Source organism: Rhinolophus hipposideros (genome assembly GCF_964194185.1).
Source record: "Rhinolophus hipposideros genome assembly, chromosome: 19".
In the NCBI taxonomy this organism is placed as follows: Eukaryota; Metazoa; Chordata; class Mammalia; order Chiroptera; family Rhinolophidae; genus Rhinolophus; species Rhinolophus hipposideros.
The window spans coordinates 2,563,764-2,681,819 of NC_138065.1; the positions used below are offsets into that span (position 1 = coordinate 2,563,764).

At 49.0% G+C, this 118,056-nt stretch overlaps 7 protein-coding genes and 1 long non-coding RNA gene across 79 annotated transcripts; 3 read left to right on the top strand and 5 right to left on the bottom strand.

Annotated features, from left to right (window-relative positions):
• Positions 1–375: 375 nt before the first annotated feature.
• Positions 376–20,502, bottom strand: ATP8B2 (ATPase phospholipid transporting 8B2). 2 transcript variants are annotated; one of them, XM_081026722.1, is made up of 28 exons: positions 20,369–20,502; positions 18,069–18,136; positions 15,880–15,938; positions 15,448–15,561; positions 15,221–15,319; positions 14,957–15,018; positions 14,789–14,861; positions 14,482–14,552; positions 14,164–14,243; positions 13,101–13,259; positions 12,765–12,853; positions 11,307–11,503; positions 8,413–8,621; positions 7,551–7,594; positions 6,610–6,775; positions 6,263–6,451; positions 5,993–6,108; positions 5,747–5,911; positions 5,552–5,663; positions 5,318–5,423; positions 5,095–5,239; positions 4,724–4,907; positions 4,341–4,564; positions 3,987–4,070; positions 3,426–3,671; positions 3,137–3,275; positions 1,289–1,419; positions 376–1,105 (listed from the first exon to the last, which is right to left on the bottom strand). In XM_081026722.1, the coding sequence occupies exons 2-28, from the start codon at positions 18,097–18,099 to the stop codon at positions 827–829; spliced, it is 3,573 nt and encodes a 1,190-aa protein (XP_080882848.1). In that variant the 5' UTR covers positions 18,100–18,136; positions 20,369–20,502; the 3' UTR covers positions 376–826. The 2 variants fall into 2 exon arrangements, with proteins under 2 accessions (XP_080882848.1, XP_080882849.1); XM_081026723.1 differs by lacking the exon at positions 20,369–20,502 and adding an exon at positions 20,118–20,188.
• Positions 20,503–21,651: 1,149 nt separating this feature from the next.
• Positions 21,652–24,224, bottom strand: AQP10 (aquaporin 10; the record flags this gene model as incomplete). Its single annotated transcript, XM_081025255.1, has 6 exons — positions 21,652–21,796; positions 22,271–22,488; positions 22,735–22,853; positions 22,966–23,103; positions 23,623–23,749; positions 24,132–24,224. 6 exons carry the CDS (start codon positions 24,222–24,224, stop codon positions 21,652–21,654), a joined length of 840 nt encoding a protein of 279 aa, XP_080881381.1.
• A 5,493-nt stretch (positions 24,225–29,717) lies between these two features.
• On the bottom strand, positions 29,718–34,513 carry HAX1 (HCLS1 associated protein X-1). Of its 2 annotated transcripts, none has more exons than XM_081024698.1 (7): positions 33,780–33,944; positions 32,828–33,087; positions 32,462–32,649; positions 31,955–32,006; positions 31,701–31,807; positions 31,491–31,581; positions 29,718–31,354 (listed from the first exon to the last, which is right to left on the bottom strand). In XM_081024698.1, the coding sequence occupies exons 1-7, from the start codon at positions 33,830–33,832 to the stop codon at positions 31,269–31,271; spliced, it is 837 nt and encodes a 278-aa protein (XP_080880824.1). In that variant the 5' UTR covers positions 33,833–33,944; the 3' UTR covers positions 29,718–31,268. The 2 variants fall into 2 exon arrangements, with proteins under 2 accessions (XP_080880824.1, XP_080880825.1); XM_081024699.1 differs by having other exon boundaries at positions 30,481–31,354; positions 33,883–34,513.
• A 99-nt stretch (positions 34,514–34,612) lies between these two features.
• UBAP2L (ubiquitin associated protein 2 like) lies at positions 34,613–73,738 on the bottom strand. 50 transcript variants are annotated; one of them, XM_081024654.1, is made up of 29 exons: positions 72,923–73,005; positions 68,913–69,042; positions 67,584–67,661; positions 66,919–67,029; positions 63,002–63,170; positions 62,513–62,608; positions 62,125–62,170; positions 61,490–61,602; positions 59,401–59,460; positions 57,505–57,557; positions 55,799–55,884; positions 53,771–53,942; positions 51,195–51,393; positions 50,117–50,394; positions 49,792–49,964; positions 48,604–48,793; positions 47,838–47,892; positions 47,257–47,431; positions 46,845–46,917; positions 45,610–45,805; positions 45,421–45,509; positions 44,477–44,530; positions 43,936–44,017; positions 43,031–43,248; positions 42,517–42,622; positions 37,673–37,740; positions 36,711–36,908; positions 36,251–36,301; positions 34,613–34,778 (listed from the first exon to the last, which is right to left on the bottom strand). In XM_081024654.1, the coding sequence occupies exons 2-29, from the start codon at positions 69,000–69,002 to the stop codon at positions 34,740–34,742; spliced, it is 3,318 nt and encodes a 1,105-aa protein (XP_080880780.1). In that variant the 5' UTR covers positions 69,003–69,042; positions 72,923–73,005; the 3' UTR covers positions 34,613–34,739. The 50 variants fall into 50 exon arrangements, with proteins under 50 accessions (XP_080880780.1, XP_080880781.1, XP_080880779.1 ...); XM_081024655.1 differs by having other exon boundaries at positions 72,772–72,955; XM_081024653.1 differs by having other exon boundaries at positions 72,858–72,954.
• LOC308487023 (protein C1orf43 homolog) lies at positions 73,190–81,209 on the top strand. Its single transcript, XM_081024700.1, has 7 exons — positions 73,190–73,556; positions 73,931–74,032; positions 77,376–77,493; positions 77,706–77,759; positions 78,373–78,539; positions 78,625–78,683; positions 80,273–81,209. Exons 1-7 carry the CDS (start codon positions 73,491–73,493, stop codon positions 80,466–80,468), a joined length of 762 nt encoding a protein of 253 aa, XP_080880826.1. The 5' UTR covers positions 73,190–73,490; the 3' UTR covers positions 80,469–81,209.
• Positions 81,210–81,399: 190 nt separating this feature from the next.
• Positions 81,400–86,485, top strand: CFAP141 (cilia and flagella associated protein 141). Of its 2 annotated transcripts, XM_081024701.1 has the most exons (5): positions 81,480–81,637; positions 81,954–81,994; positions 83,537–83,666; positions 83,855–83,914; positions 84,006–84,221. In XM_081024701.1, exons 1-5 carry the CDS (start codon positions 81,602–81,604, stop codon positions 84,159–84,161), a joined length of 423 nt encoding a protein of 140 aa, XP_080880827.1. In that variant the 5' UTR covers positions 81,480–81,601; the 3' UTR covers positions 84,162–84,221. The 2 variants fall into 2 exon arrangements, with proteins under 2 accessions (XP_080880828.1, XP_080880827.1); XM_081024702.1 differs by lacking the exons at positions 83,855–83,914; positions 84,006–84,221 and adding an exon at positions 84,240–86,485 and having other exon boundaries at positions 81,400–81,637.
• Positions 86,486–91,287: 4,802 nt separating this feature from the next.
• On the top strand, positions 91,288–115,780 carry TPM3 (tropomyosin 3; the record flags this gene model as incomplete). 20 transcript variants are annotated; one of them, XM_081024940.1, is made up of 10 exons in its annotated part: positions 91,288–91,401; positions 92,000–92,125; positions 101,733–101,866; positions 103,091–103,208; positions 103,322–103,392; positions 104,662–104,737; positions 105,381–105,443; positions 105,623–105,692; positions 106,680–106,758; positions 114,443–115,780. In XM_081024940.1, 10 exons carry the CDS (start codon positions 91,288–91,290, stop codon positions 114,444–114,446), a joined length of 855 nt encoding a protein of 284 aa, XP_080881066.1. In that variant the 3' UTR covers positions 114,447–115,780. The 20 variants fall into 20 exon arrangements, with proteins under 20 accessions (XP_080881066.1, XP_080881070.1, XP_080881068.1 ...); XM_081024944.1 differs by lacking the exons at positions 104,662–104,737; positions 106,680–106,758 and adding an exon at positions 104,051–104,126 and having other exon boundaries at positions 113,179–115,780; XM_081024942.1 differs by lacking the exons at positions 104,662–104,737; positions 106,680–106,758 and adding an exon at positions 104,051–104,126.
• LOC308487333 lies at positions 95,124–95,952 on the bottom strand. The gene is made up of 3 exons (XR_013991685.1): positions 95,845–95,952; positions 95,500–95,596; positions 95,124–95,223 (listed from the first exon to the last, which is right to left on the bottom strand). It is a non-coding gene; the product is annotated as an uncharacterized lncRNA (long non-coding RNA).
• Positions 115,781–118,056: the final 2,276 nt, after the last annotated feature.

The following is a 118,056-nucleotide window of genomic DNA, read 5'->3' on the forward strand; positions in this document are numbered from 1 at the left end:
CTTATGGAATCCAGGAGGTGATATAGGAGCGTGCTGGGGGAGGGGTAGCTCTTCACTCTCAAGGTGAGGAAGGAGACGGGACCAGACCCTCCTTTACACTCTCCCAACACCCTCTGGCTGACAGGCAGGCACCTCCTGCCTGGTCAGCCTCACGGTGTCACACCGGCACCTGCCACTGGAGGGCCAGCCCCAGCTGTGGCTCCGCCCAAATCACTCCACATCCAGCCAGGTGGGGGTGCCCGAGCGCCAGCGTCCTCTTCCCCAGCAGAGTTAAGACACCCACCACCACACAGAAGTCACACAGAAGCCTCCTCCACTTGCCAAATAAAAGACAAAACCAAAGTGGACACAAACACAAATCAAGGAGAGACATACACGATGTGAGGGGCCCAGCAGCCCCAGCAGGCCTCTGGCTTCCCGGCGTGATACATTCTTGTGTAATTCAGGAACGGGGGCTCGAGGGCCCCTGGGGGGAGCGGGAGTAAAGAAAAAAAAAAAAAACAGAGACTGCAGTCTCCCCGTGGGTCCCCAGGCAAGGCCAGGGCAGACCCAATCTCTCACAGTTTTTTCTCATTTTTGGTTCCACATCTGGTCCCCCACGGAGGCAGGTTCCCCACGGCCCAGCCCCTACTCTGCCCTCGGGGCCTGTCCCCTCGGCCCTCCCGGCTGCTGGGAGGACCCTCGGCGGGGGACCAGCAGGACAGAGTCCACCAGGAAGATGGGAGAGGCAAGGGACGAGGCCCGCAGTTCTTAGAGGCGGTCCTGTCGGCGGCCGGCCTGCCCTGGGTGCTCTGAGCACTGGCGCTGGGCGTCCCATTCCCAGCCTTCACCCCTTGAGGGGCTTGTCGGCCCCTCCGCTGGGGCTGCTGGCGCTGTCACTCTTCTTCCGACGCAGGCTCTCGATCCAGCTGGAGCTGGAGCGGGCGGTGAAGCTGGAGAGAGCCAGGGAGCTGAGCCGCATGTTTTTCCCGGACATGATGAGCTCCCCGAAGCCCTCCTGGTGGGAGAAGGCATAGCCCGAGCGCCGGGAGCCTGTGCGCCCCACGCGTCGCAGGCAGCGGTGCTGGGCCTTGTGCTTCTTCCTAACCAGCTGGGTGTAGCGGACCTGATGGAGGGGACACAAGAGGAACGGCTGTCAGTGTGGCAGGGTCACACACCACCACCATCTCCACCACCGCCACCGCCACCACCACCACCGCAGCTGCGAAGGGGGCTCAGAGCTCCAGGACAGAACATTCGGCTGCATGGGGTCTCGAAGCCGGGGGCTGTGACACACCCAGTGTCTCACCGTGTCAGAGAGGTCCGGCTTCAGGTTTAGTTTGAGGAATCGAAAGGCAACCACAGGCAGGATGCAGACGACCGTGGTGAGCGCGATAGTCAGCCATACCGTGGGCTGGGCCAGGGTGTTCTGCGCATTACCTGGGGACGCACAGGGCTCAAGGGATGCAGGGGCTCGGAGGCCTCACCGAGCAGACAGTTCGTTTCTACCCCCGCCAGCCTGGCACCCCCAGTCTCACAACCTCAGTCACGCTGGCTTCCTGCTCCTCCCTGCTCTCCAAATGCACATCCGACTCGAGCTCCAAATCTGACTCGAGCTCCAACTCTCCCCAGAACGTCAGACCTGCTTCTGGAACTGCCTCGCCTGCCAGCTCTGTTGCACAGCTAACAGGCATCTCATGCCACCAGGCCAAAAGCAAAACAGGCGATTGCATCCTCCACCCCAACCTTCCCCAGCTCAGGAAATGCCACCCTCACTCAGCTGCTCCCACTAAAAACCCTGACTTTGAATTCTCTCTCTCAAACCACTCATCTCATCCATTGGCTCCATTTTTCAAAACACCTACGGAATTCCAGCACTTTCCACTGTATTCCAAGCCACCGTCGTTTTCACCTGGATTACTGCTATAGCCCCCTTTCTCTCTATACGTTATCATCCATAAAATAGTAAGAGTGATTCTCTAAAAACATAAATTAATTTATGGCATTTCCCTGCTCAAAACCCTCCAATGGCTTCCTACCGCATTTAGATTAAAATTCCAAGTTCTTCCTTGGAACCTAAATGGGCTTGAATGATCTGGACCAACTCTCATCTCCCTCTGCTCCACTGCCCCGGCTCTCCTCTCCAACCTCCATTTCCTACCCACATGCACAAGACACACACATACCACACACACACTCCTCCGCTGCCGACATCTTTGCAAGCCCCCACCTAAGGCTTCTGTATCCCTGTTCCTTCTTCCTAGATCACGCCTTCCCTTTATTCCGATTTCTCTGTGCCAGTGTCCCTTCCTCCAGAGGTCTTGGCTGACTACTCTTGTCCCTCTCTACCTACCCTGCCTGATGTTTTTATAGGACTTATTAGTTCCAGACGTTGTATCTGTTAATTTGTAAACTGTGTGTCTTCGTCATTGACACATGAAACCCGGGAGGGTGACCTGCTACATCACAGCATCCGGAATAGTGGGACCGATAGCAGGAGTTGACCAAACACCCACGGGACGGAGAAATGAAAAGGTCTAAAGAAAAGGCCAAGACCTGCCAATGCATCTGTCACCCCATGCTTCCTCCCAGCCCCACTGCCACCCACCACGGCCGCCCTGGCACCAGTCCCAACAGCCATACACTCAGACCTACAGGACCATCCTCGCTGGCCACCACCACTGCCCCGTTCCTCTTTCTAAAGTGATCCTTGGATGCCATTTCCCCTCTCTCCTCAGGGTAAAAGAGAGGGGGGGGGAGGGAGAGAGAGAGAGAGAGACAGACACAGAGACAGATTCCTGGCAAGTCAGACGCAAAGCTCATTCTGGAATCTCCCTGCCGGATCCTGGCTCCACTCCCAGCAGACAATCCCTGGCCACCCCACAAGCTGTCACTTTGCTGACCATGACACCTGCCACCCCTTGAGGCCCTGACCTCACACAGCCTGGCAGGGCTGTTCTTCACTCTTGGGGACATGGCAGCTCCCTGAGGACGGCGCCCGGGTCACCTGTACCCAGCTGTCCCCCGGCCCTTGAAGAATACCTGGCACATAGGAGTGCTGCACACATGTTCACCACATGCGGACTGGCTGCCTCCCTGCTAGTCCCAGAACAGGTGTGACTCCTCGGTGATGCAAGAGGACGCCCCGCGGACTCACCCACAAACCGGAACTGGTTGGGAAACATGCTGAAGAGCCCGTTGCTATGCATGGCGAAGAGGATAGTGAAGTACACGGCCAGGCTGCCCCAGATGAAGAAGTGGTTGATGGCCGTCCAGTAGCCCGTGTCCAGCCCAATCTGCACAGAGCAGCAGCTGTCATGGCCAGCGGGGCCGTCACCCCCAAACCCCATCTCCTCCCAAGAACAGCACGCCGTGCCCAGAGCAGCCCCGGGGACAGGAGGCTCGCTCCTGGCAGAGGGGACGAGTGCCCCTGGACTGCTTCGTACCTGCACGCTGACCACAATGACCAGCGAGGTAGCCACGGTGACGGCGAAGGACTGGTAGTCAGCCAGCTGGGTGCCGTCATCGCGGGTGGCCTCGGCGAACACCCCGTAGGGGATGAAGAACATGAGCACGGAGGTGTAGATGCCCTGGGCTATGCAGATGAAGAACTCCCGCTTGTTGAACAGCAGGTTCAGCTGGCCGGGTTCGTACAGCTTCGGGTACTCCATGCTCCGCTGCTCAGGGACGTCCTGCCAGGGGAGGGGGGGCCGGGGGCACGGCGGGGGGCTCAGAAGCTGCCACTGTGACCCAGCACGGTGAAGGGCGGGCCCTGTCCCTGCTTCCTCCTTTCTAAATCCTTTGACAGCTAGATCCAACCTCCAGCCAACTGCCGCCCATCAGCCTTTGTCCAGCAGGCCAGCTGCAGCGAACGGAGGCAGCAGCCACACTGCCCAGCGGGAAGAGCCGCCCTCTCAGGGCACGAGTGTCACATGCTCACCACCATCACTGTGACTCCTTCACAACGGTGTCCTCCCCAACCCACGTGAGTGTCAACACCCCCATACCTGATCAAAGACCCCCATTGCCAGGACCGGGAGGGAGGTGTACACGATGTTATAAAGGGTGATGAAATACTGGTCGTAGACGGTCTGGAAAGAGAACAGGGAGCGGCAGGAGTGAATGCTGGGTCCTCCTTCACCACAAATCAGGCAGAGGCAGGCGGCCAACGTGGCACAGGTGCAGCCCCAAGGTATGTTCTGGAACTCCCTCTCCACTCCTTCAACGGGCGTTTTTATTTTTTTTAACACATGAACCTGACAAGAGCTTAGGCCCCGGGGACTGAGCAGGGAACAGAACAGAGGCAGTCGCTGCCCTTCAGGAACTGAGACAGGCCCGCCCGTGGGCCAGGAGCTCTGTACCTGGGCCGAGAAGCCGCAGAAGAAGCCGAACCAGAAGTGGACCATGGTGAAAGCAAAGTTCTTGTAGAAGAAATAGCAGAGGAACTTGCACATGCGCAGGTAGGACCAGCGCCCGTGCACCAGCAGGAGGCGCTGCAGGAACTTGAACTGTGAGAAGGAGTAATCTGAGGCCAGGACAGCCTGGATCCCTTCTTGCCCGCTGATGCCCACACCAATGTGGGCCGCTGCAGAGACACGAGAGGACAAGAGGGTGACGATGGCCACACACTTCAGAACAACCCCACCAACGTCCGCCCCCCTGCCCCTCTAGACTGCCCTGATCCCCGGGACCTTGCGGGCCCCTGTCCCCCACCCTCCCACCCCCCTACGCAGCCCACACTCACTTTTGATCATGCTGACATCATTGGCTCCGTCTCCGATGGCAAGTGTCACGGCCTTCTTGTACTTCTTCACCAGCTCCACCACTTGTGCCTTCTGCAAGGGGGTCACCCGGCAGCAAATGACAGCTTTGCAGGCACAGGCCGTCTCCAGAAACTCCAGCTCCATGTCCGCCTCTAATGCATGGGCCTGCGACCCAAAGAACCCTGAAGGAGCCCCGGCCTTCCGCGGGAGACCTGGGACTGAGTGCCACCTGGTCCCCTAAAGACCACAGCCCCTCGGAGTTGGAAGGGAAATGAGAACAAGACAGAAATGCCATTGAGAGAGAAGTGCTCTCCAGAAAGACGCTGCCCAAGCTGAGAAGGGCGACACTCACCAGGCTGTGTCCATTGATGACCAGGGCATATTCCCCGGCGACGGCTTCCAGGACAGACGTGAGCTTGGAAGAAGAAAGCTTCTCCTGGTAGGTGAAGCCGTTGCCTACGGCGCGGGATGTATCCATCATCTTCTCCCGGGCTTTCCTGTGGGGCAATGAGACCGTGGTCTCCCAGGCCAGGAGCGGGGACTCCAGCCCGACAGGCCTGGGCAGCACCGCCCACCTGAGCTCCTCGCGCACTTCCAGGACAGTGTGGCCCGTGACGATGAACACCTCCGTCATGTCGTCCGTCAGCATCTTACAGGAATAGCCAATGTTCACAGCCGTCTCTGTGAAGAGAGGACGCACGTGCTACAGGCAGGCCCCCCGACAAGGCCAGCATGCTGCTGCCTGACGGCCAAGGCTCACGTGGAGCCAGCACCCAGTGGCAGTTCCCCGCGCCCTGGTGGGCTCTCACCTTGCTTGTCTCCGGTCAGCACCCATATCTTGATGTTGGCCAGCGTCAGCAGGGCGATGGTCTCTGGAACCCCTTGCTGAAGCTTGTCCTCGATGGCCGTTGCACCTAGCAGCTGAAATACCCCACGGGTCCCTGGCACGAGAGTCCCAGGCACAAGCCGTCCTCACCCACCCGTGGCCGCTCCACCGCCTGTACCATCATGTCGCTCTCGATCTCCTCGTAGACGCTGGCCAGCCTGTCCTCGCGGTTGTCCAGGGCCAGGCTGGCCTGGAGTTGTCTGTCAGCCCAGTCTTCGTAGTACCCTTCGTCCAGGTCCTTATAGGCCAGCACCAGGGTCCTCAGCCCTTCCCCTGCATATTCCTGGGGGCAGAGCCAGCAGTCACCCCTCGCCCTACAGCAGGAGAGCAGCAGAGTCCAGGCCCCGCCCATCCTCACACCTACATTCAGGTGGTCAGTGGTGGTGTTGAGCAGCTCTTGGGTGGAGGGGTGCAGTCTATCCAGCAGGATGGTATCGGCCCCTTTGCAATAGAGTCGGATCTTCCCCTCTGGATTCCGCACTGGGAGCGAGGCGAGGGGAGAAAGTCCCAGAAAAACGCAGCAGGTGAAGACACCAACCTCAACCTATCACCAGAGGTCACCCAGCACCCCTCAGCTAGCCAGGCCTGAATGCGCCCCGAGCCCCAAGTGCTGGCAGCCAGGTCCCGGCCTCACCTATGACCGACATCCGCTTGCGGATGTTGTTGAAATCCAGGATGGCCAGCAGCTGGTACGTGATGGCTGTGCCCATCTCGTGGACAGTGATGGTTTTGGGGGTACGAGAGCGGAACACGAAACCAAAGTTCCTGGCCGCGGTGACGAGGGCCCCCTCGTCTGGGGACTGCGCTTTATAGTACAGCTCCCCTGGGTGGGGAGGAAGAACACAAGAGGCTAAGTGGCCCTCCCTCAGCTCCCCCCGCACCCCGTCCAGGAAGCTCCAGGCCGGCCGCACTACAGAGCAGAGTCCAAGTTGAAAGGCACGGGCCAGGTAGGGGAGAGCACAGGCCAGCTCCGTGACTCACCTTCGTTCTTTTCTTCTGACATGACAGTATGACACAGGGAGAGGAGGCGGAAGAACTCGTGAGTGTGGGGGTCCCCTGCCTTGACAGCCTCCAAGAGGGTGGGGTCCCAAAATAAGAACTTGTTGTCGGCCAGAGGATTGAAGGAGAAGTCGACGGGTTCAGGCCTCTGGGGCAGATAAGAGGACAATTAGGAAAGAGTGGGTGGCCAGGCGGCCTCCCAGGGAAGGGGCTGCTCCCGCCCTATTGTTCCCTGTCCTTCCAAGTCTTGGTAGGAGTCTCCACTATGGACCTCTAAATTCCCACTGCTAAGTTATATCAATAGTTTAACCACTATGCTGTACGCCCGAGACTAATACCGAATGTCAACTGTCATTGAAAAAGAATAGAAGTAATAGTAATTAAAAATAAAATTTTTTAAAAAAACAAGGGTCTGCCTAAGACAGAAGCAGGAAATCAGAGTTAGAGAAGAGGAATGGATGATGGAGGCCGCGGCTGGAGCGATGGGGCCGGAAGCCAAGGACGGGGGACAGTTTCTAGAAGCTGCAGTAGACAGGAATCGATTTTCCCCTGGAGATCCAGAAGGAACCAGCTCTGCAACCCCCGATGTTAGCAAAGGGAGAAAGTCCCAGAAAAATTCAGACAGGCGGAGACCCCCACCTCAACACATCACCAAAGGTGGCCCAGCACCCATCCCCACACATATATGACTCATTTTGGATGTCTGACCTTCAGAACTGTAAGATAACATGTCTGTGTTGTTTTAAAAGAAATGTGTCAATTAAAGTGAAATTAAAAAAAAACAAAAACAAAAAAACAACTCCCTCTGCTCCCATGTCCTGACCAGACATCAAACACATCACTAACTCCACCACTTGTTCCTGGTCAGGCGTCCGTCCTATGGTTAAGTGGCACACAGAATATCAGTGGAGGCCGGATCTTACCTCTCCCAATTCCGCTTTGTGTCCCAGGACATCAAACACGTCCCCTACACACAGCCAGGACAGAGGAGAAGCAACGTCAGGGCCAGGGTCCCCTCAGAGCAAGGGGAGAAACTGCAGCACAGAAACCCACAACCCTAACCACTGAGCAAACGTCACACTGCTGAGTGGTGGGACACGTGGCGCCAGGCACCCTGGATCCTCAGACCCAGAACTGAAAGTCACGGTCCCAAGACCCCCCACCAGCTCTCCTTCCAGGGCAGCTGCTAGTCCACACTAGGCTTCCCTGGGCTTCCTGGAGTGCCTTTCACCGCGTGCGCCTCCACAGCAGACACGGCCTTACACACTGGCCAGAAGGCCCGGGTTAGTACAGAAAGCAGTTAGGAGAGGGACTCACTCTGCACAGAGGTCAGACGCCACACCCCCTGCCCCAAGCCATCCCAGCAGCTCAGACACAAGGCCATTGCCGCAGGGCCACGCTGGAAAGACCATAGTCACATTCCAGAGACTCACAAGGCCCCTGCACAGCAACACAGGGAGATTCTAGCACTCCACCGGGGCAGCCAAGGTCCAACCTGGCCGCGACGCCCAGAGGCCAGTGTCTGGGGTTTCACGTCACACAGCCAAGGCGCTCCCCTACTGCCCGGAGCTGGGACCAGGGTGAGGGCGTCAGCAGAGGAGAGGGAAGCTCGGTCGGTGTCTGCGTCTGGACACGGGATACAGACTGGACCCTTTCAAGGCCCCACGGAACCCAGCAGGAAAGAAGTCAAAACCCAAACGTCAGGACAACGGTGGGGGCCCCAGTTCCACTCTCCTTCCAGGCGAGCTGCGAGCCGTCCCTCCTGGGGCCTGTGGCGCCACGTACCGTAGCTCCGGCCGTTGATGGAGCACTTGTTGAAGACCATGATGTTTTGGGTGAGAGTCCCTGTCTTGTCGGAGAAGATGTGCTCGACCTGACCCAGCTCCTCGTTCAGCGTGGTAGTGCGGGCCTCCGCGGGCGTCCGCTTCTTTGCACAGAACATCTTCTTGTCCCAGTTGATGAAGTAGCTGTGGCCCAGGCGAATGACCTCCACACTGCACAGGGGACAGGCGGTAAGGCCGGGCGGGAAGCGGAGGAGGTGCCCCCCCACGGGCCTCCGCTGCAGGCCCTCCAGCTGGGACAGACGAGGACAGAGTGGACACCTAGGCTCAGGAACCTGGGGGGGTGGGAAGGGTGAGGGGAGCCTGAAGGTGGCCCGGCCACATACAGCCAGCACAGGAAGTCCCCAACCCCGACCCTCTGATGCGCTCCAGAGAAAAAGGTGCAAAGGACCTGGGCAGGTGGGACAGACAGCACAGGTAGAGGAGGAAGAAACAGAGACTGCAGACAAGGTACTCGACCACTTCTTACCTCAGGGCTAAGAATACAGAAACCATGCAGAGAAAACAAGAGAAAATGCAAGAGGAAAGGGAGAGAAAAAAAAGAGAGAAGTAATGAGGGTGCTGCATCTGCCACGGCAACACAGGCGCCACCACAAAGGGGGCCCCCGGTGGGGAGCGGAAGCCCAGAAGGCTCGAGCCCACCCTCCTTCCCACACGCTCCTCAGGACTCTACACCCCACTCTGTGGCTTTCAGAAAGAGCACGTGGTAAACGGAGATGCTGACTCTGGAAGGGGGGGGGGGACCCAAAACTCTGGGAAATGACACCAATTCACAAGGGTGTGGTGCTCTCAACACCTCAAGGTCTGTTCACACCCTGCTTTGCCAGGCGATACCTTTGGGATATGGACTGTCAGCGTTTCAGAAAGGACCCTGTGTTTAGGTCCAGAACAGCCAAGTGATGGGACCACATCTGGAACCCTGCTTCTGACCGGAGACTGCTATCAGGATCCAGCAAGCAGGCAAAAGCTGAGCTGGCTGGAAATACGTCCTTCGCCTTCTACCACTGAGCTGATCAAGCAGTTCCCCGCCTCCCCCAAACACACATGCTGTTCCCTTGATGAGACATAGAAAGAAAATTTTCTCAGGCATCCACCACGGGCTTGGACACAAAACACGCAGAGCAAAGCCCAAAGATGGAAAAAATATTTGGCTGTGGGCAAGAAAGCATTTAAATAGTAAGGAAGAAATCAGTCACAATGATAATGATACGCGTGCTACCACCCAGCACTTTTAAGTTTTAAATTATTTTCCAATCTAGTATCTTATATCAAGATGTCCCTTTGGAGAAGGTGGGCCAGGTATTATTATTCCCATTCTATATGAGAAAACCGAGGCCCCCAGCAATTGCGGAGTTGCCTGAGGTCACATGACTCATGAGAAGGCAGGACTAGCCCCCATCCTCTGAGTCCCAATGCTCTAGAAAAACCCAGTCTGTACAGACTCAGTACAGAAACACCATCTTCCATCTCTGCCATCAGCACTGCTGTGTTTCCCCCAAATAAGACCTAGCTGGACAATCGGCTCTAATCCATCTTTTAGAGCAAAAACTAATATGAGACCCAGTCTTATTTTAGTATAATATGAGACCAGGTCTTACATAATATAATATAATATAATATAATATAATATAATATAATATAATATCGGGTCTTATATTAATTTCTACTCCAAAAGACACATTAGAGCTGCTTGTGCAGCTAGGTCTTATTTTCAGAGAAACAGGGTAAGATTCGGGGGCTAGTGGGGACATTTCAGGCTACCTGGGGAAGCTGTATGAACAAAAACATGGCACATGGGCAGAGTTCTGAGCGGCACCATAAAGCATTTCCTTAAAAATGTTGCAGGTCCCCCTGTCTCACGTGCAAGGCACTAAGTAGGAAAGAAAATTTCTCTCTCTGGCCAGTTCTTCCCCCGGCTCTTGCATTGCCACCTTCCAGTTCAACGTCACTGGCCCTGACCTGCTAACATCTCTGCCGCAAGCATCCTTGACCCTATTCTTGCACACCACTGCCTGCCAACACTTCCTAAAGTATCCTTTAGATTTTTGTTTTTATTTTTATAGAATCCTTTAATGGTTTACTAAGGACGAAGGCCAGAGGCAAAGATGTCAGACCGACCACTAGGTTTCCAGCTCTGCCCGGCAGCCAAACTGTTCCCGCCCATTCCTAGGTCCCCACCCCCAAGCCTTCGTTCCTGGGCCTCTCCCCTGCTCCACTCGCACCCAGCCCAGACACCACTCAAAGCCCAGTGCTACAGCCACCTCTTCAGAGATGTCCTCCCTGATTAACTGCTCCAGGACACCTGCACTTCCATCTGTCAGGGCACTCTGGGCCTCCCGCCTGTATAGTGGTGTCTTATACCATTTGTACCCGCCCCCCCACACACAGGCCTACTTTAAGACAGAGGCCTCGTTCCACATCCCCGTATCCGCTTGCTGTACACTTAAGTCTGTAGGTAGAATGACTTCTACAGGCCTTGTCCCCACTCTGTTTTACAACGTGTTGAGATTTTCCTTCCTCTGCTAGACCGAGGCTCCCGGAGGGAAAGCGAGCCATCCCTAACACAACTTCGTGTGTGCCACGCACCTAGCGTGCTTCTCTGCACAAAGTTGGCATGCCATTAACATGTACCAAGGAAACCAATACGGTTTTCATTCCCATACAGTCCAAAGGGCCAGGAAACCGAAGTGAGCTCTGCCCACCAAGAAAATCAGGTGACATAAAGTGTTCACAGCACAGGAAGAAGAGGACGTCACGTTCCTTCCCCAGAAGTTCACCTTCACAGACAAGGGACGCTGGCCCGGGGCCTACCCGAGCTCCGGCAGCGAAGGCGCATACCTGACATACAGTGATATGGGCACGACGGTGTTGAGGATGATGATGTAGGACCAGAAGGAGAGGAAGCCAGAGAAAAAGGCACTGTCCACGGCCTCGTCCCAGGGCAGGTACACCTGGAAACGCATCCCGACCTCGTGCTCCCAGATGGCATTGCCAATGGCCAGGATCACCCCCATGCAGACCAGGAACCCAAAAATCTGGGGACGAATGAGAAACAGAAGCGAGCTTCCTACCTGAGCCGTCCAAAGCTCAGGCATCTTTAACATGGTGGCACGTTCGAGGGGGAAGCGCCCAGAACTGGTGACAGACAGGTTCTAGTCTGGCCCCGACCCTCCGGGAGGGCTCCTGTCTGCATATTGGGGAAGCTGAAACACTTGTGTAGCTCCCAGTCCGACATCCTAGAACCCTTACGAGGCCTCAAAGATACGAGTGGGGTGAGCTACTTTCAACATACCAAAGCAGCTTCCCGGAAGTCACCCATCTACCTGAGCTAGATCTCCACAAGCCAACAACAATGCCGAGCGTCGGTCACGTTCACCTTCTCATCCAGAGTGCCCCGCCCATCCCCCATTTTTTTTAAACCAGAGAAACAAATTGTATTTCCATAAATGTAGACTTCTTGATAGCCAAAAATCTTAGCTCGGAGTCCTTGGGAAAGGATCCTAAGAAAGTTTTGGAGATTAAAAGCAAAAATTCGAGACCACAGTCTGATTTCAGACATCTCTTTGCAAAACGGCCTCGGCTCTTTAAGCTCTGGCATAAAACAGGAACCACCCTGGTGCCCAAGGGCCAGCAGGGGGCAATGCGAGCCTCTGCCTGACACACACCAGCCTCCCTCAGGCTGGGTTTCTGCAAACCCGTAAAGGCCAGGGTGGAAACTGGCCCCCCAGCCTTCGCAAGCTGGCATGTGGGGGGCAGGCAGCAGGCAGTGGGGGTGCGAGCAGGGGAGGACAGGAGGGGAGAAAACCCAACAAGGAGCTCAAATTTCTGGCCAAACAAGAGAAGGATTCAGGAATCGCCAAAAAAACGAAAACAGAAACTTTTCCTTTGGGACCCTTCGCTCTTAGAAGTCAGGGGAAAAGACCCCATTCTCCATCCTCCAAATGGAAATTTTTCTTTTAACTCCCTCTCCGTCCCCGTGAAGGCCTCCTTGTCCTGGGCAAAAGCAAACAGGAGGTCACATGCTACACGAAGTCATCGTCGGAACTGGAATCCAGAGAAGGGAACGCTTGTTTTAGCTTTCTTTAAGTTGTTGACTCACGCATGTTCCCAAGGTGTTTTAAAATAATATCTCCCAAGGCTAAAAGGAGCGTGAAATAAACACGGCCTTTGAGGAGCTGACCTGCCGGTGGCTTTAAAGCCAAAACCTGAAGCTTGGCTACTGAGCCGGGAGGAGAGGTGGGAGCAAAGGGAGAAACAGACAGGCCGGGCCAGAGCCCACGGGCCGGGAGGCCTTACCCAGAGCACCAGGGTATTCATGAGGCGGTCAATACTTGTTCTCTTGAATTTCGTCCTGCCGCTGTTCTGCATCAGCTTCGTGTCAGGACCTAGAAAGGAAGCAGAAGGGCTGGGAAAGCCAAATAACCCATGTGCCTCCGGGCTCCTGCTGGGGTTCCCAGACTCAGGACATCAGGGTGGAAAGAGACCCCGACTAGAGGAGAGGTTTGGTTTCAGGGCTGGAGAGTTGTTACCCCACACACTGCACCAGCCCACGCAGCCTCCTCCCACGTTCCTGAGGACACCACGGCTGAGGCCAAGCCTTGCTCTTCTTTCTTTGGACCCCAGGAGACTCACCTGCAAAGATGACCAGGCCGAAGCACCACTCGGTGTTTCGCAGCACGCAGCCCCGCAGCAGCATGTTCTGGTTGCTCAGAGGAAATTTGTTCTCCTTCCAGTAGAGGGCGCCACTGAATTTGTCCAGCTTGTTGTTGGGAGGCTCGCAGATCACTTCGCCTTAAGGGAAAGGGAGACAGGAGTGCCCGGGGTCAAGGGGCAGTCGAAGCTTGACCCCAAGACGGCAAGACACAAAGAGCCCCTAAGGGAGACGGTGCAAGCACACGGGCCCATCCACACCCTGATGGTGGGACTGTGGACTGACACCACTTTGGAGGAAAGGAAACAGGCGACAAGAACTGATATTAAAAGTACACACACCCTTGGACCCAGTAACCTACAGAAATAAAAGCACAAATCACAAGGGTTTTTATTGAAGCATTATTTAAAACGGCGGAAGACTGGGAACCACTGAATGATTAGGGAACAGATGAATAAATTATGACACATCAATCCTACGTAATATTATACAGCTATTAAAAAGACTGAGGTCAGCTTCTTTAGAGTGATATGATGTGATAAGGTAACGGTGATGGATTTCATAGGTAGCGAAAGGCAGGGTGCAGAGATTTGGGTACAATATGATCCCGCTGATTTCTGTCCACATGTTTGTATCAACACAGAGAAAAGTGTAGATGAAAATACACCCAACTGCCAGTCGCACCGGCTCCCTAAGGAGGGCAGAACTGGAGGGTGGGCGGGCGTTTTCCCATACGCACTGCACAGCTTGTCTTGTTAGATAGAGGGAGCATATATCACTATTCTGAACTGAACAAGAATAAGAAATAAAAAGCCGAAATTCTCTCAATATGCACAGTAAGGATGGAGCTACCAGCCGTGAAGATCTCGGGAAATGACCATCAATTCAAAAATGAGTGGAAGCCACCAGACATTCCTGAGCCCCGCGCCCCCACCAAGAGTCCAAACTGCATAATCAGTTACAGGCCAAAAGGAGAGAGTGCACTTTAAACCCCCAACCCAGCCACTTCCTCTGCCTGAGAGCGACTTCTCTGCAGTTACTCACCGTCGAACTTGGCAAGCTTGCTGATGTCTCCCAATTCCGAGGTGACTGGAATTGCCTGACGCACTTTCATGTTGGTCTCTCTGCAAAGGACAGTGTCCCTGAGTCCTGGCTCCCTTCCCTTCCTGTCCGTTCTACCTGGGAGCCCCTGACCATGGGGCATCCAGGCCCCCGTGCATTACTGGGTGAGCAATACTCCTACATACCCAAAGTCTTACCTAAAGTTTTCCAAAAGGTACACCCTCCACACCTTTCAAAATCAAGCTTTTTTTAGCCCTAAGGAGGCAGAAGGAGAGATGTGACCCGGAGCATGCAACTCACCCATCGAGTTCTGCTGTCTCTATGTAACACAGCCCATGGGGCTCACTGCTGGAAAGGAGGAGGAGATCCGCCTAGAGAGAAAACCCAATGAGAAGCCAAAGACCCTGCCCTCCACCCCTCAATGGCATCTCTGATGAGCCCTCTTTCCACCAAGCATTCTCGGTTTGCTTAGCCCCAAGCACGTGAATGGCCAGAAAGGAGCCGGTGACAAGCACACTAATATGACACGCAAGCTTCCCACTCAAGAAAGCTTCCTTCCATGGGTGTTTAAGGGGCAACAGTAAGTCAGGAGACACTCATCCCTTACCGCCACAAACTGGTTATTTTCCAGCTTGATGATGTCACCAACACAGACATTCATCCACTGCTCCTGCTGGAGGCTGAGGCAATGAGAATGTGGGGAGGAGGTTGTCAGTGGTGGCAGCCGCTCCCAGAGGACCCTCCCCAAAGCCCTCAGTCTCCGACAGACACTCACATTCCATTGATCAGCACCTGAGACTGACGGTTATTCACCTGGTTATCACTCTTGTGGCGGAACTGAAAAGAAGGAGACTCAGAAAGGTTAGGCCCCTTCTCCTGCTCCAAGGGACTTAGATGGGCAGTGGAAGGCAGAGCACGCTGGGTACCACTTGTTCACAGATCTGCTCTCCCCCCTGCCCCGCCCCCCCGCCCCACTTCTCGGCCAAGATGTCTTGGATCTAGCCGGACGGGGTAAGGGACGGCCGTGAACACAACTCACGTAGTCATCAGTGGCGTCCTTAACAGCTGTGATGGTGAGGACCAGGACCAAAGGCACGATGGTGGTGAACCAGGACAGGGAGGAGATCTGTGGGATCAACTGAAAAGAGGGAAGAGAAGGCATGCCTCTGAGGCCCCATCCTGCGCCCTTGCCTGCCCCTGGACCTTTCTCTGCCTTCACTGTATTTGGCTTTGTGAGTTGCAAGCGGTCAACCAGGGGTCACATACCTGCAGGATGAGAAGGAACAGGAAGTAGGTATTGGCAACTTCCTGGAACTGCTCAAACAGGTTGACAGGCAGGAAGGTGAGGATATTGTACTTGGAGGTCTTGATGCAGTTACTCTGTGGCCGTGGGAGAGAACACAATGAGGCTGCCTCCTCCACCGACGCTGCCCCAAACCTCTGCCCCCAAAGCCAGCAACCACAGGTGTGGGAGGGGGACCGAGCAGGAGAGAAGGGAGTCTCACGGGTCAGCCCGCTTCACTGACAGGCCATACCATAAAGAATTCAGCACAGTAGCAGATGGAGAGGGTGGCGATCGCCTTCCCCTCCCCCAAGCAGGCTCCCATCCAGCCCCTCCCCCCAGCCCAGGATGTGCCTGCACCTTTCCCCTTGCCAGCTCAGGAGGAGGTTTCCAACAGGGGGCCTAGAGCCACTCACCGCATACTGAAATTTCTCGTTGTACTCTCGGTCATTGGCCCGCGCCCTCCTTTCTTCTTCTGCAACAGAATGGTGCTGCACTCAGGAGCAGCAGACTGAGGCCTGGCCCGGCACCTTGTCAGGCCCGCCCCACTCTGGGGGTCTTCCACTGGGGGCCCTTGGTTCTTTCCACCGTATACAGCTCTAAGGAATCAGCGCCACACCTGAGGTGTCACTAAATCCTTCCACCTCTCTCCACCAGCCTGACTGCTGGGCTCTGCAGGCATTACTCACAACACAGGACGCCTTCTTTCCTCCCCAGTAACCATCCAGGTCTTCCACTGGGGACACTCAGTTCCTCTCCCCATCCCTTTAATTAATACTTTAGGTAGTCGTGGTCTTGGGAATCCCCAAAGGAAAGCAGCTGGAGCCACACAGCTTCCTACCCCTGGGAACCCCTGCAATTCCTGCCATAGTGCTATCCTCCCCTAACCTGGGGGGTAGGGTGGGTGGCAAGATGGAGGGTCACCGTGCCCTGGGACTGCTCTGCGGCAGCATCCCAGCCCCACGTGCGGTCCCTCTACAGGAGCCTCTGCTTGTCACATGTCGCCAGCAGTGGATTCTGACTGGCCCACAATGACATCACCTTATTTTAAAGCTTATCTTCAAGTAGAAGGGGGGGGTCAGGGATATGGGTCATGCAGACGGAGACAGAGAGGCAGGAGGGAGGAATGCGATGCACTTGAAACAGTTGCTCTCGAACTGTAACCTTTCTCGCACCATCTGCACACATTTCCCCTACACAACACATTTGTCACTGGGTCACAGAGGAGCTACACCTGTCCTGAACCTCCGCAGATCTGGGACTGCAGGCCACCAAGTTCTGGGACAGAACATGGGGGTGTCCTATGAAGGGTTCTCCCGCCCATCTCTCGAGGTCACCATGACCACAGGCTGAGAAAGGGCCCATCCTGGTTAGGCGGCCAACACAATGCCTTAACCCCGGCCTAGAAGCAAAGGCAGCGTTTCACACCGCTCCCGTCTCCCCCTCCGAAGACCCCTGCAGCGCACACTGCAGTAACAGAGCCTGCGACCACCGCATCCTCGGCCTAACCGGAGCACTCCCTCCCTGCACTGTCACTTCACGCCCAGAAACTTCTCCAGAGGGAAGCCCTCTGGCTGGGACCCCGGCCCAGTCATGCAAAGGGAGAGTTAGGGATGGGGCCCTTCGGAGGCAGGACCTCTGGGTCTGGAAAGGAGAGGTTCAGGGAAGGTTGGGGGAGGCTGAGGGTGGGAGAGGGGGAGCTCTGCGCTCGGGAGAGCTGCCTGTCGCTGCCTCCCGTTACCTGTCCCCCAAGAGGGTTTCTTTCGGCTCCAGGAGGGGGGCGCCCCGGCCCGGGCCCACTTCTCTGGCATCTCCTTGGGGACCGTCATGATCCCGGTTTGAGCGGGGGAGAGCGGACGGTCTGTCAGTCCGTCCTTGGGCTCAGCGGCGCCGATCGGGCGGCCCCCCGGGGAGGCGCAGGAGCCGCGGCCGCTCAGAGGGGAGCCCCGGCCGTCGGGCGCGCGCCCCACCTGCAGCCCCGGCCATCCTCGCGGCCGCCCTCACCCGGGACGCCGCGCGCTCCGCCGCGCCGCACCCACCGCCCCCGAGGCCCGCGGTCACCGCGCACTGAGCGGCCCCGAGCGCGGCGCGCACGCCCTGGGCTCCGCCCCCGCCCGCTCCGCGGCTGCAGGGCCGCCGCCAGCCAGCGCCGCGTAGGCGAAAGCCCGCGCCCAGCCCCGCCTCCCCGCCCGGCCAATGCGGGTGAGGGGACTGCCGGCGTTGTCGGGGGCAACCGCTGTCGTCCCACCCCCACCCCCGCCCGCAGGAAGACCAGGACCGCGGGGTGACGAGAAAAGGAGGGGAGAGAGGAGGGAGGAAACCGGGAGGTGTGAGGACGGCGGGGGGAAGATGGAAACACAGCTCCCCGGGGTTCCCAGGCCGGGGTTCCCAGGTACGGGGCTGCGTGCTTGGGAGTGAGGGGCAGGTACTCAGCACCCTCCGGGGGGACCCCGCTCAGGGATCAAGGGGAAGAATTCGGTTTCCCAGGCTCCCCTAGGATGGGTAGAGGTGGCCATCTACCCTCCTTCAGACACACTCCCTTTGCTCCCTGAGCCATGACACCCATTCTTGATAGTCCCAGAGACACCCCCACCTCCTGTCTTACCTGGGGGGCGCTTTTTTGCACACAGTGCCATCTCACCCAGCAAGGTCCCAGCAATCCCATGGGAGACCCTGCAGGAAGGTGACATGTGCGTGAGGTCAGGAAGCTGAGCGTGACCCTTCATTCCCTTCTTCAGACTCCTCCTGAGTGCCCTGTTCTTCAGATCTGACCTTCCTTCCCTCCCCGGCCTTCCCCCCTACACCCCACCAGCACTATTCTTACTGCCCTGATGGGCCCCTGAGAAAGAGAGGACTTCCCCATCACCTCTCCCCGTGCCTCTGCCTTGGAGAACATGAGAGGACAGTACAAAATCCAAGATGTGCTGGGAAAGGCGGGGGCAGTGACAGGAGGCCAGATATTGATGGGAAGGGCACAGCTCTCCAGGTACCCATCCCAGGGACAGGCGATGCCCCCGCGTGCCCTCTTGGTGGCAATGAGTGGTGCCTGTGTTTGCTGGAAAGCAGAATATGCACCACAGGGTGGAGTTGAGGGAACACAGCCAGGAAACACCTGGCAGAGCATCAGGAAACAGGCTCCACCCTTCTCAAAAAGTTTATAATCCTCCCATCCCCCCATTACTGGGGCTCCCACTGTCACCTCCTCCAGGGTAGCTCACATTAGAAGCACTGCCTTCACTTCCTGCACGCAGTCCCCAAACCACTTCCTCTAAGTCTGGGTCAGCCACCCTCTGGACAAGAAAAGGGGTCTTCCCACCCCCAGCGGGAGTTGTCCCTCTCCCTCCCAAACCCAGTCAGGTCAGTATGGCACTGGGTGCAGGCGCAAGGAGCATGGACCTCTGCTTCCTTCCATCTTCCCATGTCCTTCCTTTCACCTAAAAAGGTAAAAGGTCTGGCTTACGAGACAGAGCCTCAGCCTGGCCCAAAGGAAACTGCCAGCCAGGTTTTGGGTTCTCTTGTCACCTCCTCTTTCTTTGTCTGGGTGGAAAACCTTCCTCCTCTTCGGTTCCCTGTCTCCAGCCTACTGGGCACACCCCAGCAGCCTGTCAGCTCCAAGAGATACTAATTGCCTGTCTGCTCAACCTCTATAATTACAGACTCTGGCCACAACCAGTCACCCACACCAGGGCTCTCTTCACAAACTCAGACTCTCTTCCTGGACCCCAGATCAGGCAATCCCGAAAGCCAGAAGGCCTCTTCCTCCCTGACTGACCCTTCCCAACCCTGGCAGGCAAGGGTGCCTGTCTTAGGGAAAAAAACCTCATCCACATTTTAGAGATGCCAAGCCCTCCCTCAGGGCCCCCAGCCAGGGTCTCCACCCAGAATAGAGTGTGAGTCATGGAAGGGTGGGGTGCGAGGGGAGAGGTCAAAGGAGAGGATGGAAGGGTGGGCTTCTCAAGTCCCACAGCCAGCCCCACCCAGCCAGGGAGGCAACCAAGAAACCACAGATCCGGCCTTGGGTCCTAGCAAAGAGTTAATGACGGGGCCACACACATGTTCAGGAGTCAGGAGTCTGGACACCGACCAGGAAAGTTCTTTTACCTCCAGGACCCTGGGGAGACTGAACGCTGGTTTGGCCCCAGACCTCATCCCCTCTGGGGGCCCTGGGAGGAAGGGAAAGGGAGGGCGAGACCTGAGAACAGGGACCCCTCTCACTTCTCCTTCCCAGTCTCACATAGTCTGTCAGGGCCATTAGCCACGTCGCCCGGCCCCAGCCCCCTCTGCAGCCACATTTGGGATAAAAATAGCTGCTCTGGGAAGAAGGCAATGGTCCACGGAGGAAAAGGCTCCTCCTGGAGGCCAGGCCCCTGCTCCCTTCCAGCCCAAACCCAGGGAGGCTGACCCCTCCTCTCGGAGGAGGCTGGCAGGGCTATCTGTGGGCCGCTCAGGGAGACAGCAGGCAGTGGGGTCCAAGGCCCCCAGCTCACCTGCCACCAACAGCACCCCGGGCCACCTTCCACGGCGCAGACAGAACCCAGGACTCACTCCCCAGATCTGAGAGCCCAGAGCTGCACCTCTCCGGCGCAGAGACGTCCACCTCATAGAGACAAAGCCTACCAGCCCCCAACTCCCTCCGCACGCCCGCGCCCCTTACCTGGTCTCCACGCGCCCCTTCAGCACCCCATCCTCCCATCTTGCAGACTGCCTTCCACTCTGCCCATCCTCCGGCACCCGGACACCCCCTTCGCCCCAGTCCCTCCCTCCTCCGTCTCCGGCGGCCGACTCCCTGCCCGGTCCGCCCCAGCCCACACCCGCCTCCCGGCCCCTCCGGCCCCGAGTCCCACTCCGCAGCCGCATCTGCCCTCCGCCCGCGCTCCGGGGCTGCCCCGCCTCGTCCGGCCTCACCTCAGCGCTCGGCGCTCGGCGCCCGCCCCGGCGGCCCCGTCCCGGCCATGCCGGGGGCTGGGGCGGGGGGCGCTCGGCTCGGCTCCCCGCGGGCTCCCGCCCCCCAGCTGCAGCCCCGCTCCCCCCGGGGCCTCGGCCCGCTACTTTGTGTCAGTTTCGGCCACGGCGGGGCGGAAGTGACGGAGACGGCGGGAGAGGGCGGGGGGCGGGAGGGGGTTTTGGGGAGAAGGGGGGAGGCGGGAGTCGCCATCTTTGTGCGGGGCAGGGGGAGGGTCTTAGCCCTTCGGGGTCCCCACGGCGAGGCCGCGTGCCCGCCCCACCCACTGCCACCTCCATCCCGCCTCCTAACATCAATCAATCAATCAAGGAGGCGAGACGGCTCGCGTTTTATTCGGAAGAAAGGGAACTGGGGAGAGCTGCCTCCCCCGCTAAAAGAGCGTCTTCTTCGGGGAGGGGCGGAGCGCCGGGGAGGCCGGGGCCGACGAGCGTTTCCCTCTGCGCCGTCCCCCCTGAACCCCACTCGGTGCCCTCGCAGCCCTCTGTGGCTTGGCCTTCTCCGCTCGCCCTGGCTCATCTCGTCGGGCGGCTTCGTCCTTGAATGACAAAGCCCGGTGTGTCTGGGACTGGGCTGTGCCTCCGTTTCCCCCGCCCTGCTCTCCGGGTCTCTAGGCGTTTGCAGCGCTGTGTTCCACGGCCGGCCCTCTCCCGTCCCCCCCACCCCGCCCCACCACGCCCCCTTGGTGGAGGCAGTTTCCCCACCCGTCCCTACTACCTGGGGCTGGCTGCATCGAGGGGCGGCGGCGCTAAGGTTACGAGAACTGGGACTCAGGCAGTGGGGACCAAGCTTTAGAGAAAGTCCCCGGGGTTATGCTCCCCCACGGGATGGTCGGCCCCCCCACCCTGCAGAGTCCCACATCCTTCCCAGGCCGGCTTCCAGGCGGCTTCCACCCTCTGGCGGCTACTTTGAGGAACTACGTTCCAGGAAGCCCGCGGGCTCCCCAAACCGGCTTGGGGAGCAGGGGATGAAGGCTTGGGTCCATGGACCGTATCCTCCTCCCTGTGCAGGCAGCGTTCCCAGTTTAGTAGGAGGAAGCGATGTCTAGATGAGTAAACAGAGAGGCTGCGCAGGGCCTGGTGTCTTAATAAAGAGAAAGAACGTCTTGTCACCGAGCCTGGGTCTCTGGCCCTCCTCGGGGTCCATGAGGGAGGTGAGGGCTGCGCTGCCAGAATCATGGCGTACACTCTGGCATCTAAGCTGAGGCAGCCGTTTCCCAGTCTGAAGCTTAATGTTGCACCAACTCTTGATCCTGAACTGACTCTGCGTCGTCAGGGTGGTGCAGAGCCACCAGCAGCTGGTATGTGGCTGTGCCAAGGGTGGCCCCCACCAGAGGGGCCACCACAGGCACCCACCACCAGCCATTACCGGCGCTGCAAGAGAAGGACAAAAGGGAGGGTATCAGAGCTGACTCCCTTAGACTTCCCGTGGAAGACTGGGAGCAATAACAAGCGTATCCCCTAAAGCAGTTCCGGGGGTTATCAACCCCAGGAAGAGGGTGTCTTGGCATCAAAACATAGTACTTAAGAGAGGAGCAACCCCCAGGAGAACTGCACCAAGAAGAACTTGGTGCAGCCTCTTGCCTTAGGGAATTACCTGAATATACCCATTTCGTTGATGAGGTCACTAACCCCCAAACAGCTAATGAGTCCAAGAACACAACCTCTAAATCTTACTGTTTCAGTGAAAAGGGTGGAGGGGGGAAGAGGGAGTCATGGAGAAAGGGAGAACTGGGGCTTAGTGGAGAGTCCCAAGAAGCCAAGAGGAGAGAGCTGGGGACCCAGAGACAGCGCCCTGAGCAGGGGGCGGTGAGTGTAGGGACAGCACCAGGGGAAGCCATCGCCCACCTGAAGACTTCAGGGCCCCAACCAGCCACGTAGGTGAAAAGCCGTGGGCCCAGGTCCCGGGCAGGATTGAGTGGGAACCCACAGTTGGCACCCATGGATAGCCCGATGGTCAAGATCAGCAGCCCCACGGCCACGGGCTCCAGACCTGCAGGCACTCCCTTGTTCCGTGTATCCAGGATGGCCAAGAGGCCCACCATCAGGATCCCGGTGCCCAGAACCTTGCAGGTGACAGAGGCGGAGGGGCTCCCATCAGCTGCCCAATGCTCTGTCTGCCCTCTCTCACCCAAACTGTCTGGGCCACCACCCCATGTCATTCGACTTTGTCCAACATAGGCAGCTGGGATGGGGAGGGGGTGCAAAGATAGGCCCAACCCTCCATCCCCTACCACCCAGAGCCTGAACAAGAGGCTGGGGCCCCAGAGGGCAGGGGCAAAGTCTGTCACAGGTGGCCCCCTCACACCTACCTGGTCCAGGAAGCCGCCACTCAGGGACAGATAGGGAGCAGGGTAGGTGGCAAAGATAGAAGCTGTCTCCTTGGGGCCGGTCACTGTCAGGTTCCCACCTGTGTAGTTCTGTAGGGCATCTGCAGGGGCGGGAGATGGGGGAACACCCAGGATTTCCATCTTTGCTCACTCAAAACTGTTCCAAGGATCCCCCGCCCACACATAGATGCCCCCACTGTCGTTTCCTGTTACCATAGTAGAGAGCATAGGTGGCTCCGGACGCACAGAAAGCAGACAGTAGCTGCACCAAGACGTAAATGGGGAGCTTGGTCCAGGGGAAGTGTCCCAGGAGGCAAAAGGCCAGCGAGACGGCTGGATTCAGGTGCGCCCCTTCAGGATCAAGAAAAGAAAAGCAGCATCCATCCAGCGTCCCTCCCAGGCACTCACCAGGTAACACTGCTACTCCTCCCCACAACTCTGAAGGCAGATGCTGCTATTCCCATCGTATAGATTAGGAAGTTGAGGCTCAAGGTTAAGCAACTTGTCAAGGTCATACAGTGAAGCCAAGGTTTGAACCTGGGACCATCTGCTCTTTCCAACACAGCCCTTGTGTCTCAAGGCTCCAGCCAGGGGCAGCTGGTGGGGTCCTGGGCAAAGATGAACCCCCGAGGGCTTCAAGTGGGGGACACAAGAAGATAGTACCAACCCTTACTATTGTGTCATAGATCTTTGTCTAGGAGGATGGAGACATATAGAAAGAGGAGGGGCTGGATGGGGCCAAATGCATATCTCAGTCCAGGGCACTGGTTAAGCTCAAGGAGATAATATCCATGAATCACCTGTCACCGTACACCCACACTCATAGGCACAGTCCTACTCAGTCTAATGAGCACGCCCCACCCTCCTCACCTGAAACATTACCACCCACGTAGATGGCCAGCATAACGGCCAGAGAGCCAGCCAGAAACATGGTGAAGAAATTGCCTTTGGTTTCTCCACTGGTGACAGCCTGGGCCACAGCCCCCTGGGTGAAGAGCTGGTGGGGAGAGGGAAGGTGAGCAGCCGGGAACCAGGAATAGGGCACCTGGTTGCCCAACAGAGGACAGAGACTGGGAAGGCCAGGGGAGGGGCCAAGAGAGACAACTTATGAATGAATATGAGGGATCAGCAAGGAAAGGAGAAAAGCAGAAAGAGGGAAGGGAGAAGAAATGGGAGAAGCGGGGAAAAAAGGAAAGAAAGGAAAGGGGGGGATGGAAAGGGAAAGGAATAAAACTGAGGGAGTAGGAGAGGAATACAAGAGACCGGAGGGGGGGAAAGAGAAAAGATGGAAGCAGGACACCCAGAGGAAGAGATAAGAACACTAGGAAGCCCCCAAAACTTTTGCCCCCTCCGTTTCCTTCCCCCATCACCCTGCCTACCATGAGCACAAACATGCCCAGAAACTCTGCCAGACACTGTCGGGCCAGGAGGTTTCGGATCCGGAGCCGGCCCTTGACTCCTGTCCGGGCCATGGTGAGGACACCTGTCCCTGGTAACCGCTCCCTCGGTCTGCACAGGCACGCTGCTGCTACTCAGATACTGCCTGGCAGGGGAGAAGATAAGGAAAAGACTTTAAAACCAATTAATGAGCTCAGCTCTTGAACAGCAGCTCAGTGTATCCACATGAGTCTAGGGAGCTTAGATAAAGGGAGAATGTCCACAAGGGCAGGCTCTGGGCACACGGAAGCTTGGAGTGTACCCAGCGCTGTCTCCTCCATCTCCGCTCCTCCTGGGAGTGGTCTCCTGCTGTGCTGACAGATTGGGGGAAATCCCATGCTTCACACACCTGAGTTCTCTTGGTCCTATTGCTCCCAGCCTGCAGAAGAGGGTGTTGAGAGAGCCCCCGAATTCCCCAAGCCCACGCAGCTAGCTAACGGCTGAGTCTGAATTCAAATCCAGGTCTTCTGTCTCTCCATCTGCTATCCCACAATGCCTCTGATGTGGAAAGTGAAGCCTTTCCTCCAACTATTTGGAGGTTTGGAAAACTCAGCAGGCATCCAGAGAGACTGGGCTGAAGACCATAGGCCTCAGGAGTGAAACCCCCGTGAGGAACGCTTGGACGTCCTTCATGCAGACGCTCACCTTGATGGCAGAATGAATACTCTGGCTTTGTCTCCTGCCATGGTTCCAGAGGAGGGCTTCGCACCCACGCGGAGCCCCCCCTGCCCTTCTCGGGATGTTGCCACTGATCCCGCATCCCACGGCTTCAGCCTAGTGCTTCACATCTCAAGCCTCCAACTAGATTCATTCAACTACCAATGGAGTTCTAGACACTGGAGAAACAGCGATGAACAAGACATAGTTCCTGCCCTCCCACAGCTTATATCCTAGCAGGTGGAAATAGACAACATACACATTTTGAAAATCCTGGATAGTTTATGAGGTTCTTGAGAGCCGGGCCATGAAATGCCGTGGGCTCTAGCACAGTTCTGGGTGCACGTGTGTGCAACAATATTTCTTTACTGGGTTTCATGGCTACTGTAGTGCTCCCCGCAGGTCTCCTCTATGGGGCCAACGCACCCATTCCCCAGCTGCTGGGAATCTCAGACGCTGAGAGCACACAGCTGCTTCCCTCAGCGCAATGCTTTCTATGGCACGAAACTCTCAGCCGAGGTTATTGCCCTGCCGTAGGGCCCCTGACTGTTCGGTGCAGGGACCACGAAGATCTGATCTCGTCAGGATTTTTGGACAAAGGATTTGAATTAACACTGAGAGCTGAGAACTCAAAGTTGTCAGCAACCAATTGCAACTCAGGATCACGACTCACTTTACGGCGATACTCGCTTTATTGCACTGGCCTGGGACTGAACCCGCAATGTCTCCGAGGTCTGCCTGTATAGGTTTGCTTTTCCTGCCCAGAGGGTCTCAGCTAGTACCATTCTGCAAGGACTCATAGTAAACGAGGTGTGGCCGTGGGCACGTGACCAAAAAGTCTACTGGTCTATGCTGCCCCATTCAGAGGCCACCAGTAGGACAGAACAGTTTAATGGCCTCTTAATGACACCGATATGGTGCCAGCTTCAGGACAAAACCCTATGCGGATGGGGAACCACCCTCCAGGACACGACATATACCCTAAATCAATGACCGCTGTAAGATTCTGTGTCCCCAGGAAGTAGATTATGTGGATGTGGGATAGAAATCAAGTAGCCTTCACTCACCTTCACTCACAGTGAACCAGGTGGGGAATATGAGGTCTGGGGGTCCTAGAAACCAGACACCGAATTCTTCCTCCGAAGATCACAGTAACAATCCTTTTGAACTTTGGAGTCTTTGTAGCAAGAGACGAGCAGGCAAGAAAACGGAGTCGTCATACTGGCAGGAGTGATTACCTGTGACGGAGGACGGGAAACTGCAGCTACATGGGAGGCAGGAAGATTCTTGTGGCTTTCAGGTCACCCACTCATGCTGTTCCCATGCTCAGTTTTAACAGCACAAAGGATAGCAGCCAATCTGAGAAGTGCAAAGTAACCAAGGGCACCCTCCAGGGTGAAAGTCTGGGTTATCTGACTATCCAGCTGCCTAGATCAGCAGAGGCACCTGCCAAAGGTGAGGGAAAGCTAGAACCACTGATACAGGATGGGGTAAGAGTCCACCAGAGGCTCAAAACCAATTGCAGCAGGAAAGCTGTACTTTCCCACCAAACCTTCTCTTCAAGTTCCCCCAAGAAAGAAAACCAATCAGAATCCTAGAGAGGCTTTCCCTGCTGGCTAAACTAACCAATGGAGTATGGACCTGAGCAGTTCAAGTGGTGAACTGTAGTAGACGCCACAGTTCTTTGCCCAGACCCTCCTTTTAGGGTTGAGAGTCTCTCCCACCTGCTAGGGAGATACCTCAGTCACCTGGACGGGTCGCGCCCTCAGCAGGTTTCCCGCAGTCAGTGATTGGCAGGTTCAGGGACGCATTGTCCTGGCCCCTTTGCCTTAACTGGGGACAACTCAGAAGAATTCTGTCTATCCAGACCTCCCCGTAGAATCCTAGGATCAGCTGAGGACTGTCACAACCACAGTGTCGGTGACGCCCTCTGCTCAGTCCTGCTTTCTCCTCTTCCCTAAGGGTAGGCCTCCCAGGGGCACTTGCAGGGGGACCTTCTGCATGAAACTCTTCACTCCGGACTCGATTTCCAGGGGGACCCAATCTAGGACTTTGTCTTCTCACCCTACACACTTCCATCAGCCACTCTCCTCGAGCCTTTCAGGCTGAAGAACATTGGTCACCATTACCCTCCTCTTGCTTTCTCCTACCACTTTAAAGATGAAAGGTTACTTTTATTTTTGTAATTACTAAAGTAATATGTGTTCATTATGCTTATGCCACAGCCTCATGTGTCCAGGTGGAAGGAATTCTACTAGACCAGAGGTTCTCATCTAGGAGTACTACCCGAGAATTTTGGAAATTTGTGGAGGCAGGATTTTTGTTGTTTCACGGTGACAGTGGCGGAGTTCCATATAATTACCTGTCAGAATCTAAATATGCTAAACATCCCACAAGACACACAACAAATACTTATTCCATGTCCTATGTGACTTGAGAATGTCCCGCCACATGTACATATTGGTGAAAAGCTTGTTTATAAGGATATGAGCCCAGATTCTGTTATATATAAACACACTGTGGGGACAGAACCAGGAGTGCAGTTTCCAGGCTCTCGGCCTCACGTGGAAAGGTGCTGGCTCAGGTAGTAAATGGCCATCAGCTGTGGCTTGTTGGCCATCAGCTGTAACCAGTGAGCCATTGGCCATTAATATAATTGCTGTGGCTACGCTAGCAGCAAATGGGGGCTAGCAAGAAGATGGTGGATGAGCTAGCAAGAGCGGATTGCAGTTAGCATGGCGGATTGCAGATCGTGTGGCTCCTGCTTCCTGTGTCTCCAACCCAGCCACCAGTGAGAATATAGTGGCATGACTCCCCTACCTATGGCTCCATGGGTGTTCCTTTTTGCCCTCACCATATCCTGCGTTCTTATGTGGGGAGCGGGACCAGAGACTCTGCCTGACGCCCTGTGTGACACACGGCGCAGTGATGACACACAATATTTTTTAGCAGCTTTAATGTACAGTGAATCTTCTAGGTATGCAATTATCATGTAAATTGAGGGGAGACAGTACTTAATTTTGTTTGGAACTGTAGCAAGGACAGGGCACCATTCCAGAAAAACCTGTTTCCATGTTTTTTTAAGGCTACGTTTTCTTGGTATTTGGGTGACCATGTGATATTGGTATTGGTCAGGATGTTTCATTATGAATTCTACTTGTGCTTGAGCATTTGCATATTCAAAAATACTGTTTTCTTGTAAATTACTCCTTTTATGTCTCCTTTATAGAAAATTTGTATATGTAAACACATAGGTCATTATTATGTGCACAATGTCATCAGTAAGTTTCTTCAGGATACTCGTGTTACAATTTTGTGTGTGTGTGTAAAAAGTAATGTTGGTGGAAATCCAGGGAAGATAGCAGCCACAATGAAAGCCTAGTTTCTGGATTTTCTTGAATCTCCATATAAGAGAGGATAGCCAAATCAAAAACTAATTAAAAACGTTTACAATAGAACTAGGTGACAAAGTATACTTTCAAACTCTGTAGTACAAGGGGTTATGGATGACAACTTTCAGACCTGCACAGCATCAGTATCTGCGCAAGAACCAGAGAAAAGAAACAGGGTATCTGATAGGCCCAAAAAGAGAACCCCAAAATGCCCCTCCGGTATTCCCGGTAAAGTTCTGTGGGTCAATTTCAGAACAGCTGAAACTAGCATGGGTTTTACTCCTCCAATAGTGGTTGATTTCAAGAGGCCCATAGAAGATGGTCTAAAGGGGTTGTAACAGTCAGGTCCTGAACTTTTAAAACTGACCCAGCTGGTCTCCCTTCCAGAACAGGGCCCTACATCGAGGAGACACTGCTTGTCAATTTCCACAAAATAAATTTACTAGCATTTTGATAGAAATTGTATTAAATATATAGATAAATTTGGGCAAATGCTATCTCAACAATACTAAATGTTCCAATCCAGGAACATGGTCTCTTTTACTTAGATTTTATCTCAGCAATTTTTATAGTTTTCAGTGTTCTGCTTTTGTGCTGTTGCCAAAATTATTTTATTCTTTATTATGCTATTATGAATGAAATTGTGCCTGTAATTTCATATTCAGATTGTTGCCTATAGAAATACAAAAAAAAATTTGCATAGCGATCTTGTATCCTGAGACCTTGCTATACTGTTATTACTGCTATTAATTTTGTTGATTCCTTAGAATTTTTTTCTACACATACAGTTATGGCATCTATATCTAGTTTTACTTCTTCTTTTCCAGTCCCTGTCTTTCAATTTTCTGGCTTTATTGCACTAAGCTAGAACCTCCAGTACAATGCTGAACAGAGATGGTAAGAGATATCCTAGTTTTACTCCTAATCTTAGTTGGAAAAGCATCAATCTTTTACCATTAAATATGATGTTTGGTACAGGTCTTCGTTGATACCCCTTTCATATCTAAAAATGTCTATTATACTCCCACATTAAATTCATAGTTTACTTGGGTATACAATTCTAGGTTGGAAAATAATTTCCTTCAGAATTTTAAAAGTAACGCTCTGTTGTCTTTTAATGTGTATTGCTGCTCAAGTTTGAAAACATTCTGATTCCTTATCCTCTGTATGTGATCCCCCTCTCTTCTCTCTCTCAGCATTTGGATTCTCCTTTGTCTCTAGTGTTCTGAAATTTCATATCATGAACCTTGGGGTGGGTTTATTTTCATCCTTGGTATCTAGCATGTAGTGGGTCCTTTCAGGTTAGATTAGTATCCTTCACTTCTGAGATATTTTGACTTATTTCATTGATGATTTTTATCATTCTGGTTTGGATGATTTATTTATATCATTCTAGTTTTCTTATCCGCCCACCCTCCTACACACACACCCCATTTTCTTGCTCTGTTATTAGGACTACATTATTGGAGATCTCAACTTTGTCATTCAAGCCTTTTTATAGTTTTTCAATTCTGCTATAACATTGTTTTTAACTCCCAGAAGTTTGTTCTGTTTCTTTCTCTTTTGTAGCATTCTGTTCACATTTTACGGATACATCATATTTCTCAGGACATTACAGATTTATGTCCTTGCTGAATTTTCATCTTCTTGCATAGTCTCTGTTTCTTCCAAGTTGCTTTTTTTGTGTGTATAAGTCTCCATCCTTCATGTCGGAGGCTGTCCACAGATGTCTGGTAATCTCTGGCTCCATTTATGTTTACAGTGGTACTCTAAAAAGCTGATTAAAAACATCAATTGTATTCTTAGATACTAGAAGAATTAAGAGAATTTTTTTTTTTAAGGTGGGAGGACTTGTTCTACTAAATACAACTACAATATTTAAAAGTGTGATATGGCACAAAAATAGACAAATAGATTAATAGAAGAGAGTAGAAAGACCAACACAGGGATATATTTGTTGTGTGTGCATGTATCTGTAATATCTGCACATCTATATTTGAATGTATTTTTCCGAATGGAAATAAAATTGGTCCCCTAATTCATACCATACAGGAAGATCAATTTCAGGTGGATTTAAAAACCTGAACATAAAAGGCAAAACTATAAAAATTACTGAGAATAATAAAGGAGAGTATCTTTCAACCTTGGGTTAGGAGAGATTTCTAAAAGATATAAAGAGCACTAACCATAAATGAAAAGATTCATTTGAATACGGTAAATCAACTTTCGTTCACCAAAAGATATAACAAAGGAAATGAAAAGACAAAATTTATTACTGTATCTCCCCTCCTTTGTTCTTCTTATATGCCTCTTCAGAAAAATTTGTCATTTTAGTAGGATTTCCAGAGGAAACAGGTAAATAAATTTGTAAGATCAGCCACTCTAAACCATAGTGTTAAAAATTTTTTTTTAATGAGAAAAAGATCCGATAATGTTTAAGCTTAGTCATAATTTCTCTAACATACATAAAAAAATGGCATAGCCAATAAAGGAAGAAATATTTGCTCATGTACTTCCTTAAGTTATCTCATGAACTATCCAATCCCACGCCAAGGGAAGCAGTTATCCCCTACACTTCCACACATACTTCCTTTTTTTAGGAATCTGATGATGCATTGCTATCTCAGTCAAAAGAAATTCTCCTGGACTTACCTCTAGTTATCTTATCTCCTCTATAAGAAAAACTATTTTCTACTGGCACCTGACCTTTATTTATCAAATCAGGTTTTAGAAGTGGAATAAAAAAATTAAACAAGGAGAAGGTTGTGGGTCAAGATAATTTGCAAAACCCTGGATGGTACTAGAAAGTGGAACAGCCTTGACAAAACCAACACTGAGGAATTAGCATAAATAAAGGTTTTATTGGTCAGTTTGGGTGAGTGACATACTGACATATCCACAGTTCTACAGTTCACTATTCCACACACCCAAGAACCTGAGGTGGCAGGAGAAGAAGCTAAATAAGCCCACTGGTGGTGAGCAAACAGTGGGAGGTGGAAAGAACCGGAAGGCCTCTGAGGGTTAACAAGGTTACTGGGACCGGAACCAACGGCCTAGGAATAAATCCAGGATGGAAAAGGCATCATCTAGGGCTGGAGCTGTTGGTGATTCTGGATCTAAGGAAGAAAGTGATACACACAGACACTCTAAATTAAAGAGACAGGGCAAATGAGAGGAATGATACTAAAGGGTAGAAGAGTAAGCACCAAGGAACTAAACGATGGACCACTTTGATTCACACTCTTCACTTACCATCTCTAGGGCTGCCGTCTGCTTCCTGATGGGTGACTGTGGTCACTGTCCGGCCTTCACTGTCCACCACAGTTCGGCGCTCCTCTACTGTCTACAAGGAAAAGCCCCCACCATATTCCTAACATCACTAAGGGTGAGTTTGCTGGTTTCTTTACTTAGATCACTCTTTCCAGGACATCCAGTTCCCTTTACCCTTCTCTCCCAACTCACCCCATCTGGCCTAGTGATCTTGGTCACAGAGACGCTCTTGAAATAGGATTTGGGCTGGGGCTGCAGAACTGGGCCGAGGCCCTCCTGGGAAACCTTGGAATCAAGATCTAAAAGGGCAGAGAGAGGAAACAGGAAAGAAAGCGTCTAAAAAAAAGAAGGGGACAAGTGTGGCAGGAAGAAACTTTAGGGAGGGAGAACAGAGGGAACTCCTGAAGAACAGAGGGCTGGTAAATGTCCTCTCCCTCCAGACTCACCCTTATCCTCTCTGGCTCTAGAATGGGGGGTCACGGGCCACATATCATCAAACTGCAGAAGAAGCCAAAGTAGGTGATATGACACCTTTCAGTCTGAAACTTGAGGAGTCACAGGAACCCAAACTATTCTCAAGTTCCAAAACCACCTTTCCCCAGGAGAGAGAATCCCATTCACAGCAGCTTTATTTACTCATCCCTCTCTCCTTGCTAGCTGTTTTACTTATCCTTCTTCCAAAAAAGCCTTCCTGAACTGATACTTTTCTGTCCTCCCCCAACAATCCTGCCTTGTCCAAGAATCATACGGACCAGTGTTGTTGTTTTTTTTCCTTAAGAAAAAGCAGAACTCCCATTTTCCCCCAAAGAAAATCCTACAAGAAGCTTAGTACAGAAAACAGATAAATACACTAAGTAGAGGGCCTAGGATTCCAACCCAAGTCTGTCCGATTCCAACGAGGACTATTCCAGTGGTCTCCCACAGGGTCTCACTTCAAGCCCAGAAGTACTCACCCTACGAAAAGGTCTCTGGGAGCCCCAGTCTGGTGCTGGTTTGGGGGAGTCAGTTCTTGCATCACTCTCCAAGACCCCCCCAAAGATCCTGGGCTGGTGACTATCTGGATACTTTAGCATGGAGTCCCGAAGCGTCTGGCCCTCCTGCCGTCTCTCTCCGGGTATCTCTAACTCAGGACCTGGGAGTTCTGCAGAAAGGTGGCAGGTGGAGGCATGCTGGGGTGCGGAAGGGCTTGGGACCTTTTAAGTCCCCTTGAAATCATCAGTGCTCTCTCCCTTCCCACCCCCCAACTACTTTGCAGGCTCCTTATTTCACCCACCACCCCAGGAGAAACCACAGGTTCTCCCTCAGGGGCAGCCACACACCAGGAGGACGGGCAGGCAAGGTCCAGGCCCCCATCTCGCTGAAGATGTTGTTGAAATCCCGTACAAGGTCATCAAAGCCGAAGTTATCGTGGAAACGCATTCCTCCTCCTGGGCTGAAGCTGAAGCCAAAGGCAAATTCCTCGGGGGGCTGGGGACCCTCGAACCTCGAGCTCCCGTGGCCCCAGGAGGCTCCTTCTTCTTCTTCCTCATCATCCTCATCTTCATCTCGAGTCATCCCCCCAAAAAAGGGATCTCTGGGGCTGGGGGCGGAGGCAGATGAGCTACCAACATTTCCGCACTACTTACACCATAAAACCAACTCGTGGGTGGCAAAGTGGAAGGCAGCAGGTGCCCAGGAAGCTGGGGTGAGGGTTACAAGGCCGGCCGTCGGGGTTTGGTCTTATTTGTTTTTACCCGGCCGGCCCTGGGCCGGCCCTGAGCTGGCGGCCGCCCCCACAGCTGCCCTGGGCTTTCCCGCGGCGCCCGCGGCCCCTCCCGCCCCGAGGTCGCGCTCACGTGCCCCCCTCTTCTCACCCGGAGCCCCACCGTCGCCCCCCGCCCGGGCCTGTTGCATCACCCCGACGGGAGAGGCTTAAGCTGCCGTGTGTCCTCCTCCTAACCACCGCTGCGGTTGCTTCTCGGGCCGAGTGCTCAACGTGCTGCCTCCTCTCCTCTCCGCAGGAGGGGACGGGACGGGAAGAGGACGTTTTTCCAGAAATAGGGTGTCGGGGTCCAGCTCCCTTCGGAAGACCCCCCGCGTCCGACCCAGACCCATTCTCACCTCCGAGGTCCGGAAAGGCCGAAAAAGGCCCGAAAGAGGTCAAAGAGGCTCGTTCCCGCACTGGGATTCAACCACGCAAGCCCACCCGAGGTCCATTCCCACCTGGGGGAGGCTGCGCTACGCTGTCCCCCGAAACGACCACCCCCGCGTCCCACCCAGACCCAGTCTCACCTCCGAGGTCCAGGAAAGCCGAAAAAGCCTCGGAAGAGGTCAAAGAGGCTCATTCCCGCATCGGGATCCGAACCACCCCAGCCCACCCAGGGCCCATTCACACCTGGGGGAGGCTGCGCTACACGGTCGGAAATCGACGGGCGTCAGGCTACGCGGCCGGAAAGCAAGCCCGCGGTCAGGGCAGTGTCGTAAACGGCCGGGAGCGGGCGGGGGCGGGGCGGGCGGGGCGGGGCGGGGGCGGGGCGGGCGGCCCGCGCAGGCGGAAGGCTGCGGGCGCCGCGCTGTCGTTCCCCACCGGTCCCCTGCCTCTGGGCGAGTCCTCCCGCCGACGAGCCCCGTGAGGCGTCCCGAGGCTTGGACGGTAGCGGCTGCCGGCCCAAGCCGCCAGAGGGCAGCCCGCCCGCGCGGAGGAGCGGGCCCAGGCCGGCCTCGCCCCACCCGTGGACAGCCTGCCCTCGGGAGCCGCCTCGCCCGCGTCTTGACGGGCGCACGGAACATCCGACCCCGCTCCCTCCACGCGGAGTTCCCCGCTGGACACGGACACGGGGACGCGCGCGGGCGCTCGCCGCCACGTGCTGCCCTCCGCCCGGCGGCCCCGCGCCCCGCGGGCCTTGGGGGGGGGACTCGGGGCCCCCGGCGCCCCTCCCGCCGCCTCCCGCCGGGGCCCGAGCTGCCCCGCCGACGGCGCCGCCCCCCCTTGCCCGCCCGGCCGCCGCTCTCAGCGCCTCCTACTCCTCGCCCCCCCGCGGGCACTGTTTACTGCCCGGGACCTGCCGGGGAGGAAATGAGCATCCGCGGCGGGTCTGTCCAGGCAGCGGGCCGCGCACTTCCCAGGGGCAGGGGCAGGGCGTCCCCTCGGGCCAGACACTAGCACATTAAGGCCAGGAGCTCGGAAAGGGTGCAGACTCCGTTTATTCCACTGCCTTCGCGGCCTGCGAGGGGCCTGCCGGTACGTACTACTTATTCACCAAGCCGGTCCTCGCGGAGGCTGAGGATGCCCTAGACGGAGCAAGAACGGGCAGAGGCTGAAGGTAGAGCTTTTCTTTTTATATATACAAGACACAGTAATCCATTAAATTTGAGGACACAGTACAAAAAAAAAACAACAAAAAAAACACTTCAACTAATTCTGACAATGCTGTTCATATTCATGACGCCATTTTTTGTTGTTCTGTTGTTTCCTAATAATAAAGGAGGAGACAGAGGGCTGTTGGGCTGATATATATTTGGGGGTCCCCCTCCCCACCTCCCCCATACACCACCAGGGTGCACAGGAGAACGAAGGGCAGGGCCCACAGCAAAGTTTCATAATCTTGAATGCAAGGGGGAAGGAGAGGAACAAAAAACAAAAAAAAGAGAAAATACAAATTCTATAATACATACAACAGAGTGGGGATGGTATGGGAATGGACAGACATGAAGCTGAGGCATGGGGTGGGCCACTGGGGTGGGGGCAGCAGAACCCCCCCACTCCTTTCTCTCTGATGTTGTGTCCACAGTTGCCAGGCTGAGGAGCCCTCTCAGAAGATGGGGCCGGGAGGAGAGGGTCAGGGCCTCAGTTGGCCCCCCAGCTGTAGCTGTTGTAGGCAGACTTGTTGCTCTGGGGCTTCTGCGGGATGGAGCTGGTCTGGCTACGTTGCCCGCTGCCCGTCTGCAGGGGAATGGGAGGATGATGGGGAGGAAAAAGGTGTCTAGTTAGTGGGACAAATCTGTGACATCTTCAGGTGGAGATGTGGATCACCTTGCTCTCCCATTCCCCTTGCTTAGAAACTACCAAGAAGCTTACTTCTCAACCACAGAACATTGGGTTTGTATGACTGCTAGCACACCTGACAACAAAGCACTTTCAACTTTTAAATAGGGGAAAGGGGAAAAGAAGGGCAAGATACCTTTAGAGATGAGACAGTGCATCAGTTCTACTCATTTCAATACCCGCCCACCCCACCCCGAGAAAAGGCTGCTCTCTAGAGAGAATCACGGCCTCTTGGAGATGAGTGATCACAGGTGATTGCTTTCACTTTCACTGATTCCCACAGGAAGGCCTCACTCAATTTGGAAAGTTGCCTTGGAGAGCAAAGCCCTTATTCCAGCTCCGCAGCCACCATGGTGGAGGAGAGGTCACTCCCACCACCCCATGGCTCCCCACGCTACCACGTTTCACATCTGTGAGCCCATTTCAGGCAAGGCAGGAGAGACAGTCTGAGGCCCCAGGCTCCAGATGTTGCCCCAAGAATCCTTTCCATTCCGGTAACCAAGTGTTTCCAGAGTCAGGGAAGGGTGGAAAGAAAAAGAGGGCATTGAGGAGGGGAGGACAAGAGAGGAATGGGAGGCCAGAGAGCTCAGCAAGGTGTTGTGTTTGTGTGTCCCGGTGTGTGACTGTGCAATCTCTTCTCTTCAAGCTCCCTGAGGCTGGTGTGAAATGGGGGCTGAGAAGGAGTGGGTTCAAGCATATCATCATTCGGTTTCATTACCTGCTCCTCCTGCTGGCGCTGGCAACAGAGAATCATCTGCAAATATGGTAGCTGAGGCAGAACCAGGATATATGGAAAATAAAGGGACAAACTTTGACAAGAGAACTCCACCATTAGAAGGGAAAGCTGTAATGTGAGGGAGGGGGAGGGCTGGGAGAGGTAAGAGGGGAGGTGTGACCCAGGTTGACGGGAGGACAGCTGTGCTACGGGAGGAGGTGGAGGAGAAAGGCCCCAAAGGAACTGGGCAAAAAGGGTTTCACTCTGGCCCCTTCTCTGCTATCTCCTTTGCCGGCCACTCGTGTTATGTGCGCTCGTGTCTGTATGTGCTGTGTGCCCATGGCTGGCGCTGGGGAGGACTGGGTGGAGGGTGGTGGTGAGGAAGGGTGAGAAAAGGAAAGGGGAGGCAGCTTTAAGGGATAGGAAGGAAGAGGAAGGGAGAGGAGAGAGGGAGGGTTATTACCTGGCCATCCTGCTGCAGGTGGTGGTGAAGGATCTGGGAGTGCGGCTGCTGATGGGGGGTCAGGATGTGCATAAAGGGGGCCGGTGGATAAGCAGCAGCTGTGGCCGGATTGATGGGCCCCCCACTCCCTAGGGCTGAGGGCAAGTTGAAGGAGGCAGCAGGAGTACCGGAATGAAAACCTTGTTTCTCAAAGGACTGCTGTCCAGGAGGACGGGAGAGAGAGCAGAGAAGGCATCAGCCGATAGACCCTTGGAATTTCTGAGCCCAAGCTCTCCCACCCTCAGAAAGCAGCTCGGTGTCACAGAAGAACAGCGACCTGCCCTGTAATCGCTGTGTGAGCTCTCAGCCCTTGTGTTCTCAGACATAAAACAGGGATGCTGCCGACCTCAGCTGTAAGGACTAAATGAGAGGATGGAGGTGACAGCACTCTTATCAAATCTAATGTCACGTACGGGTACACAGTGAAATCTGCTGACTCTTCCTGATACATTCTACCAAACTTCTAATTATTTATGGTGGCGGGAGAAGAAAGCAACACAATACAAATCTGTGGATAATTCAACTGCCTCACTCTACTTATTGAGTCGTCTCCTTTCCCACTCAGTTATAGAGAGACAAAGAATGAAATGAACTAGTTTCCCTTCATTCCACTCGTTCTCTTGGAAAGTTATGAAAAGGCTGGGAGTGGTAAGTAAAGGGCCAGGACAGTTGCACAAATCACATGACACCATTACCACGATTTTCCACACTTCATACCTCCCTATAACATTTCTCGTTTTTTCCCCAGATGGCTAAATTTAAACTTTCTCAAGCAACTGAAGTCTAGACCAGCCCCCTCTAGTAGGGTGGGTTTCCTGACACCTCTCCTAGGGCTGTCCCGGCTCCCTGGACTTGTCATTGCCACTTCACGTCCTCTACATCCACCTCTCTTTTTCCACTTGTACCCAGAGCCAGGCACCTACCTGGGTTTTGGAGTACACAGAACCCGAGATATCTGGCACGCCCGTGTTACTGGAGGTGACTGACACACCTGGGGGAGGAGGAAACAGACAGGAGGATTAGCTCACTAGCTGCCTGACCCCTCACCCTGCAGCCTTTCTACCTCTAGCACTGCAAGGGGATTTTGGTCTGTTTTTCCAGTTTCAGGTCAGTCCTGAGGGATAAGAGCTCATGACACAAAGGCTCAGGAAGGGTTCTCTTGCCCTTTTCAGGTGTGTACTGGGCGTATGTGTGGGAGGGAGGTGAGTTGTTTTGGGGGGGGGAACAAGGGGATATAGCCAAACTGCACTGGCATATAGCTTTCAAAATATCTCTGTGGCAAAGCCCAACGCGAATGGATTACTTTTAATGTCCGTGTCAAATCAATCCACCCAAACTTCACTCAGTCCTGCTCCAGGACACGTAGTCTGGCTCTTTCTGCTCACGAAGAGCTACTGCTGGGCTCAAACCCAGGCTCTCACAGCCTCAGGACCAAAGGCACAGTCCAATTCAACCTCGAAGAGCACCTGGCTTCGCAGAGCTTCAGCTCACTTAGTGCAGCCTCTCCAGGCGAGGAGGTCCTAGGCTATGTACTTAGGATTTAAAGAGATGGCACAGAGTGAATTTCCATTTCTGCATTTTAAGGGGGAGGGGTAAGGATAGGTAGACAGGAATAGGCTATTTCCTACAGCCTAGGCGGGACACAAAATTCAAGTTATTCTAGTTCACCACCTCGGCTTCTCCACGAGATAAAGGCTCTGATCCACACTCCAACTTGCACGCTTCCTGTTGAAAAACTCCCTACCAGCACTACAGCTTTAAGGAAACCATAGTAGTACAATAGCTCATTTTAATTTGTACTCCTTAAACTGAAACACACATCCTCTACCTCCTGGAGTATGTGGCAATAGGTCAAGGAGATAGGAAAAAGCCATCAGGTAAAGTAATCCAGCGTCTTACTAGAGAAATTCTACGCAGAGATTTGAGGTGAAGTGATTCAAATTTAAGTAGGAATTTAAAGCATGTTTTTTAAAGATAATGTTCCGTCTCATGAAATGAGATAAAATGAAACATCAGAAAATCTTTCACTTCAGTCTATGTCCTTGGATCCTTCTCTGCTGTTAGGAGCACTTTGACGAAAGAGTTTTCTAGAAGCAGTAAAGGAACCAAATCACAAATGAGGAATCCTCCATTCACCCACAATTCAACAGCAGCCCCCTTTCAAACTCCAGAACCCACGTCCTCCTGACGCCTAGGACAAAGGCAGCGGCACAAGCTAAGCCCACCTTAGCCACGTTAGCATCTTCCCAACGGAAGTGGCATCTTAACCTGGAAACCCCTCCCACATCAAAAGTCCACACAGGTCCAGGGAGGGGCAAACACCAACTAGGAAAAAGAAGAGAACTACAGAAAGCAAGCACGAGAAAAGACTTCCCGTCGCCAGAATATCAACTCCACACTTTCAAGGAAAAGACTGGACAAGACACGAGCTGACGGAGTATTTTTCCCCGCTTCCCTCTTCAAACCCCAGGTGCCCGACTGGCATATCACTGGTAATAGGCCTAACTTTAAAAATAGGAGCTCATTTATGGAAAGTCTAAGCTGATAAAGTTTGTATGGAAGGGCAGGGAGAAAAGTGGAACAGACGGCGTTAATTAGAACATTTCTGAGGGAAATAGACGATGGATCTTTACTGCAAAGGCTTGGCCAGCCGGCCGACACCCCTTGGTCATCCCACCCAGATGGGAGAAATAGCTAACTGGAAGCCCCAGGGGGGTGGTGGGGAGGAATTGATTTCCAATGTGCCCCTCCCTGGTCTCCTTCTTTCCAGAGGCTGGACTAGCTAAAAACCAGCTTCTAGCCCAGAGGCATTAACTTGGATATTGGTTGAAGGGACTGGAAACGCAGGACAAGAGAGAATTCTCTTTGTAATAGCCACACTAGCCTTCGAGACACTAGGAAAATAATAGGTATTGGTTTCCCTACCTATCCATTACCAGTTATTAGCTCCTCAGACTAGAGTTCTCTTGCTTTCCTTCCTAATCAACCCCGTACCCCACAACCCCACACAGTGATACCAACACGATGGGGAGAAGCAAGAACCAACCTCTCCCAGTATGGCAGCCTCTGGAAAGTTGGTCACCCTCACAGGACAAAAATTACTCCAGAGGGCTGGGGACAAATAATAAAGTGGCATGCCTGGGTTTCCAATAGTCACGGACGCTGCTCTCACTGTCCAAGTCAACTGTAACCAAAGGGCTGGTGTAAAGTGTATGAGTTGGATTGGGTGGGGATGAGAATTCCCACAGTCAAGATGTCTACTAACCAAACCTCTCCCACACGTCTTAGCTACACCCACAAGTGCACAACGACTAATAATCCACAATGCTGACAAGCCATCGAGGGACAAAGAGCAATGTGCCAGGCTAGCAGTTTCCACAGCCTGAGTCAACTAGCTGGTCTCTCAAGACTTTATCAGACCTCATACAGCCACTGGTCTTGGGGAACCAACCAGATGTGGGAATGGAGCCTTGGAAGACACTTCCCTGACAACAGCTCTGAACACCATCTCTTCTGCCTTTCACCATGACATGACACTAAGCTGTTTTGTCCTTTCCCTTCTGCTTACGTCAGAGGCAAGGGGAAGATCTAAATGGAAAAGTGAAGAGCTACAATAAGCATGGAGAATTGGGGATTTTCTACAAATGGCTTTCTTTACCAACCAATCAACAGGTTGGAAACAGACTATTTCCCCTCCCACCCCATAGCATCACCATACTGAAAAGTTACCAGTTCTGTGGCTATGCTGGGGTCTGATTGGAAAGGCCACCCTCCACCCTTCATCAGCTCAACATTGGCTCCTAGTGTCCAGAAAGACATGCACGGAAAGAACGCCAGAGTTAGCTAAAGAAATACCACAGTTTATTGAAGACTACAAATATTTGTGTTACAAGTTGGAACTACATGCCTTCCAGAATCAAAAGCAACAGCAGGTGTGTGCATTGATGCTTCGGAGGTGCTGCACCGCTTGAACTCGAAATGGGTAAGACAGGGCCAGACACATGGGGGAGAGGGAAACGGGGAAGGGCAAGTTCAAAAGCCCAGAAGGAATCCACAACTCATTTCCCCAAGCCACGCAGGCCATGGCCCCAGCTCAGCAGGCTCTCCTCAGTGGTCTGGTTTCTGAAATAAGACTTCAGTGCAAATTTATACACACACACAAAACACAGCCCCCGGCCTTGGGCCAAATTAGCTCTCTGCCGTCCAGAAATGCTTGTAAGGGGGTGGATATTTTCTTCCTAAAAGGAATCAAATACATAAAAATAAATGAATTTAGAGGTTGATGAGGAATGGGATGACAAGAACCCTCTGTGGGGCTGGGAACTGGGGGTTCTCAAAAGGGCTGTTACAGAAAGTTTCTGAAATCTTAAGGGAGGTAAGAAGCTAAGATTTCCACAATCAGGTATGCTGTTCTCTTCCATTATCAGTCACCTGCCTCTGAAAATTCTTGAACCTGGTCCAGCTAAGACTTAAATCTAATACTCTCAGGATGGGGCCACTCCAAGTCAATATGCTTCTAGTCCTTCCCACCAAGGATTAGGGTGCTTTTCCTCAGGGAGAGGGTTGCCCACAATCATAGTGGGGCGGCTCAGGATTTCTCTGGTTTAAATCTTGCCCTGAGTCCTGACAGTTCCAAGTTCCACCTGGCTATTAGTTCCCAGACCTACTGCCCTCTGTGCTCAGCTCAGAGTTTCCCAATTATTGAAAACCTTGGGCAATTTACCCACACAGAGCCCACCAGAGGGTGAAGAACACAGATGCAGCTCTTGTCAAATCACCATGAAGCCATCAGTGAGCAAGAATTTTGAAGGACATCCCTCAACCCCAAGCAACGGAACCACCTCCTCCTCATCCATGTTCACCTCCTAGTCACCGAGAAAAGTCGATGGAACTGTTTCTTCAGACTCTTTCTTACTCTGTCCTCCAATAGAGGAGAGCAGGGGTCAGGTATGGGAACAAGGGGTGGGTGAGAATCTGTGGGGTCAGTACCCACTCAGATGATTCCTACATTTCCCTCCTTGCCATCAGATGTGCAAATGGAGTTTGCAAAGCGACCAGCCACACGAATGAAGGAACCTGCAGGTCCAATGCTCCTAGCCCAACTCTCACTCTATTGAATACAGGCCTACCTCGTTTTATTGCGCCCCACAGGTGTTGCGTTTTTTAAAGAAAGTGAAGGCAAGACCCTTCAGCAGCAAAGATTACGACCACTTTATTAGGGTGGCCTGGAAGCGAACCTGCAATCCCTGCAGGGGACGCCTATACCCTCACCCTAATCCTTCTCTCCACACCTTAGGTCTCCTAGCTAGGGAATACAAAGGGGCCACAGGAGCCAGGTGGCACTACAAAGGGGCTTCAGCCGAACACACAGTATGCCAGCTAAGAACCCACCCGCCCCTCCTGTTCAGTATGTTCCCTTCTGCACTGTCAGTACCATACATAGTTAACACTTACCCCACTGACCCCGGGAAAATCTTGGGGCCCCTTGCCCTGCTTTACACCCCAAGACTGGCCAGCCTGCACATGCTCATAGCCAACCCAGGGCATTCCTGTCATGAGTGTGGACACGTGGTCTAGTACCAAGCTCCACTGTTGGTGCTGCTCAGACAGGTCCCACCCCCCCCACCGCCAGTCATCTAACAATCGCACGCAGAGCAGCGGCACACCCTCACCAACGCTGTTTTCTCAAGCAGCATGTCTTCCTCCCTGCAACTCCTTGAAAACATCCCACAGACACCTCTGACAGCCGGGGTCAGGGTCAGCTTACCAGTGTTGTATCCATGAGACCCATATCCACTTGGCTGTTGGAAAGGGGTGGCTGATGCGTTCACACTGACATTCACACCATGCTGCTTGGAAGAGGTAGGAGCCACCTAGAGAGCAGAAAGGTCAGAGCGCAATGAAATGGCAGCACACACCATCCACCCCACCCCTCCTCCAGGGGCTGGGCATTCAGAGGGCTCCCCATCCTGATGCAGGCTGACCAGTTTGCTTGGTGAAACGGGCTCCCTACTGAGCTTTCTGAAATCAACAGTGAAGTCAAGCAGTAGACTGGAGGAAGGGAAAGGGACAGTGGTGGCAGGGGACGAAGGACGGCTGAGGGAGCCAGCTGCACGCTGCCTATTCCTGTCAGCTGATTCTAATCCCCATCCCAGGACCGCCAGCTCCAGCCCCACCTCCCGCCCTCTGTTCCGCGTCAGCCATGAAAAAGTCCTGGAGAGCAGCTGGGCCAGTCCCAGGCCAGGGCTCTCGCCCCAGAAAGACCACGGCCAGGTACTCACAGGAAACACCGCGGGCCCATACTGGAAGGTGCTGGGGAGACCCGGCACCCCCGTGTAGTAGGGCAGGCTGGTGTAACTGTAGCCAGGAGGCAGCGCCGGGTTCAGGAATGTCTGCTGCGTGGTGTGGTGAGTCTGCGTCTGGTTCTGCTGGGGTTGGGCCAAGGTTGTGGCCGGGGCCGGGGAGGAGGCATCCCCACGGCCAAACTTTGTGAGGTCACCTGTGATGGGAGAAGCGAAATGTACCTGCCTCTCCCACACCAGTGAAGAATTACTACTTCTGCTTTCACATGATTCCAGGAAATCCTGGTAAAGGACCGTTCAAGTTCGATTCCTGGCAGCTCCACTAAGCACTGCCGCACACCGTCCAGCACTAGGCAAGGGCTAAGGCTAGGTGACCGCAGAGCGTGGCAGACAGGCTCCCAGAACCAAGCTCCTGCATGACTTCCCTGCCTACTCGTCTTCCTTCATCTCCCCACTCTTCCTCCACGGGGAACAAAAACAATGACCAGTCTGGACAAATGACGACAATAGGTCAGGCAACAAAAGGACGCCCGTGGCCTAGTAAGGCAGTGAGACTGCCACTCAGAGTGGGGTACGGGAACAGAGAGGAGCAGAGGAAGCGAGACCAGTTCAACCACTGTACTTCCTGGGGAAAGCTGAAGAAGGGCTGAGCCCCCTTCAGACAGAGAAGGTGTCATCTGGAATCCCAGGGAAAGTGAGATGAGCAGGAGGAGTGCCACAGGCCCTTCTATAGCAGGATTCTGAATCTACCAGTCCCGACCTCACAGCCACTCGATACTGCGGCCAAAGACCTTAACTGAACTGGGCCCCTCCTGCGCCTCATCAGGTCTCTGCCACCAATGTCAACACAAGTCTCCCTTTATTCAGCCCCACCCCAGTCCTACCAGAATAAGGGTTGCTGGCCAGGCTACCATCCCTCCCAGTCAGTGGCGTGGTGGGTGTGGGAAATGGGATGCTGTAGTAATCCTGGAAGAAAGAAGTAAAAGAGCAGAGACTCAATGTCACTCACTCCCCAGCATGTAACTCCACAGGGTAAGAAGCAGGAGAATGTTCGAGCAATGCCACTCATCCAGCCACCGAATAAGCTGGCTAGAGCTGGCACAAACTCCAAATGACTCTTGCATACACTGTCCCCCCTGCCTGGCCACGAACAGTCAGGCATGGTCTACGGGTATGCCCACAGGAAAACAGCACGGAAATCAGGGCCAGCAAGAGTCTCAAACCTCTAGATAGCATCTCAGAGTCGGCTACTACTGAGAAAATCATCTTTCTGGAATTTAAAGTTTTGAAACATCCAGAAAGCATCCTGAGAGCTCCAGAGTACGCTGAGTTATAGATTATGTTAAAATTTGTTTACTTTTTAAAAAGTTCCTTTCTGTTAGAACCACTCCCAACGCCCTATGCTGTGACATGTCTTCAACTCACCAATGGAAATCTCGTCTGAAGCATCTGCAAGTCATCATAACCATAGACTTGTGGCTGAAAGAGACAAGCACACGACACTCACGCGGACTGGGCGGGACATAGCAAACCCAGTGGCTAAGAGACAAGGTAAACCGCCAGAACATTCACCCTCATTCTTAGAAAGACCAGGAGATCATGGGAGGTCTTGGCGACTTCCTTGAACTACACACTGATCCCACCTGGGCCCCTGGGCGGCAGCGGCAGGCAGACACAAGTCACACACGCAAGCCTGCTGTTTCCTATGCCGCCAGTCTCTCTCTTACAGCCGTCCAACTCCGGCATAAAATGTATCTCCCGCAGAATGGATTCCCACTTTACTCGTTTTCTCTAATGTCTGTCTGGGTACTAAGGTAGTGTTCTTACTCAAATGTGTAAAGCACTATTGGATGTTTCATCTGTACGATATTCATCTAGACTCTCTGAGAACAAGAACAAAAACTTAGTAATTCCCTTCACGTTAACAGGCACTGAATACACGAAGCTGACAGAAGCCATATCCAGACCAAAGCTGTCACTGTCAGCCACCTGTTCGCAGATGGCCATAGACTGACCAGGTCAGAGCCAGCAAAGACCCTGAGACACAGGGAATCAGTGCAACTAGAAAAACCAGTTGTCTACGAAACTGAAAGGGATTCCAGATGGACACTCTGGCCTTTGGCTTCTGAGGCCCTGAATAAGTGTTTCAGAGAAAATAAACAGGGAGGCTGGCCTCGGTTTAGTCCTTCCTCTCTAAAAACTGTCATTTTCCCCACAACTACAAAGATTAAAAACCTGTTGGCATTCATGTAACAAACCACTCATTTATTCTGTTTTAATGAGCCTTCCACCTTAGGCCAGAGCTGTAACGAGTAGCCACGCTATCTTCTCTCTTCACCATGTGGAGAAGGCCCTTTAGTCTCACTTACCGGGTAGGCATGTAACAGCCCCGGAGCCATGATATACGGATTAGGCAACAACGGCGGGACCCCAGGCGGGAGATTAGGAGGGGCTTTTCCTAGAAGAGAAAGCACACTTTCATCCTGTCCCACAGTTCCATCGTCCCTTCTTCGCCCCAGGGGATGCCATTCATCCCGTTCGCAGGGAGGAAGGGCTACCTGAAGTTGTAGCGACTGAGCTTCGCGTCGAGGCCGTGACGGTGGAGTTGCTGCTCAGGCTGAGGCCCAGGCTACTGCCGCTGCTGAGACTGGAGGGGACGCTGACCACCGGGGGAGGAGCAGACACTGTGCTGGCCGTGGTGGAGAAAGTGCTGGAGGAAGAATGGAGGTTCGCCTCACTTTCCACGCTTGTGTGCTTCAAAAAGGGGGAGCGGTGCAGGAGAAAAGGAAAACAGCCATTACCTAACAGGTCAGAAAGGACAGGCAACCCCTTCTGCTGCTGCTACCAGCATGAGGCTGAGGCAGAAATCAGGCTGCTGTTTGCCCTTAGTTAGAATAAACCACTAAATCCTCTCTGGGTACACATCTCCCCAAAATTCATCTGGCAAGGATGGTCACGAAGGACCCACTGCATGTCATCTCCCTGTTCAGAAAAGCAGCAAACTGGGGACAAATTCCCCAGAAACAAACGCTGGTTGGCCAGCGAGGACACAGAGATAGATAGTTTACATGTGAAAATATATCCTAGCCACCCCTCCTACACTCATCTTCACTAGTTCAGCACAAGAGAGCAGTTCATGAGCAAGAAAAAAAGCACAGTTCTAATGAATTCAATCCTGAAACAGTGTATTTGGACAAAGAGACTCCTAAGAAAGCCTTAGCCCCTCATTATCTTCCCCTGGGCTTCTGGCAAACCAGACAGCTTTGCCCAGAATGGGTCCTTTTTAAGTTAGTTGTCTTCCTTACCATCTCAGCGTAATTCCACAAGTAGTTATTATACATCACAACAGTGAAACTAATTCTTTGACCAAAGTTCTCATCTGGCCTCTACTTTCACAGGATGCCCAGACTCCCACTGATTATTTTCAGGACTCACGTTTAGCACATCCCAGACCAAAGGATGAGAACGGTTGTATCAGTTAGAAAAGAATGTTCTTATAGAGCTTAGTGTAGCATACAAAGCCCCAGACTCAGTGTTTAAAAAAAGTCACATAAAGATTCAGGAAAGTTACTTCCAGTGCTTTGAAAATTGGCCCACAGCTCTGCAATATTTCTGGGATTTTTCTGCCTCTTGGCTTCAAGCATCTTTTTTACTCCTTTCCTGCAACCTCACATCAATGATCATTTTGCCACTTCATGAAGAGATTTTCAAGAATTGCTTCTTGGATGAATCTTATGGCTAGATAGTTATAAGTATAGAAAGCACGTTTCCTCTTTTACAGTATGGTGCTTACCAAAAGAGTGGATGTTGAACTGCGCCCAGAAGATGTTGACGACGAAAGGGTATTCTGCTGAGTAGATAACGTGCTGCAAGGAAAAAGAGGTTGCCATCAGCCACAGCGTTGGGCTACCTGAAGCTTCTTCAGTCAAGAACACAGGCAAGGAAATTAGGCAGAATATGAGACCAAGGAGATCTGAGATCATATGGTAAGCACAACGGCCAGCAGGGGTAGTAAGCAGTTAAAGCAAGAATGGATGCTGAAAAGGGAAAATAAGCCCCTTCTGTCTTCACTTCCCATAGCTTTTAGGTCATCCGCCACTTAACTAATTGTGGTCTCTACCAGGTGGAGGGGATGAGATGGAACCCGAGAGCTCACACCGACTGCTACTCACCAACCCCAACTTGCAACCCTCACCCCAAATCACCTGCTGTGTTGTGTGGTGGTAGTATTTGGAATCTCCTCACTGTGGCTCAAGCCACCCAAGGAGGATGAGTGCTGACTGGTTGTCGTCAGTAAGGAAGCTGCAGATACCGTTTCACTGAGAGGAGGGATGCTAGATGTGGAAGGTGAGTCAGATTTCACTGCAGAGCTTGTAGCACCTGGAAATAAGGAAAGGAATCCACCTCATCAGAGGAAAAGGAGCGTCTATGAGAAACAAAGAGATGACTATAGTCCTACACTGCCCCAAAGACAAGACTGTGAGCTACTTAACAATGGATCATTCGTGTTTAGGCAGAATCCTTTTTTTTTTAAAAACTCCAAGCATCTCACAGCACTGATCTCATTTGTTCAGTGCAGGGAACCAAAGGGATCATTCTAAGAGAGAGAAACTGAAGCTTAGGCTGGTTTGAGATTAAACAGCAAGGCAGAACCAAGCTGAGTCCGGAACCAGAAGTTCTGATCACTGGGTCCGAGCTCTTTTTACTATAATCTAGGAAATGCAGAAGTCTGGAAAGAGGAGGAAAAACAAGACAACTGAGAGGAAAAAGCCTGGAGTTCACTCACCTTCAACAGATTGCGTGGTCTGTAACTGTGTGGCCTGCACAGAACTGAAGCCATTCTGGTATGAAAAACAGGAATAAGAAACAGACTAACTCAAATGAATAGGTCAAGTTAGCACTGACAGACTCAGGTTGATTTCTATCAACAAACCTTTCAAACTCTACAAGTTAACCAAAGGATTAACACAATGCAGACTATCCAAACAAAATAAAAACAAAATTCAAGAACAAGATAAACCAACTCTGTGTGACCCAAGGCAACAGACGGCAACCCCCAACTGCTGAAGAGACCCCAAACCCAAAACAGATACAGGAAAGGCCCATCCAGTGATCCCAGGGGGAGGGTGTTGGGAGTGAGACCAGACCGTTCAGCCAAGCCACCTACTGTGCTGGCTGCGTCTGAGTCACCCCACAACACCTCATGCTTATTGCTGTCCCCTCACCACGCCAAGACAGCGAGGTGGGCTCTACTGATATGCACCCAGACAGCTAGCAGTCACATCTTCTAAGAAGAGAAAACAAGTACTGAGACTGGTGCTACGAGCGAGACTGGATCTGAGGCACAGAGAGAACAGCTTCCTGGCTCAGAGTCTCCAGACATGCTGGAAAGAACTTTTATTTATTTCACCATCCATGGAGACGTGTTTTCAGCTTCTCAATCAGCACTTTGAGGTGTCTCAGTACCATTTATCAAGAAGAACAATGCTCATATGAAAGGGACTTTGCCACCCTTGTCCTAACCAACGCCCAGGGTCTCGTGAAGCCACTACCTTTGCCTGAGTCAGGTCCTTTTGGGGTGATGAAGAGATGGAGCTGGGGTACCGCCGAGTCTGTGTGGATCTCTGTTCATATAGAGGGCCCTGAGCGTTGTTTGGGGAGGTATAGGTTGTCGACTGAATTGGGCCACTCTGATAACCGGACTCCTGACTCTGGTTGGATGAAACTGTGGATGAAGATTCGCTGTGGGAATGGAGAAGGAAAATCTCAGAGAAATGAAATAAAGCAGACCCACTGACACTAAGGGAACAGTGGAGATCTACTACTAGACTACAATCAAAAAGAAAATTTCCAGCAACAAGTAAAAGAAACCGCCACCATCTCTTCCTAACAGGAGGCATTTCCACATCCTAGAGAACCAGGGATCTGAGTAAGAGTGGACTTCAAAAACATTTTCAACTCTTAAAGGGAGAGCAATCCCTGTCCCTCTCCAGTCTGTTGTTATAAGAGGCTAAAAGTCAGTAGGAAGGATACACTGCTCGGTCCCTTCACCATACCATGAACCCGAAGCACAGGAAAGTGATCTCTTGCTCTTATTCATTTTCAAGAATTCTGAGCTCCTGGCTCTCGAAAACCCATTAAATGTAAGGCTACTGGCAGAACTCTCCTGAGAGAACTTTTAAAATTTTCATATTCATTAAATAACAATTATAATTCAGTAGATCTAGGCAAGGGCCAGACAGCTATATTTTTTAACTCTAAGGATCGACAAGTATAGCCCAGTGCCCTGAAATTCCTCTAGGATTTTCTAATGCTTGAGATGGCCCTCCCAGAGCAGTAGGAAAGGTTCCTTTTAATCTGTGTAATACTCGTGTATCAATGCTACCTCCTTCCTAGGAGACGCCTGTCATATCCTTCAAAGGCATAAGCCTCACACCAAAGGGCCAAAAGTATTTCCATCTGTGGAAGATGCCAACGTGCTTTCCATTAAGAGGTGCTGTACACTCTGCATGAGCTGTTCATGGCTATTCTGGAAGGACCCAGGGGATGCATTTCTGTTCAGTTACAGATAATCCTAGTAAAATATTTTACAGTGCTCAAAAAAAATGCTGCAGTTGTCTGCTTTTCTCTCACTCAGTCAGAGACTTGGCCTCCCCAGAGTTCTAGAAACCATTAAGAAACTGAGAAAAGTGATAAAGTCGAGTAAAAGAAGTCCTAATTATGACTGATGTTTCCTCTACCTGGCCGTGCTGGTATAGAGGCTACTTGGAGCCTGGCTTGAAGAGGCGCTCGTGGTGGGGGTGGACTCATAGTCAGAAAGGACAGGCTCTGACCCAAACTGCAAAGCCCCAAACTGCAGGTTTAGCCCTGAGATATCTGCTGAGCCAGGCATCTCCACAGCCAGAGCAGGAATCTGTCGGGAAGAGGAAGCCATGGTTTACTGCAACCTTACAGTGAGATGAATACAACTTTTGCTTCAAATTCTAAACTATACCCTTACAACTTCAATTCCCAAACCCTTCAGCCCTTTGCCCTAAGATAGTATCTATCAAAACGTTCAAGTACCTTAGAAGTCAAGGAGGCTTTCTTCTTCTGCTGTTTCAGTTTTTGCTGAGCCGGCTGAGGGCTGGAGGACTGGTTGTCTGAAGACCCAGGAGACATTTGTGGAGCCGAGGTGGATTTACTTGGCAGGGGAGAAGAGGGGGGCGGAGGTGCAGCTGTGGAGGTGGCCACAGCGGGCGGCTTCTCCTGAAGGAACACGTCCATCATGGCTGAAGATGGGGTGAAAGCCTGGCGCTTTGTAAAGGGGCTGTGCACTGTTGAATCATTTGGGTTCTTCAAATCTGCAAGACAAAACCCAGTAAGTATAAGACCAGAGGTCCTGGGGAGTGGCAAGAAGATGCTCTTATCCTGCTCTAGAGCTATAAACTAGGCCCTCGGGAACCAGAACCTTGTGTGAACAGGTCCTTTTAAGGCTTAATCTCATTTCTACGGCGAAAATCACCGGATCATATTTGTTCTTACATACAGCCTAACTGCACCAACACTACCGCTTCGCCTGTGTAAGACAAAAATTCAGGAACTGTCTGTGTTTGGAGTATGAAGTCCTGAAAGGGCCAAGTCCATGAACCTTTCCAAAGCCAATATGCTGTTTTCAAACCCTAAAGATAAACCTAGGGCAGGGGTGTCCAAACTTTTTCCAAAGTTTTCCACCAAAGGCCATATGCGGTAAAATACACAAACAGCCAGGCCACTCACTCGAGATGAAGTATGTATTGCCTCACCTGGTTTATTTAAGTAAATTAAAAATATTTTTGGGATTTGCTGCAGGCCAATTAAAAACGGATTGCGGGCCGCAGTTGGCCCACCAGCTGCAGTTTGGACACCCCTGATCTAGGGCACCACAAAAATCCCCAGGTCAACGGAAGACTTCAACTACGTATCGAGCTAGATTTGCTTAAAAAATTTACAGCCTCAACTTTTAATCATTTCCCAGCTTTCTGAACTCAGCCTTTGTGATGAGGGGAGATCAGTGTGGGAAACTGTTCCCTTCTCCTCATGTGGGGACAGTCTCTACCCCCTACTCCTGCCAGCAGTACCGCTCCCACACCTAATAATCCATCCCACTTCCCACCTTCCTCACCATACTGCACCAGCGACGGGGACTGCGTGGTGGAGCCCATGTCCCAGGAGGAGGAGGTGGTGGCTCCAGGCTGAGAGTGCTGCGCTGCCAGCTGAGCCAGGGCCTGGGCCGTCTTGAACTGCTCCAGGAACTGGGAGCCTGTGGTGCTGCCGCCCTTGGCTTCGCCGACATCACCAAATCCTTTCCCCAACATGCTCACCTGCAGACCAACACAGAGATTAGAGACATCCACGGCGAGCTACTCAAAAAGACCCTTATCCAGGGTGAGGGCCAGAGAAATGAGATGAGTCAAGACTCGCCAGACTGTGTATACAGCACAGCCCATTCAGAGCACAAGCTGTGGAGTCAGATGTAGACATCTGATTCAAATCCTGGCTGTGTAACTGCAGAAAAGTAATTTTCTGTACCTCATTTTCCTCATCTGAAAATAGAAATAAAAGTAGTAGCTCCTAAGGTTGTGGGAGGATGAAACAAATAATATATGTAAAGCATTTAATATGTACATGGTACACAGCACGTTCTCAAAAGCTATTAAAACTCATACTTATCATCACCACTTCCTCCTCCCTCTATCTCAGGGAGGAGCTCTAATGACCACAGGAATTTTTCCCCTTTTAAAGTTTTAAGTCAACCAATACTTGATTGTTAAATTAACGTGAAGATAAAATTTCACTCAAGCCAATAAGGTCCTTGCCCTTTGCACTAATCAGCTCAAAAGGAACCAAAACAACAAACTGGAACCTCATCTCAATGCTGCCAATAAGTAGCACAGAGGCAGACACAACCTTAGAGCCCTTCCCCACCTGTGCACTAGCCAACGGCACGAGGCCAGATGACTTGTTTGCTGTGGGTATCCAAGTTACACAGGGCAATCATTTATAAGAAAGCAAATTTACTCTCAGTGCTTTTGAGGGATTCTCTCCATTCCCTACCACCAAATAAAACTATCGGCCTGGTCCAGATGAACCATGAGACCTTGACTCTTCTAAGAAGCCTCCAGGAGATTTAATCTCGTTCCTCAACCATATCATCATCATGATTGAGCAGTGCTTTCTTACACAAAGTAAGTCTGTCCAACTCAAGGTAAGACATTTTCCCCCACTTCAGTCTATATCCTGAGATGAGACAAACACAAACATTGGAAGTTTAGTTGAAAGTATAGGATTGTGGCATATGATTAACAAACATTCTGCAAGTGCCAAGCATTATATTAAAGACATAAAGATTACCCAATGTTCACAATAATAAGGAGCTCCTGTATTATTATTTACATCCGTTACATTTTAAGGGAAATTAATCCTCTAACGTTTATCATCAATGGAAAATAAACATTAAATAACGTAGTGATTACATAGGTAATGAGAAAGAACAGTATAACATTATGCTTAGTTTAACATACCATGTGACACACATTAAATAGAATGCTGGGGTTAAGTAAAAGTAAGTTGAAAACTTTTAAAAGGCCATTAAAAGACACATAGAGCACTTAACGACATTTTCCAGTCACTTCTCTCAGGGGTTGATAGTTATTTCCTGATCTTCCTTTCACCTTCTTACAACCTTTGTCCCATTTTTAATCCCAACACTCTCCCTTTTACCTCTCCCACTTTGTCACCTTTCATATGTGGCAGAACATCAACCACCAAATCATTAACACAAAAAACCACTTTAAGAGAACAGTTAAAAACTGACAGAATTCTCCATTAGAGATTAGCTTAGCAGTTTTCTAGTTAAAATAGTTACTAATACTATAAACCTACTATTGGAAAAATAAAATTACACGCACACACTTGGTCTCTTACCTCTTACAACTATAGTATCCCTCCACTAAAAAATAAAGACAGAAAAGGAAAAGCAAAGAGGAAAAAAAGAGAAAAAGCAATACTTAAGATTTACTGACCTATAAGAAAATTGGTCCTTGTTTGGCTTAATGACCTTGAATTTTTAAAAACATTCTGAATCAACAAGTCACGTGTCATTAAGTGTCCTAGGTCAGTTAATAAATAATACTACTACTGCCACCACATCCGCGTAGCCCTTATCCATTACCTTATCTTCCTACAGCTCTGTAAGACAGGCAGAGCCAGCACTCATGCCCATCCACAGAGAGAGGGAGAAACAGCTAGGAAGTGGGCAGATTCCAGAAGACCAAGGGTTTTGAAAGCATAATCCAGAACTGTCTGATCTAAATGAAAATATATGGCAATTCTGCTCTCTCAAGAAATAGGGAACTGCAACTCCCATCAAGGTTTAATTAGGACTACAAAGGATTAAAATTGCTGATGTCATTAATTTTCTCTCTTCAAGAATAGCGAAGAGTGCTCAGCACCATGAATGATGGGAAGTCATTCTTACTGGATTCAGCATGTCTGCATCTGAGCCCTCTCAGAGGCTTTGAGCAGGGGCTCAGAGTTATCCATCTCCCACTACCCAACTCAACACCTCTACATGCAAGGCCGTTAGGATGAAGAGGATGCCCTCCCCTGCCCCAAACCTCTGACTGTCACTGGAAGTGCTGTATGTATGTGCAGGGTGAGCAGGAAGTTTGGCTGGGACGCGGCATGTTTCCTACTCACCATACTGTGATGAGAAAATGTGTTCCCTGAAGCAGGCTGAGAGATGGTACTCTGCTTCGAGTTACTGAACACCAGAGGCTGGGCAAGAGAAGGAGCCTGAGATGGATCCAGATTAGATGAATCATTCTCCATGGACGATGGTGTCTTCCCCAACAGAACAGCAAGGTCAATTCTGGTGGAGGACACAGGGTCTTGATGAGTAATGAACGAACAGTCTAGCACTCCTCAATACCTGACTCAGAGTTTGGTTAGAGTGAAGTCACTCCCCAAAAGCACAGAGCCCTGAAATGCTTAATTTACTAAAAATAATCGATGTGTAAGAACCACTATAATATCTATGTTCTAATGATGTTGCAAACCATGTTATTTAAGTATTTTATTTTAGTGAAATGAATTTAATGAAATATCAAACGTTAACTTTAACACAGCAGCCCAATAATTGAACCAAAATTACTAATTCTTATCCAATTTTTAAATACTGAATACCTGTCATTACGAATATTTAATATGTAAAACCATATACTAGAATGCTGCCATCTTCAAGTGGCTTTGGAACAAGAAAGTTTTCGAAAAATTTTCCCAACTTCTACAGAATTTCAAGTTACTTATGGTATGATAAAAATAAGTATTTGGGCTTTGCCCCCAGTTTTTGGCATAGAGCTCCTTAAGCCCTGAGAATTTCCTGAGTGACAGTCTTTTGTAAATAATCAGCCCCTTTCAACCATGAGGTCACTCAAGGTGGGGCTTCCCACATGGCTTCAGAAGGGGATCTGGTGACCAGAGACACTAATATGATTAGAGGGTTGGAACATTCAGCCCCACCACGCTCCACCCACTTCTAGGGAGGACTGTGGACTGAATTCAATCACCAATGACTTAATCGGTCATGACTATGTAATGAAACTTCGATAAAAACTTGTACAATGAGACACAGTGGGCTTCTGGGTAGGTGAACATATCAGTGTGCTGAGAGGGCAGCACACCCAGAGAGGGCATGGAAGCTCTGTGCCCTCCCCCCAGACCTGGCCCTATGCATCTCTTCCATCTGGCTGTTCCTGGGTACTACTTATAATAAACAAGTAATAGCAAGTAAAATTCTCCCACATCAGGCATTCTAGCAAATTACTGAACCTGAGGAGGGGGCTGAGAACAGTCCCAAGTTTGCAGTCGCTGGGAAGAAGTGTGTGGGCAGCCTGGGCACGCATTTGCTGCTGACCTCTGAAGCCAGGGTGGTCCTGTGGGACTGAGCCGTTAACGTGGATCTATGCTAACTTTGGACAGTCAGTGTCGGAATTGAACTGAATTGTTGGACACCTAGTCGCTGGCAAGAGAACTGCAGAACTGGTGCGGAAAAGCGACGGCTATTTGGTGTCAGAAAACAATACACGTTACTTCCAGTAACAACATCCCTAGCATCCGAGCCCTATCACACTTCTTTTCAGGACCTTCTGTGTCAACAGCTATCATACCCAGGAGGAGACATAATCCAAGAGGTTTTCAGGGGATAGAAATATTCTCTGATGAGTGAGTGCGTCTTCCTCTACTGACGCCCATACTTAGGTTCAAGCTCTAAAAACTTCATTAGCCAGATCCAAGGAGAAAAAAATGATCACTATACTCAGTGGGCTCAGTGCACAAGTATCATTAATTATAAAATGAGAAGAAGCTATTGAATAGTTTGTAAATTCAGAAATAAATGAAAACATTTCCACTGTAGTTTTCCTTTATCTGACTTCCTATTAAAATAAATTACATCATGCTAAGTTTTAATCAATGCCTGTGATGCTGACCTATGTAAAGGACTATTTCGGAGGAGAATCTTTAAATTGTGAAATATGGACTTCCATTCAGATTAACTAGTATCAACTCTGATAAATCTCTCTACCAACTAAAGAGGAACTTAATGTGATTTGGTTATCATCACTACCAACACCCTGGGAGCTTGGAAAGGCCCAATGCCACTCTTCCTTATAGCTATGGCAGCAGATCCCTTTGGGAAAAAAATACTGAATTTTACCACACACTTGCCTCTGACCAGCAGTGATTGTCACATTCTCTGCAGGCAGAGGCACTGAAGACACATTAGAGGCAGTGAAGATCTTGGTCTCAGAAAGCTGGAAAACAGAGGAATTAGTCACTCTTGGTGTTACGTAGATTACAGTCAGAATCCTGGCACAGGTAAGGGGAATTCATCAAGAAAAAGGGAAGACCCTTAGAAGAGAAAACTACTCTGAGGAGTCCTGAACAGATTGACAAAATATATATGCTCTTCTACCTATGCTCAATGATTTTATTGAAAGAGAGGGCAGAATCAAGAAACCCCCCAAAATAGTGGAGTCACATAATATGCACACTAAGCTTTACAGGAAGGTGAACACACACACTTGACAGAGAAAACCCCTTTATAGTTTCCCATTAGTTCCCCATTCCCACATCTACCCAAACCACACGTTATCTTCCACTATCCTCTCAAAGAAAGGCAGATGACAGCCAAGATGAAGATGAAAATAAAAGAAGTTAATTCTTGGCTTTTGAGCAGTAAGGGGCAAAGTGCTGTTGAGTCAAGGTCTTTTCAGAGATAATTTTAACCACATGCAATTTTTGCCTGAATACTGACTTTATCACACCTAGCCTCTCCATTATAAGACACCAAAATTAGGTAAGCAATTATAAGGAATAATTCTTTACACTATTCAAAACCTGATTTGGTTTTGTGCTGACTTTGACTAAAATCTCTTCTCTGAAAACAGGAAATGCACTCTCCCAAATGCATCATTCTCAAAAGTGGCTTACGCAGATGAGCCAAATCTTAGAAAACATTCACAAAGCAGTCCAGCTCAGCTACAATAGAAAATAACCATCCTCTAATGCTCATGCATCTGAAATTTTAAAAACTCAGGCGTAGCAACCAAAACAGTTTGACATATCATTTCCAGTTTGACATGTCATTTCCTCTTTCCATAAAAGCTGTCTTGCCTGAATATATGAGCATATGAAAGTGGATTTAGAAAACGTTCAAATGGGAGGTCCCCCATGATTACTGAACACTTAATTCAAAGCAGAAGCTTGACTTGACCAGGAATCAGCCAAGTTCTTTGACTCAGGTACTACCAGGGAATTCAGAGCTTGTTTACGTGCCCCTTGTGCCACCCATCGATGAGGTTTCCAAGTTGTGTCAAGCTGGAAGATAGCCAATTCTACATATTCATCTCAATCACAAAGTTGGGCTTCGAGTAACTTAAAAGGGTTCCAGAGCCAACCAGATTACAAACCTGAGTTCTTGGCAATTTAACTCTCACTTTGTACCCACCTCCAAGCCAATGACAGAACCATACACCAATGCTTCAACGGGAACCGAATAGCTGAAGTGTTCCCAGCAGAGTCGTGTGCCAGCAGCAGCTGCACTCAATGCACTCACTAGCTGCCTAACTCCCTTCCGGCGCCCTACCCAACCACCATCTCTCTTCCTGGGGTAAATCCGACAATCAGATATTGGACTTACACAAGCGCACTTGCCCTTTCCATAGTCTGGTTCCACAGAGTCCTGTTCATGCCCAGCCTCCTTCATATAACATATGTGAAATGTTCTGGCTCAGAACACTATTTTGGATGTAAAAGTTTTGGATCAGAATCTTAAGGATGAATTTTGAGGGGTAGAAACATACCCACTTTCTATCCCTAAACACCACTTAGGGATAGAAGGCACTAAAGAAAAATGACATGGAAATACCTACATCTTCGTTCCAATCTTCAGTTCCCCACTCCTCCGTTGCAGTCCTCCATGCACCTGGGAATAAAGGAGAACAGTGGCTTTAAGTGCCAGTACAAAGTATGTACAGAAAACACCGATCTATTAACATTTTTGGCAGCCAAAAGTGTAACCAGAATTTAGTAATCAGAAGGGATTCTTGGGCTTCAGAGGGAGGAAAAGACTATTTAGAAAGGGATACCTGAGAACACCAGCGTTGAATAAGATTATGCTTTCACAGCTTCTTTCAATCTTTGTTACATAGCTATACAGCAAAGAGCGAGAGCAAGACAAGGCGAGAGCGTGAGACCCCAAAGAACTCCCTGCTCCAGGCAATCTCCTAAGATACTCGGCCCTCTTAGTGTCAATTCAGTGAAACGGCAACAGCTAATTTAAACCAGAACAAAATTCCACCCATTTATCTGCTATAAGACAATACTACAGCAGAGATGCAGTCTGAAGATAGACGGCAGCAATGACAGAGGAACACAAATGGTTGTGCATGATCGTGAAAGGGCAGTGAAGAAGGCAGGCTTGAAATCCATACTGAGGGCACTGAAAATTATCTTCCTCTGAAAGTGAATTTCAAAATGTGTACTCAGCGCAAGTTGATAATTCTCATTGGTTTAACTAGAAGGAATCCCTCTGAATCTGCTCTTTTCTGAAGACACTGGACGATACTGAAAAATCAAACGTGTGTGGCAGTTACTGTTCTAATCCTAACCACAGAGCAGGTGCAGGCTGACCTGTATACTCCCTCACGCTGGCAGTAATGAAGCTGGGACACAGTTTCTATGGGAGAAATCTGTAAGAATCAAACCCCCTTGCTCACTGCCCTTGTTGTGCTTCCCGTATACAGATCACCTCAGACAGGGACACTGCCCTTTCTTAAGGAACGTGGGAGAGAGTTTCAGTGAGAACCGGATTCTTCCCTTTAAGCAAAGGAGCACAGTAAGAAATCAGACCCTATCTATCTGTAGACAGGACAAGAACACTCCTCACTTATTTCCTTCTCTAGAACAACAGTATACACTGAATAACTCTTCAAGTCTTCTCTTGAAATGGAAAAAGCTTCTGACAAAAATGAAAGAAAGTCTGGCATTCAGGTATTATTTCATTGTCACTGAAGAGAAGTATTCTAACACCTACAAAACCCATCTGAAATTATTCTAAACCCTTAATGAAAAATCCTATTTCCTAGAGAAAAATATGTTCATTATAATGCTGTTCCCAGCACAATGCTAAAATTACACCAGGGAAATTCCAAACTACTTAACAATGACAATGTTCTTCAAATCAATCCAAAGGCCAATCTCAGTTTAGACAAGTTACAAACCACATTCTCCTCTCCCTCTCCAGTGACACGGCTCTTCCTTCCCGCTGACATCCATCCCGCCCTGGCTAAATGGAACCCAATATCTGGGTTAACACATACACACAATCCTAGAGCTGGAAGTGATCTGAGAAGTTACCGACTATTGAGAGGCTGCCTCTAAATGCAAGATTTTTTTTCCTGCATTCTGGCAACTGTACCTGGGGTGGAAAAGAGCGTAGATTCCTAGCTGCTATTTTCCTATACAGGATATATGAAAACGACTGAGGAAGAGGTCTACATTAAAGAAGCATATGGAACAGAAAGAGTGCAAATGCTCTGAACAACAGATTAGGGTTTCCATTCCATCAGCAGAAAGCACAGTCAATGGCAATGTTAAATATTCATTAAATGAACAAAATTTTTAAGAAGCATAAACGGCCACAGAATATGTGAGAAAGAGCAGAAAGAAAAAGCGGGAAGACAGAAAAATGACATATCCACAGATATTTCAGTTCATAAAAATCTATAAAAATATCCGGGGCAGTTAGGCGCCTGGATGTATCATACCAGGAGCAGTCTGAAATTTTCGGGGATAATTTGACCCCTCAACCCCAATGAAATCATGTCCTGAAACAAAAAAGAAAAGAAAAGAAAAAACAACCGGTGAAATTTTGCTTGTGAATGAGAACATCTGCCCCCAATACACAATGCCCACTGTACCTGTGGATATTTTAAGGGTAGGTTTGAATTTCTTTTTAAATTAAAAAGGGAATTTGAGTTTTCTAACATGAAAACACAAAAAGAGATCATGCATGAAGGCAAGTTCATATTGTGAAATTAACGATGATGGGAATGAAACTATACCCAACAAGATGACAGGAGCATCGCGTAATTTTTCATTAGGTCACAAATCAGATTTCTGATTCTAGCTTCCCAAATCTGCTCAGTGGAAATAAACACACACCTCATCCATTCCTGTTTTTCCAACCAGATCCTGTTGAAAACAGCTACGGCTTGCAATCCAGGACTGGGACTCCATGCCTAATCCACAACTGAAAACAACTCCCTTAACTTCCTTCTATCATCATTTCTGCCAATGATAAAAAGCCAAAATAACCAAGAACAAACTAGAGCTCAAAAAACAGTAACTGTCATTATTCAGAATGCTACCACTGCCTCTACAAAGCCATCAAGAGATAAATAAAGAGCAGTTCTAATGCCTCCAAAGTATATGAACTTAAAACAGAAATGGTCAAGGGAACTCAAAAAATATCTATCTTGCCAATAACTCAACTTTAGCCTCCACCAATGGGAAAGTTGGATTCAAAATGAATTTCTAAGACAGTTTGGTAAGTAAAAAGCAAGTAACACTCAGGATCTGAGGTGTGACATTTTGTGGACAGTAGATGAGACGCTGTTTGTGCCAAAGCCCCTGCTACAGAGTTAAAGATCACTGACATTTAAAAGGAGCAAGGCAAATTCAAATGGAAAAGGAATCAAAGAGCCAATTTCATGCTCTACTATTAGCTCACCCTCCTTTAAAAGAGAAAAACAATCTGACTGTGTGTGTGCTGGCACAGCCAGGAGGAGGTAGGTGATGTCTGACTGTGTTCTGGCTCAGCCAAGAGGTAGGTGATGTCTGACTGTGTGCTGGCACAGCCAGGAGGAGGTAGGTGATGTCTGACTGTGTGCTGGCCCAGCCAGGAGGAGGTAGGTGATGTCTGACTGTGTGCTGGCTCGGCCAGGAGGAGGTAGGTGACGTCTGACTGTGTTCTGGCTCAGCCAGGAGGAGGTAGGTGATGTCTGACTGTGTAATGGCTCAGCCAGGAGGAGGTAGCTGATCTCCTAAGAAGAAAGTAATCTGGAACTCAGAGGCACTCGTATTTAAAACAGTGAAAGTATCTCTCACTCCCAAACCCATCTTAGTGCATCTCACAAGACTGACAAATCCTTCAACATATACAACCTATCGAGAATAGAGGCACCAAAGTCAGCTAACAAAAAAAGCAATTTTATTAAAATCCCATTAACACTCTACCACACCCAGAAGACTGTCCAAAAAAAGAGTTAGAAAGTCTTGAGATTTCTTTCTTGCCCAGATATTGAGATTTCCCAAAAATGAAGGGAAAAAAGAAATTCCTAACTTGGTACCAGAAACAAACTAACAGTGGGCTTTAATTCTGGACCCTCTTCATCTCTACAAGCAGTGGCCTGATTAATTAATTCAAGATATCTTTTCAAAAGGCAAAGCTAGCTACCCTAACAGAAACACTAGGAAATACAAGTGAAGCTGATGGCAGCCACATGAAATAATGGGAAGAGCATGGGCTTGTAGAGTCACAATTCTGAGTTCAAACACTAGTCAATTTCATAACCATTCTTTCAGTTTAAGTTTTGTCATCCATAAAATGAAGATAAATAATGTCTATTTCATAAAATAGTGACGAAGAGCAGGTGAAATAGCTCATACAGTGTGCCCATGGGCACATAGCAAATAAAGAGAACACACAGTAATTGTTATTTCTTTCTTCCCCATCTCTGCACCCCAAAACTGTTCCTCCACTTTTTAATGTGACTATAATCTCAAAAAAATAATAAAAAATAAATGTGCTTAGGTTCCTAAGAGACAAGAAATGAATAATAAACGGTCACTCACTCGTCCCATCATCTGGCTCGAAGTGGCCAGTGTTGTTCCACGTACTGCCGCTATTATTGCCATAGCTATCATCAGTATTGGCTGGCTCTGCATAATCCGCTGGGTTAAAGGTTCTGGGGACAGGACAGGAGTGAACAACAAAATAAAGTTTAAGAGTCTCTGACATCTAGGCAGCATCAGCAAAACTTAACTCAATCAGAATGGTGACTGTCTCTTTTCTAGTACAAATCAACCACGGCCCCTTTCTAGAATGCTGTATGCTGTCAACTTTATCTCACTTGCCAGCCTACCTAAACTTTCACAGCATAATCTCTCATTTTGGGTTAGAACACCAATAATCACAATAAAATCCACATAAATATTTTGGGAAGAGAGCAGATGTATCATTCAAACAAAGCTATGAAATAGAGATAAAGATCCGGTGGTAGATGTTTATTCCTAAAAAATAAGCCCTAAGTCTACACAACTTTAAATAGTTGTGTAGATTAAATAGTCTAGACACCTTTGTGATCACATTTTGGTTAAGGCTGCCGACTATTATTGTCCTCAGGACATCAGGATATTAGCCACGCTATAATATTACGGTGATCCTTAGGGCGAAAAACTTTTTTGGACACTGGATCTATGAAACTTACCCCATTCCTTGAGCAGAAAACCTTCCACCCCGCCTACCAGAGCCACCTAAGGAAAGAGAAAAAGAAATAATTATTTTAGAAGCTGATACAAGACTACCTTGCCAACTGAGGCAACTCCGGAATAGTTAGTGGCTGATGTTGTCAGATGTTCTTTCTCTCACTCTGTAGTGCATGAGTTAATATAACACAGTAGGGCAATCATTACTCTTGACAGATTATTCCTTTGCTGATCAAACTGCTGGGTCCTCAAGCAAATACAGTAACAGTAAAGACTAGAGGATATGACACCCACCTTTTCTTCTCACTGCCCACTTAGCAATCTCCAGAATTTGCATGACGCCTCAACAATTAAAGTAACCAGACTCCATGTGAATTACAAATTAATCACCTCTGCCTCGTCCACGTCCTCTTCTCCCTCTTTCCGTGCCTCTTCCAGAAGGCCCTCCACTCTTGGTGCCATCTAATCCATTTTCCTGACCTCGAACTGGGGAAAACAAAACACAGATGGTCAGAGCAGAGTCAATAGAACATGTATAAATATATGTAAGTGGTACGTATATATGTTGGTGGGAAGGCAAAAACAAAAGAAAAAAATGACTGGAAGGACGGGACAAGATGGTTACTAGGGGAATGGTGAATAAACCACAACAGAGAGCTATAAATCAAACAACTTCACAAATGACTACAGCATAATTTCAGGCCAAACTGGCTGTGGCTAGAAAAGGCTACATGTCAGAGATGCTAAGGTCTCAGACGATGGCAAGAGAAACCAAAAGGGTGACATAACGGTTATTAGGTCCAGCCTAGCAGGCCCTGACATCCCTGAAATCTAGACATTACTGACCCACAGCTGGTTTTGTTAAAGCCCCATGCATACACTCTCGTCCACGGCTGGCACCTCTCCCGCGTCTTGGTGGCCCACCACGTCGCCGACTATAGTCTCTGTCCCGGTCTCGATTTTCTTTGCCTTCCTCGTTGGATTCCGTTTGGCCACCATCCTTCTGTCCTGAGACTCCCTTCTTCTTCCCGACCATCTCCCAGGAATGCTAAAGGAGGGCAGAGCATTCATATCCAGTCAATCCAGAGAGCTAGCAGGAAACCAGAGGTAAAAGCTGGGACAACTGTTAACCACTGTCCACTCAGCATCCACATCTCAGACACTCCTAGTTTACTTTGGTTTAAAGGGAGGGCACAGATAGGACCTCAGGACAAATTTGATACCGATCACCTCAAAACTGAAGTCCTTTTTGTGGCGGAGGTGCTTGTAGCTAAGGGATGATTTCAGAAAGGATCACCAAGATCCCTACCCAGTTCGGTCACTTTCCACATTTGTCAAAGGACCTAGTTATTCATTCCTAGCTTTCAAATGTTTCCTGAGCTGAAGAAATGAATTTCCTTTGGATTCAGTGACTTCCAATTTTTTATAGTCTTATTTATGTCAAATAAAGCAAAAGAGAAAACTGAAAGTTTCTACAAGTTAACTTTGAATTCAATTAACTTTGACTCCTGGGCACATCCTCTAATCAAGCAACCAAGAATTTAGGAGGAAAACTACACCCACTTCCCCACCTTACCGCACCTCCTAATTTCCCTTACTTAAAAGACCAAATAGTCAAGAAGGCACAGCCCTGGCCCCGAGACACCTGACTACAGGAAGCCTTCCGTTTCCGTTTCAAGTTTAATCCACTGCTCTCCCCTATACTTCCTAAACGATATAATCCAATTCAACTTTCCCCAAAGCAGAACAATCTGTGATTCATTCCAGATTGCAGGCAGGAAAACTTGTGGTAAGGCAAACAAGCTCAACAGTCTTGCAAAACATTCATTCCTTAAGAAAATTAGTTTTATCACGTTTTAAGCAAACACATACCTTGATTTACACTATTTTTTCAGAAAATATGTACAAATAAAAGTTCCAGGACAAACACCAAGACTAACAGATCTTTACTAGTTATCAGCTAACTCAAAGAACAATGACCCTGGTGATCAACAACAGCTATCTAATAGCTAGTAACTTGCAAAAACATGGACCAGGTTAATATGAAATATTAATTTTCTCGGGGTTAATAATATTGTGGTCACATAAAAGAATACCCTTAAAAGAAGCATGCAGAAATATTTAGGAAATAAAATACTATAATGTCTACAACTTAATTCCAAATAATTCCAAGTGTCCATCCATTAATGGATGAATGGATAAGCAAAATGGGTGTATACATGCCGTATTTTGCCAGGTATAATGCACACTTTTTTGCCCAAACTTGTGAGGGAAAAATAAGGGCGAGCGTTATACATGGGATAGTACTAATTCCATATCTATATAAATGTTTTTAATTATTTTATTTATGCTTATGAGTGAAAAGTGTAACTCTGGAATCAGTAACAATATCCGTATGTAAAATAACATTCTGGAATACAACAATCGGTTTTGTTGCACTTATGAGCATCTTGCAACCACGTAGTTCTTGGCCCTCTGTGAAGAGTAAATATTGTAAATTTGTTATCAGTACATGAAATTTCTTTTATCTTGTATCTGTTCTTGTGTTTTGTAATTATTTGTTACATAAAATTTCTTGTACCATAACGTTAAGAAACAAATGCTAAAATTCCCTTATAATACAAAAAACAAGTACATCAATGTAAACAAAAATTGGAATTAAAAAATTAAAACAGATTTTTTCCGCCCTGAAAGTTTGGGCCAAAAACGTGGGTGTGCTTTACACAGGGCAAAATATTGGATTATCCAGCCTTAGAAAGGTGTGGAATTCTGATACACATCACAATATAAATCTTGAAAACGTGCTAATTGAAATAGATACCAAAGGACAAATATTGTATAATTCTACTATACAAGGTACCTAGATTAGGCAAATTCCTAGAAATAGGAAACAGAAGAGGTTATCAGGAGCTGGTGGGAGGGGGAAATGGGGAATTACTATTTAGTGGATATAAAAAATCCATTTTGGATTCAGTTTGGGAAAGGAGAAAGTTCTGGTAATACATAGCACTAAAGGTGGCACAACTGTATCGATATACTTAATGCCACTGAATTATACACTTAAAAATGGTTCAAATGGTCAATTTCAAGTATATTTTACCACAATTTTAAAGTTTTTAAGTTCAAAAAAGGTAAATTTAAAATTACAGTAAAAGCGCATCTACGTATTCTAAAGTCTGTAACAGTTTACGAAAATAACCATTTTTTAAAGAAATTAAGCATACACCCAGGACTCAGAAGCTCCCTGTTGCTTTCTCCCAACCCAAGCTGATTCCATATTATAGCTAGTGGGTCATTTTATGCTCACAGTAGCTTCAATTTCTAAGTGATAGTAGCTAAATCTGCATCAGAAATCCCGGAAACCAGACTTGAAACAGTCAGCCTTTAGTTTTTGCTAGTTTGTCTCAAACCTTAGCAAGTTTCAGAAACCTGTCACTGTCTCCCTCTATTTGTATATGTCAGCTGCAGGCACTACATGAGTTCTACAAAGAAAGTGAATTACTATGATCTTCCCATAGGTACCACTAGTTTTCTGATATAATCTCATCCACGCAAATACATCTAACATCCTTGGCAGCTGACTTTGCTTCCCGTTGGTTTCACTAGTAGCTAATTTACTAGTATGCAAAAGCATACATTCTCCAGTTTATTTTCTCTTTTGATACCGTGGAAGGTCAGACTTGTAGCACTAGGCAGAAAATGCTAGAAGGTGAAACAAAAATATGACTTGTGCAAAAAAATTCAGACATTTAAAAAGCAGGAGTAGTTCCCATCTCTTCCCCCACCCCCAAAAATCTTGAGACAATTATGCTAAAGTGAACTCAAAATGAACCAAAGGCACTGTTACCTAATTATCTAGACAATAATTTTCAAAATCAATAATGTCAAATCTAACCTAGGCCCATACTTCTAAGAGAAAACGCCACAAGTGAAAATTCAATGATTAAAAAAAGTTTTCCACTATTACTTCCCATTATTCAAGGAAACTGACAAATCTCCACAACATTTAGCTATAAAGTGACACTGTAACATCAGTAAGTTGATCACTCTAAGGATAAACTCTGGTTATCTATCCCAACCAAAGGTTCCCACTGGAAGACCACAAAAAAATAATAAAGTTCTCTACTAAGCACTGCAGGAACATCCCAAAGGTTAGTAAGGCAGAATCCCTGTTGTTAAGGGATTTACCATTGGGTACGACGATAACACAAGCACAAAAACACAGTATTCTCATTAAGTGGGAAGGAGAGAAAGCGATGAAAGCAACTCTAAATTCTAGGCCAAGACAGCCTCTATCATCTCCAGGGATGGTCAACAGGCTGTAAAATGTGTTTTTCTGCTACCTCAACAAAATAAGTTTACACAACAGAAAGGTATTGTAAAATGTAAAGATGATATTGATGGGAACGTTCTGAAATCAGAACCCAGTCGTGTGTGACTTGGCTCAATAGCAATAAAATAGGTGAGCACAAATCTTCCATGATTAGTCACTAAGGCTATGAAGTAGCACCTTTAATTCGGACTAACCCAGTCTTGAAAACAGTTACTAGCTTGGAATGAATAATTAATTCTAGGCCAATTAGAAGAGACTGATTTTATCTGTTTTTCTTCTGTTTATTGCTCATAAATTTTAAGTATTTGCAACCTGCAGGAAACAATATCCAAGGTAGTTCCAAGTTCTATTTGGAGAATAAGGTACTCTGCCTTAAGTTGAGTTACCCCACTTGCTATTTTTAGAGTATTACTAGCCTCTCAGCCAGGGACCCACTTTCTAGAACATTTTATTAGCACTCTACCGTATCTGGGTTTCCTTCCAGCAGTACATTGATGGCTCTGATGACATCTCCGTTGCAGTCATGCAAAGCAATGACACATTCATCCTGGTTCTTGCCTGTGATATCAATCAACTGAAAGAGAAAGATCAGCAGCAATCATGAACAAGCTTGCACTTCCCACAAAAGGAAACTAGGTGAAGAACAGAAAAGAGAGAAAATTCCAGCTAAGTTTGAAAGAACGAGTTTTACAAAAGCAAAATATGAAGAATTTTGGTGTTCCAGTTCCAGAAGCAAAACATTAACACTTGCGTTCAAAAGGATTTACATACAAAGCATCAAATAATAAAGCATCTAATAGAGAACCAAACGCAAAAACACACAAGCTTCAGCATACCATAAATTTCTACATTTCCCAGATGCCCCAACTGCTCAAAGTTGCTATAAAATGGCATCAGCAAAGTCACTTACTAAACAAAAAATTAAGACAAAACCTCTCTGAACAAGGTATCTGTCCAAAGGGGTACGGGAAATGAGACAATAAAAGCACTTATTAGCTTAACCTATCATATTTCATCCCATAATTCTTTTAATACCTACAGTAGAAAATACCCTGGTAGGCATCTATGTTATTTAATGATGCTTTTGTCGTGATGCCTTTTCCCACAGCTTACAGAAAACATACTCACTTGTTTCACCTTTTCCTCAAAGTCAGCATCGTTATGGTCCGAAATCATCTGTGCAAGTCGAATTTGTTCTGCAGTAGCCTAAGAATTGAGACAAGTTGAAGAAAGTATGATCAAAAGACAACGGTTTAGAGAAATAGGAGGGACCTATACAGTCAATACCCACCCTATCTCCCACCCCAATTTCCTTCTTCTTCTTACAAATGACCAAGTAACAAAAGACTTACACCATTTAAGACGTTTAAATCAGCAATATGATAAAAAAAAACAGAGTAAAGTTGTCACTATCTCACTCTATAATCCCTTTCTCACCAATGTTCACCATGAAAGAGGCTTTCACACTGGGCACCACAGCACCACTTTGAAACATCTGCACCGTAATTCACATCAATGTATGTGCCTTTTAAAGTCACATGTGAACCATGTTCCTGTTTCTGCAGTGACCAATGCTGCCCTCCTACTCTTAGACTGAGAATACCACAAGGTTTAGTCTGAGGACAGACTTAGCATATCTTCTGAGTATCCAGTGTTTGTTTGTAAGACACGACAAATTTCACAGTCCCAGTTGAGACACTAAAGTACGTAAGTACTAAAATTCTCCTAGAAATTCACTTGGAAGGAAAAGTGAAAGAAAAACGAGTAAGAGGAAAGTTCTAGTCATACGTATTCAATTTACCTGCCCATAACCAAATGGGAAGTTAATTCATTCACATTAAGTACCAACTAACACCAAACTGGTTATAGAAAATAGATCATATCTGAATTAAACTTAAAAACCCAACCCATAAACCTCAGTACCCAGGAGGCCAATTTACCCCTTAAAACTGAGCAATACTCTAGGGTGTCTCATTTGTTAATTCTGAAGGAACATAATAAAGATGCTAACTCCTTGTGGAAAAGGGAAAATCAGATTAGGCCTCAATGAGACCAGAGAGGAAAATAAAAGATAAGTTAGAGAGAAAAAGAGCAAAGGAAAGGGGGAAAAGGGGAAAGACAAAGGTGGGCTAGAGAGATGTTAAGGTGGAAAGTCCAGGAAATAAGACATATATTGCTAAAAAGACCCAGATGAAAGAAGGGAAATGCTGTATTAGAGATACCAAGCACAACACCCATTCTTTCCAAACCTCATTAATCCAATATTAAACAACAAAAAGCAAGCACGCTGTATGGCTGCATCCCAGCATGTCATTAACAATTATCAGGCCCCAAGTAAAAAGAGGCAAGGACAGAAAACCATAAAGAACCCAAATCAATAATCCAAAGCACAGAATGATGCTGCATTGGATGGAAACCCGTTATCAACCAGCAAGGTATATCCCTTGGGTTCTTTACCTGTGGCCGCTGCTTGTGCTGTGTCTGGTTTTGGTTTTGAGGTTGTTCCCAGTTTCCCCGGGCTCGGTTAGTGCCCACCGATGTCATCATTTACAGTATATACAAATAACAGTATTTACAAGGTAGAGTACTGAAAGATTAAAACAAAAAGAACAAGTTTAGATGTTAAATGTGGGCAAAATGTTTTCAAATTCTTTCATCAGCACCTTCACCAAATACTTTCATTTCTTCAAAGAAACAAACCAAGAGGATTCACCTGTTCTTCAGACATGTTTAGTTTGATAAATTGCTTCAGGAACTATGGCTATTAATTCATTTTTGTATAACAAGAAATGTATAAAGCATATGTTAAGTGATGGCTTTATTTTTTTTTTTTTTAAGTTATGGGCCCATTGTTATTACTAGTCCCCTTTTAAGCAGGTTTTGGGAAGTTTTGCTATCTTGATAGTAAGCAAAACAATGTTAATAATCAAAAGTCTTCTATATAGGTGAAAATATCTAAAGTCCCTTTGAAAGAAGAAAAGATAATCAGCAAGGCCTGAAAACAAAAGCCTTCCAGGAAGGGGATTAGTCTATACTCCAAACAAAAGAAATTTTAACTACTCAATCCACCCATGAAAGCAGCCTTACCTGCCTTACGACCATTTAACATAAATTGCACGTGACCTTCATCACTTGGAAAAGGACAAGCTCAAGTCTAGCCTCTTTCTCCCTCAAGTTTCTACCTCTCAGCATGCTGTGGGGACTTCCATAGCATTCCACAAGTCATGTATTGGCCCCAATGATGCCCAGAATCTCAGTTCCCTGACTAGTAATTCCAACACTGCTTTTGCAGCTGCTTCTTTTGGTCCCCTAATCCACAGTTCCAAGAAACCAGAATTGCAATTACCCTCCACCACTCACCTTAATATACAGAGAATCCCAAATCCGCCCCAAACCCAAAGCATCTAGCACAAAGTTTTATTTGGAAGAAACGACTGCTGGGAAATCATTTTATACATGAGATATTATTGCTGGGCAAGAAGACTTTGTTGAGTCTTTCAAGAGACACAGAACACACAGGAGCTTCCCCAAACCAGAACAGTTTTTGTCAGGACACTTTTAACAAGCAAGGGTTCTACTGAATTTTAAGTTCCCTTCATTCATACTTTGCTTTATAATGCAATTTCAGCTGCCGCATTTAGTAAATAAATTCACATGAAGCACTCAAAAGAAGAGGTTACTTGGCACTGTCTTATGCCTTTCCAAAGAGTACAACTTTATACTTTTATGCTCTGTATTTAATTTTTTGGGTTAATACTTTATACAGGGTAATTCTAGGCTGCCCAGAAGATACCACTGTATTTGAGGGAAAGGTAAGGTGAGCTTCTAAAGAAATATGCAAGGACTAACTACTAGGGAAGTAAATTTCACCTGTTTCCTGGGTCAAAGAAAGCTGACTTCTTTGCGGATAAATTCTTTACCAAGTTGGGTTAATAGATTGCATAGGTCTTTGTTATTTGATGCCGTCATTAACATCTAAGAGTTCTACATCCTCTGTCACCGAGAAAGTTTTTCAAAGAAACTTCAGGACTAATTTTTAACCATTACCTCTCCCCCTATACACATGTGCACACAAAGGCCTGTAAGTATTTCTAGCTAGTACAGGATTACTTGCTACATAGTCGACTATTTTCCCAGGCTGGCATAATATAGTCAAGTTAACAATTTACCAAAAAACAAACAAACAAAACAAAACAAAACAAAACACCAGTGTTGTTTAACCAAGTACTGCTGGATTCAAATCAAAGAGGAAAAAAAGATTAAAACTAGAAGAAAACCATTATGCTTCCTAATTGGCTCTAAGATGTAGTTTCCTACATGGGAGTAACCACTCCTGTAACTTACAAATATTGACTGCTTTCTACTCCACACACGACTTCCATTTGTGAGCATGACTTACACGACAGATATGAACTGCATGGTGAGCTATACGGACGATTGCATATACGGTACCAATCGATGTAAACATATGAGAAAGTCATCTTGAAAAGCCACGTAATTACTCAGGGAAGGAAAACAGTAGTCCTCCTGATTACTCTTGCTATAACTTCCATTCCTCTCTTACAAGCGCTTTGAAACGTGTGACTAGTAACAGCACTGAGCAGCAGGTACGCTATCTGGGATGGTCACCGGAGGACACAGAATTAGCAGCCTTTTAGCAGCGAGCAGAAACACACACCCAGAGTTCTCACAGGGGCGGCGAGGACTCTTGTTAGGTACTCTTTCTTAGAAAATAACAATATTTAAGGGAAATAGGTGAGAAGTATTGGAGACCAAGGGAAGAGTGTGGGAACAAGGACAGGTGTCAACACAGGAGTGGCCGGCCCTTGACCATTTTCTGAAAACCAGCTACTTAAAAAAATAGCCAGAGAAATTTTACAGAAAAAAATAAATGTCAAGTATTTATTGAGTATCTACTGGGTGTCCAGTGCTTCAGGAAATACAAACGCAGTTGTGACGTGGCTGCTGCCCTCAGGGAGCTTACAATCTACGGTGAGCCACAGCTCGGCCACTGCGAGGCTGGCCCGGCCGGCGGGACCGGCCACCCCGACCGGCGCAGCGACTCCCCCGGGACGCCTGGCGGGCATGGCCCGGGCGCCCTCCCCACCAACCGGAAAGCCATTTTAAGAAAGGGGAGCCCCAGTTGGACACGGGTAGCAAGGAGAGGCTGGGAAGTCAGAACGGAAACTGCGCGGTGAGGCGGGCCTCTCACCATCAGTGCGCCCGCCGGGAACCCTGCCCGCTCACAACGGAAACCGCGGCCGGCGCGGCCCAACCCTCAGGACAATGGTGCGGGCCCGCGAGGCAGCGCGGTCCCCGCGAGCGCCCGTCACCGACCCCGCGCCGCCCCGCGCAGCGGGACACGGGCGGGGGCGGCGCGGGCAGCGCGGGCACAGAAGGGTCCGTGCACGTCCCCGGCGGGGACAGCCCGAGGCAGGCCCGTGGCCGTGGCGCTCTCCTTCCCCACACCCTACCCCGGACGCGGCTACATTTCAAGAGCGGTGTTCAGGGAGCAGCGTCCTGCGCGTGACATCGGTGTGCAAAGCGACGTCGGGGGGCCGGCCGCGCGCGGGGCGAGGAGCCGTGAGAATCCGGCCTCCCGCCCCCGGGCCCCGGGGACGCCCCTCGGGCGCAGCGCGCCCGGCGGGGCCCCGACAGGACACAACGCTGCGGGGGCACCGGGCACGACCGCACGGGCCACAAGGAGGGGACGGCAGCAGCAAAACACATCCTCCCGGCGCCGGGCGCCGGGCGCGACGCTCGGGGAAGAGGCGGCGCCGACAAAGAGGCTGCAGGCGGAGGGGACGCCAGCCCACGCGCGGAGGGTGACGGCGCGCCTCGCGTCCCCGGGACGACCCACGCCCCCGCGCCGCACACCGAGGGCCACGCGCGGGAGTCCGGGCAGCTCCGCCCCGCGCCCCCCGCGCGCCCCCACGCGCGCCCCCCCGCACCAGGCCGGAGCCGGCTCCGAGGCGGCCCGCGGAGCGCGGGGGGGGCAGGGGCGCCCGCGTCTTCTCCCCGGGCCGGGCCGGGCCGGGGCCGGGACAGAGCCCCCCTCAGGCGGCGCCCAGGCCGCGCCGCCCGCGCCCTCCCCGCCCCCCCGCCCCAGGCTCCAGCCGCATGGCCCCCCCCTCCGGCCGCCCCAAGCCCCGCCCCGGCCACGCTCCCAAATCGAGGCCCCGGCTCCGCCGAGGCCCACTAGGCCGCGAACCCGACCACACACAAAACCCCCGGCGGCCGACTGGAGGGGGGGGCGCCAGGGCTCGCACGGCGTGGGGGGGTGTCCAGTGAGGAAACACGCTGTGGGGGGGCCTACCGAGGGTGGGGGACTCGGCGAGGGTAGGAGAGAAAGGAGGGAGGGTAAAGGGGGTATCGCGGATTTAAAGGGGCCGCGGACAATACCCGGCCCCGCCGCGCTGCCGCTGCCGTCGCCGCCGTCGCCAACGCCGCTGCGCTCCCAACTTTACCTCAGTCTCCTCCACACTGACACCCCGGGCCGCGCCGCCCCTGTCACGTGATATAAGGTTCCCTCCTCCCCGCCCCCCTCCCTGCTGTTTCCTCTCGCGCTCGCTCTCGCGCCTTCCCCCTCCCACTCGCCTTCCTGCGTCCCTCAGCACGTGACGCGAAAAGGAACGCGCCCGCAAGCGTGCGCGTGCCGCCTCGCCACGAGACACCTCACGCCGGCTCCGCGCGTCAGCCCCGCCTCCTCCACGGCGGCCACGCCCCCCCCACGTGACGTACGGCTGGCCTCCGCTTCCTCTTACGGGCGTAGTTCCGCGTCTCCGCGCTGGCCGCTCGCGGGTGCCATTGCCTGCCCGAGTCACGTGCCGAGGGGAAGCGGGAAGGCGTCGTTCTTCTTTCCCGGGCCCCCTCCCATCCGCCATGTTTTCTGGCCGGGTCAGCCTTGGTCTTTCCCCGTAAGGAAATGGCCGGGGAGCTTCCGAGAACCCAGGCGCCGTTGCCTCGGCGGAGCCCCGGCTGACGAGGCAGGGCAGCAGGGTAAACCGGAGCAGTCCTGCGCGGGGAGGGGAGGCCATGGCGTCCAGCAGTAACTGGCTCTCCGGGGTGAATGTCGTGCTGGTGATGGCCTACGGGAGCTTGGTGAGCAGATCCCCCACCCCTTTCCTGCGGGCGCGTCTGACCAGCGGGGACCCTCCGCGCGAGCCGCTCCCCGTCTTGGTTCTCCACCCACTCACCTGCGCTTTGCTGGGCTGTGACTCCCGTCCCAGGAGTACCTGGGAGCGTGTCGCCGACTCGCAGGGCCCCGCCCCGCCCCGCGCCCCCTCCTCCACAGCCCGGGGCGCAGGCCCCGCGCCTCCGCGCCCCGGCTCCGGCCGCCGGGCTGTGTGCGCCCCGCGTTACGCCCGGAAGCGTCCCCGAGAGCCCGAATCGGGGAACTTGAAAATGTGTGCAGGCACGTATGGCTTCTGTTACTGTTTTGTGCTAAAGATTCTTCTCTCGTGTTGTTTGCACAGGTGTTTGTGCTGCTATTTATTTTTGTGAAGAGGCAAATCATGCGGTTTGCAATGAAATCCCGAAGGGGACCTCACGTCCCCGTGGGACACAATGCCCCCAAGGTAGGTTCTCAAGGCACGAGATAGACCTGCTTCTCCAGCTCGGTTAGGGCCCAGAAGGAGACTGTTTTTTGCCTTTAGAAGTGACTGGGATTCCCCCTCGTCTTCCTTCCCCCCTGTCCTCGGCCCGTTAACCACGTGCTTACCTTAGTAGATCGATCAAGAACGGTCAGCGTAGGCCCAGGCTTACCTGCTCACGGCTGTAGCTTACCCAGGCACTTGCGGGTTTGCATTTGCAGAAGGAAAGGCTTGGGTTAAAATCCCCAGCTTTTGTGGTTCCCAGTCAGTGTTTCCCGGTGGGTTTTTTTGTTTGCCTTTTTTTTTTTTTTTAAGGATGGGGTTAGGGTGGTTAGAATTAGCCCCAGCTCAATGAGAAGAGTTGCCTTTGCAAAACTTTAGATTTATAAGGGCTCCATAAACCAACGAGTTCCTACATCCATGTTAGAAACTGAAACTTAAGACACGGAAGTTTACCCAAAGACACATGGAAAGTGAATAAGGAAGTGGTCTCTACTTTCGTAGGTAATGGCCTTCCTTTCCTTGCTGTAGTTATTTATCTACTGATGAAATTTTATCTCTGTCCCAAACCTCTTTCCAGAATTCCATAATTATACATCCAAATGCCTACCTAACACTTAGATGTCTGTTAGGCATGTCAAACCTAACACGTCTAAAACAGAACTCTTGATGACCCACCACCACCTCCATCTCACGGCTTCTTTCTAACATTTCTGGGGCAAAGGCACCTGTTAACTTACCAGTGTAACCAGTTGTATGGCTCTCCTTTGATCTCTGGGATGCAGCTACACTGGTTGAATTTCCCGCTTTTACATGTGTTTCTGTGGCCTAGAATGATGTTCTGCCGGTCTTCACTTGACTAGCTCATTTGTTCTTTAGATCTTAGCTTAAATATCATTTCCTCCAAAGAGGAGTGCTTATTACCTATTTAAAATACGTAGGTTCTCTTTGTTTTCTTAGTCCCTTCATTTTTTCCTAGATAGTATTTTACCACAAATTGGTTTAATTTTTTTTTTGCTTAATGCCTCTTGTACTAAACTGTAAGCTTCAAGAAAGCAGGTACCATACCAGTTTTGTTCCCTGTAAACCGAGGGCCTACACGTAGTAAGTACTCAATTCATTTTGAGTACAAAGCAGCTTAGTGGGAGACCTAGAGCTAGTACCCAATTCTCAACTCCTAGACCAATGTTCTTTCATTAACTAGGACTGTTAACCCTCCTCTCGTTCTTCGCTAATATATATTTCATGGAAAACCTCAAAGAAGACGTCATGGCCTGAACCATCCACAGTGCTCCTTCCACAATTCCGCAGTTCTCCAAACGCCTGCTGCCTCCCATAAGGGAGACATAGGTTTGGTTTCTAGTACATCGTAAGCCAACCAAAACTGACTATGTAGGAGCTCCCTGGACTAGATGAGATCAAGGTTCCTTTTGCTTGTAAAAATTTTCTCTCATCTAAATTCTCATCCATTTTTGGTGGAAGTATGAATTAGTTAAAGCACTGTGGAAAGTAATGGGGCACTATCTAGTAAGATTGCTCGTGTACCTAATCCACAGCCCAGCAATTCCACTGCTACCACAGAGAAATTAATTTTTGCTCATGTGTACCAGAAAATGTGTGCAAGAATATTTATACATTGTAACATTTTAAAAAGAAAACCCAAATGTCCATTTGAAAATGGCTATATGATATACAGAGGGTGCCAAAAAAATGTGTATACATTTTAAGAAAAAACTGTATTAAAATTGTGATATTCAATATATACCAATAACAAAAGATGAATACAAGGCGCGCTTGACTTCTGCAATGACAAGAGGTGCTCAGAGCGGTTACCATCAGTGTCCAGACACTTAGGATTACAGTGAACTGCTTGAGAAACGTTGGCCAAAGTGTCCACTTGTATACATTTTTTTTGCACCCCCAGTATTTGTATTCTGGAATACTATAAAGAATGAAAATAAACTGAAGATAAATATATGAACATAAATGAACCTGTAAAATATTTGTGAATGAAAAACTCAAGTTGCAAACATGAATGAATCTCAAAAACATGCTGAGTGAAAACAACCCATTCACAAAAGAGTATACCATATGATTCCATTCTATTTATATGAAATTCTAGGACAGGCAGAGCTATATTGATAGAATACACATCAGTGTTGCGCAGGGCACAGGGAGAGGTTGACTGCAAAGGGGTACAAAGAACATTTTGGGGCAATAGAAATATTTGTATCTTGATTGGAATGGTGGTTGAGTGAGTATATTCATTTGTCAAAGTTCATCAATCTACACACTTAAAATGGATGCAGTTTATTGCAGGTAAATTCACCCTCAAAGTCTATTTAAAAATTTGAAAGACAGGTTGCAGAGGAATTCAAAAAGTATTTTTTCATTTGTATAAAGTTCAAAGCCAGGCAGAGTTAAGCATCTTGTTTAGGGCAATGTAATAAAACAGAAGAAAATTAAGACTTGACAAATTAAGATTGGGGGATTGCATCCCATCAGAGATGGGCACAGAAGGCTTCAAAATCATTGGTAGTATTTCCGTTCCTTAAGTAGATGGTGGATTCAGGTGTTTATCTTAATGATTTTGATAACTAAAACGTACACATATATTGTATGTATTCTGTGTATGATCTGTTTCACAATGGAAGTTCCTAAAAAGTTACAAGGAAAAAGAATCTACTTGTTGGTGTTCTGGCAATCATTTCTCTCAAGTAAGAGATGAATATGACAGTGCCTATCAATATTCACTAACAGTGGCTGCTTCTGGGTAAGTGAGGGGTAACACCTTCAGTACCTTTTGGAATTTTATACCATGGATGTGAATTACCTACTTAAAAAATTAAATACGCTTCACCAGGTAGGATAAGTCCCCAAACTATTAAAAGTCCTATGCAGGCCTCTGTAGATTTTTAGAGTGGATCATGACTTCTCATTCCTGTCGATTTTTTTTCCCCAGCTCAGGAAGTTCTTTATAACTCCTCACCAAGAGTCCTCTAAATCCAGTTGAAAGTCAGAAATAATGTTGATGCTGTAGAGCTTGAAGGAATTCAGGCAGTTTAAAAGATCTGGCTTAGAGACACACGATTTGGAGAGGTTCTTAGAGAACCCAAGCCCATTTTTCCTTAAATTCTTGATTCTTATCTTGCAATTACATTAGCCAAATGAACATGTTCTCTGCTTCCCTTGTCTTAGTTGCTCGTTATCTCTGCTCCATTCCACAGTGATGGGAAACATGTTCTCTGCTTCCCTTGTCTTAGTTGCTCGTTATCTCTGCTCCATTACACAGTGAAATGATTGTGTATTCTCTTCTCTACATGGACAGGACTTAAAAGAGGAGATTGACATTCGACTATCCAGGGTCCAGGATATCAAGTATGAACCTCAGCTCCTTGCGGATGGTGATGCAAGACTGCTACAGCTCGAAGCGCAGGGAAGTCAGAGTATGTGGCATGCTCTTGGAGAACACTGCAGTGAGGATCCCACAAGTTCAGAGTTCCTTTGCTCTCGCAGCTGTCACATAGCTGCTGGCAGACCCAGCAGCAGTGGTTCCTCTTCCTGGGCACATGACAGAAGTGGGAGGCAGTATATTAGCTTGTGGGAGTTTGGAGACTCTTTGCAGGGCTATGCCTGAGACCGTTCTCTTTCTCCACAGACTGCTACAACTATCTGTACAGGATGAAAGCTTTGGATGCCATCCGCGCCTCTGGTGAGGGCTGCTTCACGGGCCATTTGGGATCCCAAAAGATCACCCAGGGAAGAGGGCGGAGCCCATTTCACGTGTGTTAGAATATATGTGTCCTTTCCGCACATCCCTGGCTAGTGGGAATTTCCTAGAGTATCGAGAGTTCTGCGTAACTCTTTTGCCTAAGAACATGATGTAGACAATTTATTTCTCCAGAGCTGGTTTTGTTCTTTATTTTCACGAACTGGATGGTTATAATTTGCTTATTTTCCCACACAAGAAAGGTGGCATCTGCTTTTTCACTAACCCGAGATAGATGGTTCTTGGACTTTTTTTTTTTTATTCTATGACCATTGTTGTATATGCTCTGTCTCTACCAGAACAGCATCTTAAAGCCAGGATGGGAACGTAGGGGGGTAAATAGGACGATGACACTATCATGTGTCATTGGTATAGTTTACAGTTGTGTTGCCACCACTAAATGATGATGGAGACACAGCTCTATACCTCTGGTCTTCTTAAGTCTTCAGAATTTCCCCCCCAACTCAACTCGTTGGACCCATTTCTAAGTTTGGGAAATTAACTACAAAGACTAACGAATGGGAGAAGGGGTATCATTGTGCTATTGTCTCCTCAGAGATCCCATTTCATGCTGAAGGCCGGCATCCTCGTTCCTTAATGGGCAAGAATTTCCGCTCCTACCTGCTAGATCTTCGAAACACCAGTACACCTTTCAAGGGTGTGCGCAAGGCGCTCATTGATACCCTGCTGGATGGCTATGAGACAGCCCGCTATGGGACAGGGGTGAGTGGGGTGCCACTTTGTCCTCCAGGACACTAAGGGGATCCCCAGACTGAGAGAGCTTCACTTCTCCTTCCTCTTTCCTCAGGTCTTCGGCCAGAGTGAGTACCTGCACTATCAGGAGGCCCTCAGTGAGCTGTCCACTGTGTGAGTTTAGAGGAGAATGTGTCCCGGGCCTGGGTGGAGAGTGCTGGGCTGTCCGCAGTGCGATGACCTTCGTAAAGCAGTATGGTAACAGAATCCAGAGATGTCAGGTCCTAGACTGGCAGAGTTGCCTCTCACTCCCAGTGGAAAGCAGGTGCTGCTCTACAAGCTAAGAAGGGTGGCTGCCCCTGCCTTTGTGCTGCTTGGGTCTTTTGGGCCAGCTCAGTAAAGTGTCAGGGTCCCTGTGTCCTCCTTTTGTAGCTTGCTCTGATAAAAGTAAGAATTAAATGCCACCCATTTTTATGACCATTTAAAGCATTGGTAACCGTGTCTGAAACGGGTCATCACTATAGAGTCAGCTGTTGAGTATCTTGTTACAGGAGAAGAATCGTGACTTTTGTCTGGGAACGTTTTAAATATGTACTAACATAGGTAGCTTCATTACGTTGTTCACGCAGATATTAAAATGAAACGGTAAAGAGGAAAAGCCAATCTAGAATAAAAAGTTAGTTAACAGCCATGAAAAGAATACGTCTGTTTCCTGCTCTGTTGAATATGGATCTTTCTCAAAAGATGAGGGGTACATCTGTCCTGTCATCTCTCTGTCCCTAAAAGTAAACCACCTTGTTCCTGAAGACCAAAGGTCCCAGTAAAAACTACTTAGAACACATGGGGAGAGGATAGAAAGGGGCATTGGGTCTAGAATTCAGGCAGGAGGTCCATTCACAATTGTTTTTTTGAAAGGCAGATACTGTAAGATTCTACTACATGAGCTGCCTAGAGTAGTCATATTCGTGGAGACAGAGTGATTGTTGCCAGGGGCTGGAGGGAAGGGAGGAGGGAGTTGTTTAATAGATAAAGAGTTTGTTTTGCAAGATAAAAATTCTGGAGACTAGCTGCATGACAATGTGGATGTACTTAACACTATTGAACTATTAAGTATTTAAAAATGGTTAAGATGGTAAATTTTATGCTGCTTTTACCACTTTTTTTTTTTTAATTTAGTCTCTGACTTCTAGTTACTAGAAAAGTTCAGTGGGTATGGTAAAAACAGTATAGGCTCTGAAATCTGACAAACTTAAGTTTGAATCCCAACTCTGTCACTTGCTAGCTTTGTGACCTCAGGCAAGTTACTTAATGGACCCTCAGTTTCCTAAGCTGCAAAATGGGCACGATACCACCATATAGGAATACTGGGATGTTAGGAAATTAGATGTTAGTAAAGCACCAGGTTTAATATCCGAATGTGGTAAGTACTCAATAATTCCTTTTATTATTATTTTTGGTATTCAGTTTCCAAGGGACTCTTTGGAGAGTACGTTAGTGGCATACACACATTAGGTGACTCAGCAAAATTAAAAGTTTTCTTTACACATAGGGAAATGAAGAAAAGGTTGAGCAGAGGCAAGGACTCTGGGAAAATCGGTTTCTCTGCTGTTTCTAAGCTACCAGATGGGAGTTTAGTAACTGGTTCATAAGATAGGACAGAGACCGTTTATGGCTACAGCTGCATTTATGGAATGGATGAGCCTGGAATTGTATTCTTCCATTAGTCCTCATTCTGTCTATAACCTGTCCTCTGTATTCTTCAGGGTGAAAGCACGAAGTGGGAGTTCCCAGCGACAGCACCAGTCAGCAGCCAAAGACCTAACCCAGTCTCCTGAAGTCTCCCCCACAACCATCCAGGTGACATACCTCCCCTCCAGTCAGAAGAGTAAACGTGCCAAGCACTTCCTCGAGTTGAAGAGCTTCAAGGACAACTATAACACCCTGGAGAGCACTCTGTGATGGAGCCAAGGGACTGCGGCGGCCTGCCCGGCGGCCCTCAGGTTAGCTGGCTCAGTAGGCCAGACTGGGTCAGCCGAACTCCCATCGTCCAGAGCTCTTAGCGCTTGTGCCTAGGGGTGCATTCTCCAGCCTTTCTTAGGGCCAGTTTCCAAACATCGGATAAGACTTTATTTGCCCTTGGTAGTACTACTTTCTGGAGTTGAATTCAGATGTTTCTCTTAATGTTTCTGTCAAAGCTCCCTTAAAAATCCTCACCTGATTTTGATTGTAATTCATCTGCCCTTTTCCAAACTATAGATAATCCCAAGGGTGAGAGTTGGGGTGACAGGGCTTGGTGTCTCCCGTATTACCCCTTTGTACATGGTTGAATGGGAACCATTTGGGCTTGACACGTCCTAAGAGCTGATTGGTGGGAAAGGCAGACAGGAGCTGGTGGGGAGTCAGGTGAGGCCTTGAGTGGCATGGGGAACAGTACCTGGTGCTGCACTTAAACCAGGACGTGTTACACGTTAGCACAACTTCCCGGCTCGCACGGCTGGTCCCTTCCACTTGCATTCCACACTGTTGTGCATAAATTGAAAAGGGAGCATTTTGACACCTGACATAATTCCATCCCTCCTCCTTTATTGGGGATACTGTGGGACAATGTGAAAAAATGGTCAGACCAATGCAGTGGTTTGACTTTATAAATTGTTTAATAAAAGGAACAATTAGAAAATAAAGCTCATGAGTCATTCCTTTACAGTTGCCCTATATAGTAAAACAGACATACGGTATGTTCTCCATACCTGCCTAACCAGGTAGGGCATGAGGGTCTGACTCCAGAGAACTGGTAGGACTGTGGGTACCCTGGACCTGGGATCATATAAATACTCCTTGGGGACCCCAACAGAAGAAATCCTAAAATTGGAACTGTGATCCTTGCTCATAGAATTGCCCTAGTCATTGATAGGCTGAAGAGCCAGGATTCCCTTCAGGTCTCCAGGGCAACAGGCCAGCTGACCAATCAACTACTAGGTATCGGGTCATTGTTGGAGGAGGGAATGTTGCTATGACTACTGAAACCTTGGTGACAACCAAACAGAAAAGAGCCTGCTCAGCCTCCCCAGACCGAATCAAGCAAGTCTGTAGACATGTCTGAAGAAAAGATAACAGAGGTAGAAGAACAGGTATGCAGACTTGGAAGGAGGGGCTGGGTTGGAGGGGTTCCCTTGAAGTTTCGAGATCAGTTCACCAGGACTGGACCTCTTCCTGAGAGGCCATGGGAGTGGGAGACCACATCTGGCACATAGTAGGTATTTGTGCCATACCAACCCTGCCTTTACTCTGACCCATTCCAAAAGGAGTAGAGCTCTCTTCCCACCTCCCCTAGGAAATTGGCCACTGCCTCTCAAAAGAGAAAGGTTGTGTGTCCCCCACCAACATCGGGTACTGGGGTGAAGTACTGGAGAAAAGGCGGATCAGCAGAACTGCCTTTTCTTGCAGAGTTTTCAAAAGGCCTGGGGACTTAAGAAGATGGCTGAAAGGTAATATCTACTTCTATTTCTCCCCTTACCTTTCAGCTTGACTTTGTCACCCTCCTGCTCTCCCTGAGCCACCTCTCGGGCTCTGCTCTATCTTCTTAGGGGCTCATTGAGAAGGAAATAGCTCTGGGGGCTGGAAGCAGCCCTTGTTCTCACAAGCCCAGGGCAGCCTCCTACTGCCACTAGGTTAGGCGATGTACACTGGTTTTTATTGACCCCTTGCTGGACCATTCTCTGAAGGAAAATTGGAGCAAATTTTTGTTTTCATTTTTATTTTTTGAGGAGGATGCACATATTTGTTGCCTGGCATCGTACTAATCACGTGGTAGGTATGCAGTAAGGATTTGTTGGTATTTGTTGAATAAGGGAGAAGACTCCAAAGACTAGGCTGTGATCTCCTACACCTGGGGAGCTTTTTGAAAAACACATACTTAGGTCTTAACCCAGAAGATTCTGACTAAAACGGTCTGGGATTGGATAGGATAAGCCTGTTTTTTAAGGTTTCAAGGTTATACCCAGAGCTAGCAAAGACTGAGGTAATAAGAATGTGTATTGTTTTAGCGGGAGTCAAGAGGCAGCCTTTTTTTACAAAGGCAGTTTGATGAAATCGGTGTAAATTTCACATATCCTTTGAACTGGCAACTCCTAGGAATTTACCTTAACATAATACATGTTTTCAAAAGCACTAGTATGTGCATACACAAGAGTGTTCGTGGCAGCATTGTTCATGCAAGTGAAAAAGCTAGAAACCACCCAGCTGGTTCCATGATGATACAAAAATGCCCGGCAGCCATTGAACAGAATGAAGTAAATCTCTGTGTGCTGATAGGGGAAATCCAAATGGTTAAGTAATACTGCTTATATAAATGTATGATTTCATGTTTAAAAAAATTAAAAGATATACTTGCTGGCATATGATAGAAAATCGTTCTGGAAAGATACACAAGAAACATAACTTTGAGAAGGATGGGGGCAGAAGAATGAAGCTTTCCCTTGCCATTTACTGTATTTCTGTATGTATTTTAACTTTGTAGTCATCTGTCAAAAAAAAAAATACTTGGGTTTTGTTTTTTAAATCTCAGTAGGGTTTATCTGAGTGGAGGATACATACATACGCATGTATACATACGTATAATCCTTTTGCGTAGTAAAGACCTTAACAGATCATTCCGGAACGTGGCTAGCCAGGGTTGAAGATCACTGGCATGGTGGAAGGAATTAACCCTTAGACTGGATTTGATACCCAGGTCTGCCATTAAGTGACCTTGGGCAACTCACCTGAACTTTTAGTTTCCTTGTCTGTATAATGCAGAAATTAACATGACACATAGTCTTCATGATTAAATGACATAATGTACTTAATATATACAAGTCACTTCTTGTATATGTTAACATATTCCAAGTCACTTCTAGTTACCCTTTCTTGGGGCTTGCAGTCTTCTGACACTGTCACAGAGGTTCTGATGAAGAAACAGCCTCACTGATGGGGTTTTTGTCTCTGCTCCTAACTAACCTGTTCAACCCCTCCCTCTACACCTGGGGCAGGTGGCGAAGTTCACACATTCACTGTCTGTGGCAGATGACATTGAGCCAGAGAAGAAACCCCTATGCCACCCTCAGGATGCAGGTCACCATGGCACAGGAGTTGGCCCTGGCCAACAAGCAGCTCCTGATGGTGAGTCCTGGACGGTGACCTGGAATCCCACTACTGCCTGGACCTTTCCTTTGCACACCAGGAGTCCCAAGCTCTTAGTCTCTGCCATTCCTCACCCATCTTATTTGCCTCTGCGATTTTCACTGTTACACCGGACAATAACTCCAAATACCAGAGCTCTTTTTCATTAAGTGATTCTTTGCATCCAGCTGCAGGTGGAACATTCCAGAATCCTAAAGTGCAGTCTAGTCCTTGCTCCTTTCATCTTGGTGAGACATAAAACTGCTTTAGTGCCCTGCCCCTGCCTTTCCAAACCTCTCCCTGGGGTCTTCAGTTGTTGTCATGTCACCATCTTTGTAGAGTTCCTGGTTCATGGGATGTTCTCTGCGAGTATTTGCTGAAGGTGGGGCTTCACCCCCGGAGAAAAACTCGGGTAGGCTTCTCCTCCAGTGTTCAGCCTGTACGCTACTGCCTAGCTTTATGTCACAGCTAAGTCCAGAGCCAAAACGGCAGTGATGGGCAAGCAACCAGGGAGAGAATGAGCGGGGTTACACGGAGGGCACACGTCCCACTGTATCCCGCCCTCCCCACCAGGTCCGGCAAGCCGCCCTGCACCAGCTCTTTGAGAAGGAGCATCGGCAGTACCAACAGGAACTAAATCAGATGGGCAAAGCGTTTTACGTGGAGAGACTCTGATGGCATCCGAAACACTGCCCTTCCCGTCTCACCGTGCCTGCTCACCTAGCCTTCGGGAGCCCCTACCACCTTGAATGTCCTTCCCAAAACACAGCTGGGTTTAGTTACCTGCCCAGGACTTCAGATGGGGCTCCCACTCTTACCTTTCTCAGGTCAACCACCTGACGCTATTAGGAAACAATCCATGAAACAATGGTGAGAACAAGAGTGGCGCCTTGTGGTCAGAATGAGCTAGGCAGTGTTGATGTGAGTGGGGGGAGGTGAGGTGGAGAGATGGACAATGGGAGAGAATCCTGGTTTAATAAAGCTAGCTTTAGACGTTCAAACTTAGACCCCTTGGCTCACGTTTTCCGCCCTAAGTGTTGATTTGCTCCAGCAGAGCTTATTCACAGCTGCCGTAACCTTAATAAGGTAGCTTTCTGGACTTGGCACACCCCCTCTCAGATCTCACTTCCACTCATCTTTTATGAATGTGGCTGTTAATCCATAGGCACTGTGGGGTTTGAGGGTCAAGAAGCCTGGATATGAGGTTTGAGTCCTCTGCTTATTGGGAGACTTTGAGGTGGGTCTGAATTCCCACCTCTGCAAAATGACAGGGTTCCAAACTCCAATGCCTTCACGGGTCAGGCAGGTAATATAACAGACGTAAGGAGTTGTAAGATTTATAGGAGACTAGAAAGAGCATTAAATCTAAAGTCATTCAAAATTTGAAAAATACTGCAAAGGACTGATTCAACATACGCATCTATAGGCCACAGAGAACCTTCCTTTCCACTTTACATTCAAACGACATCCCAAACCAGAGAGACCCCCATTTTAAAAAAAGATTCCCATTCCCCAGCCCCACCCCTTTAGCAACCACCAGCTGCTTCTCCATATCTATGGAGAGACGCCGTTTTGCAGCCTGTAACAGTGGCAGGAATATGCCATCATTCCGATGTGATCACCATCGTACACACTTCCATGTTCTCTCACTTTGCCATCTGCATCCAATTGGTCACTCATCCTTCCACAATGATCTTGGCGTGCCCTCAGCTCCATGTGGCTGTCTCCACTGCAAAGCACACTTTTTATTTCCCCCTCCCCCACGTCTGTCTCCATACCTTAATATATATGTTTCATCTCAACTGTCAGGGCTTCTCCTTCCTTCTCTCCCTACATACCCCACAGATGAGCAGAGAGAGGGAACAGGGTCCAGAGAGAATACGGGCTTGAAGTCGGGTGTGGGTTCAAAGTCGGGCTTTTCCGAATTGTGAAACCATGTGTAAGTTGCTTCCCTGAGCCTCAATTTCCTCTTCTGAAAATGGGGACAGTAATACCCATCTCATAGGATCATTAAGAGAATTAAAAATAACAAGCATAGGCAAGGATGTGGAGAACAGGGAGCCCTCATGCACTGTTGGTGGGAATGTAAATTGGTGCAGCCACTGTGGAAAACAGTATGGAGGGTCCTCAAAATATTAAAAATAGAACTACCTTATGACCCAGCAATTCTACTTCTGGGTATTCATCCAAAGAAAAGATCTATGCACCCCTATGTTCATTGCAGCATTAGTTATAATAGCCAAGATATGGAAGCAACCTAAGTGTCCATCAATAGACTATTGGAATAAAGAAGATGTGGGACATATATACAGAGGAATATTACTTGACCATAAAACGAATGAAACCTTACCATTTGCGACAACATGAATGGACCCAGAGGGTATTATGCTAAATGAAATAAGTCAGACAGAGAAAGACCATATGATTTCACTTAAATGTGGACTCTAAAGAACAGGATAAACAAACAAAATAGAAACAGACTCATAGACACAGAGAACAAACTGATGGTTGCCAGAGGGGAGGGGGTTCGGGGGCTGGGTGAAAAAGGGGAAGGGATTAGAAGTACAAATTGGTTGTTACAAAGTAGTCATGGAGATGTAAAGTACAGCATAGGGAATATAGTCAATGAAACGGAAATAACTGTGTGGCGTCAAGTGGGTACAAGACTTATTGGGAGATCACTTCATAAATTATATAAATGTCTTAACCACTCTGCTGTACATCTGAAATACACTGAATGTCAACTGTAATTGAAAAATGAAAATTAAAAATATATATAAAAAAGAAATGATTATGCAATGTGAATAAACTCTTTTAGCAAACAAACAACAGAAAATGAGGATTAAGTAATGTATGTAGAGAGGAAGCCCAGTGCTTGGCACACAGTATCCTTCCTTTGCCCCTCAGGAGATTTCCCCGTGACCCAGGCCCTTCAGATCCCCAGGTTGGCCCCTTTATGCCATTCTCCATCCCATGCCTGTCCCTCTCTGTCCCATATATCCATTCATCCTCCAGCCCCTCAGCCCTGCTTCCCAAGCCCTCTTACCTTTAGTCAGTAACTACTCGTGAGTTCTTACACCAAATTAGACGTGGAGCTCACAGGCTGGTGGGGAGCAATGGCAGGTATGGTGAGAGTTTTATAAGAGACAGAACCACGTGCACGCGGCCTGGTTTTGCCCCACAAACCTGAGACCAAGACCCGTTCCTTCTGCCTGTTTCCCCGCCCTCGGTGCCCTCGGTTCCTGCAGATCCATCTGGCCTTCACGTCTTTCGTCCTCCATGTATCTGTCCCTGGCCTCCCTCTTCTCATACACGCGCAGTATGGTGTCAGGGGAACAGGCTTTCCTGCAACTGTTCTGGGCTGGACTCCTGGCTCTGTCACGTACTGCCTGTGTGGTCTTGCTCTAACTTTCTGGTCGCAGTTCCTCACATGTACAATGGAGGTAATGTCTACCTGGTCGGGTTGCGGTGGGGATTAAAGAAAGCCTTGGCAGACAGGTGGCATGTACCACCCATAAACAGTAACCCATTGATGTTTTCCTGCCGAAGGGAACCAAAGTTTTCCACTCAAATGTGCCTTTCAGGATATTGATTTTAAGCTGATTATTATGAAACAAAAGACTCAGAAAGAACTTTTCACCCTCCCCTTTTCCTACCTAAGAGCTTCCGATGGAAAGGCTGCTCCCCGAAGGGAATCTTAGCATATTCACTTTAGCTTTCCATAAGGAGGATCCCAGCAGCCTGCTAACTAGATCCCACCCCCACTCCCCATGTCACATTGTTTCCGGTTGCCTAGCAGGAATTTGTTTGTCACGTGTGGCGTGTGTCCCACTCTTTTCAGCGACTTATAAATTGCCTGTTTTCCCATAGGAAATCCCAGACCCCTGCCTCCTTTTCCCCTTTGTCCATGATGGCATATAAAGCTCAGTTGCCCAATGTTTCTGGTCTCGTTCTTACGGCCTCCCCCACAATGTGCATTTGTATAATAAACTTTGGACATTTTCTTCTGTTAATCTGTCTCTGTCGATTATTAGCCCAGCTAGAAGAACTTAGAAGGTGGGAGGAAAATTGTTTTTTGTAAACCCCAACCTGCCCTATAATACTTTTCCCTTTTATTTCGTCTCTATTACCTGACTGCCCCCCACTTCACACCACACTCCCTCACCAACCCCTTTTATTCCTCTTTCCTCTGTTCATTTGGACCCACTGCCTGATCCCTGACCTTGGCCTGTCTCCCCCCTCCTCCCCGCCACCCCCCGGGGCTTGTCAGTGCCAGGCTGGCTGCAGTATTGGCAGGCTGGCCCCCTACAGAGCCCATCTCACTGATCCTTTCCGCCTGTCTGTCTTCTCTCATCACATCAGCTGAGGACTTCACCCCATCACACCCATCCAGTCCCTGTTCCCTCGGTGGCTGTGTCTTACGCAGCTCCCTGGCTCAGAAGGGCTTGCTTGGTCTTGTTGGAAATGGCTGCCTACAAGGTGCTTCCAGGAGAACTAGAAAGCGTTCATCAGAGGCCACCTGATGTGTCTGCCTAGGTATGCCGCCAGTCAGTGTCCTAAGAGAGCTGTCTCTGCCTCTGTGCCCCTCGTGCCCTAAACACTAAAGCCTCTCTCTTTTCTGCCAGTCCCGTCCTTCCAGCCTCTGGTTCTCCAGGGTGGTCAAGGGCTTGGAGGGTAAGAGTACAAAGGATGGTGAAGAAAATAAAAATTACACACTGAGAGCCCCAACGGGGTCAGGACACAAGACACCACCACAGGTGTCTCCCTTGGGGCGTGTGCACGTTTGTTCCTCTGCCCCTAAAGGCCAGGACCCACACACAGTAAGTGGGGCCTGGGGCGAGCGATCGATCTCCGTCAAGGGCACTGGAGTCGTCCGAGTGCGTGTCCAGGCTAATGGGGACAAGGACACACGGAATGGGCCTGGGGGCTAAAGTAGAGCGTCCTCCTCCCACCCCCAGCCTCCCCCCACCCTCAGTGCAGCTATAACTCAGGCTTCTTCCTGCCCCAGTGGAGGGAAGCATCTGCTTACCACATGACACCCAACAGACCTCATTCTCTTCAGAAGAAAAACCTCCCAGAAGGGAAGCAGCCTGGATCCCTGTAAGGAAGACCCTTCCAGAAGCCAGCCAGGGAGTTCTCGCTGTGCAAAGCCTCAGAAGAAGAGGAGAGTCCTGAGGACGGCAGGTCACTTCCTGGCAGCGGGACTTTCCTCCCTGACCCTCCATCTCCTAAAGTCTTAGTTTCAATTTGCCAGGCAGGTGAGACCATACGTCTTCTGGGGAGCCCAGGCTGGAGCCTGCCCGTGAGATAGATGGCGCTTCTCTTCTGGACATCCAGGGGTGACTTGAAAGAGGGAGGCTGCCCAGAGGACATGGGCAGAAGGAGAGAAGGGCCCAGATGGTGGGAAGCAGCAGCCAAACATTCTAGATGTTTCTCACGCTACTGAGGAGCAGGACCAGGATGGAGTCCGCTGGAAGGCCCTCAGCTGTCTTGTGGGGGTGCTCTGGAAAGGTTAGAGGTTCTGTTGGAAGAGTAAAGTGCACATGCCCGCACCCTCACCCCCAAAAAGCCTTGGGGCAGCTGGAAGGGAGTTCAGGAGAGCAGGTGGCATGGCTGAGGAGGAGCTGACACAGCTGATCCTCTGGGCTCGGGGCGTGACCTCAGGGGGAGAAGCTGCGTGGGAGCTTCTGGAAGGATGGGTGCCCGGACGTGGAGGCCGGCCAGATATTTTTCCTGGTTCAGGCCATCATGACCCAGCAAAGGCCAGGCACTGGTAGGAGACGAGCTGAAACACGGATGGCACGAAGGGCAGTAGAGTAAGAGCCCGCCGTCTTAGGAGTAGCGAGCAGGGGTCAGGGCCCTTCTCCAAGGACACAGTCTGGTGTCTCTGCTCTGGCCTTTCTCGGCTGTGGGAAGAAGCTCTCCTGCCTGCTTCTGTGTGATATGTTTGATATTGGGTTGTTTACTTAGGAACCAACTAAATGTCAAACATATTCTTACAGCAGTGGGCAATTTGGCGTCACATTCTTTCCAACCGCAACCTCTGGGGCTCTGGGGCGCCTGTCTTTTTTTACTGAACCTCTTCTATTCAGCACCCCTTTGGGGAACAACCTCTTTGGAGTTCAGTCTTAAGCTGGAGGGCTAGTGTGAGAGCAGGAGAGAGCTGGCATTTGAGTAGCAAACCTTCCTCTGTATTTCCCTTGTACTAAAAGAGATGTATCTCCGATCTTCTTTTGTCCTTGTATTTTTCTCCTCCTTAGTCAATGCCTCCCCACGTTATTACCCGCTGCTTCTTGACCCTGCGAATCTCTCCATCCCTAGTCCCACAGTAGGGGTCTTTGGTGTCTGCTTTCCTTCAGGAGTTCGCTGATCATCTATCTGCCTCTAGTGACGGGAAGCTCGCAAGAGTGAACTCCGGTTTTGCCCTCTGCCCTGCTGGGTGTCCCAGTTACCCCATTGCTGGAGCTTTGTATTAACACTACCCATCTATCCTTGACAGAATGACTAATTAGAGCCATTTATATTCTCCCCTGATAGCCCTGGTCACCTTGAACAGTGCCCCCCTCTCCCCTGGCATATTCTCAGATGGTGTGGTGCTGGTGTACTGGGATCAACTGCCACCTGTCGTAACAAAACTGTAAGGAGAAGAATGCCCGAGGCCTGGAACTAAGCTGGGGAGAAGAGCTGGTAATGATGATTAGGATGGGGGGGGGGTCAGGATAGAGAATAGGAAGGGAGCAGAGGGCGAGGAGAAGAGTAGAGAGCAGTACAGACCCTGGTCGGTGTGGATAGTCGACGTTCTATTTCCAGATCACTGTGGGGAAACTGAGGGCACGATCCTATCTGGATGACAGTGACTCGGCCTTGATTCTCTCCCCCACCCCACTTGAAGCTCTGGGCTGGTCTTCCAGATCCCAATCTCGCCCTTGTGCTTCGTCCCTGTGGCTCTTAAGCGGGAGGAATGATGTGTCCTTGCCAATTAGAGACTCTCAAAATAGCTCAGTAATTTGATCTGGGGATCTGGGGGAATTGTCAAGGATCATGAGTGACCTCCCCTCTTCACCGTTGCGCAAGCTCCCTGAATACCAGGACTCAAAAGGTGAAACTCAAGCAGTGGAGTCTGATGAGCATCCAACACTGCCCAGGTGAGGGTAAGGCAACCGCCAAAGAGCAGCTCGGACCCTCAGGGTGAAAACTCTCCTTCTAGAATCGCCCGAGTACCCTCTTCTGTTTCAGTGTTCTCCCTGCCCCTCTCCCTGCTCTTTTAAAACACCCATAGAGCTGCCCGGAGTGAGTGTAAAATTTCAGGGTCATTGGGGAGCCTCTCCCCTCCCCTACTTTCCATTGTCTAAAATCAGCCTCAGCTGTTCCCACATGTTTTCTCTGCTGGTGATGTCAGCCCATCAAAGTGTCTCACCCTGTGTCCCCCCAGGAGAACAATGATGGGGTGGAGGCAGCCGGAAAGGCCATATTTGGAACAAGAGGTGGGACCATGAGCAGAGATAAAGGCTCAAGTCTGGGGGACTCCTCGTCACTCCCCAGCACCCCCTCCTTTCTCACTTGCCCTAGTCTCCAGTTCTCCAGCGTTCACAGGTGAGCTCACCCTTGGCCACTGCTCGCGATGGAGGCCATCAAGAAAAAGATGCAGATGCTGAAATTGGACAAGGAGAATGCTCTGGACAGGGCAGAGCAAGCTGAAGCTGAGCAGAAGCAGGCGGAGGAAAGAAGTAAACAGGTGGGCCCTGGCACTGCTCCCCCTCACCTGTGGGGAGCAAGACTGGGCAATGGAAGAGAATCTTCATGGGAAAGGCAGTGACCACTGCTGCCAGTTCCTTTGGGTGGGAGAGATGTGTCTTCTGCACCAGCTTTGCTGGGTAGGCAGAGGACAACTAGGGTACCTGCCTCAGACAGCCTGTGTGACCTCGGGAGGCAGCAGCCCCTCCTGAGCCACAGTGTGTCACAGTGGGAGTAGATCAGGTTTGGGGAGAACCCTTGATTTCTAGAAGAAAAGGTAGGGGTCTGGCATGCAGCATCTCTCTTCCCTTAAATGGAGCCCTAGGCATCTACGCCCTAAGATATTTACCATCCCAGGGTCTTAGATGAAAATCCAGCATGGCCTGATCATCTGAGGGTCAGAGATCACAGGGACAGGCCAAGGCCATAGCATAACTCCCGGAGCAGCTGGCTGGAAATGACTGGACAGAGAATGTGTCCTTCTGGGGAAGGTAAGATAGAGGCTCGGCTCAGGGGTCCGTCAGGGCTCGAGAGCCCAGGGTCTGAGCCTGCACTGTTGTATATGCATGTCTTGTGTGTGACTCTTGGGCTTCCTGTAGCTGGAAGATGAGCTAGCAGCCATGCAGAAGAAGCTGAAAGGGACAGAAGATGAACTGGACAAGTATTCTGAAGCTTTGAAAGATGCCCAGGAGAAACTGGAGCTGGCAGAGAAGAAGGCAGCTGATGTGAGTATTAGGGAGATGGGGGGGGGGGGTTTCATCAACACACATAAGATCTTCATGTTAATATGGCTAAATTCCAAACACACTTGGACCCATACACACTTGTGGATTTACAGAACACAGACATAGATATACACATACATGTTTACATATAACCACATGCTGGCAGACCCTTGTCATGGCTTATACTTTCTTTCTTAAAGACAAGTAGAAGTCTCGTTTTTGTCTTACCCCCAGCAATTTCAGGATCTTTCCCACGACCTGGACAAAGGAAAGGGACTCAGGCCAGACTGCTATCACTTATCCCACCTCCTCCCCATGCCACATTCTTAGCTTTTGTGTCCAAGGCTTGGCACATAGATGTGTGTATTAATAGGGAAACTCTCATCTCTCAACTGCCCAGCAAAGCCAGCTCAGGTTTCATAATGGGACAGAGGAGGTCATGTTGACCTTGACCCTATATGGGTTTATTTATCTTGACCAATGTGGATACCTGTCCTGATGCCATGGAGATACCTTAGAAGCATTACCATGGGGCAGCAGAGAAGACCTACAGACGATGATAGACTGTGACAGAAATAAGAAGGACTCTTAGATGTTGGGTCATCTCAGAGGGTGAATATACCACCAACCACACCTTACTCTGTGACCGTGACTAAATTACTCAGCTTCTCTAGGCCGAATTTTCCCATTTGAAAATGAAATCAATTCTCTTTTTCACTGTATTTTATCCTCTAATCCCCTACTTTCCTTCATCTTTAACTTTGAAGTTTCCCACAAAGATAAATGAGAGACGACATAGGAAAGCTTTTTGGAAGAAAAGTACCATAGGAACCTTCACAGCCACAACAGCGTGTCCTGCTGTTGATGGAAATGGTCGATCGGCAGCACTGAGTTAACAGAAAAATTAGGGCCGTGTGTTTCTTCAAATCGCCTGTGGCTTTGGAAAACAACTGGAGAGACAGAGTGGACCATTCACAAACATCTCCGGAGCCTCACATTTGGCCTCTCTGCTCTTAGGTTTCTGATCTCTTTGGCGTTGCACCACTTTCGGTGGCCTGGGGAAGTGGTAAGAGTTGTTAAATGTTTCGTGCCAGAGGTCAGGGACACAAAGCAGCTCATATGCATTGTATATAGTCATAGCTTTCGAAAGTGCAGGCCACTGCAAATGATAAATTCTCCCTTCTTGGAAAACTGCATAAAACACAGGTTCCCCCTAGGGCTTTGGGCCAGTGTCTGATAGCTTGCTGGAGTGGTCTAACCTGGGTATAGACGGATAGATCTCTGCGGTTCTAATAAACAGGGTTGGGGATTGTTACTGCTAACTGGCACAATGTCAGGTTAATAACAGCTCTGTGAGATATTGGGTAACATCTCTGGGAAAGTCCTTAGGCTGAAACAGCTCATATATGGGCTTGAGGAGGTGTTTCCAGGAACAAAGAAGAGAACAAACAAGTCTAACCTGAGATCTTAGAAGAGAGAGATCTTAGACATAGAGGCTCTAGACAATATACAAAAGTTGGAAAGGTACAGGAATTTCCTGGGGATGAATTCCTGTCTGTCCTAAGCTGTTTTACACACATACACACACACGTCAACCCCCACCTAGATTTACTCCGTATGTTCATTTATATATAGTATATCTTAAGGGAACATATCTATATATGTTTCATGTATATATACATATATATACATATATGTATGTATATATGTGTGTATATATGTTTTATATATATATATGTTTTATATATGTATATATATATATATATAAATATATATATTCACCTAAAAGAAACTTCTCATGTTTATATAGGAATCCACCAAAAACTATTTAAATATGTAAAGTGTGGGTTAAAAAAAAAAAGCCATTCAACTTCTCGGACCTTTGTTAGCTTTACCAACAAGTAAGTACCCTCAGAGATGTGTAGAACAAGAAACAGGAGAGGAATGTTGAGGGCAGGAGGCACAAATCTGTTAGGCCTGGTGGGAGCAAGAAGCAAGGTTTCTTATCTCAAGGTGGGGGTCAGCAAACGACCGCCTGTGGGGTAAATCCCGCCCAGCCTGAACTTGTGGAGTTTTATTGGAAGACTGCATCTCATTCATATTCACCATTTTCACTCATTCGTTTTCACTCATTCTCATTCACCATATTGTCTACTCTCTCCCTACAAGGGAATATTCTCCACACCCTATGGCCCCCGCAATGCCAGAAATATTTACTATCTGGATCTTTACAGAAAAATTTGCTGACTCCTGCCTCATAGGGTCAAAGAAAGAAAGTGAGGTGTTTACAGGAATTGGGGAAAGCACTGAATAAGGAGGAGGCAACAAAGTTGAAAGTAGAGAGGAAGGGTCAAAGTCAACAGCAATGCAGTATATGTATCTTTAGGGGGAGGGTGTCACAGCTCAGATTGTGCTCTTGAGATTAATAAACAGGTAAAGACAGCATATTACTTTGATGTGGATTTAACGGGAAGAGACGGGGGAGTCAATAACCACATGTTTACACAGGGAGTTCTGGTTATGAGAAGCCTTGCTGGAAAGCCTAGGATTGGCTAGGACTCCTTGAACAAAAATGGCCAAGGTTACGGCAAGGTTAGTCCAAACTTCGTTTTTTTCCTCCCTGAATTTGTTGAGGTCCTTTTTTTTTTTTTAATTGTGGAAAAATATACATACCATAAACTTGACCATTTAAATTATTTTAAAGTGTACAGTTCAGCGGCAGTAAAAAGACGCGCACTGTTGTGCAACCACGTCGAAGGTCCTTTCAATACAAGATGAAATCAGAAGCTGATTAGGGTAAAGGAAGGGAAAAGAGGAATGCAATGGTTAGGGCAGAGAGTTACTGCACGTTTTTTAAGTAAGGGGGATGGGGAGAGGAGGGACGGACAGATACACCTGTCAATTTGTTGTTGTATTGTTGGTTTCCAGGAAAACAATAGCACTGGGCCCTATTCCGCCCACCCATCATGCTTTTAAGCTCTCAGGAGTCAATCCACCCGGGAATAATAAGATTATCTGTTCCCATCTACCAGCCTCAGGGATGCAGTGGCGCTCTCAACACTCCGTCGGTTTGTCTGAGACGAGGTCTGCTTCAGCACCTAGGGCAAAGGGAGGTCCAATAGTGCCCCCTGCTGACCAGCACCCACATGACAGTCTCATTTCTGCTTCCCTAGGCTGTCTGACCAGCCTTCTCCAAAGCGAGTTGGACAAATTCTTGGTCCACCGGGGTCGAGTTGACTTAGGCTCAGAACCCTGCTCTTCCTTTCCACTTAGGTTCATAACTGATACCAAATAGAATGAGAATGTTGCCAATCAGCCCATGTCTTCCACCCCCATACTTCCCTTCATTGACTTTGAGATGGGAGAGAGTCTACCTGAGCGGACTTGGAAAGGAGGTTGCAGAGTGGGGCTCTGTTGAAGGCGGGGCCCAGAAAGTGTAGGCTTTTTCTTCGCAGCACCTGGTTTTGCAGCCTGTGTGGAATGGATGGAAGCAGAGGCTTGTAAGATATTTACATTTCGGGGGATGCAGGATGCCCTAGCGGGTAGGCGGTGGCGGGTCAGCCCTGGGGGAGTGAAGGGCCAAGGCGGGAGTGTCAGGGCAGCGCCCTGGTAGCCAACCATCAAGGGCAGCCTGCGGGGTAGGAGAGGCTGGACCACCACGCGCCCTCCGGTTACCATAGTAGCCCGCCCTCTTCCCAGCCCCGCCCCCCTTTACTGACCCGAGGGACAGGCGGAAAGCCGTCGCCCCGGGCGACGGGCAGGCCCCGCCCCTCGCTGCCCGCCGGGGCTCCCTCCAGTGGCCGGCCTTCCCGCCTGCCTGGCGGTGGGAGGTGCCGCGGCGGTGACGTCACATCCGGGAGGGAGGGTCAGTTCCGGTATTTCAGGGCGGAGCAGGCGGAAGTAGGGTGAGAAGCGGCTGCAACGCCGAGCGGAGGAGGCAGGAAGCCGAGCGCGAGCGGGAGCTGGGTGGGCACCATGGCCGGGATCACCACCATCGAGGCGGTGAAGCGCAAGATCCAGGTTCTGCAGCAGCAGGCGGATGACGCGGAGGAGAGGGCCGAGCGGCTGCAGCGGGAAGTGGAGGGAGAAAGGCGGGCTCGGGAGCAGGTACGGAGCGGCGAGGCGCGTGCGAGAGGGGCAGGGGCTGGGGCAGCTGGGACCCGGAACCGGCTCCCTTTCTTTGCGGTGGAGCACAGCCCGCAGGGGCCGGTAGGCTCGGAGCTGAAGGGAGCCCAGAGGATGGGTGGGGCTTGGCCGCAGTTGGACGTCCCGCGGGCGAGGGGCCACAGGGGCTGGGGCGAGCCGGCCTGCCCTCCGAGGGAGTGGAGCCTCCGGGGGCCTGGGGAGCGGCCCTCCTCCTCCTCTTCCTGCTCATTCATTCGGTGCTGCGGAGCCGGGCGCGGCCGGGGGGAGGGGCTCGGCCGCCTCTTCCTCCCCCACTGCCCCGTGAAGCGGGGGGAGCTGCTTTCGTTTGAGGTTTCCGGCCCCAGGGGTAGGAGGAGGTGGGTGCTTCTCTGACCTGGGAGGAACCGGGCCGGACCCACTGTGAATGGGTGGGGCTTAGGGTGGGTGCCGCCGGAAAGCCCCCGGCTCGGCCTGCTCGCAGCTTTTCCGCTCCCTCCTCCTGCTCAGGAAATGAGGCAGCAGTCGCCGAGAGGAAGCGCGGTGCCCTCCCTGGAGGGGTTGAGGCCACAGCACCGCCTCCCACCCTCCGGCCTGGGGCCCCTTCCTCTTGTGGGGAACCCTTGCAACTGCTAAACCCCACTGTCTCAGTGGAGATGAAGCGAGAGGGGAGATGGTACTTCACTCCTCCCTTCGTTAGTGCACATGCAGGAGCCCAGCAAAATGTCTGACCCTACCCAGGGGGACCTGGAAGGCAGGCATTTCTGCCACATTCAGGCCTTTATTGCTGAACTGTGATTGATCAGCGCAAGCTGAACCGGTTAAGGACACTTCTTCCAAGCGGAGCTGATAAGGGAGTGTGTGTGTGGCAGAGAGTCGGATGGAGTGCCAGTTTCTGCCAAGGTTTCTGATTGAGCAGCCGCATTGTGGTTGATGCAGACAGAATGCGTTCCCAGGGGGCTCCAGTGATCTTATTCTGCTTACTTTCCCAATTATCCACCAGTGTCTTTTTTTTTTTTTTTTAAGCTCAGTAAATGTTTGTTCAACGGAAAGTTGGACCATAAAATGTTGATGGAATGAATGGTGATTCTTGAAACCACTTTCTGTTTAGAAGTGGTGGAGAGGCGTTTCAGTGAGCCGTAAGATTTTCCAAGGTCTGGGGTACAGACTCGTGGGTGGAACTGATCTCCTGAGTTGAGGCTTTTTGGTTTTGGAGGCTGGAGAAGAAAGTAACTGCTCCTAAAATGTGAAGATCTAATGAAAAGAACTCTTGTGGTTTGTTGGTATTCCCTGTTCTTTCCCTTGGTAAGTTTTTTTCTTCCTTTTTGGCTGCGCCTCTGGGGAGTGGCTGAGAATTAATGTTTTGGGAGGGGGAAAGGTGGGGGGGGGCAGCTGCCTTCCAGGTTAATACTTAAACATTGTAAAAATGTTAATTTCTTTTCATAACTGGGCTTGGCAATGCTGGGAGCTTGTCTGCCTCAGTCACCTTTTCCTCGGTGGACGTTTCCTCTGTTCATTATGCCAGTAACTTCTGATTGTCAATTCAAGTGAGATGGACTGGCTGGGTGACTGACTAGTGACACTTTCTCTCCTCCTTTGTTCTGGTGACCAGATCCCTTTAAAGGGGAAGAGAGAGGATGGCTGAAGGGACTGGGTGTGGAGCTGCAGAGGCTTAGGCTCAACATCTAAGTGTGGGATCCTAGAATGGTTCTAGGATGGATTGATGTCGTGTGTGTTCCCCGACTCCCAGGGTTTGGTATTTGCCCTGGCAGAAAAATCTGGTTCCTTTTTTTCCACCCTTGGTGACTCTGGAATGATAGGCAGCAGAGAGAGCAACTTCAGTTTCTTAAGCTACTCCTCTGTCATTCAGAGCTTGTCATCTTTGTTTAGTGCTCTGTGGTCTAGTGAGGAAGTCCTCAGATGGGGAAGTAGGGTGATGGTTAAATATTGATGAAACTAGTATCTTCTACTCTCCAGCTTGAGGGAACCTAATCTTTTGACTTTCTGCTATAGTGAACTTTGAACCCCTCCCTGGGAAGGGGGGGTGTTTGGGCTACCTGTTACCCTCTTAGGACCTCTGGAATGTGGGTTTTGCAGGCTCCACCCTCTGGCACTCAGCACTCCCTGATGGTATCGCATGCTATTAGTGGGATTGTCACTTAATTATTTTTTTGGTTGCTTTGTGTGAACATCCAACCCTGGTTGGGAAGCTGAATGAATCCAGAGCTGAGACTGGAGTTCTGGGATCCATCTTTCTTTCCTGCTTTGGCCTGGGAGATTGACCTTTTATAAGGTAGCACCTTGTCAATTCCACTTTCAATTTTGGATCTCCTTTGCACGTCTTGCTAAATTTAAACAGCCAGCAACATAATATTTAAATGCAGTCTTTTCCTTTTTTTTTTTTTTTTGATGTAATAATGGTGGTGGTGAAAATATACATCACATAAAATTTACATTTTAACCACTTGTGAGTGTATAGTTTACCTTACCGTCTCTCCTATTACTTCTCTTTCCCTGGTATTTGTCTCTTCTTTTTCTGGTCTAAAGGAACACTACTGAGGGAGTGAGTGGGTTTCGAACCTATTCTCATATTCCTAGTCTCTGGAGGGGGTTAGACTGTCTGACCATTGTGTGGCTCTCTCCTATATGTGGGGTCTGGAGGACTAAGCAGCAGGCTTTATCACTTTTCCATTGGTTTAGATTTGCTTTCCTGCTGATTACCTTTCTTTGCCTTCACACTGGAACACACACCTAAGGGAGAGGCAAATGGCCCTTTGCTCCCGGTGCCTAAGCTTAGACTCCACCTTTGTTTACTCTGGGGCTGATAGCTCTGCTTCCTTCCAGCTGGCCTCCCCCTCTTGAAATTTAAAGTCCCCAAGGGCACAGTATCTTGCTGGGTAGATACGTTTGTGAACATGGTGAAATGGAGCAGTCCTTCACCCACAGGGCTCAAGCCTAACTTCCATTACTCATTTCCTTTGAATTTCATCTGTGGCTTTTGTCTAAAACGAGAAACCCCAGGGTGGCAGTATGCCAGGTTTAGGCTAATCCCCTTCTGTCCTTGGCCCTGATCTGCCCCCAGTACCAGTGCCCTGTCAGTTTCTTGCCTTGAGGGGTGTGGTGGGCTTGGGGAACCTCCACAACATGGAGGATGGTAGTATTTTATAAAACCCAACTCATTTCCCAGCTGAAGCCGTTGCCAGCCATCTTCTCATGCGACCGAATTGCTGCTGTTTCCCCTGCACTTGGGATCTTGGCTTCTTGAGCAGGGAAGAATCGTATCATTACCTGAAGGAAGGAAGGACTTTAGGGTGTATCCTCCAGGCTGGACAGAGGTGGGTGGGCAGAAAGATCAAAACCACATCTGGGCATGCTAAATCTAGGACGATTAGAATCGCTGAAAGCTTAGTGTTTCCCTTTCTGGTTTGCAGAAGTTGGCCCCACTCAATGTCTTGGCACCACTGGTTCACAGGCCATTTGCGTAGGTTCTGGCTAGAAGGAAAAGTCGGGTGTCTTCCTTATCCCTTTAACCTTCCGCAACAAATCTTGGTTCTGCAAAACTTTTGTTTCATTGTAAAGAGAACTTGACAACGTGGGAGGAGTTAAAAAAGAGACCGGCACTACCCCCCACCCCACAGGGTCTCGAGGCTTTTGCTGGGACTCCCCTCTTGGGTTCTGCTTTTGATACAGGCTAGTTTAATGTGTGCGTGCTCTTGTGAGGGCATCAAGATGTGCTTTCTCCTCCTCCCTTTTCAGCCTTGCGAAGAATTCTATTGTAAATGCTGATTTGTGGGAGAAACCGCCTGGGCCAGCTTGTTGCCATGGAAACATCACCCCCCCCACCCCCGTAGCCTGTTATCTTCTACTCCATTTGGGTAACTTAACTGGTGAGCTGGAAGGGAACTGAGATTTCATGAGCTTCCTCCAAATCTGGTTCCATTCTCTCTCTCTTTCTCTTTTTTTAAGTTCTAGGCATCTGAAGGGGAGGGTAAGACAAAGCACATTGGCAGTGTCTCATAGTTCTTGCCTGATAGCCTGGCTTGCTCTTGTGATCTTGAGGTTTTGAATTTGTGGGGTGAAGTGTGTGTTGTCCTGGGGACAGACGTCTGTTTTCCTGGAACAGACAGGGCCAGAGAATACTTGTCTTGGTGGTATTTTAAAATAGTATAGAGACACAAATGGTTTCGTAGTGATTTCAGCTTGTATGGATATCTTGATTTTATTTTCCTGTAGGCCGGTGGTTATAGCTCCCCCCGCCACACACACGCACACGCAGTCCTTTGAACCTCCCATGTTTGTATTTGGATATTTTTGTGCCAGATAACCTGATTCTAATGGGCTATCCCCCTCCCCATAGGGGCTAGTGGCCCAGATTATTTCTATAGCTGCCCCCGGCCCTGACTGCCAAGGGGAAATCAGGGTAATAGAATTCAGGCACAATCTGGACTGGAGGAGAGAGATCGTGTTTACCAAGCACTTGGATAAGCATCTGAACTGGGGAGCGTGCAGGCAGATTAAATTCTTCTATGGTGGCAGTCGGCGGACTTGCCACCAGTGAAGGTGTGGGGAGCGGAAAGGCTGTCATAGGAGGGAGGCGCTTCTACGTGTAGAATTCCTCCCCACGCGGCCGCTTCCTTTCCTTGTTTCTTATTCCATTAAGGCGTGGGATTACTTGGACTCTAGCCTGTGTTTGATTGTGGGGTGCAGACCAGGGAGAGGGTTGTCCTAAGCTGTACTGGAGGGTGAGGCTAATGTGGGGACAGAGGAACAGACAGGAGTCACAATTCAGAAATGGGGAGGCATGGACAAGACGTTCTCTTCTGTCCCCAGTTCTTTTCGTAATGTCATCAAAGCAGGTGACTTTAGCCAGAAGGAGCTCCCTGTTGTCAGCTTTACAAGGTGGGGGGAGTGGGGGGCCAGTTGCAGCGATGGAGGTGGGCATCTCAGTGCACCAGTCTTTGGCTCTCTGGTCTTGAAGCCTCGTCTGGAAAACAGTCTCTTGGCTGGTCGTCCTGGTGTGTGAGGGTCGGGTCATCGGAGGGTTGACAGCTTGAATTAGGCGGCCAATTAATGGCTAATCCAAGATTGCCTCTTTGAGAAACCTTCTTATTTATCGTCCCGCTTAATGAGACACTTAGAAGAAAGCAGCTGAAGAATGAGACACACCTCTAAGCCAGAGCCCAGGGCAGGAGTCCCTCCCCGGTCACCTTTTCTGACACTCGTGTATTCAGGAATTTGAACTGGGTCCAGAAAGGGGGTGGTGCTAACTGACACTGGGCTGGGCAAGGAGCTGAGTTTTCAAACGCTCTTCCTATGGAACACAGGGGAGTTGGTTGATGGAAAAAGGGAGGAAGCGCGTGTATCGCCAGTTTGCTAGACTTGGGCCTCTTTCATGGTAGCCAGCCTCCGTCTTACTGTCATGGTTGGTCCTGCTCCTTTTCACGGGGCCTCTGCTTTCTTTTTTCATCCTTTCCCTCCCACGCAGGCTGAGGCGGAGGTGGCGTCCTTGAACCGTCGGATCCAGCTGGTTGAAGAGGAGCTGGATCGCGCCCAGGAGCGCCTGGCCACCGCCCTGCAAAAGCTGGAGGAAGCTGAGAAGGCTGCCGATGAGAGCGAGAGGTGTGTACAGGGGCCTGGTGAAGTGGGCATGGCGGGAGGAGTCCAGAGTGGCTCTGATCAAGACTTCCTCACAGACCTGGTTTTCTCAGCAGTTACCTGTGTGACAGGGTCTTCTTTCCTTCTGTTTTGCCTCATTTCTCCACTTGAAGACAGATAGGGGAAGGGTCCTGGATCCTGTGACCCTTTCGTAATTGATGTTTCTCTATCAATGGACCTCCTGACTGATCCTTAAACCGGGCCATCAGGAAGGCTTCCACTTAGGGAATCATCATAAACTTGGGAGACCAGTCCCCCTGCAGCCGTGGTTCTCAGTGAGACCCCAGACCGGCAGTACCTGGGAACTTGGGCGGCATTCAAGGTCTCAGCCCCTACCCCCATCGAAGATCCAAGAAGCAGAAATTTGGGAGGTAGAGCCCAGCAGCCAGTGTTTTCTTTCAGAAGCTCTCTTGAGCCGGGCTGCACTGTTAGAATCATGCGAGTGAGGAGTGGGGATCGTAAGGGAGTTGAGGAACCGCAGGATGCCTGGGTCTCACGCCAGTTCCAAATCCACTGCGAGAGGGGCCTGGGCGTTGTTTCTTGGAAGGTTCTCTGGTAATTTGAATGTGTGCCCATGTTGAGAACCGCAGCCCTCGAACCAAATCACAACTTGTCTGTTGAAAATAGGCAGTTGACTCCGTGCCAGGTGTGAGTTAAGCTAGATCACAGGTGTGCAACGGCGTGCCTGGGACCGAGGCTTTTCAGAATTCAAAATGCCCTGCTGGGTGAACGGTAACACAGCGAGGAATTCGTCCCGCTACGTGTGCTACGACAGCGGTGTCGAAATCGAGGGGAGGGAGGGAAAGAAGCTGCAGAACAGTGCATAGGATTCCTTTAGGGGGTGGGAAGTGGGGGTGTGAGTGTGTGCATTTTATCTATAGATTACATTTCGGGAAGGATTGTGAAGTATATTACCTCTGATAAGCAGGGCTAGAAGTGGAGAGACTTTGCTTTATGCCCTTAGACTATACGCTTAAACATTCAATTTCTTAACAAGTGTGTATTATTTTTACAAGCAAAAGTTTAAAAGAAATAATCAAAGAGGGGTACTGTGGGCATTCTTTTTGAGTGGAAAGCAGAGGGGAATGAGCGGCCTTTTATAGGTACAGTTCTGGGTTCCCTGGAGTGGAGCTGATGACATACTCCTCAAAGTGTTGCTGCCACATTTGTCCTTATTGTTTCTGACAGAGGTATGAAGGTTATTGAAAACCGAGCTTTAAAAGATGAAGAAAAGATGGAACTCCAGGAAATCCAACTCAAAGAAGCTAAGCACATTGCAGAAGAGGCAGATAGGAAGTATGAAGAGGTAAGGCACCTTGGGTGTGTTCCTCTCATCGTGACAGCGGCCTCGTGGAAAGATCCTTGAGAGGGAAATGGCTCCTTGGCTCCGCTCACCTGTCCCTGCATCTTCTCCCGTAGGTGGCTCGTAAGCTGGTGATTATTGAGGGAGACTTGGAACGCACAGAGGAACGTGCTGAACTGGCAGAGTCGTGAGTATCGCGCTCCCCAAATCTTTCCCTACATTCTGTCCCTTCCCCTTTGGCTTGGGCACTAATGCGAATGAGCTGGCATCCCTTCAACCTTGTTAAACAGAGCCTGGAGAGCGGGCATCACCTGTAGTGATTTTTTTTCAGCCCTCCGAAGGGCTTTGGGCTTTCTTACACTCCTGACTGGTGACAGATGCCCAATGAGGTTGTCTTCTATCTTGTAGGGAGGGTTTTATAAGTTGAGGGGAAATCCAGACTAATAAGAAATGGTGAACGGTGAAGTGGAAGGCTCTACTGGTCCTTCCACCCCGGTTCTGTTTGTCTTTGAGGCACTAAAGTGGTTGTACTGACTTAAGATCTCTCTGTTCTTCCCACTCTGCCAGTCTCCTGGGGAATTTAACTTAGGGCACGGGCAGGTGTGCACTGCCCCCCGCTGCCACCTCTGGGCCTTGTATAACAAAGTTAGTGCCGAGGCGTATGTATTTGTGCTCCCCTCGCGTTCTCCTCTCCCACACATATCACGACCATGGTGGTGTTCTCTTCCCATTTTTTGAAATTTTTTTTTTCCCATTTTGCTGCTTGTTTTCTTGCTGTGTTCCCTTTTGACCTTTCTCCCTCCCCGCACCCTGGCTTGTGCGATCCCCGTGACTTTCACTAACAGCCGTTGCCGAGAGATGGATGAGCAGATCAGACTGATGGACCAGAACCTGAAGTGTCTGAGTGCTGCTGAAGAAAAGGTACTAACCGCCGACCCCACAGAGAGGTTGTGTGTGTGGCGTGGTCTGGTTTTTGTTTCGCAGCTGCCTTCCCTCTACTGGTGGATTTGAATGCTTTCTCATCTCTTCATGGAATGCTCCACTCTTTTTCCACTTCTTGGCATCTCTCATCTCTTCTTTCCTAGTTGCTTCCCTGCCTCTCCACAGGGTCTCTCCTTCCCCCGGGCAATTGGGAGGATGGTTGGGTTGGGCAGCCGTTCCCACCTGCACCCCAGGTAGCAGTTACTACTTGTTCTGGTGATCTTTCTCAAGTGTCTCTTTCATTGGCCTACAGACGTCGAGTCCCAGCCCCCAGGGTCCAGCTGCGGACAGACTAGTCCGAGGCGGAGGGAGGAGGGTTTCGGACTCAGGTCACCCGGGGCCTTCTCTTTTCCCTATGTACCTTTCAGCTCTCTCTACATACAGGCTCAATTCACGTCTGCATGTCTCTCTCTCCTTTTTTTTTTCTCTCCTCTTCTTCCCTTTTCCTATCCTGCGTTACGTAAACTATTCACAGTAAGTGTTCTGAGCTGGAGGAGGAGCTGAAGAATGTCACCAACAACCTCAAGTCTCTTGAGGCTCAGGCGGAGAAGGTAGGGGCTGGCCCCGCCCTGCCCTTAAGGACAGGCTGGAGAAACCCGGTCCTCCCAGAATCCTTGAGAAGTGGGCTCTGTCTGTCTCTGCCTGCCTTCTGGGGCGAATGCTCATCCCTGTGCATTTGGATTGCTGTAGTGAAAGGGACTTCCTGGCTCTCGGGCCTGGGGTCTCACTGTCCTCAGGTGGAGTGCTATGCTGTACGGTCCCCATGGGTCCTGACGGCGTTTCTAGCAGACACATGGGGGCAACAGGTGGTATCAGGTCGAGATGTACTGAGCAGTTGACACAGATGATGTGTCTTTGTCATCATGTGGGACTATTTCAGCCATGTGGCTTTGGGGGTTCACTATAGCTACTGGTTCAGCAGGACCAAGGAAAAATGCCTCGTTTAGTTGGTCTGATGGAGCTCAAAGCTGAGGTCCCTCTTTATAATGGGGGTATCCAGGTCCCTAAGGACACGATTTGGGGGTTTTAAGGACCTGTTGTCCAGAAACAGGCCTTGCTGTTTCTCGTGGACCTTTTGGCACATGAAATAAATGCAAGAGGATGTTCAGAGGAAGAGTAAACATGGGCGGGGGGGAGGTACTGTCTGTGTGAGTCCATTTCTACTCTGACGTTTTTATTATACTTCTCTTACAGTACTCTCAAAAAGAAGACAAATATGAGGAAGAGATAAAGATTCTTACCGATAAACTCAAGGAGGTGAGCTGAGGGGGTAATAGTGGGGGACCCGGACATTTAGAGGTGTACAGGCCTTAATGGAGGCTTTGACTGGCTGGCTGTGGCTCTGAAAGGCGTAGAAGCAGGAGGTGGGAGAAAGAGATTCTTCTCCTATTTGTCTTGTTCGTCTCTGATTCTGACTGGTTTCTTATGTCCCGCAGGCAGAGACCCGGGCAGAGTTTGCTGAGAGGTCGGTAGCCAAGCTGGAAAAGACAATTGATGATTTGGAAGGTATGGAGCCTGGGAGAGGGATGAAAATGAAGAAGTAGAGACCATTCCCCTCTTTCCTTGGACCCCAAAGGCTGTCAGTAGTGACTTGGCTTGCGTCCTGTGCCCTGTCTTCTGCCCCAAGTAGCTGAAGTGGGTCAAACCCTAGAATTGGATTTTCGCATTTTAGTCTTCTCCTTTAGTAAGGGTTTACCTAATATTCTGGAATTTGCATCCTTCCCTCAGCGGGAGGTCACTGGTAATGGTTGCATTTACTTCCAATTGAGGAGCTTAAATCTTGAGACCTTGGGTTGAGATGCTAGTCGTGCTTTCAGAAGGCTGCGAGAACATGTGCCACCCCATGGCTGTTTGGCAATCCCGTTCACCACTCAGGTTGTGGGGCGCCTCTCCAAGAGATGCCTCAGAACTGAGCGACACCAGGACTTTTCTAAATACTTCCCTTCCCCACAATTTGGCAGTTGCTTCCACCCTATCCAGGGGAAATGTACTTGGAGAACTCTGAAGTATGCTCCTTTGGTATACTCTGGGTAGCAGGGTAGTCTTACTTGGGGAGTGGGGGCGGGCAACCTGTAGAGCAGAGGGGCCAAGAATACTGGTCACGCCTGGTAGCTAGTGAATTGTGGGAGTAGTAATGTGTACTTTCCATTTTCTAGTTTTGTTCAATTCATCATTATCACTGCTAGAAACTGGGTTAACTAGATGGCAGTGGTAGTCTCCTGAGTGCCTTGGTTATAGGAATTTCCAGTCATGACTCTGCCCAGGTCCTCAACCCTTGTAGCCTTTGATGAGAAGAGCAGGAAGCCCAGTGGTCCAGGGGACAGGGGATCTGAAAGTGGCCAGTTATGGCTGCCAGTGTAGAGACCCTCCTCACCGTGGTATTAGACCCACGGTCACACTTTCCCTATTTCTAATGATTCCCTCTCTTCATCTGCTTCTGATACCTTCCACTCTGTCCCCTCGTTCCTCCCTGTGGTTCCTGTGCCCGTCCAGATGAGCTCTATGCCCAGAAACTGAAGTACAAGGCCATTAGCGAGGAGCTGGACCACGCCCTCAATGACATGACCTCTATGTAACTATCTGACAGCAGAGCGGGGCTGGGACGTTGGCTTGTGGGTGGCGGGGGCAGAGACTGCCTACTGTGCTTTGCGTTGACCGTCTGGACACCAGGTTCTCCTCTACCCTTCTCTTTAAAATGTTGGTGCTGGTTACTTGTTGGCAAAAGCTGGAAAGGCAGTGAGTCTTAGATCAGTGGGAGAAACCTGATCTACATGTAATTTTTATCCCTAGTCCCTTCATTCCAACACTCTGATTTTTCTTTGTTTCTCAAATTTAGTCTTCTCAGAAGGGATATTGCCAAAGGCAAAATCATGTCGTACAACAGAGGAAGTAGGGCCCAGAGGATCAGTGTCTTGGGCCCTAACATTCCATAACAAAACTCAGACCTCCAGGGTGTGCTTGATTTCTGCCCTGATATTAAAGTTCAAGGGAAACACCCATGATTGGAAATATCAAAGTCACTTACGAATTCAATTTGATGCCCAAATTTCAACCCCAGAGCAAGCCAGGTAGTAAAAAGCACCCAAAAGAGTTGGAGACTTGGCCTGTTTGCTGTGCACCCCTGATCCTGGTGCTAATCTGCCTCTGTATCTTTCCCACTAACCCTGAAAAAAAGCCAGTGATTAGACGGTGCGGTCTGGCTCTTTTTTATCATTCCTACTGCCAGCTCTTCCGTTTGCTCCTCTTCCTCTCTTCCAAGTTGCTGTGTAGATTGGTGCCGGCCCTTCTCACCTAGAGTCTCCTTACTTTTTCATACAGATAACTTCCCAGCGTTTCTGCTCTGTCCTGGATCTGTCCCTTTCCTCGGGGACCCCAACGCCCCACACTCGCTCTGGATTCCATTTGGGTCAGCCTGGCTGGTCCCCAAAGCATTAGGATGAGTGGGGGGGGCCACAAAGTAACTTATGTGTTCTCTTCCACCCCCACCCCAAATTAAAATGTTAAGCTGCTGGAAGCCTCATGCCACCCGGCATTTGTGTCATTGACAAAGCTGCTGCTTGTCCCTAAGAAGGAGCCTTGGGGGTGTGGCGTGGGGAACAGCTATCGTAGGCTCTCCCTCCTCTGACTTACATAATCAAAGCCACTTTTGTGTGTGTCTGGTTTTTTTCTTGACATTTAAACTTAACTGCTCGGAGTCTCAGGGTGGTGGATTAGTTCCGGTTCCTTTGAATGGGGGCGTCAACCCTCCTACTCTCCCGCTGAAGGAGAGCTTCCGAGTCCTTTATTTCCAGGTTCTTGAGTTGTCCTGCCTGGAATGGCCCCATCCTCTCTTCAGGTTCTCCTGTGAGACAGTAGGATTGACAGACCAGTGAAGGGCCTACCAGTACACCTTCTGTACCCTCTTACCAGGGGTTCAGATGGGGCGTCCTCAGGACACCCTGTGGACCCGAGTACATTACCACTGAAACGGACTCATAGCATCCCAAGTCACAGAAAAGTACATACCCCAAATCACAGTAAAATTTCATGTTTTCTTGGAACCTTTCTCACACATTTGAGGCTTATTATCATTTCCCTCCTGGTATGTGCTAGTGGGGTATTAAGTGATAAACGATTGTTGGAAAAATGAAAGCAAGCATGCCTATTCAAATGTGCACCAGGTGGAACTGATTTAGTACATGCATTAATACACATTTCTGCCAATAAAATGGTTCCTGGTTTATATTATGGAATTACATATCAGCATTTTGGAAACTCCTATTCCAGTTTACGCAGCAGAGATGGTGTAGGTGTCAGCTGTACTTACCTACCTAAGTACTCCCGTTTCTCACTTGAGTGTATGTTTATAATTTTAAACCACAGGCAGGTGGAGAGGTTTTCCCTAATCTAAAACTTTAGGTCTCGCTGAATTCAGGTTTATTTCTGTCCGTAATATTTCTTCCTGCCTCACAGCCTCTGAGATGACAGAAGTAATCAAAGATGGGGACACCATCCCTACTCTGAGGTTGCTCAGAATCTCATCGGAGAGAACATATATACGTATAAAGTTACAGAGGACGTGTGATGAGGTGCCACAAATAATAAGTAAAGTGTTGAGGGCACTCGGAGCGGGAAGGAGATTGATTACGGTGGAGATGATCAGGAAAGAGTCACGGTAGGAGGCACGTAATAGGTGCTTAATAAACATGCTGAAACTCGCCTCTTCATTCTTTTTGGGTTCCAAAAGATTGGATTTTTGACAAGCACAGGTATAGTTGCGGTATAGTGCATATTGAGCATTTTGGTCAAAAAGAAGCAAAAGAATAGCAGCACAGAGAGAGATGGGAAGGGCACAGTAGCTGTAAAGGTAGCTTTAGGTGGACTAGGGGACAGACGTGTACTGAGAGCAGGCTGGGAGCCTTTGTTTTGTAGGTGACGGGGATGCCACTGGAGATTTAGGCCACGGATACGTCCTGGGCCGAGTAGCATATGAGAAGAGTTAATTTGGCAGCTGAGTCAAGAATATATTGAAAGGGGAGCAGATTAACAAAGTGACCCATTGAGTCCGTGATTCCCAAATTTCAGTCATTTGCATACCACTTGGGGGCTTTTGCCATATTGACATGCTGTCTCCATTCTTGTTTCCTTCAAATTTACTCGTTTTCAAATTTGTTTTGTTCTTACTCTACACAATTGTAATTTGAAATCAAAAGTTTGATGTGCTCTCAAGTTCACAAATGTATACTGCTTGAAATCTTCTCACCTTCCACTGGCAGTGACTGGGCCACACTTTGGGAAATGCTGGGTTAGTTGATTGCAGTTTTCCCAGGGGTGGTAATCTGAACTATGGTGGAAGAGAGATGGCATTGAAGATGGTGTTTTGAAGCCGTCTCCCCCTGACCCCCCGCGAACCCCACATGTGAGGAGGACTGATGTGGAGCCCAGGAAAAGGATATTAAAGATGTTAGTGGGGTCATGTGATCCTAGTCTGGGGAGACAGGAAGGTATAAAAGAATATAGGTCTGAAAAACTGGCAGGTATCTAGCTGAAACAATCCTAGAGCTGGAGGCAGAGAGGTTGCTGTCAGATTTTGGGAGCCATAGGGTAACAGGCAGTTTAGGCCATGGGAGTATATCAGAACCCTGAAAGACAATTTCAAATGTAAAAAGAATTAAGCAAAGGAAAATCTGTGGAGGGCGAAGCCAAATGGAACTGGTTGGAGGAGCAGAAGAATGAGTGGCTTTGAAACTAAATGAACGTAAGGGCTGGATAATTTCCAGCGGTTCTCAACTTCGACAGGTTGAGAAGGAAGCAGAGTGAAGACGGGACATTGTCATTGACATTTTATTAATTTGAGGGGACATTTTGAGCATTAAGATCAAGGAGAGGAGGCAAATTTCAAGGAGCTGAAGAGTGAATTGGTGGCAAGGAATAAAAGGCAAGAAGTACAGCCTAGAACTATCTGTCTAGCAGAATGTAGGGCAGTGACGTCCAGCACAGTGGCTACTGGCCACATCTGGCTGTTGAGCACCCAGAATGAGGCTGGTATTACCGCGGGGCTAGAATTACCCTGTTACTTTTAGTGCATCTAAATTTTACAAGCCACGTGTGACCAGTGGCTATTGTATTGAATAGTACGGGCCTGGATGTTTCAGGATTTGGGCAGAAGGAGTTGACAGAGAAAGGCTTCTTAGAAAGGAAAGAAGAGAGAATGGAGGAGAAAAATGTTAAATACTTCTGGTAGCTCCTGTCTGTCTTTCCCCATGGGCATGACTGGTGTGAGCAACGGTAGAGACCAGCAAGCCAGGGGAGCTGAGTGAAATCGGATATACCATGTCATACTAAATTCACTCTTACAATTCAATGTACCCTCTACCCCTGCACAAGCTGTCCTGTGATGCTTGAACCTGGACTAGCTTTGGGGATGGGGTCGAGTATCATTGGTAGTCTCAGTAAAATGCTTGACCTCTTAACATTTGCCCCTTTTCTTAATTTCTAAGAAAGAACCACAAACCGATGGATCTATTTTTCACTTCCTCATTAATGTTGTTGGAATGAAAAACAAACGTGGCTGGAACCCAAGTTACCATGGGTGGAACTGACCTGTTGCTTTGGGCAGCCTTATCTTAGGCCCACCCAATCTCTTTTACTTGGTATGGGTTGAATACTCCCCAGCTTGAACACTGGGGGAAAGTAAATAAAGAAATAAAAAGCAAAATCTGTTCATTCTCCCTAATTCTTTGAGGCTTTAAAGCTAATATACTTCCCTTTACTCTGAGGCCCTCCCCCTTTTCCTGTTACAGAATGAAATTGACCTGATTCAGACCAATGAAGCCTAAGCAATTGTTCCATGAGTTGTTCTCTAATTAATTAGGCAGGAGACATGGCTAAAAGGAACATCAGAGCCAACAGATTCTTTGGATTCCCTTTTTTTTTGGTTTGCTGTTATCAGGGAACCAAGAGCTTTAATGAGCTGGTATCTGATCCTGATATTTTAGTCACTAAAGATAGCAGTTAGAAACTTTACTTACTAAGTTCAAGGTGAGAGAACAACCACGTTTCTTTCCGATATCATACAATTCTTAGGGAACTGCATTCTGGGATTTTTGAGGCAATGAAATGCTCCCACTTCTCTGTCTCTTTCTTTCTTCCCTAAATGGAACAAAACCCTCATTGATGAGGCTGTTTGGAGATGTAAGATTCTGATTTCACCTCCTTTCCAAGACAGTAGTGGGAATCACACTAACTTAGATGTGGGTGCTCCAGAGGCATCAGGCTGCACGTGGACTCTATGGGTAACATGACATCAGAAAGTTTAAGAAACGCAGCACAGATTTGAACCTCTGCTATTTGTCAGTTCCATTCCCAGGCCTTAGGAATCTTATGGACTAGTACAGTATTTCTCAATCAGTGGTAGACTTTTGTTACGTAGTCCAGGGTAATTCTGGGGTGTACAAAACAATCCTACTTAATTGCTGTCACCTGCCTAGTAAATATCTGTAGGGCCCTCTAATTATTGTGACGAGTAAAACCTGCCTCCACACGTTTCCAAATTCCCCTCTGGGGCGAGAGGAGGGGCAATATCATTTGGATGGAGGACCACTGGTTTAATAGGCAGTGCAATTTTTTAAAAGTTCACTCTAATTTTTATCCCTTAATATGACTCTTACTTTTGGGTATTCCCTCCCAGGATATTTTTATCCATATGTGCTTCGTTTTGATAGTATACATAAAGTGGCAAGTATTATTGGGACCATACTGGCCCCTGCTTCTGGGTGGAACTGGGGGAAAAAACCTCAGCCCAGAAGGCGAGGTGCCTGAGCAATGCCTACAGTCAGATGCAATTGATTTTAAGACAGAAAAGTATCATTTTCATATTGAAGTCATGAGACCAATTCGAAACAGACTGTAAAACATAGGAAGAAACTTGTTTGTGAACTTCAGAGGCTTATACAGTAGAACTAGGGGTAGACTAGAAAGGAGTTTAGCCTCCCTATCCCCAAATTTCCATTACCCATGTGCTAGTCAGATGGATTTGGATTCTCCATACTCCCCCTTTAGGGTGTGCTCCAAGTAGAAAATCTTAGACAAAGCCAAGGGCATTGAGCACTTAACTACCTGTATCAGGAATATTTTGGTTGTAAGAAATGGCTTAACAGTAGCTAAAATAAATACAGGGTTTACTTTTCTTACATAACAAAAAGTCTAGACTTGAGCAAGTGTGGCCTGATATAGCTGGATTTTCTGTGATTCTTTTGGCTTTTTCTCTTAAGGTTGAAATATGTACCTCTAATCATCACATCCATGTTCAAGGCAAGAAGGAAGGCTAAAGTTTTTCCAGAAGCCCCCAGTAGGCTAGCCCCTATATCTCATTGGGCAGAACTGGATCACGTGATCACTCTAGCTTCAAGGGAGGCTGGAAAAATAATAGGCTGGTCTTGATTGGCTCTTACCAGTAATTCATCTCTGGTGCTGGGCATACTGTTGACCCTAACAGAGTTGGGGTCACCTACAACAAGAAGCATTAGAAAGTGTAGGATTGAGTGGGTGTAGGGATGTTTGTCCCACTCTACCATTCATAATGCTGTATTGAACGCTTTTACAGAAAAACATTCAACTGTTCACTTTGGTTCCTTTCAAATCCCGATTATTATATTTCTTATACGCCAACTGTATTCCTTCCTTTGCCCTGTTTCACTTGTCTCAGTTTCTCAACTGAGGGGATAACTGCTGTGAGGGAGACGTTTTTTCTCCCTCACAATGTCCTTCCAACTTGTCAGATGACTTTTTTATTTTGTTCCTCTGTTGGTCTTTCCATCAACTGACTGACTCTTAACTGCCCTCTGTCTGAATCCTCCTAGCATCCATTCTGCCTTATAGATGCATGTTACATATGCCAGCTAGCTGAAATTCTCAAAATTTTCATCTGGTACTCTACTAACCTTCCCTTTTTCTCTTTTTCCTCCTCTTTCTCCTCTTCTCTTGTTTTCTCTCTTCCCTGTTGCTGCTGCAGAGCGTCTCTACAGCCAACTTGAGCGAAACCGCCTGCTTTCTAATGAACTGAAGCTAACGCTGCATGATCTGTGTGACTGACAGGGAGCCCTGGTGCCCATTAAACCGAGCTTATTGCTCACACCACTGACCTGGACCCCAGCAAAAAGCTGATTGTCTTTTTAAAAGTTACTAAGTCGCCCTAAGCAAATTGCTTTTCAATTGGGGCAGTTAGAATATTGACTTCCTAAGAGCACCGTAAAGTGGGAGTTAGGTTACTACTGCTTTTCTATCGTTTTTCAAGAGATTTTGTGGGTGATGAAGGGAGGGACCTGAGGTTATAGTGAGAAAATCTGAGAGTGTTTTCTGTTACTTGCTGCTCTTGTGCACTGACTGTAGGATATGCTCCTTCGCATGGATGTTTTCTAACAATAAAATGACTGACTTGACAAGCTGTTGTAACTGCTTCATCTGCAGGCCCAGCGATGGGCCCTCTGACTGGGTGCACGAAAGGGAAGGGAAGGAAAAGGTCTGTGTGCTATCACTTCCGAGTTGAAGATTTGAGTATTTTCCCCACCTCCCTAGAGCAGTGGTTTGCTTGCTGGGTGGATTAAATTCTGATATTCAGCTGCTCATTTTCTTCCTGGCATTTTCCCTCTTGCTGCTTTTTCCTGGTTTTATGTTTAATTGTAAGTAACTGGCTAGACTGGACAATAACTGCAAAAATCTCAGTTAAGGTTTTGCTTACATGTATGTGTTTGGTTGTATTCTTGGCTTTGTTTTTTTTTAGAGATGCTTTGACGTAACGGGCGGGGGCGGGGGTCATAGATTTATCCCACTAGTTCCTTTGCTCTACTTTTTGGGGAAAGCCTGTAGCACACGAGGCTCCTCCTGTACTTTCAGGTTGAGATCTGATGTGTCTACCGGTAGAAAGACACTCACCCCTGTTCTCAATAGTCAAACCCCACGTAGGTGTGTTCTCTGGGCCAAGCCTAGAAGAGTGGATGGATGTCTGATGCTTAAGAGCAGAGCGCCTCCTTCAGGCACTGGAAGCTGAAAGGCTTGGTTGGGTGAGGGAGGGAGAAGAAAGGACTGATAAGGCCCCCAACTCCCCCAGAAGTGCAGCAGCACCTGCAACTTCAGTAGGCAGGCTGGAGGCCCTGCAAACCAAATGCTGCAATAGCTCACTTCTGTGGGTGAGAAGGCAGCTTTCCTGCAGTTCTCAGAGTGGGTAGACCTTGAGCTAACTTCTGGGTTTTGTAATGTTTCTTCTTTACCCCCATTAGATAAACTGAAATGCACCAAAGAGGAACACCTCTGTACACAACGGATGCTGGACCAGACTCTGCTTGACCTGAATGAGATGTAGAGCGCCCCCATCCCGCCCTGCCGCTGCTCCTCCCTCTGACCCCGACTCCACCTGAGGCCAGCCTGCCCGAAGCTGACCTTTAAACTGAGGGCTGATCTTTAACTGGAAGGCTGCTTTGTCCTGTCGCTGCCTCCCACCCTACCCCTGTGTCTTTTTCGCCAAACTGTCTCTGCCTCTCCCCAGAGATTCCAATTGGGCTAGAGGCCGAGTACCTTTGGGAACAACATGGAAGGGAATGTGAGCACAATGCAAAGTGTCTTTAAAAGCATGTTGTGATATACACGTTTTATAATTACCTTTTTTGTTGTTGACATAGCCACCATTTGTAAAACATTCCAAATAATTCCACAGTTCTGAAGCATCGGTCTCACTTTTAGAAGGTAATTTTTCAACGTAATGCATACTGTCTTCTCCATAGAGAGGAAAAGAAGTGTGAGCCTGCCTTGTGGGGAGCCAAATAGAACCCAGAGAAAAACTCTACAATGAGGTACCTCATTGCTTTGTACAGAGTACCAGCCAAACCAGAAGGGTGATTCCAGGAGTTAGCAAAACAAAAGTGATGTTCAGGTTTTCAGCTTTAAGGTGTTTTGGGGCTTTTTTTTTTATTTTTTTTTTCATCAGAAGTGACCAAACAAAACGGTGTGATCTCTGCCTGGGACCAAATCCTTGTCCATTTCTCCCTTCCCTTTTCAACAGCTCTCAGAATGGATCATGTGCCCCTTATATTGAGGATGACCAGTTATGTACTCTACTGCCTCCTTGAAAGAAGGAAAACAAAAATTATGTTTTTTTGCCACTGATTTAGCCATATGAAACTCATCTCATTACCCTTTTCTGGGTCTGAAGCTGCTGTCTCTAAAAGTGCCATCTCATTCGTGCTTTGTATCAGATAGTGCTGGAGAAATCTTGAATAGCTTATGTACAAAACTTTTTAAATTTTATATTATTTTGAAACTTTGCTTCTATGGGGTTGGAGCACACTGGCCACCCCATCTGGCTGTGCGAGCTCTGCATAGTCTGTGGTCTGGCCGTATGCTGATCTTTAAAAGTTTGTTTCCCTACCCAGCACCCCTTTTTGGTGAGGTTTTGGTAAAGTCTGGTAGGTGCGCCTTCTGCAGCTTATTGGCTTAAAATGTACTCTCCTTTGGTGTGGTCTCTTTGGGGGCCGATGGGAGAAAGAAAAACCAATAGTGCAACTGTTTTGATACTGAGAATTGACATGTGTCTTTTTAAAATAAAGAACCAGTCCCTCCAACCCTCAGACCTACTTGACTTTTATTTATTAATCCAAATGTGCTTTTTCCGCGGGAACTATGAGGTTTGGGTTAAAAATGAAGATCTTTGTGGGTGGCAGCAGAAAGAGTTAATGTAGAGCTTTGGAAGCACACCAAAAAAAAACGGTCCAAAACTCTGGCACTGAGATTTCTAGTGTGTGTCCTGATATAAAACTATTTCATTGCATCATCTGTAAAATGAAGAAATCATGTTTTATCACATAAATGTAAAGATTCGAAAGAATATTCATGGGCCAGCCCTTTTATAGGTTACTTAATTTAACCCTGGCATCTTTAGGGTGAGCTGTACATTTTTTACAACCGTATTATAAACGCGTTTTACTAGGCTCTTTGCTCCTTAAACAACTTCAACAATATATGGTACTGATAGCATCTTCTATATAAGTGTGGTTTTAGTATACTGCACCGAGACAGCCTTTCAGGTAATATTCTGTTGGATATTTGGAGAAAACAAGTTAATTTAACAAGAAGTGCACTCAGTATTTGCTTAGAGACGGGCTGTGTGGGGATAGCTTTCAAAGCTGCCTTTGAGACACCAGTGCCTGGCATTTCGTTCACTCAGGCCATGAGGCTGGACGTGAATCTGACATCGTAGTAAAAGTGACAGCTCCCTTGACAACGTCCGGTTGTTTATACTCGAGACTGGAAAATTTTTCCGTGTGCAGGCATGGACCCATGCTGGATGGAAATTTCTGCAAAAAAGATTTTGGCGGGGTGCGACTAGGTGCCAAATAACAAGGTAGGCAACAGGAGAAATTAAACTGGGAGAATTCAGTTCTGTTCTTTCCTTTTCTGCTTGTTTCTTACTATTAAAAAGATCTGCCGTCCAATATTTAAGTGGGTGGCTGGGTTTGTGCCTAAAATTTCCATAATGTTGGCTTGCGGGGGCGCTGCACGAAATTCCCACAATTCCGAGCCAGGACGAGGCCCCGCCTCCTGCTGACGTTCCGCCCGCGGATTGGCTGACATTGGGGCTGAGGGCGCGGCCGTAGTTGAGCGGGAAGCTGAAGCCCGCAGTCGCCATGACTGGCTCTGGAGCACCAACGCCCCGAGGCTTACGGCTGTTCTTGTGTCTGCCTGTCCACCGCGTCCTGTTGCCGCTTCTGGTGTTGCTCGGGGCCCTGGCCAACAAGCTTAACGTGCCACAGGTGTTGCTACCCTTCAGCCGGGAGCCAGGCCGGGTGCCCTTCCTGCTGGAGGCGCAACGGGGCTGCTACACTTGGTGAGGGGTGGGGGGTGGCTTGGGGTGTGATGGGATCTCAAAACCCAACTAACTATTGTGTACTGAACTGAACACTCTGCATGTAGTGACGCACAACGTTTCCAGTCTTGTGGAGTAAGTACTCTCACTCCCGTGTTACGTACGAGGGAACTGAGGCTCAGACCGCGAAGGAGCAACTTCTTGCGATGGGAGAAGAGTGATGGTGGGTGGAGAGGAGGTCTGCCTGGATGAGGAGATGTTTCCGCCTAAAGGAAGGTGCCCTCTGGGAGGGTGACGGCCAGGGGGCATGGCTTTCTCACTGAGAATGGAAAGCCATGATTTTCCGGGGTGAGAGGACCCCGCGGTCGTTTGCGTGGTTACCTAAGGTGGGAGGGAAACCTAATTGGAGTGGGCTGCACGCTCTCCGAGGGTTCGTCCCAAAGGGAGTCCGTTATCCTTGAGCACCTCCTAAGAGGAGCACTCAGGGTCGTTCCGAGTGGAGGAAGGGCACGTCCCATCTATGGGGAAGCATAAGGGAGTCAGGCTCGGGAGGTGACCCACTGGGATGTCATGTCCTGTCGGAGAGGATGACGCAGGGAATCGTGGTAGCCTGGAAAGCCATTCCGTCCATCCGTTCAAAAATAGTCGTGATTTAAAAAAAAAAAAAAAAAAAAAAAAAAGTAGTGATTTTTTTTTTTTTTTTTTTTTTTTGAATTGGACTCACACCTCATACTTGAGGCTTTTCCGTCTTCGATATCAGCAGCCTCATTTCTAGGATGGAAGGCAACTCATTTCTCAGTATGAGGAAGCCGCATTTTCCAGTACTGGAAACACAACACCTCTCCTAGTTTTACGCAGCGAGGGAAGCATGTAACAATTTGATTTTAAATATTGAGGGAGGCGTGTGATACTGCCGTGACTTTGCTCATGGAATCATTGGGAAAAGAGTCGGTCTGGGCAGCCTCTCCCACTTAAATCGCGTGGCTCTAAGTAATGGTTCTATCAAAGTCATTGAAATGCACCTGGTAGTACGTG

What these genes read in the sequence shown, in the direction of transcription:
- UBAP2L (XM_081024678.1), bottom strand. Translation starts at nt 69,002, where the DNA reads ATGATGACATCGGTGGGCACTAACCGAGCCCGGGGAAACTGGGAACAA. An exon ending in TGGAAGGAAACCCAGATACG is followed by an intron (nt 63,171 to 66,918) that starts GTAGAGTGCTAA and finishes GCCCTCCTTTAG; the next exon opens with CATTCCTGGGAGATGGTCGG. An exon ending in TTTTCTGCTCAAGGAATGGG is followed by an intron (nt 61,603 to 62,124) that starts GTAAGTTTCATA and finishes TCCTGTCCCCAG; the next exon opens with AACCTTTAACCCAGCGGATT.
- LOC308487023 (XM_081024700.1), top strand. Translation starts at nt 73,491, where the DNA reads ATGGCGTCCAGCAGTAACTGGCTCTCCGGGGTGAATGTCGTGCTGGTG. An exon ending in GGATGCCATCCGCGCCTCTG is followed by an intron (nt 77,760 to 78,372) that starts GTGAGGGCTGCT and finishes TTGTCTCCTCAG; the next exon opens with AGATCCCATTTCATGCTGAA. An exon ending in CTCAGTGAGCTGTCCACTGT is followed by an intron (nt 78,684 to 80,272) that starts GTGAGTTTAGAG and finishes TGTATTCTTCAG; the next exon opens with GGTGAAAGCACGAAGTGGGA.
- ATP8B2 (XM_081026722.1), bottom strand. Translation starts at nt 18,099, where the DNA reads ATGGCACTGTGTGCAAAAAAGCGCCCCCCAG. An exon ending in ACGAGAAATTTCAGTATGCG is followed by an intron (nt 15,562 to 15,879) that starts GTGAGTGGCTCT and finishes CCACGGCCACAG; the next exon opens with AGTAACTGCATCAAGACCTC. An exon ending in TGAATACCCTGGTGCTCTGG is followed by an intron (nt 11,504 to 12,764) that starts GTAAGGCCTCCC and finishes ATTCGTCCCCAG; the next exon opens with ATTTTTGGGTTCCTGGTCTG.
- CFAP141 (XM_081024701.1), top strand. Translation starts at nt 81,602, where the DNA reads ATGTCTGAAGAAAAGATAACAGAGGTAGAAGAACAG. An exon ending in TAACAGAGGTAGAAGAACAG is followed by an intron (nt 81,638 to 81,953) that starts GTATGCAGACTT and finishes CTTTTCTTGCAG; the next exon opens with AGTTTTCAAAAGGCCTGGGG. An exon ending in CTTAAGAAGATGGCTGAAAG is followed by an intron (nt 81,995 to 83,536) that starts GTAATATCTACT and finishes CACCTGGGGCAG; the next exon opens with GTGGCGAAGTTCACACATTC.
- HAX1 (XM_081024699.1), bottom strand. Translation starts at nt 34,277, where the DNA reads ATGTTCCGTGCGCCCGTCAAGACGCGGGCGAGGCGGCTCCCGAGGGCA. An exon ending in CCCAGAGACCTTTTCGTAGG is followed by an intron (nt 32,007 to 32,461) that starts GTGAGTACTTCT and finishes CTTCTTCTGCAG; the next exon opens with TTTGATGATATGTGGCCCGT. An exon ending in TAGAGCCAGAGAGGATAAGG is followed by an intron (nt 31,808 to 31,954) that starts GTGAGTCTGGAG and finishes CTGCCCTTTTAG; the next exon opens with ATCTTGATTCCAAGGTTTCC.